The following is a 130,858-nucleotide window of genomic DNA, read 5'->3' as shown; positions in this document are numbered from 1 at the left end:
CCCCAAGCATGCACATGTGACACCCCCCTGCACTCCCCCCATTTTTGGTACGCAACGGCAAAAAGGTTACCGGTAGGCCAGTTTTTCGCCCTCCCCAGGCTCCAGAGGCTTTCTTGGAGCCTGAGGAGGGCAAAAACGGCCTCCCCCACCCTCCTGGAGGCCAGAAATGGCCGTTTCCCAACTTCTGGTGGGCCCGGAAAATCAGCTGGCTGGCGCACGCATGCGTGCTGGAGCTGAGCTAGAGCAAAGCTCGCGTGCCCACAAATATGGCTATAGGTTTGCCATCACGGGTATAGGGCTTTCTGCTTGAGCCGGGGGTTGGACTAAAAGACCTCCAAGGTCCCTTCCAACTCTGTTATTCTATTATTCTGAAAGAGTGCACCATTGGAAGACCTGAAAGACATTCTGCAGAAGATCTATCTAAGTGCCAAGTTGATGTCAATTAATTCAGAACATAGAATTCTTTATTGGCCAAGTGTAATTGGACACGCAAGGAATTTGTCTTTGGTGCATATGCTCTCAGTGTACATAAAAAGGCAAGATACATAAAATGAGGCAGGAGTGACGAGAACATCTTCTAATTCAGACTCAGCCACAAAAACTCCCTGAGGGAATATCCTGCCCTACAGGTTTGTTGTTGCAGGAGGAAGATACGTTATGTGTGCTGTCTTTTACTTCTGCATGAAGTGTGAGATCAGGAAGGAAAGATACCAAAAGGCCATTTCTTTATTAGCAATTTGTAGCATTGTTCAACAGTTCAGATTGCAATGACAGATAGTAATGAAGTTTATTTCACCACCATAATGGTTGGCTGAATCATGAATGAGGAAAACAAAGGATTTAACATCACTTCACAAAAATAGCGATAGAAATAGCACTTAGACTTAATGGACAACACATGCATCATTTTCAGCCAAATGTTTACTCTCCTAGACATTCTTTACCCTTCTGCGTTAAAATTATTTTTTCTGACTATGCTTCAGAATGAAATTCTGGGATTTATCCACTTTACATTTATTTTCTAAGAGTGGCGTTGGATCCATATAATTAAACCCAGCATGTGAAATGGGAACTTGGCAGTATGCAAAGCTATTAAGAGAAGAAGGGAATATGGTGGCCAGTATTTTGCTTTGCAGCATGTTGATGTGTAATGTTTTAATTAAAGAAATCATTTTGTGAAAATCTATATTTAAGTAGTTAATGTCAAGAGAGATATATATGGGCACATCAATACTAATAGGATACTATTACTAATAGCCTTTCCCATTTATAAGGACTGAATCATGCACACACACACACATGCATGTTGACTCATTCAAAGAGTTCATCCAGGAGTAATGAGTGTGGCCTGCACCAGAAACCAGCAATTATAAACTGAATTATTAGTTGTTATTACTTCCACCCTCTGCAAACTGAACAGTACTCATAGTATGCTATGTATTTTATATTAACTACTAAGATTAGAAGTACTCTTAGGTGGCACTCCTTAACTATTGTAGTTAAGATCTGTTGGTAGCACTGATCTCTTAAATCTCATATTTAATGCAGTAGATCAGTTTTTAACAGCTTCCCTTTATAATAAGGGATGGTACAGAAATTGCCCAATATGGTTCCCAAGCATGGAAAATTCCAAATTGATTGCAGCAATTATATATTCCTTAATTGCTATCTGGAAATAGCTTAGGGTAGTCATCCCAGATCTTTATGATTCAATCCTTGGGGGAATTTACTTGTTGGATGGAGAACTACATAACCCAGCATTTTCTAATTTAATGAATTAGCAATTCTTAAAATGCCGACATACCCTGTCTATTGGGAGACATCAGTCTACAGAAGATTGTGATAGTCAAAATATATCTTTAGGTGACCTTTAGCTCTGTTGTCTTCTTCTCTTATTTGTAGAACTTCGCTTACAGAACATTTCCTCCAAAGAAGGAGACCATATTCAAAAGATGATTAGTCCCCCCAAAATTTATGGTAGACCAACAAGCACTAGTGGAGGGCAGAGATGTAATGTGGCAGGCTGAACAAATTCTTCTGCTATCATTGTGTCATCAGTAACCTGAATATTTTTATGTTTTGTTTCTATGCTTGGGGGGGTTGCCCCCCCTCCCAATGACAGTTGGACTTGGGAAGCTATACCAAATTGGATCAATAAAATAAAATAGTTATTTTCAGAAAACAGGTGGTTTCTAGCATGACTGCAGAGAAAAACCTAGAAATATAACAATGACCTGCAGGCTATGCATATATACCGGTATATATATTGTGTTGTCTGGTTACAATTCTTTCGAGTAATATTCATCATAGTAATAATAATAGTATTCTCTAATAGTAATGTCATAATGACAGTGCTTTTCCCTCATAATATTAATACGTATTAATTGTTAATACTAATCAAAATAAATCAGTTACAGTGATTAACCCTAATCATAAATTAATCTTTCTCTTGTAATTTTAGAAGTTCTAACTTCTGTTTCTCTTATTTAACCATTGATAAAACAGATCCTATACCTCAAAATATTCAGTGTCTTCCTTTTCTTTAATTTCAAATGTTAGTTTATTCATTTCTGCAAATTCTAAAATTTTTATTATTGTCTTTTCTTCTGTGGGGATCTCCTCGCCCTTCCAATGTTGTGCTGGCTGCTGCTAACACATGTATTATTAAATATACATTCCTTTTATTGTATTTGTCTGGTATGATGCCTAACAGAAATATTTACGGTTTTAAATCTATATGTTCCTTTATCATTTTTTCTAGCCAGGTGGAAATATGGTATTCGATAGAATTGGACAAATGGCAAAGTCCAATAATTTTAGTCCAATAATTTTTTTTGTTTTCAGACATGTCCACCACATGTGGTAATATGAGCCTGGGGTTTGGTTGCACTTCAACACTTGGCAGACATATTCTTAAACATTCTAGCTAATCTTGCCAGCAAGATTAGGGAGGGGAAAACATTTTGTATAAGTTTTTTTTATATGCAGTGGACATTGTCAATTTATAGTTTCTGTCCCACAACCTTTGCCATTTGTCCAATTCTATCGAATACCAAATTTTTTTAGGCCATGCTATCATGGTTTCTTTTACTTGCTCCTCTTCCATTCTAATAATCAATAAATAATTATAGATTTTTTAATTCATTTTCTCCTCCGGTCCTATTAAGATTTGATCCAATTCTGTTGGTTCTTTATAAAAACCATATGTTTTAACATCTTCACAATATCTAAATTGTATCTGTACATGCGGCCACCATGCTAAATTTATCCCTTGGCTATTCAATTCCTGTTTGTTTTTTTTCAATTCCCCCTTCTCATTTAAAATATCTTTGTAGCTTACAATTTTTCCCATATCCATCACATTTGGGTATGTTAGTGCCTCCATCATGGAGAGCCAAACTGGTGTTTTCAAATAGTGTTTTTCCTTGATTTAGGCTATGTAAATATTGATAAGAAGGAAGAGTGCCAGGAAGACCTGGAGAATCTGGAAGTTTGACAATAATGAAAATTGAGAGACAAAATGGCCAAGAGACAAAATGCAAACAAAGATGGGAACTTTGTCATTTTAGTGTAATATAAACCAGAATGAAAAAATAGAATCAATATTCTCGATGCTCTTCCGTTTGCTTCCTATCTTTCTTCCCAATTTGCTTTCCCATCTTGATATCTCAAACGCATGTGTTTACACCAAAATAAATCCCCTCAGAGATGTAAGATCTTTTGTAGAGAGGGTTCCCAAGGTTCATCAAATTCCATTTTGTCATGGAGAAAGAAAAACAGCACAAAACTAAGATGGGTAACTCACCATGTACCTTACAAATAATTGTTTGGGTTTCAAATTATGGGGAAGGTAGAACGTTGCTACAGAAGAAACCAAGTTTATATAAAGAATTGAATCCTTAGTGCAAATCATGTGATTGGTTATCAATTGGAGGAACATGATGTTCGATTTTGATTTTGCCGGTTCCTAGACAAGTCAGTCCTTTTCTAGGAAATTTCGCCACCGTGGTAAAATGGGTTTTTCAAGTTAAGCAACTTCAAAGGGATTGCAGCAGATACTTTTTATTATCAGTTTAATGATGTTGGCATTTAAAATGATCTAGGAGTTGTCCACACATATCCATGTTGCCAAGGTTGAAAAATACTGAGCAAGACTATAAAAGATCAAACAGAAAAAGTTCCAGTAGAGCTTTTCTCTTCAGATTGAGGACCCCATGCTCTTGAACTAGACATTTGGCTAATGCTGAATTGCAAAGCCAGGTGAGTGAAAAGGGGAATGGATATTTGAATGAAGGTGAAGGCAAAGAACATTCTATTTCATTAAAGCTTTGGAAGCTATGGAATATTCTGTGTTTATAACTGAAAGATTGCAGCTGCTCTCCTAACTAGTACTTAAATGAAATGAAAATAGGGAAAGGAGTCCCATTGTAATGGTCTGTGAGAAAGTCCTTGAGAGACAGGAAGAGGAGCTGCAGATAAGCACCTGTTAGATAAGAGGCATCTTAGCCCACAGAAGAAAAGGAGCAAATATGTCAGAAGGGACCCTCCCTAGTTTCTTGGACTGTAGAGGTGAGGGAAAAGAAATGTACTTTCAGAATTGCAAGTTTTCTGTTACTGTAACTTTACAACAAAGTTGTCAAATTTGATCACATCACATGACCCATAGTGATATTTTTTGCCTTTGTGGAGTTGGGGTGGGCATGGCCTGTGCATGACGCATCCAGCCCGTGGGCCGCCTGTTGGACAGACCTGCTACAATATACATAGTGTTAATACTCATGGTTGGGGTTTCTTGTCCGGATTGCCTCAAAGGGCTGACATCCATTCTGCAAGTCAGAAAGTAGTACTCTCCTCCAATAAAATAGGGAGGGTCCCTTCTGACATGTTTTTCACACCTCCATTCCTTCTGTGAGCTAAGCTGCCTCTTATCTGACTATTATCTAGTCTGTGGCTCCTCCTGTAGGACTGGTATGGCTGTTCTGGAAGAATCGTGTGATTTTCATCATCAAAGAACTTGTACCCAGGCCAGCAGATGTTTTGCATATTTCATTACCAGTCTTATCACGGACAGAAAAGTGAGAGCTGTAGTATTTTAACAGTGAACCTACCAGTGTGAGCTTAAATGGACTCCAAAGGATGGTAGAGGACAGGAAGGCCTGGAGGAACATTGTCCATGAGGTCGCGATGGGTCGGACATGACTTCTCAACTAACAACAACCACCACCTTCTGGGAGGGCTATCCTCTACAAGGAATGTGAATAGTTTATTGCTTGTTGACTCTTGTTTGCTAATGAGCATGTGCCTTTGTTTTCCAAAATGTGTATGAAAGCTATGCTAATTTGTGTATTGGGGGCTCTCAATTTGTGATCTAGTCCTGAGAGCACACCTCTTTGTGTGCTCTCATGACTAAATAAACAGGTTGAAATTTCCTATCTTCATCATCTTTTAACGACCCCATAATCCCTTACGGGGTGGAGTCTGGGCAACTGAATGGAGCTAAGTCTTTACTGGCCGAATGCCCTTCTTCTCGCCAATGCGAAGTTATATTCAGCAGATATATTCTCATTGTGCCCAGACAGAGAAATACTGTATCTGCCTCTACCTAGGATCAAACTCACAGCCTCCCAATTGTGAGGCGAGAGCTCCACCTCTAGGCCACCACATCACTCAGATTGCAATTTCCCATGTGTGTGATAATTGGCTACTTCACACTAATGACTGTATGATTGTAACCTTGTTGCTGGTATCTTTACAATTTATATTGACTGTTTCCTAATATGATTTGATTGCTTATTTGTTCCCTATGACTATCATTAAGTGTTGTACCTTATGATTCTTGATGAATGTATCTTTTCTTTTATGTACACTGAGAGCAATGCTCTCAGAATGGCAACTTGCAAAGCTTTCAAGTTGCCATGAGCAGGAGGGAGGGAGAACTGAAGTGACTTTGGGAAACTTGACACAGTGTACATAAAAGACACTGACAAGACAAATTCCTTGTGTGTCCAATCACACTTGGCCAATAAAGAATTGTTCTATTCTATTCTATTCTATTCTATTCTATTCTATTCTATTCTATTCTATTCTATTCTATTCTATTCTATTCTATTCTATTCTATTCAGGAAAAGGAAAACCAGCATATGGTTGAGTCGATTCAAGGTTTGGCCAACATTGCTCTTCCTCCCATGTCCTGAGGACGTTCTCACAGACTGTTACATCCATCGAGTGGTGTGTGCATGTTATCCCTTCATAAAATCACCATCTTCTCCAGCTGAGTGGTGCAAAAATTAGCTCCTTCAAGGCACCAGGTCACTGTTACTTGTGAACAGTTGATAAAAGCCCATCTGAGAAACCTCTGTGGGTGCTGGAAGAAGAGAGAGAAGGTGCCTGGCTATAAAGCAGTCTTATAAAACCACACAACTAGTAAGAATTTCACAGAGTTGTGTATGAAGTTACTTCCTCTTTGATTGGTTCCAGTGCCAATTATCCTAAGCCCGGTCATTTTGCATAATCTAAAAATTTGACTTCTTTCTTTTGAACATACCTGATCTGGCTGAGGTTAATTGAAGTCCCCCTTTTTTATTTGTAAACGAAGAACTAAAATGGAGATATAGCATGGATTATTTTAATACAAATACTGGACCATTGAGAATACAAAAGTCTTGGCTTCCAGTGGCATAACAATATAACACAGGAAAGGGCAGGGGTATTAACAGTGATAGGCAGAGATTAATTTCCACTGCATTCCACTTCTAAATGAGATGGAGAATGATCTGGCTGAGGCACCATAAGTGACAATAAGCATGCTGTAACCACAAAGCAGAGGGGAGAAAGGCAATTTTTTTAGAGCCAGTGCACAAGCTCTTCTGACAGGATAGCCATCCAGGTTTCTCCTAACCTAGCCTTCTCCAATCTACTGATCTTCAGCTGTGGAATCCAGTGGCAGTATTAGTCTCAACACATCTGTAGGGCATTAGATTTTTGGTGCTGTCTGAACTTGGCTGTTTTCTGTGATGTTTCATTACCCAAACCACCACTGATGATGTTACCTAGTTTGGGTAATGAAACATCTGCAAGAAAACAACCAAGCTCGAAGAGGGCCCAAGAATCCCTACTTTCAACCTTGAACTACAAATATTCTCCTTTATTGGCATTAGGTTCTACCTTTGGAAGAAGTATACGAGCTGACCAAGAGGAGACAGACAGAAGTGCATGTAATCTGGAATTTCATCTCAAAATGATTCCTAACACTAAAAAATGTGAGAGAAAGCACAGAAGAATCACAGCTTGAAAATGTATGTCACATACATGTTCTACAGCTGGTTTCACAAATTTCCTGGCCTGTTTGGTGAAGCCTAGGCACTACTGTCCTGTGTGCCTTCTCTTCCTTCCTCCTCTTCTGTCTCCTGATTGACAGAACTAGAAAGGTTGGTTTTCACATGTTGGCGAGCTTTTTTTTCAGCTGTCTCCAAAGGACACAAAGACATCCTTGTATCAGTTCTTAGTTCTAGATGTCTTCCTTCTCTACATCCAGAATAGAATACAGTAGAATAGAGTAGAGTAGAGTAGAGTAGAGTAGAGTAGAGTAGAGTAGAGTAGAATAGAATAGAATAGAATAGAATAGAATAGAATAGAATAGAATAACAGAGTTGGAAGGGACCTTGGAGGTCTTCTAGTCCAACCCCCTGCTTAGGCAGGAAACCCTACACCACTTCAGACAAATGGTTATCCAACATCTTCTTTAAAATTTCCAGTGTTGGAGTATTCACAGTTTCTGAAGGCAAGTTGTTCCACTGGTTACAGTAATTGTTCTAACTATCAGGAAATTTCTCCTTAGTTCTAAGTTGCTTCTCTCCTTGATTACCTCAGGGGGGCCTCATATATTTGAAATTTGCCCCTCAGCCACCCACACACTCTTGCATAGGAGTTTTTGCTAATCGTGTCTGTTGGACTGTGATTCCCATCAATCCTTAGGCAGGTTGGCTATGGAGCATCCAGGGTGGAAGTGATGGGAACCGTAGGCTAATACATTTGGAGGGAAAGTCCTGCAGTAGATCATGTTTATGAAGTGAAGGATGTGCAGTTATCCCATCTGAGCAACACTCTTTGTTGGACAGCTGTGCAAAATGTTGGCATTGCCACTTGATCATCACCAGCCAAGATGGCTGAGTCTTTCTCAAAATAGATTGAGAAATCTGCATCCTCTTAATTATAGAACTAGTATAGACCTTGGAAAAAAGTATGCTGCTTAGGAGAGTTACTTATGAGCCGTGGTGGCGCAGTGGTTAGAGTGCAGTACTGCAGGCTACTTCTGCTGTTCACAGGCTGCCAGCAGTTTGGCAGTTCGGGTCTCACCGGCTCAAGGTTAACTCAGCCTTCCATCCTTCCGAGGTCTGTAAAATAAGTACCCAGATTGTTGGGGGCAATATGTTGACTCTGTAAACCGCTTAGAGAGGGCTGTAAAAGCACTATGAAGCAGTATAAGTCTAAGTGATATTGATATTGATATTGCTACTCCACACAGCTAACATTGCATTGCCATGGCTGTCCTCTTGAGAGTTCTCATGTTGTAACAGTCCTACACATTTTAATTGGCACTCTTAATGCCAAAATAAAACTTTCTAGTGTATAATAGTCCATCAACCATAGTAATAAACTTGGAAATGCCTTTAATTTGTAGGTCCAGGTCCTCAGTTTTTAAAACTGGCTCTGCTCATATTCAATTGTGACATGTATTTATCTCCCTGCCCTAAAGTTCTTGCCCAAACATGGAAAGGAAACCAAAGCCAACTCAACCCATCTCCAGGACACAGAGTCGAGTCTAACCTCTCTTCCTTAACACTTTGGAGTACAAGGGTTTGTAGGAGGCTGATTGCCCCTCCCCTGCTCTTCCCATGGCTGCAAAGCCTCAGGTATGGGGCCATAACTGCCATCATCTCTCCCCCTTGGGCCAGATGCAATGGATTCCCCATCATAGAGTTGGCCCGAAGTATGGGAACCTGCACCACCACCATATGGAGTACCATATGGTGCATTGGGCCTAGCCTTAGGGGGTGCCTTTGAAGCTGGGACATAGGGTCCTCCCCATTCCTTAGGGGTTGGGATGTAAGGGATACCAGGTTCCTTCCATACTGGCCGTGGGTGGCCATTAGGAGTGTTGTGTCTGATGATAAAGCCAGAAGGTGGCCTTTCAGGAGTGCCGCCTTCATGTTGTGCAGCACCCCAAGGTTCATATGGTCTTGGTCCGCCATCCTGACCAGGTTCTCCAAAGTTAGGCCCCATTGGGTTGCCAGGCTGCCAAGGTCTACTTGGCCTGCCAAACTGAAAGGGATTCTCTTCTTGGGAATGGGGTGCAGAAGAGCCTCCTCCATAATTTCCAGGTGCAGAAGGCCTGCCACCCACTATCCGAGAGTCTCCCCCTTCAATGCTGTTGCCTCCCATTCCAGGTGGTGAGACGTCTGGTTTGAGAATCCCGCTTGGGAAAGAGCACCTCTCCACCCCCGGGGGCAGCGGCTGAAGGTCTTCCCCAAAGACTGTGTCAACACATCTGGAGGCTATGCCTAGAAAGAGACACAAAAAAAACAAAGTTGCCACTGAGTCCTTGACTGAAGTTCACCATGGTACCCCCAATTCCAGCAGGTGCCATAAAAAGGCTCAGAAGACCTATAATAATAATAATAATAATAATAATAATAATAATAATAATAATAATAATAATAATAATAATAATGGCTACAGTAAGAATCTTTCAAGCCTGTGCTATCTCCCACCCACCACCCACCTACTCAACCTTATTGTATGAACTAGGGAGGTGTTTGCCTGAGTTGCTTATGTGTATAGTACTTCCTTCTTCTTTTGTACTTAAACCTTGATTTTCCCCCTTGTTGCTTTGATAATGGATCTGGCCTATTTCTGCCAAGCTCAACTTCCTTAGTTCCTACATCTCCTCCATGTTTACCAACAATAATTGGGAAGCAGAATGGGCTAAGTGAACGTGATAGGTCCAAGCCCCCTTGGGTGTTTCTCCGAAGGGGAGATCTATAACTTGGATCTCCTTCTCCTATCCAGGGGTGTCCAAACTTCTGAGAGTCACATTGAACATTTTGCAAATATTTGAGGGCCAGGGGGAAAAATCAATTTTATAAATGAGCAAATAAGATTTCCTCCTCTCCCCCCTCCCCCATTCACAGGCAAGGAAGTAACCCACCAGTCAGCTTCCTACCAGTTTAGATGGGGGCTTTCTTTGTGGAGAGGGGACAGGGGGGAGGAAGGCTCCAAGAGAGCACAGCACATGGGAGGAGCTGGTGGGCTGGAAGGAACCTTCCGGAAGGCTGGATTTAGCTCTCAGGGTCTAGTTTGGAATCCTAATCCAATCCTTCCACCACACCACTGTATGGGCTCTCATTGACACTAGACATGATGCATCCCTCATAAACAGTGCCATGAAGACACCTCCAAATTTTTGTTTGTTTGCTGCTGACTGAAACCTAGAGATTGGCAAAAGTCCACCTGTCCTTTTGCCAAAAGAAAGGTGTGGAACAGCTGCAGCCAAAAGCTCCCATCTGCCAGTGTCACAATTGCTAACGGGCTCAATCCTGCCTTGTTGCCTCTCAGGCACATTCCCCAAAGTTTCATTGATTACATTTCTCTTTGCCAAGCTCCAGAAAATGTTTGAAACAGGCCCCAGGAATGCCAACTCCCTACAACAACCTGCAAAAGTCTGGTGGCTCAGCAGACTGATAGCATTGTGATTTAACACCAGCTGCCTGCAATTACTGTAAGTTCGAATCTCACCAGGCTCAAGGTTGACTCAGCCTTCCATCCTTTCTAATGTAGGTAAATTGAGTACCCAGATTGTGGGGGCAATAAGCAGACTTTGTATAAATATACAAAAGTATGAAGGCTATTGCTTAATGCATTGTAAGCCGCCCTGAGTCTCCGGAGAAGGGCGGCATATAAATCAAATTAAAAAAAAAAAAAAGTTGAAGCAAAAGTAGGATTCCATCTGGAATCTGCAACCTGAAGGAACAGGGCAAACAAGAGGCAGATGTAATGGATTGTGTCTATGAAGCAGGTGGTGATGTGATAGACTAAAATGAAGGGGCAATTTCCCAGGAAGGGGGAAGCGCATTCCAAAGGTGGGGTGGGGAGGTTGCGAGACAAGAGGCAGCACAGCGCAGAACTAGATCAGATAACAAATGAAGACATTTAGGATAGTCACTCCCTAGAAATTTGCACGATATATCCTTAGGCTTAGAGTAGTATAGCTTTTAGTATACAGTAGTAGAGCTATAATACTTCTGTCTATACTTATTTATTTATTCATTCATCCATTCATTCATATCCGGCCTTCATTATAACTCAAGGCGGTCAACATATCCAACACACCTTCTTCCTCCTATTTTCCCTATAACAACCCTGTGAGGTAAATTGGGCCGAAAGAGAGTGATTGGCCCAAGGTCACCCAGCTGGCTTTCATGACTAAAGCAGGACTTGAATTCACGGTCCCCTGCTTTCAAGCCTGGTGCCTTAACCATATGGTGTGAACAATAATGAACTTTGGCTGGATTGTTCTATATTGTCCTTGGGTTGGGCCTGACAACAGATGGCTTCTCTGGCAATTTACCACTTGATACAGCTCTCAAGTTTCTAGGTCTCTCCACCCATTCCCATTCTCCATTCTAGGGCAGAAGCTAATTATCATTTGTTGTGATGCTATGACATATTCTAAGCTAATCAGTAAACAGCTGGTAAAAAGTGCTATGAACTTTGGTATAAATAATGTGTATGGATCATACAATCCAAGTTTTGATCCTTTGGTTTCTCCTCTGCCTCCTAGGCCAACCCACGTGCCATTTCACAGCTTATTTCTCAGCCAGCCTATTTCCTTCTTAAAGGCTATTGTCAGTTGGATCTCCAGAATGCAGTTTGTAGCTTGCTTGCCCTTGGCTGCCATGGAAACAGGGACGGTTTCTTTTGACATTTGGGGTGGGGAAATGAGCTGGTGTGAAGTGTTCCAGTGAGAATTCAAAGGGAGGTTTGCTACCCATCAACGGAGTGGAGTTGTTTGGACTTTTCCAAGGCCAACCATCCTGGGCCTCTGGAGGCATCCAGCATCTGCTGAAGAGGTTTCCCATAACATATTGGACACCGATTGGTCCTTATGGGCTGGACCCTGGTAGGAGGGCTTTAGGGTGACTTTCAATTTATAACTTTTGTGTGGATTTTACTCAGATCTTGCCTTGCTTCTGCTGCTATCAGTTCTTTCTTAGTAAAAGTACCTTTTCTCTAAATCTATGGAGTTGGGGGTTTTCTTTTTTTAAGAATTGAACAGAGGCAAACCTGACAGCTGTTATGAATAGAAATAGAATAGAATAGAATAGAATAGAATAGAATAGAATAGAATAGAATAGAATAGAATAGAATAGAATAGAATACTTTACGTGGCCAAGTGTGATTAGACACAAGGAATTTGTCTCCGGTGCATAAGATCTCAGTGTACATATAAACAGCAAGTGACAGGTCATAGATCATAAATCACAGTTACAATCATTAATCATAACTTACAAACAACAATTGATAAATCATAAGAAATCAATAGGAGAAGATAGTAGGAAAGATGAGAAGATAAGAAAAGATGAGAAATGAGACAGTGCTGTGGGAATTAAGTGTTCAGCAGAGTCATGACCCGGGGGGAAAAAACTATCTTTGTGTTTAGTTGTTTTGGCATGCAATGCTCTGTAGTGGTGTCCTGAGGGGAAAAATTGAACTAGATTATGTCCAGGATGTGAGGGATCTGTAGATATTTTCTCAGCCCTCTTTTTTGTTCATGCAGTAAGATTGGTAATGGTAACTTTTCTAATAAATCTGACCCATCCAAATGTTTTGAATATATCTTTCCTGTATTCATTCAATTGTCCTCTACTGAATTAGTCACCATTCATATGTCAGATCCTTCTTTTCGGAATGAGAAATCTTTAGAAATCATTCGCTTAAGTCATAGCTTAAGTGAACCTAGTCAAATCTTTTTCCTCCTCCTACTCTATCATTATTGTCATCATCCTAAATCTTTAACCACTTGTCTACAATGATTCTCTGGACAATAAACCATGATTAGGTAAGCCATGGTTTAGTGCAATATGCCATATAAGTTATTAGCGTTAGAACTTCAGAAGTTGCTATGTATAAAATTAGCCCATTTCTCCATCCTGCCCAATATTTTCATGCAATTCTCTAAAATTTTACCCAGTTTTTTTTCCAACTGGTTGGTACCTGGTCATACTGGAATTTCAGCCTAGTATCTTCTAAGGCCAAAACATTGATAAAACAAGCTTTCAAACTGACTTAATAATGCAGTACTACCTTCTGATTAAAAATGGTCAGGAAGCAATTTATTATTATTATTTTCAATCATATCCAATTCTCTATTTTTTTCAGTAGCATCTACTTCTACTATCAAATCACTTGGCCGTTGTTGAATGTAACACCACATACTTTTGGTTTCTGTTAATTCTATTTTACAGATGGGAAAAATACAATTTGAAAAAGATCGTCATTGACACAATGCAGATTCAAGTTTTGAATCCATTTTAGTCTGGGCAGCCTTCGCCTGAAGTTGATGGAACCAGCTGAACTTCTCAGGACCTGCTACGTCCTGACTCCTTTCTTAGACCAGAAAGGATACACAGAGCAGAGCTTATGAACTATTTACAAAGAGTTGTAAAGTATAGCTTAGACATCACTTACACTTTCAGTCCTAAAGAGCAAATTCAAAATTATGGGGATACCACATAGCTTTTACAAAGTGTTCCCACATCTGAGAGGTAAATATCTAGATGTCCACTAGTCATCATCTAAATGTTTCCTAGATCTGGTAATATGCTAACAGAAAAGGCAAAAAAAAAAAAATATTGGCACCTTAAAGACAAACAACTCACTTAAATGTTAGCAGTCCATTTCATCATTTGGCCAAAGCCTAAATAAAAGGGATGGGGTGGGGTCAAAGGAGTCATTAACAGCAACATGGATGGCGCAGATTTAACAACGATTTGATAAATATCCATTCCTGAAGAGGGAATCCCTCTGTCCCATCATTCCCGACATACCTTGCAAATGGAAACTCAGGATTAAAGCAAAGAGCAGCGGCATCATGCCAGGATGGGACTTGCAGTTCATCCTGGAGGACCCCAAAGATCAACACATCTGCTTCCAGTGCAGCTCCCTACTTTAGGATAATAGAAGAGAGTGTCACCTCCTCTGCACTTGAGAATTTATATCTCTGGAATTTTACTCTGCCCTGCCCCAAGGACAGGCAGGAACAGCCCAAATTGCAGCTGGATTAGGTGTCTGCTTTCCACATACTGTGTCACAGCAGCTTGGACCTCAGATAACAGCCCAGCCATCAATACACCATTGCAAATTGGGTGGACTTGATGTTTGGACAAAGAAATGGGGGAAACCATGTGTTGTCCATCCAGTGTGAGATGAAGGGTAGAACAAAAGGAAGCTGTGTAATCAGACAACAGAAATGGGACCGGGCAACCAAAGTACAATATGTGGAACTGAAATAGTCATCAACGCTGAACAGCAGAATAATAGAGCTGGAAGGGAGCTTGGAGGTCTTCTAGTCCAACCCCCTGCTCAAGCAGGAAACCCTGCTTGATTTCAGACAAATGGTTGCCTAAACTCTTCTTAAAAACATCCAGTGATGGAGCACCACAACTTACAGAGGCAAGCCGCTAATTAATTGTTCTCAATGTCAGAAAATTTCTCCTTAGTTCTAGGTTGGTTCTCTCCTTGATTGGTTTCCATCTATTGCTTCTTGTCCTGCTTTCAGGTGCTTTGGAGAATGGGTTGATCCCCTCTTATTTGTGGCAGCCCCTCAAAAATTGGAACATTGCTATTATGACACCCCTGGTCCTTCCTTTCATTAAATTAGACATATCCAATTCCTGCATCCTTTCTTCCTATGTTTTAGCTTCCAGTCCCCTAATCCTCTTTGCTGCTCTTTGCTCTCTTTCTGATTACAGGCTACAGCTACGGGCTGTGCATGATGGGACTGGGGAAGGTGTCAAAAAGCATCAGGAAGACCTTAGGGTGCACCCGTGCTTGGAAAGAGAAAGAATGTGACTTGACAACCTGAAAGGAAAGGCACCTGATTGCCCTCTTTAGGAAGATTTATGGTATAGGTAATCCTCCACTTCCGATTATAATGAAGCCTGCCCATCATAGTCGTGAGTCGTGACAGTTATAAAAAAAATGACTGACCCAATTTTATTTTGTTATTGCAGTTGTTAAGCAAACAATGGTTTACTATCAGCAAGGTTTTGCCAATAAACCAAAAGTGCCCCTGGGAAACTGCGAACAGCCATAAATGCAGCCATGTTGCAATGTGCTTGAAGTGATTGCGGGTGGCGGTGGCTACTTCGAATCCGAGTCATAAGGGGTAGCCTCCAGATAGATCTGCTGTAACTTTGAACAGTCACTAAATGAGCAGTCATAGTTTGAGGACCAGCTGTGTTCTTCGTATATCGATGCTGTGCTTTTAATGACAGTTATATCCCTAGGGGAAAAAAATGTTATTTGTCAAGCTAGAATTCTCCTGCAAGAAAAGTGCTTGTTTGGTGTACAGTTGTAAAACCCATTCAGAAAGGAACAAAATCTGCACCATACAGGGCCCTCAGCCTCCAAGCTGGACAAGAAGAGATGTTGCAGTTGATGGTATTGAAAGCTGCTATGAGATCTAATAGAACAAGGAGAGTTATCCTTCTTCTTCTTGTGCCATATCCATCATCCGGACGTTAGCGATCATATTAGCAATCCTATTTTTGTCAACCGCCGCATGAAAAAGTGCTGCTGAGTTTTGTCCAAACCAGTCCCTTAGGTTTTGAAGCCATGATCTTCTTCTTCTGCCTAGACCTTGTTTGCCTTCAATCTTTCCCTGGAGGATTAAGTGAAGAATGCCATATTTTTCTGGGTGTCGCATCACATGTCCAAAATATTCTAACTCGTTTTTTAATGGCTTTGATGATTTCCCTTTGCTTTCCCAGGCGGCTTATCACCTCCTCATTTGTTATAAGGAGAGTTATACGTCCATCAATTCCTCCCATGAGTTATCCATGTATTTTAGTATAGTCCGGTTCCCAAAGCTGAAGCCTGACTGCCATGGGCCCAGATAATCTATTACTTCCAAAATTCTTTGCCATTTTCACTCCATCACTTTATTTAATTTTTTTTTCTGCTTTACAAAACAATCCTCTTATACCAGTTTTCTGTGATGCGTTTTGAGTTTAATGGTCCCCATTTGAAAGACAGGGAAACAATAATTGCTCAAAACTGTCCAGGAAGCTCCCAACTCCTTTTTTAAAATCCAGATTAAAGTGCTAAGTATCTATCTTTCAGCTGGCAAAAAGGTATACTGGCACTAAATTTGCTGCCGTCCTTGTCAATCTCTGTGTGACCATAGGCTGCCAAATAGTGGTGTCTTTATTTACTGCATGTACATACCTTAAAAGGCAGATCGGGTAGATTTTGATCCATCCCACCAGCTGTTTGCGAAAAATTCCATCAATCATTTTTTAATGTTGGCTTTCACTGCAGAGGAGGTGACTTTTGATATATGGATTGACCAGATGATTTTGACATTTATGTTCACAAAATATCAGCTGATTCTGGAATGGCACTCTCCTGAAATAACACAACATGGGACCATTCATAAACTGATACCCAAAAGAGCACTAAATGGTCAAGTGCAATTTGAGAGATAGTTACTTTGGTGTAGTGGTTAAGGTGCTGGCCTAGAATCTAGGAGACTGTGAGTTCTAGTACCGCTTTAGACATGAAAAGCTGACTGGGTGACCTTGAGCCACTCATTCCCTCTCTGCCCATCCCACTTCACAGGGCTCTTGTTGTAGGGAAAACAAGAGGAGGAAGAAGTAGTATGTATATTCACTGCCTTGAGTTATTGAAAAATACTGGAGGTAGAATTTTTAAAAAAATTGAACTAAGACTGAAAGATCCAGGGAGAGCTATTCCATGAAGCAGCAAAGATGCAGGGTGATCTTCCCCTGGGGAGATCACCACGGCGTGAGTTGCCCATCAGTTGGAATCAGGTAGCATCAAAATCCATTACAAATAGTTTTTGTCTTAGGTCCCAATTGTTTTATGATCATTAATCATTTACAGTTACAATGGCCTCAGAATGGGTGCTTCCTAGCGTCTGGGTGTTGAGTTTGCAACCAGGTTGCCTTTATGACCAGCTACAACATTGTGCAGTCACATGACTGCAATTTGCCATGGTTTTTTTTGCTGGTTTCCCAAAAAAATGTCAAAAACAGGTTCAGTCGTGTGGGTGCTTACAACCACAACAACCTTTGATTTGATTTCCAAACCCAATTGTAGCTGCAAGTCAAAAATTGTCTGTTAATCGAATCAAGTTAGCCAGGTCTCAGAGTGAGAGATCAGAAGAGGGTCCTGAAGAGTTGTGGGAAAAGGTCAGAAAAAAATAGGAATCCCCCATTTCCCGAAGGGGAATGGGTCTGGAAGACAGCATCCAAAAACCCCAAGACAGGGGACACAGTTACCCCAACCCAAGGGACTGATAGGTGTTACCCTTTGAGGTCATCTGACTTGACCCACTGACCAAGTGGCTGATGAGGTAGGCCTGATGGTGCCCAGAGCAAAATTGCTTTGGCTTGTTCCTTGCTTAAAAGGGAAAACACAGTACAAGTATAAGTCCTCGACTTATAACCATTTGTTTAGTTAGATGAGCCGAGGTGGCGCAGTGGTTAGAGTGCAGTACTGCAGCTACTTCAGTTGACTGCTAGTTCAGCAGATCAGCGGATCAAATCTCACCGGCTCAAGGTTGACTCAGCCTTCCATCCTTCCGAGGTGGATAAAATGAGGACCCAGATTGTTGGGGGCAATATGCTATTTAGTATACTGTCTTTGGTGTAAGCCGCCCAGAGTCCTCGGAGAGTGGGCGGCATAGAAATATGACTAATAAAATAAAATAAAATAGTTATCATTTGAAATTACAATGGCACTGAACAAAGTGACTTATGACTGTTTTTCCCACTTATGACCATGGTCATGTAATCAAAATTCGGACACTTGGCAACTAGCATGTATGTATAGAGCAGGGGTCAGTAACCTGCGCTCTGGAGCCGCATGTGGCTCTTTCACCCCTCTGCTACGGCTCCCTGTCACTCAAAATATGCATCACAACCACCAATGTGCGACACTCACCGGCATGTGATTTATTGAGTTTTCAACCTCCGGTAGGCCAACAATAAATAAATCCAAGAAAATAAAAGTTTCAGAAGAAAACAGAATGTTTAATTCAATTACACATGCTAGTTTTGTGGCCGCTCAAGAAATAGCCAGGCACGGGAAGGGTTTTGTGGCTCCCAGTGTTTTCTTTTCTGTGGGAAATGGGTCCAAATGGCTCTTTGAGTGTTTAAGGTTGCAGATCCCTGGTATAGAGGATGGTTGCAGTATCTCGGGGTCATGTGATCACCTTTTGCAAACTTCTGACAAGCAAAGTCAATGGAGAAGCCAAATTCACTTTAGCAACCATATTACTAACAACACCAGCAGTGACTCACTTAACAACTGTAGCAAGAGAAATCCTAAAATGGGGCAAAACCCACTTAACTTGGCAACAGAATTCTTGGGCTCAATTTTGGTCAAGGACTACCTATATTTTTTTATCCACGGTAGTAATTTGGATTGTAAGTATTCAAAGCATGATAAATACTATTTTATTACAAGTCGGCATGTAAACCAAACTGCAAAAAGTGTATCTCGGGGGCCGATGTCACTTGCCAGCATCCTTTTTTAGTCCCCAAAGTTTGCTCAGAGGGGATGGGAACCAAATTGTAAGGGTTTTTTGGGCATTTTGGGGAATGAGGGGGCTAATAGTCAAAAGCTCAGCCTGCCCTACTTCTGGAATTCAGTCCTTGGCATGCTGCACAAAATCTAATAAGACTTCCAAACCAAAGGAAGTTACACATTTATGAGGGACAATAAATGGATGTTATAATCATTACTTTCATACCTTCCTCAACTCCTAATTAATTAAACCATTGATCTCACCCAACTGTGCAATGATCTAAATACTGTAGTGTCTTCATCACTGAATACTAATGAAAGACTGAAGCACAATTGGTTGCAGTATGGAACCAATTTGGGAAAGAATTTTCCGTTGTTACATTTTCCCTAGTTAAGCAAGAAGTCATTACCAGTAGGAATCTCATGGACATGTCCAGGGCTTGATATCTATTTCACCCATCTAATGGGAAAGTATTTAAGTGGAACGTGGAAATAATGGAAAAGGAAAAAAAGCAAAGTAACTCGTCAGTCTTGTTTCCTTGCTTTGTTCTGTTCCATATTTCCATTTGAACACATTTGTGACGAGAGCTGTTCATTGGACTTAGGGGTCCCATCCCTTTTCCAAAAGAGAAGGAGGAAGGGTCATTGGTGCTCTCTGAGCTTGGTTATTTTCTTACAGGTATTTCATCACCTAAACTAGATAACATCATCGGTGTTAGAAGGAGGACTGGTGAATGTTCACAATTGCTACCAACCTGCCTTCCATTGAGGACCTGTATACTGCAAGAGTCAAAAAAAGGGCTGTGAAAATATTTACAGACCCCTCGCATCCTGGACATAAACTGTTTCAACTCCTACCCTCAAAATGACGCTATAGAGCACTGCACACCAGAACAACTAGACACAAGAACAGTTTTTTTCCCGAATGCCATCACTCTGCTAAACAAATAATTCCCTCAACACTGTCAAACTATTTACTAAATCTGCACTACTATTAATCTTCTCATTGTTCCCATCACCCATTCTCCTTCCACTTATGACTGTGACTATAACTTTGTTGCTTATATCCTTACGATTTATATTGATATCATTTTCTGATTGCTTACCCTATGACTATCATTAAGTGTTATACCTTATGATTCTTGATTAACGTATCTCTTCTTTTATGTACACTGAGAGCATATGCACCAAGACAAATTTCTTGTGTGTCCAATCACACTTGGCCAATAAAGAATTCTATTCTATTCTATTCTATTCTATTCTATTCTATTCTATTCTATTCTATTCTATTCTATTCTATTCTATTCTATTCTATTCTATTCTATTCTATTCTATTCTATTCTAGTGAGACAAATTTTCAACTGGGAAAAAAAAAGACTTGATGGCTTCATACAGAGGATTGCTCTTTAAGGCTGCTCAATGGTTAAATACTGTGCAGCTTCCACCCCGACACAGGTGGCCCAAAAAACTTGTTTGCCCCACCCACACACCTCATTCCAGATAAACACTGGATAAAAACGGAAGAAGGAATATGATTTACCTTGGCAGTGTATTCATTCTTAGGTATGTGCCTGAAGGAAAAGTATGAGTCAAAAAATAATGTTTAAATAAAGGTCCATAGACATTGAAGTGGAAATATTGAAGTGGGAAAATCAAGGTGAAATGGAGGCTGAGTACTGGACAGGTAATCTAGATAATAGATTGTTTGAGCGGTTTATCGCAAACACAAAAAGCAAGGCGTTTTAACTTGTCCTCAACAATCAAGTTGTAATATTGCTTTCTCTTCCATAGTGACTATACTTCCGGAGCATTCAGCAATGAAAGCATGATCCAACATCTCTTGAGCTGGGCTTCAGAAATAACTTTGCTGTTTTGTATTTTCACCCACTTCCACAGTTAATCTATACCATACCTTTTCCAATGAAAAATCTTATATGATAAGATTATCTGGGTAGACTCCATAGGATGTTAACAGAATAAAAGAGTTGAATGGGACCTTGGAGGTCTTCTAGTCTAACCCCCTGCTCAAGCAAGAGATCCTATACCATTCCAGATAAATTGTTGTCCAATCTCTTCTTAAAAACTTACAGTGTTGGAGCATTCACAACTTCTGGAGGCAAGTCATTCCACTGATTAATTGTTCTATCAGGAAATTTCTGTTTAGTTCTAGGTTCTCTCCTTGATTAGTTTCCATCCATTGCTTCTTGTCCTGCCTTCAGATGCTTTGGAAAATAGGTTGACTCCTCTTCTTTGTGGCAACTCCTGAGATATCAGAACACTGCTATGATGACACCCCTAGTCCTTCTTTTCATTAAACTAGACATACCCAATTCTAGACTAGCACTGATTATGTTACCTAGTTTGGGTTTTCTACAAAAAAACAGCCAAGCTCAGAGAGCGCCAAGGATCTCTCATTTCAATCCTGAGTTACAAATATTCTCCTTTATTGGTATCACTAAGGCGGCTTTTGGAACTCCTTTACTGCTGCTTCTTCTTAACTTGTTGAGATGGTGACCTCAAAATTCCTCACCAAATCTTAGAGTTGTATCTGCAGTTGTATCCCCAAATTGGGCCAAAGAAACATTCCAGAGTCATGCAAACACACTTCTCACAAACAGATAAAATATTGCTAAGGCTCCAGAACATGTGTTTGGGGTTCAAGCTTCCTGCTCTATCAACTCGAAGTATTTCCTCTTAGCTAACAAGCCCTAATTAAAGTATATTTTTAATTGGTTGAGCAATGTGTTTTGTGTTCCTCGGACAAAAAGAGTTACTGAATGGGTTGGCACAGTTGCTAACAACAATGAAGCCTTTATATTTGGCTATGCTTCTATTACTCTGATCCTCAGTTTTAATTTTTAGGGCAGGAATCACCATTAAACCCTGACATGAAACTGTGAACTTACTTCCAGATAAACAATGCGGCTTGGCAGGACACTGACCAAAAGAACTGAGGCAAATGAGGAAGAAAATATTTTGAGGCTATAATTCAGAAGAAGATTTATCCCTATATTGTTGCCCCAGAAAGCCAAACCAAATTGCCTTATTGTAGAGTTGCTCATACTTGATAACTTTTTAAAATATTGCTTTAGAGTAGGGGTGTCAAACTTCATTTCATTGAGGGCCGCATTAGGGTTGTGTTTGACTTTGGGCAGCCGGAGGGACATGACCAGTGTAGGTGTGGCCAGTGAGGGCATCGCCAGCTTGATGTCACACCTATGGGGGCCCAGGCGGAGCCGGGGGGGATCCTCCTGTAGCCCTCTGGAAGCAAAAACAGAGGTGGGCCCATGCGGCCCTCCCGAGCTCCGTTTTCACTGGCAGAGGCACCGCAGTCCAGTTCTTTGCTGTTTCCAGGGCAACTCCGTGTGCCAGATCTAAGCACCCCATGGGCCAGATCTGGCTTGTTGGCCTTGAGTTTGATACCCCTGCTTTAGAGCCACAAAACCAGTGGTGGGTTGCCCCCAGTTCGGACCAGTTCGCAAGAATCGGTAGTAAAACCGGCGGGAGGCCCCACCCACCACCTCAGATGTCGTCATCAGCGATCTGCGTGATCCCGTTGCGAACCGGTAGTAAAGGTAAGTAGAACCCACCCCTGCACAAAACATACCAATATGATTGTAAGTCATTGTAAGTTGAGGACAAGTAGTCCATTATATGTTGCGGATAAGTAGTCCTCAACTTATAATGACTTACAACCATAATTCTGAGTTCAATTACAGTCATAAACCAAGGATTTGATGGAAGTTGCAGTGGAGAAACAGAGATGCTCCGTGTCTAATATATACAGGAATTTATCTCTCTGTTTACAGGATATTTGCATTTATTTATGTATGTATTCAATTTCTATAGCCGCCCATCTCAACCAGTGACTCTGGGCAGTTCACTGTTCCCAAACTATTAAAAATAATTTAAGAAGCATTTAAAATAATAATAACATCCAAAATAAATACATACAGCTGCCAGGAAAGTTAATAAAGTCAAGAAACTAGGCCTTGGCACATTCACAGCCCCAGACTCAGGTACAGAGCCAACTTTTTAAAGCCTAACAAAAGGCCTTCAGGGTCAATTTTAATATTTCACAGAGCAAGGGCTACAGCTTGAGAAGACCTGTTTTCTAGTCCCTGTCAGCTAACACTCTTTGGCTGATGGGATCTGCGGAAGGCTCATTGTGATTGGCTCTGGCATACGACTTTGCCTTCCAGGCAATAACGGATTTCAACTGAAATGAACCTTGAAAGATTAATCCAAGAAAATTCTTTGTTCCTAATCTGCATTTCCTGTCCTTATTGGATTAATTAATTAATTAATTAATTCACTCATTCATTTATTGATTTATGGTTTGTAGAACATCATTTTCCAATTGACTTCAGTGGAAAAGAATTAAGCACCAAATGGACTTTGAAAAATGTACAGCAGTTCAGCCCTTCCTGTGTCTGCTTGGAAAAGTCCCATTGAGTTCAAAGCAATTTTTCTACCCTTCTTTTAATTTAGTATTGCCTTTGCCAAGAGTTGTAGGGATGATGTTGTTCATCGTCATCGATGATGTTATCAGTTCAGTCAAGTCCAACCCTTGGTGATTCTATAGGCCAGGTCTGTCCACATCTTCCAATCTTGCACTATTTCTTTGAACTTTTCTATTTTCATATTGGTGTCAGGTTTTGTAGGAATAAAACAATCTCTAATCTTCTCCTGCCAGATAGGGAAGAATCTTCAAAACCACTTGGGGTTTCAATGGATGTATTGGACTGCAATCCCATCCTCCACAGCCAGCATGGTCAGTATCTGTAGGAAGTTAGCACCCACCCCTTTCTTAAAGGAATGAAATATTTTGGGAAATATTAAAAAGTTAATATTAAAAATATTAATATTAAATATTATGTTTCCCTGGATGAGAAATGGAGAAGCATGTTTTAAAGACAAAGCAGCTCCCACCTTCCTGCCTCCCCCCTCCCCCTTTTGTCAATGGGCCAGAGGCAGAAACCCAATCCTTTGTCAATGGACCATCATCTGCAACACAATAGGACCCATCTAGCAACAGAAACTCAACACATGGCACCTGGGAAGATTACATCAGCCACCAAGGCTAGCTAAGACCCCCACCCCCTGGGAGTCTGACAACCAATCAGGATACTCTTTCTGGGCCCCAGAAAGTTCAAAGCCAGAGTGGGCATAAAACCCAGGGACTCACTGTGTCTCGCACTTTTCTGTTCAGGAACTGCAGCCATGTGATCCTGTCCACCATTAAACCATCTTTCCAAGCACTCTCCATGTTTCCAATGTCTTTTTCCCTACTTGGAGCTGAACCCAGAAGGCTATTTCTTCCTACGATCTAAAGGGAAAAGGTTGTGCTGACCCCTTTTGCTCCTATAGGTTGGGGTGACCCTTCTTGATTCCAAAACGCTTCCAGGCTGATAACAGAGAATTGGTGTTGCTCCCCCACCGCCACCGCCACCCCCACCCCAAAAATGTAGCACCAAAAATACAGATACTCCTTGACTTACAATCGTAATTTAGACTGGCAATCATAGTTGTAAGTCATAACCAACATAAGATGTGTGACCGCATGACTGGATCCATTTTACAATCTTTTATTTTTTTTGCGGTGGTTGTTAAGCAAATGGGGTGGTCATTAAGTAAACCCATTGTTTAATATGGTCTGGTTTTTTACTGGGAGTTAAATGCTGGTTTCCAACATGGGACCACAGGGCACAGCAAACAGTTGTAAATGTTTGAGAGGAGCAAAGAAGATGATTAGGGGACTGGAAGCTAAAACGTATAAAGAACAGTTGCTGGAATTGGGGATGTTTAGTTTAATGAACAGAAGGACTTGGGGAGACATGATAGCAGTGTTCCAATATCTCAGAGGCTTCCACAAAGAAGAGGGAGTCAAGCTATTCTCCAAAGTACCTGAGGGCAGGACAAGAAGCAAAGGGTGGAAACTAATCAAGGAGAGAAGCAACTTAGAATTAAGGAGAAATTTCCTGACAGTTAGAACAATTAATCAGTGGAACAACTTGCCTCCAGAAGTTGTGAATGTTCCAACACTGGAAGTTTTTAAGAAGATGTTGGATAACCATTTGTCTGAAGTGGTGTAGGGTTTCCTGCCCGAGCAGGGGGTTGGACTAGAAGACCTCCAAGGTCCCTTCCAACTCTGTTATTCTATTCTATTCTATTCTATTCTATTCTATTCTATTCTATTCTATTCTATTCTATTCTATTCTATTCTATTCTATTCTATTCCATTCCATTCCATTCCATTCCATTCCATTCCATTCCATTCTAAATGTGGGCCAATTGCCAAATACCTAAAATGCAGTCATGTTACCATGAAGGAGGGGACACAAGATCAGGACTTCCAAACTCAGTTCTATGTCTCTTGGACGGTGGTCCATTGTAACTTCAAACAGCTGGTAAACAACTGATCATAAGTTGAGAAGTAGCTATACTGCAGGTACTGAAGATACAAACAGAAAATATTTTTGCTAAAGTGAGCTGGGAAAAAAATTCAGGATTACAAGCATAACATTGTAAAAGCATAAAACACCAGCATCACTCCTGATGAATCTGAAAAAGTTTGAGGAAAGGGGATGTGGGATCAAAATTCTATGCAGGACTAAAGAACTCATCCCTAAAAACAGTTTGGAAGCAAAAAAATGCCATCACGTTGTATACATTAACATGTTTCAAGAACTGGAGCTCTTAGACTGCCAACATAACTCACTGTTATCTTAAAGAGATGAGTCACATCCCTTTGCTAATGTGTGTTTCAGTCCGAAATATTTAAATATTTGGAGCATGAACCCATTATGTAACCATTCAAATTGAACCTATGCATTACACCTAATTAATCAAGATCTGGTCTCTTGCATTCAAAGGAAAATATGTCTTAATGCATATCATAGAGATAGCCTGTTTATTTGATCGCTAATCTCTGATTTATAATATAAATTACAACAGATACATTTTATATAACCAGATGCAATGAATAGGTGATTTAATTATTAGCAATACTCTCTGTTTTTTGTTTCAGAGTAGTATCTGCTTTTGAAGGAGGACTGTGCCAGTCCCTCAAAAACCAGGAAAAGGGCAAGTGTGTGAGCTGGCATCTCTTTCATAGATTAGTTCCTCGTTTGTTGATTTTAATAATATTAATAATAATTCATTAACCGTAGATTGCCAGATTGCCAATGACTGTGTCACTCACAACTATGAAAACAAAGACAGTAAAACCAGTGCCGAAATCCAAATTTTTTAAACTACCAGTTCTGTGGGCGTGGCTTGGTGGGCATGGCAGGGGAAGGTTACTGCCAAATCTCCATTCTCAGCCCACTCTGGGGCCAGCCAGAGGTGATATTTGCCAGTTCTCCGAACTGCTCAAAATTTTCGTTACCGGTTCTCCAGAACCTGTCAGAACCTGCTGGATTTCACCCCTGAATAAAACCTTGAAAAGGAAGAAAAAAAATGATTAAAGAGGGGAAGAGCCTTCCCCTCTTTACAGAGCCTTGGTAGTACAGTGGTTTAAAGCACCCTGTTATTAACACAGCTGCCTGCAATTATTGCAGGTTCGAATCTTACCAGGCTCAAGGTTGACTCAGCCTTCCATCCTTTCTAAGGTAGGTGAAATGAGGACCCAGTTTGTGGGGGCAATAAGCTGACTTTGTATAAATATACAAAAGTATGAAGGCTATTGCTTAACACATTGTAAGCCGCCCTGAGTCTCCGGAGAAGGGCGGCATATAAATCAAATTAAAAAAAAAAAAAAGATCAACATAGATAGAAACAAAGCAAAGATCATTCTCTTTGTCAAGCTCCCAAAACTGCCCCTGCCCCCAAAAGTTAGTTCTAAGCAGTTTCCTTTATTGTTTTCTCACCTATAGACAGAAATCTTGCCAAACTAAAGCAATTACAGGTAGTCCTTGACTTACGACCACAACTGAGCCCAAAATTTATGTTGCTAAGTGAGACCTTTGTCAAGTGAGTTTTATCCCGTTTTACGACTTTTCTTGCCACACTTGTTAAGTGAATCGCTGCAGTTCTTACATTAGTAACCTGGTTGATAAGTGAATCTGGCTTCTCCGTTGATTTTGCTTCTCAGAAGGTCACAAAAGGGGAATCACATGACCCTGGGATATCGCAACTGTCATAAATATGAACCCGTTCCCAAGCATCTGAATTTTGATCACATGACCATGGGGATACTGCAACGGTCATCAGTGTGAAAAACAGTCATAAGTCACTTTTTTCAGTGCTGTTGTAATTTTGAACGGTCACTAAGCGAACTATTGTAAGTTGAGGACAACTGTACTTGCAACATTAGAGATATACTCTGAGATTTCTAGGGAGGAGCTGCCTTGACCCTCTTCCTCCCCACCAAAATATCTAAACTTTGCTGTCTCTGAGATTCAGCTTCTCCCTCCTGGGAATCCAGACTACATTCCACCACATTCCCTCGCTGAAGGCCTAAGTGAAGAGCTCCTCAGCGGGTTGGGGCCATCTGGATCTCACAGGGGACCTTATTCTATAGGGCAGGTGCTGCTATAGAGAAGGCCCACTTCCAAGGTCCTAATAGAGGGTATTATTCAGGCTTGTCAAACTGGTAGACCTTGGGCTGGATGCGTCACAAACAGGCCACACCCATCTCAAATCCGCAAAGGCAAAAAAGTCACTATATGTCATGTGACACGATCGAGTTTGACACCCGTGGCATTATTTAATTGAAGGAACCCCAACTGCGCCAGCATTGCCAGATCAAAGCAGCCAGGCAGATACTTTTAGCTGTAAAACTGAGCTGTGAAATGGTAATTTTATTTATTTATAAATTTATAAATTTATTTTGGGGCATGAGTTTTTCTGATGGTCAACACCTTCTTTGCTGGCGGGCTATTTATTTTTTCTAGGCTTGAGAGGAATTTCATCAGCACAGGAAATGAAACCAGATTTTTCTTAGAGGTATACCTTTCAGTTGTGATGACAGTGTTACTATTTGGGATGATAGTAGCTCAGGGTAGCCCTTACTGGTTGGAAATCTGGAAACTGTTGCCTCAGCACATCTGGAAGATCCTTGACTGGGAAAGGCTTATTTTTTGATAACAAAGCATTAGTCACCATGCAATACGGAATGGTGCTCGACTTCGGGACATCAGTTTTTTTGTCTGTTTGTTTCTTTAAATTAACAGAAGGACCATGATGTTTGAATGGTGCTGGTGGCACCCAACTGCTGTAGGTTTTTTTTTTTTTACCTCATCATAACTTTTAAAAGAAAAGTGGAAGGCAAGAAAAGAAAGGATGACCAAGCAGCAAGGGGGGGATAGATTCAGTTACAGAGGTCACGAGACCATCATTGGAAGGCCTGAAAGAATCAGTGAGGGACAGATCATCATGGAGAACATCTGCTTATGTGATTGCTAGGAGTCAAAGATGACATGATGACAATAATCAGGTTTTAAAACTGATGGCTTGAATTAAAATAAAGAAGAATATGGTTTACAATGAAATGGGTTTGTTGATTTCATTATTATGATCAAGTCGCACAGTCAGCCAGATGTTTAGACTGGATTTGGCACTGTTATCAAGGAACTTGGGAAGGGCAGAAGCGGTTTGATGGCATTGAAAGGTATTGTTGCCGGATATAAACTGTTCCAAATAAAGACGCCTTTTGCAGTTAAAAAAAAAAAATACTAAAAAGATCCCTTGAACCAGGATAGCCACAATACCTGGCACTGACTGCACCCATCCAGTTTTCCTGCCACAGAAAAGGCACGGCTTGCCCAGGTGCTCCCCCTCTTCCCACCCCCTTCCCAGCCTCCCCCAAGAAATCCCAGGCTTCCCCACCCAAGGACCAGCTAGTTAACATCTGGGATAAATTCTGCTAGACATTACTGCCCCCTGCTGAGGATCTCAGCGCCTTCTGTGGTTTTGTCGTGCCTGCATATAAACATGTATTTGACATTTAATGCCCTGGAAACAAATGTGTGAATACTCTGGTTTAAAAAGCAAGCGGGGAAAATGCCCAGCAATATGCCGCAAAAATATGTTGGGGCAGCAGGAACACAAAACAACCATTTGTCTCTCTGTCTGTGTCTCTCCCTCCCTCTCCCCCTCCTCCCCGTCTCTCTCTATATATCTACACATCTGCATCCATCCATCCATCCATCCATCCATCCATCCATCCATCCATCTATCATCTATCTATCATCTATCTCTGTCTGTCTGTCTGTCTATCTATCTATCTATCTATCTATCATCTATCTATCTATCTATCTATCTATCTATCTATCTATCATCTATCAATCTCTATCTATCATCTATCTCTGTCTGTCTATCTATCTATCTATCTATCATCTATCTATCTCTGTCTATCTATCTATCATCTATCTATCTCTGACTGTCTGTCTGTCTATCTATCTGTCTGTCTACCTATCTATCTATCATCTATCTATCTATCTATCTATCATCTATCTCTGTCTGTCTGTCTGTCTATCTATCATTTATCTATCTATCTCTGTCTAGCTATCTAGCTATCACTATCTATCTATCTATCTATCTATCTATCATCTATCTATCTATCTATCTATCATCTATCTCTATCTGTGTCTATCTATCTATCTATCCATCTATTACCATCATCTAGCATCTACTATCTAGCTATCTATCTCCATCCATCCATTCATAGATCAATTCATAGATTTAAATATGGATAAAACTAACAAATAATCTGTGTATTTGAGGGGTGTCCAAAATATTGAAGTTTTGAATTCAATTGTCTTCAAAACTATCTATCTATCTATCTATCTATCTATCTATCTATCTATCTATCTATCTATCTATCTATCGTCTATCTGTCTGTCTGTCTGTCTGTCTCTCTCCTCTTCTTTTTCCTAATGCAAGGGAAAACGCGAGGTAGGATTTACGCAGCTTTTATTTTGGCGTGATCCCGAGATGGGAACGCAAGAGGTGTTTGTTTGTTTTTTTAGCGAAGGGATCCAGAGTTTAGCAGCGTATATGGGCTTCGACGTCACGGGATCCCTCAAGAAGGACTCTTCCCCCCCACCCCACCCCCGCCCGAAGTGTGTGACGTCATTAGAACAAAGGCGGACCTGGGGATTCTAGGGAAGCCCTCTCGCTCCGGGGAGGGGCGGAGGAGGGACGCCGCGATTGTGACGTCACGGGAGGGCGTGCGGATTCCGGGGAAAGCCCCACCCGCAGCTGGGCGTTCCTTCCAAGCGGCGGGAGAAGCTCTGTTTTTTTTTGTTTTTTGTTTTAATCCCCGCCATGGCTGCTTTGCAGTTCCTGCTGATGATCCCGGCCTTGGGCAATTTCCTTTTCACCTTCGGGACCGGCGTGGAGCTGATCCGTTTTATTTCCTTCCGTGCCGTCTTTTTGCAGCTTCCCGCGGGGGCTGCCTCTCCTCCCCACGGGACCGGCGTGAATCCAGGTAAGAACGGGGAGATCCCGAAGCAGGACCTCCGATTGGGAGTGCGGCTTTGGGCTGCTTCCAAGACATTTGGAGGGATTTATTTTATTTTTATTTTTTGGGGGGGATGAGTTGATCCTCTCCGATCTAAAGGCTTCCCGTGGGAGAACGAGGAGCAACCGATACCGTCGCGGATGTGTTTAAAATAGCGAATTAAGACGAGAGCGCCAGGGAGATTTCCACGCTGCAACTACCCTTGCTTGCCCTGTGGCAACCTTTCGAGCTGCAGCTTGCTTTCTGCCCAGAGGCCCTTTGAAAAACATGGCAAGACTGGAAATAGAAATGAGTGAATGCTTCTCCCGTGCTGCCAAACAATTTGCGCCTGGGCACGCACCCTGCACGGATTTGATTTGATTTACAGTAACGGATTGCTTAAGAATTGAGGCCTTTGAACTATGGTGCCGGAGAAGACTCCTGTGGGTCCCTTGGACTGCAAGGTGATCAAACCGGTCAGTCCTAGAGGAGATCAACCCTGACTGCTCTTTAGAAGGCCAGATCCTGAAGATGAAACTCAAATACTTTGGCCACCTAATGAGAAGGAAGGACCCACTGGAGAAGAGCCTAATGCTGGGAAAGATTGAGGGCAAAAGAAGAAGGGGACAACAGAGAAAGAGGTGGCTGGATGGAGTCACTGAAGCAGTCGGTGTGCGCTTAAATGGACTCCAGAGGATGGTAGAGGACAGGAAAGCTTGGAGGAACGTTGTCCACAGGGTTGCGATGGGTCGGACACGACTTCCCAACTAACAACAACAATGGATTGCATGAGCGAACTTTATCAATGGCTGCGTTCCGACAGCATAATAAACCTAAACTGGAAATCCACATCATGGCTTAGACTGTTGTGTGAATCCAACCAGTGACAGGGTATTGAACAGATCGTAGCCATATAAGACGTTGAAAGCGATCAAATTGTCATTCAGCTGTTTTGTTCTTGCTGCCCTCCTGCATAAGCTGTTAGATCAAAACTTTGCAGTAATATTAGAAGTCATCTTTGGCAGAATTCCGCTTCTATCATTTAAGATCCTGGGCATTTGATCAAGGATTAAGGCTGGTTTTGAGGCGATAACCCACACTGACCCCATGCTCAGTCCCAGAAAGCTATTCTTATACCTAAGGCTTGCACGTAATTTTCATGCTCATCAAAGGGAAAATTTCCCCTTGTTTTACTGTCTTTGGATTGCAAACGTTACAGTCCTTTTATGCTTTCTGCAGAATATTTGGGATGCTGAGTGAGCTGTGCCCATCAGATTTTGAAGTGCAATTTGGAAAATATAAGGGGGAAAAAAATCAGATTTCTAAATGCCAGTGTCCTTCCACTGCATTCCCAGCAGTTCTCCAGATTGGGTTGGGCCGACTATGAACTGCCTTAGACTTCAGGATTTCATTTTGAAGCCCCAAAACACCCCTCTTTGCTAGCTGCAGATGTAATATTTTTTATGCAGGGGTTCCCTGAAACCTCAAAATTATTTCAAGGGTTCCTCTAGGCTAGGGCAACGGTCTCCAACCTTTCTGGCTCGGTGGACCAATGGAGGCAGCGGCAGTGGAGGGGGAGAGAGGATGGTTTTGCTCCTGTGTCATTTTTGCAAATGCAGCTTTGTGCGTGCACGCATGTGCACTGGCCCACCACTTCCGCAGCCCGGTTCCGCGCCATGGACTGGGGCTTTGGGGACCCCTGCTCTAGGGCAATGTTCATCAATCTCAGCCATTTTAAGTCGGGTGAACTTCAACCTCTCAGCTGACTGAGGAATTCTGGGAGTTGAAGTCCACCAATCTTAAAGTTGCAGTTGACTTAGAATAAATTTATTGTCACTTTGAATGTACACTAATCGGTATATATTAAAATGAAATTTCGTTGCATACAGACAAACTCTACTCTCAGTTTAAAAGGTTGAGAAAAGTCAATGTAGACCTTTATAAACCCCTTTGGTAATTCTTATGTCCTGCGATATACAGGGTGTAAGATGCCTCAGTTTTTCTCTTGCAGATGACACCTCAAATCCTCAGTGGAAAACTGCCCTAAGGGATCCCAAGATTCTGCACTCACTCACAGTGGATGTGGGCCTGATCGTCCTTTTTATCCTGCAGCACAGCCTGATGGCTTCTGATCGTGTCAAACACTGGACCTGCAACTGCTTTGGGGTCTTGCAGAGAACGGTCTATGTTTTTTGCACAGGCTTATCCCTTCAGGTAGGCAGATTGATTTAGTGGGAAGTTGTACAGGTACAGCTCGACTTACGGACGGTGCGCCAATTGAAGTTATAATGGACTCCAACTTTAATTGTAACTTCAAGGAAAGTTACCAACTTTCCTTGAAGTTATAATTGCTGCTCCATCCTCGCAGCCATGTGATCATATTTTAGGTGCTTGGCAATCAGCTTGCATTTATAACTGGTTGCAGCGTCCCATGGGCACTTGATTGCTTTTTGTGATTTATTTATTTAATTTTATTTTTGTCATTTTCTGGCAAAAACACCCTAAACTGGATTCAGACTCATGACCATGTGATTTGCTTAACAACCACAGGGACTCGCTTGGCCACAGTAGTAAAAATTGAGTGCAGTCATATGGTGACTCGACTTACGACTGCAATGACTTATGATCAAAATCCCAGTGTCAATCGTGGTCGTAAGTCAAGGACTACCCGTAAAAGCTTGAGCCTTTAATTCTTCATTATGTTGAGTTTCTTTCTCAGCTAGGAGAGATGGGCAATTTTTTTTAAAAAAAGTAGACAGTAATGAAGACTATAATTTTAACTTGCATTTAAACTTGCGTTGTTTTGTAAAATACAACTTGCCTCCAAAAGTTGTGGGTGCTCCAACACTGGAGGCTTTTAAGAAGAAATTGTATAACCATTTGTCTGAAATGGTAGAGGGTTTCCTGCCTGAGCAGGGGGTTGGACTAGATGACCTCCAAGGTCCCTTCCAATTCCGTTATTTTGATTTATACCCTGCATGACCTGGAGTTTCTCACATGCAGTCATGTTAAATATCTTTGCAGTGCCTGCTACTGTGTTTCCCTGAAAATAAGACCCTGTCTTATATTTTTTGAACCCTGAAATAAGCGCTTGGCCTTATTTTCGGGGAGGTCTTATTATTTTGGGGCCGTGGAGCAAGACGGGGATCCTCTTGCCGTCTTATCTGATTTCCAGCTCTGTCTCCCTAACCCTAAGCAGAGGAAATTGCAGGGACCAGCTGTACATGCATTTAAATATTTTCGGGGAGGCTTATTTTCAGGGAGGGCTTATTTTTGAGGGGGGGCTTATTTTAGCACATGCACTCAAAAGCCCGTTTGGGCTTTTATTATCAGGCGATGTCTTATTTTCGGGGAAACAGGGAAGTAATGTAATTTTTTTCCTTTTAACATAGTTGCTGATGAGATATTGGCAGCCAGTACAGGATGGTCCTATGCTCTGGAACACAAACTCTGAGCCATGGACCACTTGGGTTCCACTCATCTGCTTTATCCTCCATTTCATCTCCTGGCTAATCATCTTTAGCATCATTCTCATCTTTGATTATGCAGAACTGATGGGAGTCAAGCAGGTACTGTGTTTGTATTTGTTTTTCCCTTTCACGTTTCTCCATTTGGTGAGCAAGGCTGCAGGCAGTATAGTGTAGTTTGAGAAATAAAAACATGGTGAGCCCAGCATCTGATCTAGTCCCATGTAAGCCGCTCAGAGGAATCTGGAGTAAAGTGGCTTCTAAATTTCATTAAATAAATAAGGTGATGCTTGGGGGGGGGAGTTGCCTCCCCCAGAAGATAACTGAGGGAGGCAACTCCCCCCCCCAAGCATCACTTTATTTATTTAATGAAATTTAGAAGCTACCCTATTCCAGAAGCCTCTGAGCAGCTTACACTTAAAAAGTGAGAATGAATAAAATAATAGAGTGTGCTCATCTAGAAGACAAGTTCTCTGTAACAGTCAGTACATACAGGGGTGGGCTTCAAAAACTTTAGCAAGGGGTTCTCTGCCCAGTTGCTGGGTGGGCATGGCCTTGGTGGGCGTGGCCTAGTCAGCCTCCTGCAACATGGGGGAGGTGTGTTTGCTCTTCTCGGGCTCTGGAGGTTTTCCTTGAGCCTCGGGGAGGGCGAAAACGGCTTCCCCAGGGTCCGGAGGCCCTCTGGAGGCCAGAAATCTTTCGGTAGGCCCATTTTTCGCCCTCCTTGAGCCTCCGCGTGCGCACTGCACTTATCTCGCATCCAAAATGGGCTGTGTGGAGACTCCTGGGAAGGACGGAGTGGGGCGGGGCCAGCCAGGAGTGGGATTTGGGGGTTCTCTGAACTGCACAGAATCTTAGCTAGAGGTTCTCCTGAACCCCTGAGAACCCCCAGCAGCCCACCCCTGAGTACATCCCAGTAGAAAAGAATATTTGTAACATAAGGTTGAACTGTGGGGTCCTAGGTGCTCTCTGAGCTTGATTGTTTTCTTGCAGACAGTCAAAACAGTATTACACAACAGCTAAGCAAGGAACTACCAAAAAGAAAGCACTCCCACCAACACTGAGGGCAAGCCACTATATATAAACAGAGTAAACCCCACTCCCTTCTAACACTGAAGATGTTACCGAACTAGGTAATAAAACATCTGCAAGAAAACAACCGAACTCAGAGAGTACCAAGGACCCCGCAAACAATACATTTTGAAGGGAAGGAAAGGGGCTCAACTATGAACCTGCCCTAAGGCCTGGGGGAAAAAAAGTACAGATAGTCCTCAACATATAACAGTGACCATTCAAAGCAGTGGTGAAATCCAATTTTTTTTACTACTGGTTCTGTGGGCGTTGTGTGGCTTGGTGGGCAGAGGAAGGATACTGCAAAGTCTCCATTCCCACCCCACTCCAGGGGAAGGATATTGCAAAATCTCCATTCCCACCCCACTCTGGGGCCAGAGAGAGGTGGTATTTGCCGGTTCTCCAAACTACTCACAATTTCCACTACCAGTTCTCCAGAACCTGTCAGAACCTGCTGGATTTCACCCCTGGTTCAAAGTTACACCGGCACTGAAAAAGTGACTTAGGACAATTTTTCACACTTATGACCATTGCAGCATCCCCATGGTCATGTGATCAAAATTCAGACACTGGGCAACTGATTCATATTTATGATGGTTGCAACATCCGGGTGTCAGGTGCTTCCTTTTTACGACCTCCCGACAAGCAAAGTCAATGGGGAAGCCAGATTCACTTAACAACCGTTTTACTATGGTTAAAATAGCAGTGATTCGCTTAACTGCGGCAAAGAAAGGCTGCTAAATGGGGCAAAACTCACTTAGCAACAAAAATTCAATTGTGGTCATAAGTCGAGGGCTATCTGTACTCAGCGTTGTGCTACAAATGGGAAGCACATCTTCAGAGAGCCCAAGGCTGCCTTGGACGCATGTTTAAAATCTGCCTCTACAGTAAACAGTACACAGGTGTTACTCTCATTTCAACCCCAGGTTTATTACTACTGCTTGGGCATGGGAGACCCTTTGGCTGTGAAGTCTTCACGGGCCCTCCGTCTCTACGCCCACCTTCGTCATCCATTGTACGTGGAGTTTCTCCTTATCCTCTGGGCTGTTCCCTGCCTCTCCCTTGACCGCCTGCTTCTGGCCTCCCTCTTCACGGTCTATCTTACCTGTGCTCACAGCTTGGATGAACAGGATTACCTCTACCTCCGTGCCCAGCTGGACAAGAAGTTCCAAATCTTCTCCCGGGAAGAGGCAGCTTATGGGGGCTTGTTGGCTCAAAATGGCCCCTCAGACTACAAGGACAACTGAGTAAGGGCGGGATAGGTAGCAGTTTTGGTTGCAGGGGTGGGGTCTGACTTTTGTGGCGGTCTGCCTGCCAGGTCCCTGCTTGCAAAGCACTGACTAATACGCCATATCTTAACTTGATTGTGCTTTTACATAAAAAGGACTTGTAGAGCTACCTCCCAAGAATTTGTTATCTATTGGACCCAGTCTCTTGTAACTCCCTAAAAGAATCTTTCCTAAGCTAGTGTTCTCCATTGTTATGGACTTCATTGTCCTCAACAGCAGTATTAGATAAAGATGTTAGGGATTTTAGTCTCCACACATTTTGGAGAATGTCAAATTGGGATAGTCTGGACAAACACACTAAGTTTTACTCATATTGTAGATCATGTAATGGAGGTGCTGTTTAGGATCTTATTGGAGAATAAGATCCTGTTTAGGATCTTATTGGAATAACCGATGGGTTGATCCCACCTTAGAATATTAAGGAGATCCTTTTTGATCATGAATGTTTCTCTTACTCTGAGAATCCTTAATACTGGTTGAAATCTAGCTATAATTGGCCATTTTCATGGCAGCCTCTAGATTGGATGGTTGTGCGGAGAGCAAAGCAGTTGGTTAAACAAATGTCCAACTCTGGAAAAGAGGCATCTCTAGAATATGTTTTCAAAAGCATAGCAACCCCTTCTGAGTTAAAAAAAAAATGGGGGGAAGTGACTGCTCTTTAGCTCTTTAATGGCCTGCTTTGACTAACAGAATGTTTAAAAGGGTCCTTTTAAAATTAATAGCATGTTTTTATTTATTTCAAAGGAGCTTTTACTGACCTCTTGCCACAATTTTTAATCATAGCATTTTAACCTCAACATGCAAATACTTAAAGAAATATTAGCAGCCAAGTGCACTTATTTGGAGGAATATGTTATAAGGGGATTGTAGATTTCTTCAATGTGATTTATGAGTATACAGTATGTGTGTGATGGTTTAAGCCGCTTAATTACTGTTGCAAAGGTGCCTTGTTTCTGAGGTGAAAACTTCCTTGGATCATAGAAGAAAAAACAGAAATCAAAAAGCTTTCAGTCCAAATGCTAATACTAACATCTTAGTATTAGATTTTCCTAAGGGATTTCCAAATCTTTCACTTGTGTTGTTCTTTTAAAAGATTATCTTGATTAATAGAAACATTGCCCATGTTAGAATTCTCAGATACAGCTATCCTTGTTATTCCCCAGCATGCTAGCTGGGGAATTCTGGGAATTGAAATCTGGACATCAAGTTGCCATGGTTGAGAAATGTTTCTATAAATCATTGGATTATGGCTCCTGTCCTCCCTCATCATCATGTCATAGAGCCATGATGGCAAACCTATGGCACGTGTGCCACAGGTGGCACGCATAGCCATATCAGTGGGCATGCAAGCTCAGCTCTGGCACATGCCAACTAATTTTCAGGCCTTCTGGGCCCACCAGAAGTAGGGAAACAGGTTGTTTCCTGCCTCTGGAGGGCCTCGAGTGGGTGGTGGGGAAGGCCCGTTTTTCTCTCTCACCTAGCTCCAGAGCCTTTCTAGGAGCCTGGGGAGGGCGAAAACGGCCTTTCCCACCCCCCCTGGAGGCCCTCCAGAGGCCAGAAATGGCCCATTTGCCAACTTCTGGTGGGACCAGAAGGCCCGTTTTTTGCTGTCCCCAGCCTCCAGAGCCTCTCTACGAGTCTGGGGAGGGCGACAACGGCCTTCCCCCCACCCTGGAGGTCCTCCGGAGGCCGAAAACGGCCCGTTTGCCAACTTTCGGTCCCATAGAATTATGGGTGTGGGCATGCACACGCACGACCCGACCCCCATCCTGGCACGTGATGGCAAAAAGGTTAGCCATCACTATCATAGAGTCACATCTGGGAGCCATCCAGCAGCATCAATAGGGAGGGTCAAAAAAGCTAAGCCCTTTTGTATAAAGATGTAGAAAGGGACAGGACTTTTATCATAATGCCCTATGGAAATCTTGAACTCCACCCCATAGGAGGCCACTGTGGGCACCAGTTTGGGGAAGTTGTGGGCAATGGAAGACCTGCACTTTTAACTGATTAGCAGAAAAACCCTTCCAACTTCCTTTACGGAACATTACAATGGAACATATTTTTTATTATAAACTGCACAGATGTGATGAATAAATAAAATAAACATGTTCCATTGCTCTAGGAGTAAAATGTCTGATTCCTCCTGTCTATTTTGTTATAATTCTTACTTTTGTTAAAGGTACAGGAACCTTCTACATATAGCAGGAAGAGGAAAGTTAAAATCTCTAGGCTGCTGCCACCTAAGATCTATTTCTACTGCCTTATTTTACAGTGACCTGAAACACCATCAATATTTCAAAACCTTTGTTCTGTCCTTGTAAATGTATATTGTAATTCTGTATCTTAATACTAATGAAGCTTTTTTTTTTTTAAAAAAAGAAAGAAATCTTGGATTTCAGTGCAAAATAAATGTAATCTATTTTTTTAAAAAGATAAAACTTGTTTGCCTGTTTCTACTTTGTCTTTAAAAGTTTGGTAAAGATCCTTTTTTTTATCATCTCCAACTTCAGTGGTGCTCCACGGGTTGGATGCTAAGCAGAACTTTCAATAATATACACAAGTTTACACAAGTGTAAAAGCCCTTCCAGCTTGTAAAACCTTTGGAAATCAGGTTGTAAAAGATGAGTCCACAACAAGGTTCCTATTTGGAGGGCAAGAAAAATCTCACTGGGTTTCTTGCATGATGCATCATCGCCCTCCCAATGGAGAGACAGGCATAGTGGCCCTGGAGGCATAGAATTTACCATATTTTTCGGACTATAAGATGCACCAAAATTTAGAAGAGGAAAACAACAGAAAAAAGTTTTTGGCCTCCCTTTTTTGGGGCCTTTTTTCAGCCCTTTTCCAGTCTTTATTTGGCCTGTTTCTGGGGCTTTTTGCGGCCCATTTTCGAGGCTTTTTGCAGCCTATTTTTGGGGCTTTTTTCGACTTGTTTTCAAGGCTTTTTTTGGCTTGTTTTCGAGGATTTTTCCGGCCCGTTTTTTCAGAAAAATGTGCTGCTGCAGCCTCTAAAAACTGCAGAAAAACACCCCATGTTCTTGTGTTATTTGGGGGGGGGCTCCAGAGGCTGCACTAGCGCACAATCCTCCTGAGTAAATTCCAGAATGTCCAATGGCCACAGAAGAGTGCACCTCATTCTCAAAGGGCCTCTGCAGCCTCCAAAAGTCATGTGAGAATAGAGTATGTGTTTGAGAATAGATGTTGTTGGGTGTTATTGAAGTCGTGTCACCCAAAATGGCATGGCTATGACCTGTGTCATAGGTCCACCATCGCTATACTTAACAATTGGCAGAGATTATATATAACAACACTCCGTGCGCCTTCAACATTGAGTCATGCCGGCCACATGACCACGGTGATGTCTTCGGACAGCGTAGCTCTTCGGCTTTGAAACGGAGATGAGCACCGCCCTCCTAGAGTCGGGAACGACTAGCACATATGTGCGAGGGGAACCTTTACCTTTACCTACAGATAACAATGTGTTGATTTTGAAAAGGGATAACATGAGATTTTGGCAGAAATTGGGCTAGCACTGTGTTTAGAAGACCTCCCAGTGGTGGGATTCAAATTTTTTTACTACCTTTTCTGTGGGCATGGCATGGCTTGGGCGTGGCAGAAGGATACTGTAAAATCTCCATTCCCACCCTACTCCAGAGGAAGTTTACTGCAAAATCCCCATTTCCTCCCGATCAGCTGGGACTCGGGAGGCAGAGGATAGATGGGGGCGGGGCCAATCAGAGGTGGTATTTACCAGTTCTCTGAACTACTCAAAATTTCTACTACTGGTTCTCTAGAAATGGTCAGAACCTGCTGAATACCACCTCTGCTCTGCCCTCTATCCAGGTAAGCCAGAAGACAAGAGTTAACACTAAAGCATTATTTACCTGGCAATTGTTGTCAAGGCAGTTCAAATGAGAAAATGCAACCCTTGGAAAATTCACTTGGTTACAAGCATTTCATCTGAGAATGGTTAGCAACCGGTATAGGAAAGATAATGATCTATTATCATTTTTGTTTTAACTTGGGATGATGGAGGACTTGCCTCCATTTCACATTCCTGTAACTCAATCAGGAGTCAGGACTGTTGAAAATTGATTCCCACAAATGGATTTTTTTAAAAAAATCTAAGAACACAGAATTAACGTATTGTCATTTGACCCATTAATCTGGTTTTATCTTGGTTTTTAGTTTTAATCTGGTCCAAGATCACATTAAGTAATGCCTTCATTCATTTAGCCTCATTTGGCAACCAAACAGAATATCATTTGGGATGGAAGCTTTTATAAGTATAGCTTCCACTAAATTTGAGAGATAAAGTCAGATTATATGGCAGTAACCAGCAGACTAATATCTTTTCCATAAACTGAACCATGGACGTACTATATTAAATACAGTAACTGCCATGGAAAACAATGTAAGTGAAATTGGGTATTCTCACTAGATTTGGAATTTGGAATTCCAAATTTATTTCAATTGGGAAGGAATTGGTATGTCTAGTCTAGTGAAAAGGTCTAGGAGTGACATGATAGCAGCGTTCCAATATCTAAGGGGGCGCCACAAAGAAGAGTTAGTCAACCTATTCTCCAAAGCACCTGAAAGCAGACAAGAAGCAATGGATGGAAGCTAATCAAGGACAGAACTAGCCTAAAACTAAGGAGAAATTTCCTGACAGTGAGAATAATTAACCAGTGGAACGTCTTGCCACCAGAAGTTGTGGGTGCTCCATCACTGAAGGTTTTAAAGGATTGGACAGCCATTTGTCTGCAATGGTATAGGGCCATGATGACGAACCTATGGCATGTTGCTATGTCGTCCAGCATGCACGGCTTTGCCTGTTTGTCTTCTGGGTTTCTGGCGCACATGCTATAGGGGGTTGGACTAGAAGACCTCCGAGGTCCCGTTCGATTCTGTTATTTTGTTAAATCTGAAGCAGCACACTTACAGGTGGGATGAACATTTCAGTCTGAATGCCAACCAATCATATCCTTTCCATTCTATTCTATTCCACCCCACTTCTCTTTCCTGCCCCACTTGATGAAGCTAGTACAGGTAGCTCTAGACTTATAACAGTTCATTTAGGGGTCATAAAAAGTTACAATGGCCGCGAAATAGTGGCTTATTACTGTTTTTTCACACTTAACAGCTGTTACATCCTCATGATCACGTGATCAAAATTAAAATGCTTAGCACAGCACATACTTGCTATGTCCCAAGGTCATGTGATCCCTTTTTGCCACCTTCTGACAAGCAAAGTCAATAGGGAAGCCGGATTCCCTTAACAACTCTGTTACTAACTTAACAGCTGTAGCAAGGAAGGTCTCATAAAATGGGCCAAAACTCACTTAATAACTGTCTTACTTCGCAACAGAAACTTGGGGCTCAATTGTGGTTGTAAATCAAGGACTATCTGTATTCCCTACCAAGAGCAGACTTCATTTTCACGGGAATATTTTGGGTGATATGAATTATAAAAATTTCTCCTCTCCAATACACTTTTTTAACCTAAAGACAGTTGTACTTTCGCAAAGCTTGCTATTTCCTCAAGTTTGGGGCTATTTTTGCTGAATGTGCAGATGATCCTGTTTGGACTACAAAAGGATGTACAGGTAGTCCTCGACTTACTACCACAATTGAGCCCAAAATTTCTGTTGTTAAGTGAGACACTTGCTGCGTTCTACCCCATTTTACGACCTTTCTTGCCACAGCTGTTTAGTAAATCACTTCAGTTAAGTTACTAACACGGTTGTTAAGTGAATGTGGATTCCCCATTGACTTTGCTTGTCAGAAGGTCACAGAAAGTACCGTATTTTTTGGATTATAAGATACACCTTTTTGTCTCCCAAAAGGGGGCGAAAATATCTGTGCGTCTTATAGACTGAATATTGTTGAAGCCCGCCCATCTGCCAGCCATTTTTTGGCCTCCACACACCCTGTTTTCAGGCCTTTTTTGGCCATTTTGAGGCTTTTTTCAGCCTGTTTTTGAGGGGTTTTTTTGCCCGTTTGGGAGCTTTTTTGGCCCATTTTTGGGGCTTTTTTGGCCTGTTTTGGGGGCTTTTTTCGGCCTCTTTTTGAGGCTTTTCTCAGCCCATTTTTGGGCTTTTTTCGGCCCCTTTTTTGGTTTTTTTCAGCCCATTTCCAGGGCTTTTTTTGGCCCATTTTCGGGGAATTTTTCAGCCCATTTTTTCAGAAAAAACAGGCCTAAAAAAGGACTCAAAACAGACCCCAAAAAAACCTCAAAAATGGGGCAAAAAAAGCCCCGAAAATGGGCAAAAAATGCCCCCCAAATGGGCTGCAAAAAGCCTCAAGAATGGGCCAAAAAAAGCTCCAAAAACGGGCCGCAAAAAGCCTCAAGAATAGGCCGCAAAAAGACTGGAAAATGGCTGGAAAAAGGCCAGAAAAAAGGTAAGCCAAAACTTATTTTTGTTGTTTTTCTCTTCTAAATTTAGTTGCCTTATATGGTAATCACATGACCCCAGGACACTGCAACTGTCATAAATATGAACCAGCTGCCAAGCATCTGAATTTTGATCACGTGACCATGGGATGCTGCAATGGTCATACGTGTGAAAAACAGTAATTGGTCACTTTTTTCAGTGCCGTTGCAACTTTGAATGGTCACTAAATGAACTGCTGTAAGTCAATGACTACCTGTATATTTTTGAGAATGACTCTGCAATCTCCAACAGTGGTCAACCTGTCCAAGTGATGGGCAACAGCTCGCTGTTCTGCTTGTAGCCGTGGTGGGGCAGTGTTAGAATGCAGTATTGCAGGCTAACTCTGCCAACTGCCAGAAGTTTGACCCTGACCGGCTCAAGGTTGACTCAGCCTTCCATCCTTCCGAAGTCGGTAAAATGAGGACCCAGATGGTTGGGGGGCAATTTGCTGACTCTGTAAACCACTTAGAGAGGGCCGTAAAGCACTGTGAAGCGGTCTATAAGTCTAAGTATGCTATTGGTATTGCAGATGTCCCAGCATCTCCCAGCTATTACAAGAGTTCAGAGCAACAGGCTACGGATCCTCCTGTGTTCCTAATTCATCTCTCCACAGCCACAAAGGTGGGCCAGGAAATAAACATCACCTTTATTGGTATACAGCGGCAGCTCCGGAGCTGGGGAATGCACAACGGGGAAGGCGGCTGGGTTGGACTGGGCAAATCTATTGCCTGTCCCTTAGTCCAAGAGGGGAAGCTACTAACATTCATCTTCCCCAAGCAAAGCAAACAAGTTCTGAGTGGGTAGCTTTCCCTTTCTGGGAGGGGCGGACTGGCTGGGCCCACTCTTGGGGGCCGAGAGGGGCTCCTCCTCCTCTTCGCCTTCTTCATCGGCATCCCGGTCCTTTTCTTCATCCTCCTCCTCTCCCGAGCTGGAGATTTCGTCCTCCTCTTCTTCCTCCCACTCATTTTCCTCCGCAGAGCCCTGCTTGTCTTCTTGGCGATGAGCTTCCTGCAAAGCTGCAATCTCAGCCGTTTCAGGATGATGCTCCCACATGGCTGCAGAGGGAACAAAAACGGAGCGGTGAGAAAACAAAGCATCCATCGCTAAGGACAGTCTTAGGACAGCTTCTATCTAGCCTAAGCCACTTTTCCTAGCAAACCCTGATCAGTGCTTCAATAAAGCAGTCTTCTGGACTCTTTACAGAGTAAAAAGCCTGTAAGAGACTCTTCTGCTGCAGAAAAAGGCAGAAAAATTAGTGTTTAGCAGAAAATTAGCATAAATATTTATGCTAATCCTGTGCATAAATCATTCTGCATCATATGCTTCTGATATTCCCAGCATGTAGGAAGACATGTCGAAATGACATCTCTTTTGCCAAGTGTTTAATGGTTCACTGTTTTGAAAGCTGATTCTAATTTTGGTTTTCATTGCAGTAGTTATACTTGTCATTAAATTTTAATATATATATGGCTGTATGTGTGTGTGTGTGTGTGTATGTTCCAACATGACTCTGGAACGCCTCGAGTAATTTCAACCAAACTTGGTACACAGATGTTTTCTCTGGAAAATAATACTGTGGGGGTAAGACACCCCTAACACCCCTCGGGGTGTATGTTCTGTTAAGATACAGCCTGTTGTGCCTTAAAATGGATTCTACTGTGCAGCACAGTGGAATTGCCATGGTAACAGCTTCACAGTACTCCACAAGGGGGCTCCCTCTGGTGAGGGGGAAAATCCAACATTAGAAATTACATTTGGTCTGGACATTTTCAACAAGGCTTTGATTATTCTTGAGGATAAATATATGGCCATGATCAATAAAACATTACTGCAACTCGGCCTGCATGCACCACTACGAGATCAACACGACGTACTTCACGCAGATTACATACGAGAAAAGAACTACAACACCGAACAGCTTAGTGCAGGGGTCACCAACTTTTCAGACCTCAGGGACCACTAAGTTCATAATTTTAAATACCATGGACCACTAATATTATCTGCCTAATGACTGGTTGGGTGGGGGTGGCTAGGTGGTCATGTGACTGAGTGGGTGTGGCCAACTCAATGTCACTCACGTTGAGGGGCACCTCGCTGGCCTCTACTCACCCCTCCCCTCTCAGCCACTTCTTGCCTGCCCGCCTAGGCTCCTTAGGGCCCCAACAGGAAGCAATTGTTGGAGCTAAGCAGCCACCATGAGAAAGAGTTGGCAAAACAGCTCAGTTCAAATTGGATCTAACCGAGAAGGAGGCTCAGCAGAAGCTCCTCACTGAGGACTAGGAGCATAGGCTTTCCAAGCAGAGGGAAGACCTGCTGGAGTACAAGGCCAGGTACCGGTGCCTGGAGGCTTAGCGGGCTGAGATCGTCAACCAGTTCCAGGCCATGATGCAGTCCCACTGGAACAAGGCCCTCCGGCTCTTTGCCACCAGAAGCGCTTTCCTCCAGCCTTCACCAAAGCCCCACACCAGGAGGCTGAAGCAGACCCCAAGTCAGAATTTCTGCCCCCCTCCAACCCACACAAAAAGATTCATTGCACGTATCCATCCCAGGGGCCGTAGTTTGAGGACCCCTGATTTAGTGCAATATAAAAAATGCAAATAATTTTTCTGCGGACCACCAAAAATTTCTCACAGACCACCAGTTGGTGACCGCTGGCTTAGTGCATATATCACGGACAAGAAGCCACTTCTAAATCAAGATCAGAAAAAAGCATACCAAATGATCATGGATCAGCTAGCAAAACAACAAGGTGGTATCATTTTACTTGACGCTTCTGGGGGCACAGGGAAAACATTTTTAACTAATTTAATTCTCACCGAAATCAGGGCTCAGGGTGAAGTTGCTCTTCCTGTCTAATACAGGATTGTGATCTGTCCCCGTACCCACACACACACACACAGCCAGTCGAGGGTTAAGGAAACACTTTGGAACGCACCCAGTTCTTATCTCCGACTTGGCAGCGATAGACACACCGTCTGCCAAGGGACTTTATTTGCACAAACAGACAGATAAAATACGAACGTTCAAGAAAGTCCAAACAGAAATAATATTCCTCCCAGCAGTTCCGGACGAGGCTTTAGTGACTCCAAGGTTTTGCTTTGTTCGTCACAAAAGATCCTTGACCACCACTCTCTATTATATAGTCTCTGGGGTGTGGTCTCTGGGGTGTGGTCCAGTGACTCAGTGCTAATCCCTAGCACGCCTCCTAAACTGCTGCAAACGTTTATCACGCCTTCGGAGGCGTGCGTCCAGGAATGATGTCTCATTATCACTTTGACTGGAATCAGCTGTCTCCTCTCCCTCGACCGACACTTGAGACAATGCCAGAGGGGAGGGGCCTGGAGAGGGAGGCCTGGCTGACTCCTCTTCCTCATGCTCGGAGCTTTCTTCCTCCGATGGGACAGGCTCAGAGGGCGGGGCCACAACAGATTGGGATAAATAAACACCCGGGCAACGCCGAGTTATCAGCTAGGTATAAATAAAACCAGACAGGATGATGATGTCTCTGAACACAAATTCCACTTTATGCTCGCTCTCAATATTCATTTCTGAGATTTCGCTAGCACGGCTCAAATCATGACCGCTCCTGTACAGGGGTCAACATCCAGAAAATATATATGAAGGAATTCCATGGAAGCTATTCCCACTGCTTGCATGGATCTCCTTCATGTTTGGCAGCTAAGCATCGTGCTGTTCATACTTTTAATGGACATGAAATAATGGACTTTGACATGAAATCGATACCAGTACAGGTAGACCTTGATTTACAACCATTCCTTTCGTGACTGTTCAACCGTGACCACGACACTGAAAACATATATGATTTATAATCAGTTTTCACGCTTAACAACTGTTGCAGCATCCTCATAGTCACGTGATCAAAATTCAGGTACTTGGCCACTGGCATGTATTTATGACGGTTGCATTGTCCCAGAGTCATGTGATCCCCTTTTGCAAACTTCCCAGCCAGCTTTCGAACAAGCGAAGTCAATGCGGGAAGCCAGATTTGTTTAACAACCAAATGATTCACTTAACAACTGTGGCAAGAAAGGTCGTAAAATGGGGCAAAACTCACTCGACAACTGCCTTGTGCTTAACAATGGATATTTTGGGATCAATTGTGGCTGTAAGTCGAGGACTACCGGTATTGAGAAAAGCAAGTGGGAATTTGTTGGGATATGATCATCCTTTCCAGCAATTATGTGTGATTCCTGGCCAGTAGATGTGAGTCCTTCATAACGCCTGCTATTTCCCTTGACCAGTTTTCTCTAGCCTGGAAACCTGCCAAAGATGCTGGATTCATTGAGAATTACAGAAGTCCCATCTATCTGAAGAGCACCGGGCTAGAGATCCCCGCTCCCCTTTGGAAGTGATGAACAAACTGCTAAAGAGGCTTCTTCTTGATGGGATAGGAATGTAAAAATGACAATGTCAACCACTTATAAGCAAAATCTGTATAAAATGTTTTACAGATGGCACTTTCCACCGGCAAGGTTGGCTAAAATGTATAAAGACAGATCAGCAAAATGTTGGAAATGTAACCAAACACCGGGCTCATACTACCACATGTGGTGGACGTGTCCCAAAACTAAAAAATACTGGCCGAAAATACATACCTGGTTGGAAAAAAATGACAAAGAAGCATATTGAACTGAGGTCAGAGACATTTTTGTTGGGCATCCTATTGGAAAAATATGATAAAAGGACTACATATTTGATTTTACATGTACTGACTGCGGCTAGGATTGTATTTGCTCAGCAATGGAAGAGTGAGGAGATCCCATCAGAGGAGAGGGTAATTCAGAAAATAATGGAGTGCGCAGAAATGGACAGATTAACGCTTATCGTTAAGGACAGAGAAGATACTGAATATTTTCTGATGTGGGAGGTATTTTATCAATGGCTAGAGAATAGAAACAGAAGTTAGGAAGGAGGAGATATAAGAAAAGAAAATGTTACTATGGAGAGAAGTTTATGACAATGTTATGTACTATTGTAAATTATATTGATAAATAGTTATATTATTAATGTCATTGCAACGAATACATCAACAAATATGCGAGCTATGAATTTTGAAAGAATTGTACCCAGTTCACCCACTGTTCAATGAAGATGAAAAGTATTATAAATAAAATAAATAAAACATGAGGAAAAAAAAAAAGAGGCTTCTTGTCAGAGACCTTTCTGTGACGTGTAGCCTGTAGGTCGCATACAGACACAGAGGCGCCCGTCGACCGCGAGGCGTAGAAGACTGTTGGCTGCTCGGTAAACATCATTCCGGGCTCCTTTGGCTGTCTTGTAACCTCGTTTCTCAGCCCAGGCTGAAAAGAACAGAGAAGAGGATACGAGGGTTTAGAGCCACATTGAACATCCAAACTCAGCTGGACAAGTTGTTGCTTCAGCACCGTTACCTTCACATACATCCCAGGCACACCAAGGGGGTTCAGGCTTGCCGTGTTCGGCGTCAGGATGCCGCAGCTTGAGCAAGGCCTGCACTGGAATCCGATTTGCCAAGAACCCCACAGAAGTATAGGGCTCCTGGATCTGGGAAATAGGGTAGATACCAGCCAATATCTGAAAATTAAACAAAAATAAGAAGAATTTATTGCAGGGATGGCAAACCTTTTTGGCACCGAGTGCCGAAAAGATCACGTGGGAACATCGCATGTGCGCACATCAAGGCCGCACTCCAGGAAAAGCTGAACTTCCGGATTCTAGCATGCATGCGCGCCCAACAATCAGCTGGCCAGTGCGCATGCACCGGCTGATTTTCAGCACTGCTGCGCACGCGAGGGGGTCATGCTCCGGGAAAGCCAAACTTTTGGGTTCTAGCGCGCATACGTGCCCGACAATCAGGTGGCCGCCACGCATGCGCAGGATGGTTTTCGGCACTGCCGCGAACATGAAGGACAGCTGATTGTCGCAGGCGCATGTGCGCCAGAAACCAGGAATACAAACAGGCAAGGCTGTGCGTGCCGGGCGACATGGCTTTGCGTGCCACTTTGGGCACGCGTGCCATAGGTTCGCCATCACAGATTTATTGCTTGGCAGGGGTGCTATTGGATTTACTCTGCAGGTGTTGGCAGACTAAAAAAAAAAAATGGAGAAAAGGAGGGAGGGTGGGTTTTTTTTCTTTTACAAAAGACACAAGCCTAGCTCAAAACATCATCTCCTGCAGCATAAGACTCATCTCTCAGCTAACAGCAACATTGAGTCATCCCGTGTCTCTTCCAACTAACACCCCTGAATTGCATAATAGAAGCTCAGAAACAAAACCTCTCCTTCGATCTCTTTTTCTTTCTTTCTCATCTTTATAACATTTTGTTAGATTATAGAATAAAATACAAAAATACAAAAGCAAATAATAGGACACAGTGAGGGGGGGAGGAGGAGGAGGAGGAGGGGAGGGAGAAAAGAAAAGAAAAGAAAAAGTGTTGACTTCCAACTCCTTCTGTTGCAGTAGAATAATAAACCATTCACATCGAACCTCAACTTTTTCCTTTTTCATAATAAACTATCCATTTCTATAACGACAAATAAATCTAAGCAGTAAAACCCAGAATCAAACTTTCGTTTTTATTTTTGAAATTAATAATATTTGGGTGTATTAGTGCTTCCGTTGTTGATAACCATTTCAAAAATATGCTTAGATACAAAGATATATTAACAGATATGGGGGAATTGAAAGGGAAACAAGAACTAGAAGAACAAGGGATTGAGATGGACTGGTAAACCCACATGCAAATACAAACAAGATATGAAAAAAGATGCGAAATCATATGGTTTTTATTTAGAAATGACAGATCTGGATAGGATACTCACAGGAACAGATGATAAAATAATAAAAAAATATACAACTTCTTCCTTAGTATTGATTTGGAAGAAGAGCAAGTAAAGGAAACTGTTAGGAAATGGCTATTGTCTAACTAGTTGGTCAGGCAATATATAAACTATCAATACATGTTTGTCAAAAGGTATTATATTGCTTTAAGACTGTATTGCATCATCCTGTATCCTGATTGGCTAAGCTCTGTAGCCAATGTACTTAAGGGGAAGCCTGAATCATGGCTTGGAGACACTACACCATTTTATCTGCTTATTTGCTGTTACTCTACCTGTTCTCTCTGTATGATCACTGTTTGATCATTGCTACTTGTCGCTTTCTACTATTTATTGAATGTTTTAATACTGAACTTGTTCTTGTTTGAAACTCAAGAAGAACTGTTTTATTGTGTAATGACAACAACTGGTAAGAAGACTTTGTACTTGGAATATCCCTGAATTGATATTTTAACTATCGCCTTATCTGTGTATGACACGGATTGTTATTGGACTTTGCTTTACTTTTTCCTAAAAAGTAAAAGACTACCACAACTCAGTGTGTCAGTATATTAACTGTGGTTATTCACTCTCAGCCGCTTTCATGTGCATAATCAAGGGGTACTCTGCTCAATAACCCATAACATCGGTTATGAGCCAAGAATATCCTTAACAAAAACAATGATAGCTTGGGCAAAAAATTTTGGATATTCAATTGAACTAGATAAATGGCAGCAGCTATGGGAAAGGAATTATAAATTAACAATGTCCACAGCATATAAAGAGAACCAATATAAAATGTTTTATAGGTGACATATGCCACCTAAAAAATTGGCAAAAATGTTTCAAGATAAATTATTAGGAAGCATGCAGGGAGATTATGATGGGGAAACGTCATGCTCTGTTCTGTGATGACGATTAGAGAAGACTGTCCCTTCCTTTGTTGAAAATCAGTACTCTGCCCACCAGGCTGCACGGCTGGGGCTGGGAGTGTTTCATGGCTGCAGAAGAGGAGGCACCCAGATGCTCTTTGGCGAGAGTATCGCAAACCTGGATCTCCTGTATTGGAGCATCTGCTAAGAAAATGAAAAATCAGACTGAAATCAAAGTTTTTCATTTTCTTAGCGCAGTGTTGGTGAATTTTTTCGGCACTGAGTGCCGAAACGGGAGTGCCCGTGCATGCACATGCGTGCTAGAAACCGGAAGAGCAGCTGCCCGGTGTGCATGCACGCGCCGGACGGCTGCTCTTCCGGTTTCTGGCGTGCACATGCACACCGGCCAGCTGGTCTTCACATGCACCTGCATGCCAAAACCCAAAAAACCAGGTGGCCAGTGCGCATATGCACACTGGAAACCAGGAAAGCAGCCACCTGGCACATGCATGCACACTAGGCTGCTACTCTTCCGGTTTCTTGTGCTCCTGCGCACATGAAGACCAGTTGGCCGCCGCGCCGGAACCCGGAACAGCAACGGGTGACGGCTCATGTGCCTGAAGAGATGGCTCAGGGGGCCACGTCTGGCACGCGTGCCATAGGTTCACCATCACAGCAGATGCTCCAGTACAGGAGATCCAGGTTTGTGATACTCTCACCAAAGAGCATCTGGGTGTCTCATCTTCAGCAGCCGTGAAACACTCCCAGCAGTGCAGCCTGGTGGGCAAAGTACTGATTTTTAACAAGGGAAGGGACATTTTCTCTAATGATGTCCCAGTGCCTGGAGGCTGTGCGGATCTGGATGGGGAGGAACAGGCTCAAGCTCAACCCTTCCAAGACTGAGTGGCTGTGGCTCCCGGCATCCCGATATAGTCAGTTGACTCCATCACTGACTATTGGGGGCGAGTCTTTGGCCCCCACAGAGAGGGCTCGCAATCTGGGAGTCCTCCTGGATATGCAGCTGTCCTTGGAGGAACATCTGACAGCTGTAATCAGGGGGACCTTTTGTCAGGTTCGCCTGATTCGCCAGTTGCGGCCCTTTCTTGATCGGGATTCCCTGTGCACAGTCACTCATGCCCTCGTCACCTCTCGCCTTGACTACTGCAACGCTCTCTACATGGGGCTCCCCTTGAAGAGCACCCGGAGGCTCCAACTGGTCCAGAATGCAGCAGCGCGGGTAGTGACGGGAGCAGCATGGCGCTCCCATGTAACACCGCTCCTGCGCGAGCTGCACTGGCTCCCAGTGGTCTTCCGGGTGTGCTTCAAGGTGCTGGTTATCACCTTTAAAGCGCTCCATAGCATCGGGCCTAGCTATCTTCGAGACCGCCTGCTGCTACCGACGACCTCCCATCGTCCCGTGCGCTCCCACAGAGAGAGCCTCCTCAGGGTGCCATCAGCCAATCAATGCAGGCTGGTGACCCCCAGGGGGAGGGCCTTCTCTGTGGGGGCACCTACCCTCTGGAATCAGTTGCCCCCAGAGATAAGGAGAATCCAAGACCTTAGTGCCTTCCGCCCTGCCCTTAAAACCCACTTTTTCCAGCAAGCCGGGCTGGCTTAAGAAGAAATTTTAAATGTTTTAATTGGTTTGTATTTTAAATTTTGGGCCAAATTTATATATATTTTAATTGTTTTTTAATATTTGTATTTTATGTTTTTAAATTCTGGCTGTACACCGCCCTGAGTCCTCAGGGAGAAGGGCGGTATATAAATTTAAAATAAATAAATAAATAAATAAATAAATAAATAAATAAATAAATAAATAAATAAATAATCATCATCATCATCATCATCATAGAACAGAGCATGACGTTTTCCCATCACAAATCTTCCTGAATGCTTCCTAGTCTGTCTCGGTAGAAATATATTGAAGTAGCCTTATGTATAAGCCTTCATGGGCTGAAAGGGACACTGATAGAGACTTGCATTGGTACTCGAGACCTCCCAACTGTCTTTTAAGCTCTTTCCAGTTGATTCACACACATACCGTATTTTTCGGACTATAAGACGCACCGGAGTATAAGACACACCAAGATTTTGAAAGAGGCGGTGGTGAGGCCCCTCCTCAAGAAGCCTTCTCTGGACCCGGCCGTTTTGGCAAACTATCGTCCGGTCTCCAACCTTCGCTTTGTTGCGAAGGTTGTGGAGAGTGTGGTTGCGCGACAGCTCCCACAGTTCCTGGATGAAACCGTCTATCTAGATCCGTGCCAGTCCGGCTTCAGGCCTGGGTACAGCACGGAGACGGCATTGGTCGCATTGGTGGATGATCTCTGGAGGGCTCGGGACAGGGGTTGTTCCTCTGTTCTGGTCCTGTTAGACCTCTCAGCGGCTTTTGATACCATCGACCATGGTATCATGCTGCGCCGGCTGGAGGGACTGGGGGTGGGAGGCACCGTGTTGCGGTGGTTCTCCTCCTATCTCTCTGACCGGTCGCAGTCTGTGTTGGCAGGGGGGCAGAGGTCGACCTCGAGGCGCCTTGCTTGCGGGGTGCCGCAAGGGTCGGTCCTCTCGCCGCTCCTGTTCAACATTTATGTGAAGCCGCTGGGTGAGATCATCCGTGGTTTTGGGGTGCGATGCCATCTGTACGCTGATGACACTCAGCTGTACATCTCCACCCCAGACCACCCCAATGATGCCCTCGAAATGATGTCCCAGTGTCTGGAGGCCGTGCGGGTCTGGATGGGGAGGAACAGGCTTCGGCTCAACCCTTCCAAGACCGAGTGGCTGTGGATGCCAGCGTCCCGGTATAGCCAGCTGGTGCCATCGCTGGCTATTGGGGGCGAGTCACTGACCCCCACATTACAGTAGTCCAGGCGTGACGTAACCAAGGCATGAGTGACTGTGCACAAGGAGTCCCGATCCAGAAAGGGGCGCAACTGGCGTATCAGGCGAACCTGATAGAAAGCCCCCCTGGCCACGGCCGTCATATGCTCTTCTAAAGACAGCCGTGTGTCCAGGAGGACGCCCAAGTTGCGAGCCCCCTCTGTGGTATAAGTATGAAGGCTATTGCTTAACGCATTGTAAGCCGCCCTGAGTCTCCGGCATATAAATTAAAGTAAAAAAAAAAAATTAAAAAAAATAAGCATGATTAGGGGACTGGAGGTTAAAACATACAATGAATGGTTGCAGGAACTGGGCATGGCTAGTCTAGTGAAGAGAAGGACCAGGAGAGACATGATAGCACTGTTCCAGTATTTGAGGGGCTGACACAGAGAGGAAGGGGTCAACCTATTTTCCAAAGCACCTGAAGACCAGACAAGAAATAATGGATGGAAACTGATCAAGGAGAAATTCAACCTGGGAATAAGGAGAAATTTTCTGATAATGAGACCAATCAACCAGTGCCTTGGTAAGGCCACACTTGAAATACTGCATCCAGTTTCAGTCACCACGATATAAAAAAAGGATGTTGAGACTGTAGAAAGAGAGCAACAAGAGAAGAGCAACAAAGATGATTAGGGGGCTGGCGGCTAAAACATGCAATAAAACGTTGCAGGAATTGGATGTGTCTAGTTTAATGAAAAGAAGGACTAGGGATGATATGATAGCAGTGTTCCAATATTTGAGGGGCTGACACAAATAAGAGGGTGTCAATCTAGTCTCCAAAGCATTTGAAGGCAACACAAGAAGCAATAGATTGAAACTAATCAAGGAGAGAATTAACCGACAACTAAGGAGAAATTTCCTAAGGGTAAGAACAATCAACCAATGGAACAGAAGTTGCCTTCAGAAGTTGTGGGAGCTTCATCACTGGAAGCTTTCAAGAAGAGACTGAACTGCCATCTGTCAGGAATGGTGTAGGGTCTCCTGCTTGGGCAGGGGGTTGGACTAGATGACCTACAAGGTCCCTTCCAACTCTGTTAATCTGTTAAACTTCTGTTTGTGCCTCTGCAAATGTCAACACCTCTTTTTTGGCATCAAATCTGACTTTTCCACAGTTGGACCGGAGATAAGATCAGTCAGCAATGCTCTCTACCAGAATTGGCTGAGTGATCGAAGGATGTATGAACTCACAGTTATAATACCTGCATGTGAAGAAAGCTGGGGGAAATGACCACTGAAGTAAAGACAAGGATAGAGAAAGCTCGAACAGCATTCTTCAAAATGAAAAAGGTCTAAGCCTAAGATTGAAAATCAGGCTTGTCAGATGTTTCATCTTTTCTATCCTCCTCTACGGAGTAGAGAGTTGGTCTCTGACAGAAATCCACTTCAACAGACTAGAAGCATTTGAAATGTGTATTTACAGACGGCTGTTACGTATAAGCTGGGTTGACAAAATCAGAAATGAGGTGGTGATAAGCCGTCTGGGAAAGCCAAGGGAAATCATCAAAACCATTAAAAAGCGAAAGTTAGAATATTTTGGACATGTGATGCGATACCCGGAAAAATACGCCATCCTTCACTTAATCCTCCAGGGAAAGATTGAAAGCAAATGAGGTCCAGCCAGAAGAAGAACATCATGGCTTCATAATCTAAGGGACTGGTTTGGACAAAACTCAGCAGCACTTTTTCGTGCGGCTGTTGATAAAAATAGGATCGCCAACATGATCGCCAACATCCAATGATGGATATGGCACAAGAAGAAGAAGAATGTGAAGAAACCCTGGGAGAAATCACTTAAAATTCTTACTATCTTGCATGAGTTGGAAGAAAATTCAGCTCAAGGTTGGGTTGGAGAAACTCCTTTCTAGAGACTAGAGAGGTCCTACTGCACAGAAAAACAGAAAAATAGTCCAACTATTTACAGTATAAGGAAATTTCCTATGTTTAATCCTTTATGCGCCTACTCACAAGCTTTCGAGCTCCTACAGCATTGGAGTTTGACAGAAACACAATTCACATTTATATTCCCAAGTGCTATAACCCAAGTGCTATTCATGCTGATAGGAAACCATTGCTGACTTTTTCCCTTTTCCAACTCTTACCTGCTGTTTCCTGTCAACAAGAGATGGGAAGATGAGCCCTGGACAATCGCACAACTTGACCGCGGGTGTAAGGAAGTAGGTCTGGAAGTACTTAGTATGACCGGGAGTGCGGGAGACGCTCACCACTTTGCGTCCTACCAGCCCATTAATGAGGGAAGACTTGCCCACGTTAGGAAAGCCTGTAGGGAGGTGGAAAGGGAAGGACAAAATCAAAATGGCTCCCATCATCATTATTATCACCACTACCATTAATCAAAACTGTTGCCATGAAAGATTTGCTACTTGGGGGACCCTCCAGTTCTTCCACAAAACAAAATGTTGGGCCAGATAGTCTACCTCAACTTTCTTGCTTATTTATTATAACAAATTGATATAGCATAAATCCGCTTCTCTCTTTTTCTCAGCCTGCATGGCACAATTTCCATCTATACTGGGGGGTCAGCAACCCGTGGCTCTGGAGCCGCATGTGGCTCTTTTATCCCTCTGCTGTGGCTTCCTGTTGCTGGTCAGCTCCACAGTTGATAGGGCTTTTGGTTAGGACAGGTAGAGGAAAAACAATGCCGCGCTAGGAGGGGACTCTATGGTAGCGGAACCGGACTTTCAGTCAGCAGAGGAAAAAGGATGCCGCGCTAGGAGACTATGATGGGGGAACTGGACATTTGGCCGGTTCCAGAATTGAATGGGGGCTTCCGGTTAGGACCTTTGTGGCTCTTTGAGTGTTTAAGGTTGCCAACCCCTGATCTATACCAACTAAACCAGGAATCCCTCGACTAGCCATACCTTAAAGTTCCCAAGTTTGGAGACTCCTGAACTAAACCATTGCCAAGTTACCTTTTCATCCATTCAAAACCTTAGCCAAGAACAAAGGACAGTAGCTATATTTAGCACCTCTAATCAGCAATTTATAATGCTTTACTGCATTCCAGATTTTTAGCTGTTATTAAAGAAAACTTGGATTTAATGGACTGTTCCAAGGAAGAAGTGCCTATTCATCCCAAATATCCATTAAATTTGAGACTATGAAATTAAAATCAATCCGCATAACAATGTCATGACACAAATTATGCAAAATAGCAATGTGGGTCAGCCTGCTTGATTTGCATCCGGAAGCCATGACGTAAATCAATGTCATTTGCATCATGATGCAATGCTGCAAATTATGCAAAATAGGGAAAATAAGAAATATAGCTTTTTTCTTTTATATATTTGCTGAACGTCTTGTCTGGACTACTTTAAGTGCCATAAACATGTCTATTACAGTACTTCAGAGGCGGGGGAATGTCTAGACAGAAATTCTGTCCACCATAACTGAAATCTCCTAAATAGGAGTCCATTAAATTGAGGGTTTGCTACCCTACTGTCTGATCTCACCTTTCCTTGTGAGGGGCTCAGGGTGGTTATCCTCATAACTATTCTATGAAATTAATTAGGTCAACAGAGAAAGCGGGCTGCAACTTTTAGTGAAGAGATCCCTGAACAAGAGAGAACTTGAACTCAAAATCCCACCAAGAGATACCCAACACTTTAGCCAGTTCCTTAAGCTGCCATTCAAAATTGGTTTACTTTGAAATAACCCCTGTGAATTCAGTAGGCACTGGAGGTAGTTCTCAACTTACAACAGATCATTCAATTGCCATTCAAAGTTATGGCACACTTTTAAAAAGCTACTTATGACCCTTTCCTAAAATAATTGTCATTACCATTCCTGCATCACGTGATCACATTCTGGATATTCAACAACTAACTTGCACTTATGACTGGTTACAGCATCTGTGGAGACTCTTAATCATCCAAGTCATGGTTGTCCCGAAGGTGCTTTTTTCAAGAGGCAACTGGACTTGTTTTTGTTTGAAGACGTTTCCCTTCTCATCCAAGAAGCTTCTTCAGCTCTGACTGGATTCCAAATCCTTCCATTCCATTCTTCAGTCAGAGCTGAAGAAGCTTCTTGGATGAGAAGGGAAACGTCTTCAAAGAAAACCAAGGAAGTCCAGTTGCCTCTTGAAAAAAGCACCTTTGGGATTGGTTACAGTGTTCTGCACTCATATGAACATGATGTACAATTTTTTTTTTGGTCATTTCCTGGCCAGAAAATGCAAAAACACCATTGGATATGCTGGATTTGTTTAATGACCACATGATTGATTTATGTGATTCAATTAACAACCGTAGTGAGTTGCTTTATGAACATCGTAAAAACAGTCAAAACTTCAAGCCCGGTCAGATGGTGCTTCAACTTACAACCACAACAACATACAACCAAAATTCCAGGCTCCATTGCGGTCAGAAGCAGTGGGACTACCTACCTTTCCAAATATTACCTATCCTATCAGTAATACACCGTTAACTTTGGTTTTGTATGCAAATCTGGACTTGTAGTCCATGTCCTCCTTCGGCACCTGGGAAGCAATTCCGCCAAGACTCCTCCTCAAAAATAGTCCCGCTAACTCTGTCCTGCTGAGTGACTTTGAGGGCAGACTCACCTACGCAGCCAATTGTCAAGATTCCGTCTTTGTAGAGTTCCTGGGAGATTCCACCACCCTCCATAGCTACATCTGTCTGATGCTCCACCAGCACGGTCATACTTCGGTCATCTTCCTCATCTTCCTCAGAGTCATCCAGCAGCAGGCCAGCGCCGGCAGCATCCCGCTCAATCTTCTCCTTCCAGCTACTCAAGTCCACTGTTAAAAAGAGAGTGGACATTACGATAATAGCAGAAATAGCCAGCTACTTAAGTGTAGTGGAGGTGAAAGTGCTGGATTAAAAACCCAGGAGACAGTGAGTTCCAATCCTGCTTTGGGCCTGAAGCCAGCTAGTTGGCCATTGTCCTTGTCTATCACACCAACCCACCTCGTAAGGGACCTGCTCTGTGCGGTGCCTTGAATTGTGCAAATACTGAGAGAAGGGAAAATAGAAATCTAGAAATCTAGAAACCTAGAAATAAAATAAAATAATAAAATAAAATAAAATAATTAAAATAAAATAAAAAATAAAATAATAAAATAATAAAATAAAATAAAATAAAATAATAAAATAATAAAATAATAAAATAAAATAAAATAAAATAAAATAAAATAATAAAATAAGAGCCAGTTTGTTTTTTGTTGCTGGCCTAGAAACCAGGAGGCTGTAAGTTCTAGCCCTACCTTAGGCGTGAAAGCTGGCTGGGCCAGTTACTTCCTCTCAGCCCAATTTATCTCAAAGGGCTGTTGCTATGAGGAAAATATGAGGAGGAAGAAGTATTGGGTATCTTCCTCACCTTCAGCTGTTTATAAAAATTATAAAGGGGTAAAAAAATACAATTAAAATGGGCGATTTGCTGCTTAATATATATGTGTCAAATTAAACGGAGGAAATCGGAATGCACGTCTGTGACCTTGTTGAAACCAATTTACTCCAAATTTAGTGACAAGACTGGGGAATGTTTCTGAGTATATGAGCTAAGCCAGAGCTTATTCTTCAGTCAACTGAACCAAAGTGGCTGGGTTTCAAGGAAAAGAAAATGGCTTATTTGCACCCTCAACTTCTGACACTTTTCCTTGCTAGCCTGAAAGTGAACCATCTTGGCGCTGACTTCTAGGAGAATCCCAGGTCAAAACAGTCCAGGCTCAAATGTGAAAGCAGTCACACCTTTGCCAGCTGTGATAGTCTCGCAGGAGCTCAGGAGCTGATTGGGGCCCATAGCTGTGCTCCAGCCCTTTCGACGCTTCCGACGTTTTTTAAACACTGCAAGGAGAAAGAAAGGCAGAAGGTTCCAGGTTGAGATTCGAAGCCAAAAGTTTAGATAATATCTGGGACATGTGAAGTAGTGGATAGGGGAGGAATCAAGGTCACAAACCACCCAGGGTTTCTGGGAGTTGGGGGGGGGCATATAAGTGTAACAAACTATTGACTGCCCTCTGTCAGAAATGGTGTAGGGTCTTCTGCTTGGGTGGGCAGTTGGACAAGATGATCTACAAGGTCCCTTCCAACTCTGTTAACCTGTTAAAATGATCTTGATATTGTTTACATTGTTGGCTGCCCAGTTATTTTGAATACTGACCAGAATGTAGAGAGGTCCAAAATATCCCAATGAACCCAGTTGCTTTTCCCCCACATTGATGATTAAACATATTGGCATTGTCAGGACGTAGCACTTCCCTGACCCTGACTGGTCGAAGAGAGAAACTACTTAGAAATTGTTGTGGCCCGTCAGCGGCCTATGCAGCTAGTAGCTGATTCCAACAGTGAGGAGGCTGGTGTGGTGCTGCGCCAGCAGCCTGTGCAGCTGGCACTCAAGTCGGACAATGAGGAGGCTGGAGAAGATGTGGTGCCAGAGGCAGGGATTCAGCCAGGGCCTTCAGAACCTCCAGAAACTCCCATAAGTGAAGACGACGAAGAGGAGGAGCCTCTTCTCAATGCATGGGCATGCAGAGCTGCCAAAAGGCAGGAGTGGCTCCTCAGGAGGAGGTCTCCTCGAGAGTAAGGATTGGGGCTAATTGGCCACTCCCTTAGCCTATTTAAGGAAGGACGACTACTGAGGCAATTTGCAGGGAACAACTTCGTTCACTCTTCTTCGCATCTGGATCTTAGTTCCCTTATCAGTTTCCTGCAAATTGCTTCTGGGCTTTCTGCCAACCATAGTAAGATTACGATTATTTATTCTTTGGATTCTTGTAGGCTGTTAAGAAAGTTAATTAACAGCCTTTGTTTGAAAAAGACTGATTTAATTTAGTAAACTAAGGTTTGTACAGACTTTGTGTGTGCTGCGTTCTTTGGGGTCTGTAGCTGGGGCAGAACAGAAATCTCGAGATGCGGTTAAAGAAACATTCCAGAAAAAGTTGAAGGCAAACTACTTCAATGTACAAATCCTCGATTTATAAGCATAATTGAGCCCGGAATTATGATCATAAGTCATGCCAATTGTAAAGGGAATCACCATATCATTGGGCCCAATTTTATAAGTTTTTTTTTCTTTTTTTTTTTTTTTTTGCAATTAAGCAAACATGGTAGTCGATAAGCAAACCTGTTGTACTTAACGGGCACTTTTTGCCAAAAACAGGAAGTAAATGCTGATTTCTGACGCCCCCAAAAATTGTTACAAATCACAGTAATGTGACTGTTGCAAACAGCCATAAATGGCCAACTGTCCAAAATGCAATCATGTGCCTGCTGGGGGAGGGTGGGGGGATAGCTGTCCAAACTTTGAAATTGAGTCATAAGTAACTCTGAGGAGGTCTGTTGTAACTTATAGCAGTCACTAAGCAATCTGTCATAAGTTGAGGACTACCTGTATGATTGCAAAGAAGGCTGAACATTTCATGTGGGTATCAGGAGTCATTTGGACTCGAGGGAGTTCACTGTTTTTAAGGACCAAACTAACAAACACCTCAGATTTGGCCAATGGCCCAAGGACCTTTTCTACATACTTTGGCCTACAACCTTCCTCTTATAACAAAAAGAAAGAAAAAACACCATTATAGTTAGTCCTCGACTTATGACCGCAATTGAGCCCCAAATTTCTGTTGTTACGTGAATTTTGCCCCATTTTACAACATTTTTTGCCGCGGTTGTTAAGCAAATCACTGCGGTTGATAATTTCGTAACACGGTTGTTAAGTGAATCTGGCTTCCCTAACGATTTTGCTTGTCAAAAGGTCGCAAGAGGGGATCACACGACCTTGGGAAACGGCAACGGTCATAAGGATGAAGCAGTTGCCAAGCTTCTGAACTTCGATCACACAATCATGAGGATGCTACAAAGGTTGTAAGTGTGGGAAATGGCCATAATTCACTTTTTTCAGTGCCGCTGTAACTTTGAACGGTCACTAAATGAACTGTTGTAAGTCGAGGACTACCTATATAATTCTGCTATTTCTCTCATAGCATACAGTGCTATGCTAAGCCTGTGATAGCTCAACCAACTACACTGAACTGGAACATCCACTAATAGCCATGAAAAAATATGAATATATTTCAGAAAATACCTGCACTGGGATCTTGGTCTTGCTGTGGGTAAGAGGTGAAACAGATCACGTGGATCTCAGGGAACCGACTCTTGAAATAATACTTCCAGGCCACCACCAGGGCTGGTGGGGCCAGATCAATCTTATTCAGTACCAAGATGAGGTTTCTCTTCATCTGCTTGGTGACAAACTCATAGAGGGCCGGGGAGAAGTTGATGACCTGAACAAGAAAGATTTGAAAAAAAGGGAAAAGGTATAATGGGGAGATTTAGAAAAACAGGCCATCATCCCGATTTCAGTTTTCTAGAAAGGATTATTATTATTATTATTATTTGGTCTTTTAATGACCCCGTAATCCCTTATATCGGGATGGAGTTGGAGCAACTGAAAGGAGCTGAGTGTTTACTGGCCGGATGCCCTTCCTGTCACCAATGCAGAGTTCGCAGCCTCCTGATCGTAAGGCGAGAACTCCACTTCTAGGCCACTGCACAACTCAATTTTCTAGAAAGGATGGTTTGCTTAAATTGCTATGACAGGAAACGGAAAATGGATTTACAGAAATATAGTCTCATCTTTGTTGGCCTTCCTTTCCTTCCAAACATTAATGAATACAGGTAGTCCTCGACTTACAACAGTTCATTTCGTGACCGTTCGAAGTTACAACATCACTGGAAAAAGCCACTTACGACCGTTTTTTCACACTTACAACCGTTGCAGCATTCCCCCATGGCTGTGTGATCAAAATCTGGATGCTTGGCAACTGACTCATATTTATGACAGTTGCAGTGACCCAGGATCATACGATCCCCTTTTGCAACCTTCTGACAAGCCAATGGTGGGAAGCCAGATTCACTCAACAACTGTGCTACTAACTTAACAGCTGCAGTGATTCACTTAACAACGGTGACAAGAGAGGTTGTAAAAAGGGGGCAAAATTCACTTAATTGTCTCACTTAAGCAATGTGAATTTTGGGCTCAATTGTGGTTGTAAGTCGAGGATTACTTGTACGGGACAGCTAAAGTAGATGTTACGGTATGCCTTTTCCCCTTTCTAAAGGTATGAAGGGACAATGCCCCGGGATCTGCATACATCTGCATTTGGTTCTCTAGGCACAGCCTGGATTTATGGAAAATTAGAATCCCATATGTGGGACGCGGTGGCTCAGATGCTGAGCTTGTCGATCGAAAGGTCGGCAGTTCAGCGGTTCGAATCCCTAGTGCCGCGTAACGGGGTGAGCTCCCATTACATGTCCCAGCTTCTGCCAACCTAGGAGTTCGAAAGCACATAAAAAATGCAAGTAGAAAAATAGGGACCATCTTTGGTGGGAAGGTAACAGCGTTCCCTGCTGTTCCGTGCCAATTCCTTTGGCATTTAGTCATGCCGGCCACATGACCAGAGAGACAGCTCTGGCTTTTCGGCTTTGAAATGGAGATGAGCACCGCCCTCTAGAGTCGGGAACAATTAGCACATATGTGCGAGGGGAACCTTTACCTTTACCTTTTTATGTTAACATGAACACGAATGTGGCTCTTTAGAACTAGTTAGTAATTTAAATCTAAGTTTCTCTAAAACAGTGCCTGGAAACAGTGGCTTCATTTTTCTTTGGCCTCAATTAGCCTTTATTCTTTTTACAAATGATTCAAGGTAGTAAATGTATCCAACATACCGTCCTCCACCTATTTTCCCCAGAACAACAACCCTATGAGGCTGAAAGAGAGTGACTGGCCCAAGATCCCCAGCTGGCTTTTGTGATACAAAGATGGGACTTGAATTTATGGTCTCCCACTTTCTAGTCTTGTGCCTCAACCACTGACCAGACTGGCTCTCTTCCTTAACCTTTGTTGAGACTGATGGAAGTTGCCATCCAGCAACATTTCTAAGGACAAAGATCAGCCTCCCTGGCTTTAATTTCAGCTAGACAAACCGTGACTCATTGGGGCATCAGGTCATCCTTTTTTAGATATTTCCTTTCCAGATACGTCAATGCCTTCAACAGTGGCAGAGCTTCTAATGTACTAGAAAGGTTCTAAAAAATTCAGAGAGACATTCAGAGATGTTATCTGCCTCGAAAGCACTCGTATAGCACAGCAAAACATCAGGAGCTGACTGCAGGAAATATTTTATGACGTTCCGTATGATGTCACATAAAATGCTTTACGATCATTTTTATGTCACAAAATGTTTTATAAAATTTGCTGTGTTTCAAGTTATGCTCCCAGGTTTTGGATGAATTCGGTACGTCAGCCCAATTGAGATTGGAAAGGTTTTGCTCTATATGATGCACCATTTTGCCCAGTTTAATATTACAGACACAAAAGTTTTAGTAGTATATACAGTAGTGGCCAAAATTGTGGAAACCTTTTGGGAAAAGTGTACTTTTGAGGTTTGATGGCTAATAACACCACTTTTTTTTTTTTTTTTTGGAATTTCAAGCTAATCATATTCCACTGCTGAAATGGCCTGGGAATAGCCCAGACCTTAACCCAATTGAAAATCTATGGAGCCGACTAAAGAAACTTGTTAGTCAGAAGCGACCCAGCAATAAAACCCAGTTAATAGAAGCAATCATTCAATCTTGGTTTTACATTATAACAGCTGCAGAACTAAAAGACTTGGTTCACTCCATGGGAAGATGTTGTAAGGCTTCATAATTCATGCTAAAGATGACCCAACTAACTGACATAGTGATAATTTTTGTATATCTCGTTTTTTCTACGTGTCTCACTTTTCTTCTTTATACTATAACTGCTATTCTAATAGCAAATCCTTCATAAAAGTTATTGCATTACATTCTTGATTAAATTATCTTTCCATTGATATATAATTTTATGGTACTACTCCCCAAAAAAGTGGTGTTATTAGCTGGTTTTAGAAAATATACTTTTCCCAAAAGGTTTCCACAATTTTGGCCACTACTGTAGGTAGATGTTATACCACAGGGCTAATCTCTTCTATCAGGTGTCCCTATTACTATCTACTGTCTCTTGGTGAATAAAAACATCTTCATTCCATCATTTGCAAGTGAAAGAACTCTGTCTATTAGGGCAGAGAGAAAGATCAAACATCTCCAGATCTTTAAAACCTGGATGAATAAACAGCATGTGAATTAACAACGACAAAAGAAAATTTAAAAAAAGGCAAATAGAATGCCAACGTCTAATTCTTCCATGCCCCTCTATAACACCTGCTGAGCAATGTTGGGTGAATCCAAATCCACAGAAAACTGTAACAGTCATCAACAGGATTCTCACCGGGTGTCGAATGTCTGTAATAAGCAACACAATGTCTGACATCTCCAGGACACGCCATAGCTGCCTCCACGTCTAGAAAAGAAATTAGAACATTAAAAAAAAAAAGTCTTCTATAGAATTTATGTTCCCCCAATGAGCCAGACACAACACCCCTGACCAGACTTTGTGTTACTAATAGAAGAGAGAACATTTGTAGCTCAGGGCTGAACTGCTCTCTGAGCTTCGTTGTTTTCCTGAAGATGTTTCATTACCCAAACTAGGTAACAGTGTTAGAAGATCCCCAATCAAAGAACTATCAACTCAGACAATCAATACAACAGTAAACAACAGCCTAATCAAGGAACCATACTCTCTGTATGGACTTTCTATCTGAGGCACTGCTACCACCAAATCAAACAGTGTTGCGGTTTGTTAAAACGCTCTCAATCGTGCCTCGGTAAAAAGTGGCCAGGACAGAAGGAGAAAGATGCGCTCTCCCTCATCCAACGCAGGAAATGCAGACGCTAGTTTGCATGCTTCACTAAGGATGACGTGTGGAGAGACCAATTCAGATTGTTAGTTATCTGCACCCCCAGATACTTAATACTCTTGACCACCTCTACGGCTGCATCCTTGATCCCGAGTGGAGTATGACCATGCCGGCTCTTTCTAAAATCTAATTATGTATCCTATACATAAGAAGACATTATACAGCTTTCATACAGCCCAGATTCAATGCTCGCTCAAAAGAGAAAAGAGAACAGCATTTTTCAACCCAGGCAGTGCTCTGTGTCCTGCCAAAGGACACAGAGCACCTAAGGAGCCTCTTGGGCTTTGCCATGATACCATGTCATCACTGGCAGGTGGACAGCTGAAATACAGGTAGTCCTTGACTTAAGACTGGTCACTTAACAACCATTCAAAATTACAGTGGACCTCCCACCCACCCACCCCAAAAAAAGATATTTACAACTCAGATTAGAAAACCTGTTGGCTGCCTCATGTATGCCCCGACCCAGTTACCAGATGGCATTTTAGGCACTTAGCAACTGGCCTACATTTAGGGCTGTTTGCAGCATCCCACAATCATGTAATTATGATTTACAATGATTTTTACCAGAACCCGGCATATATTTCCTATTTCCAGCAAAAAGCGCCCATTGTGGCCAATGGGTTCACTTAAGGAGCCATGTTGGCGCACTGGTTAGAATGTAGTATTGCAGGTTAACTCTGCCCACTGCCAAAAATTTGATCTTGACTGGTTCAAGGTTGACTCAGCTTTCCATCCTTCCGATGTTGGTAAAATGAGGACCCTGATTGTTGGAAGCAATATGCTGATTCTGTAAACTGCTTAGAGAGGGCTGTAAAAGCACTATGAAGCAGTGTATAACTCAAAGTGCTATTGCTATTAATGACTGCGCCATTCACTTAACTGCAGCATTCACCTAACAACTGCAACATTCATTTAACAACCATCATGTTCACTCTCAACAACTTCTGCAAAAAATGTCAGAAAATTGGGTTGGTCACGTGGGTGCCTCAACTTATGACTGGAGTTTTTTTTGTTTTGTTTTTTAGCGTATGGCACATGTTAACCAGGGATCACCGAGGTGGCTGGCTGCCTCTGTGAAAGGAATTTTTTCAGGTGGTGTTATCTTTACCCACAGGATGCCTGAATGCCGGTAGGCATTCGGGGGAGGCTCCTTTCTTCTCCCTACACGGTTTATTCCCTCACGGGAATCGAGCTGCAGACCATAGCAGTGTGCAGGCCCAGCATCTTACCATGTGAGCCATCATGGCCCCCTACTTATGACTGTTATAATGTGCGACAGAAATTCCAGGGTCCGTTATAATTTATTTAGTCAAGGAGTACCTGTACTCAGCCTTGCCTTGTATTCTGAGGTTTAAGGAATAAATATATATATACTGTGTTTCCCCAAAAATAAGACAGTCTTATATTTTTTTTGAACCCCGAAATAAGCACTTGGTCTTATTTTTGCGGAGGTCTTATTATTGTGGGGCGTGTGGAGCAAGATGGGGCTTCTCTTGCCATCTTACCTGATTTCCAGCTCTGTCTCCCTAACCCTAACCAGAGGAAATGGCGGGGACTGGCTGCACATGCGGTTAAATATTTTTGGAGAGGGTTTATTGGGGGGGGGGGGGGGGGCTTATTTCAACGCATGTGCTCAAAAGCCCAATTGGGCTTATTATCAGGGGATATCTTATTTTTGGGGAAACAAGGTATATACAGGGGCCTTAAAACTTTTGGAGGTTCAAGGCATTTATTTCCTTCCCCAAAGGAGAAATCTGATCTCAAATGCATTATGGGCGCTTCAAATGGGCTGCCCGGGGGCGATGTAGCTTAGATCTTCCAAGGGCTTACCTCCAGATTGTGCTCAAAGTAACTCAACTGGTTGGGTTGGAATGTACTATAGATATTCTCAAGATATTCCCGGAAGCACTTCTCCTCTCGGGCCAACAACTGATCCTTGCTCATTTGGTAATTCCAAGGGGGACGTTTAGGAAAATCTAGTACTATTGGAAAAAGAAAAACACAAGAAGCATCAGGAAAACCTGCCAGCATCACGAAGGAAGTGAGAATAAAGTCCTAAGAGGTTACAAATATTGTGAATCAAGAAATGTACACAACCTTTTGTGCTCTTTCTTCTCTAAGAATGCATCTGAAAATCAGGCAATGCAAGTCACTTTAGAGAAGGAAGAGAAATGTCCTGACAGCAGTTCTGTTGTTGCTACAGTAATGACATTAAATTAATTTTGATTGAGAAGCAGGAAGGGACCTTATTACAAGAAGGATGACACAAGTGGTCCTCGACTTACAACTATTCACTTAGTGACTATTTGAAGTTACACAATGGCATTGAAAAAGGTTATTTATGACTATTTTTCATGCTTACGACTGCTGCAGCATCCTTGGGGGTCACTTGATCAAAATTCAGACACTTGGCAACTGGCTGGTATTTATGACGGTTGCAGTGTCCCAAGCAAAGTCAATGGGGAAACCAGATTCACTAACCAGGTTACTAACTTAACTATAGTGATTCACTTAAACAGCTGTGGCAAAAAAGGTCGTAAAATGGATCAAAACTCACTTAACTACTGTCTTGCTTAGCAACAGAAATTTGGGGCAGAGTTGTGGTCATAAGTCAAGGACTACCTGTATTAAGAATGGGGAAATTATAAAAGACTCTTAACTTAGCATCAGTGCAAAGAACAGAATCTGATATCCAAACCAGCCCTCCCCAACTTCATGGCCTTCAGATATCTTGGTTGTCAGGGTTCCAAGTAACACCCCCAACGAAATCAAACTCCGAGGCTTGAAGTTCCTCAAAGCTAATTTTTATTAGAGATGTCATATTGGCACATCTGGGAAAACCCGAATCTGAGAGCTTCCGGGTTTTCCTCACCCAAGAGAAACTTCAAGTCCTTGCCCTTCACCCACATAAACCAATCAGGTACTCTCCAGAACAGATGATTACCTCCTCATTCTTCTCAGCACAGCTGGAGGGCACAATGGCCTTGACTTTCTAAAAGAATTCTATTTTGACTACCTATCTTCTTCACTCTATACAATCCCCCCTCCCATTTTCCCACAGTAGAATTTGTGGCAGGCCTGAAGCCTGAAGGCACAAAAGTAGGAAGATGGCTTCCAGGTCTGAAATTGGGATTGGAACTCCCAATTTTTTTTTTTTCAGCCAGCAGGCCATTTGTTGGAAAAAAAACCCAGTAAGAGATTTATGCTGCGTTTAGAAACAGATGGAGGAGCAGGCCGTTTGTGCTGAACCTTCAGACTCGTTCATGCATCTCAGGTAATTAAAAGCTCCCCATCGTAAATGGATCTCCTGCCTGAAGCAAGACCTCCAGAGACCAGGAAAGGAGTCTGTTAAGAACAAGAAATGGCAGCGGGAAGGCAGGGGGCCGAGAGAGGGAAGCCCTTCAGATTCACCCACCCATCAAGAAGCTTTTTTCTTGATCATCTTCACCTACCTGAGCCAGTCTTGTAAACATCTTCTATGTCCACCTCTGTCTCGATTTCTGGCACCGGTTCCAAGATTTTCTCCCGGGCAATTTTTTTCCTCCGCTCCACTTCCTCTCTGCTTTCCCGCTCAAAGTGCAGCCGGTATCTAATCAGTAGAGAAAATAATAATGATGGATTTAGTGGAGGGGATCATTGGGGGGGGTGGGGGGGAGAGAGAAAGGGGGAAGGAGCCTGGAGGGAGCTTCCATTATAACTGAGAACTAGGAAACACTGCTTAGCTAGGGATTACAACGAGTCGCACAATCCCTTGGACATAATATTGGGCATGCTGATGCTTGAAGGAAGGACCACATTTAAACTGGACTATTAGACACCAATAACAATAAGAGGTTCAGCCTTATTATGAATTTACCGTAGTTTTTGGAGTATAAGACACACTCCCCCCCTCAAAAGAGGGTGGACATGTTGATGCATCTTATACACCGAATACAGCCATTTTTGGCCTCCCAAAACACCGCACCGTGCATCCCGTTTTTGCAAAAAACGGGATGCGCAGAGAGCTTGGGAGGCCAAAAACGGGACACACAGATAGTTTGGGAGGCCTGTAGAGTGTTCCTGGGGGCCAGGGAGGGCAAAAACTTTTTTCTTCTTCTTTACCTCTTCAAAATCTTGGTGCGTCTTATACTCCGGTGCGTCTTATAATCCGAAAAATACGAGTATACTCTTGCAACCAATCATTTCACCAGTTGTCTATGGAGATTCTCAGTCATCCAGGTCATGGTTGTCCCAAAGGTAAAAAGCACAGTTGGTCATTTGCTTTTTTTTAGCAAGTCATTAAGGTCACCTGGAGGTTTCTCTGTGTCATCAGGGTCACCTGAGTAGTGCAAATAAGTGTGGAGCTTTCTTGGAACTGCTGAAAGGACTATTTATTTATTTATTTTTAAATTTGTATACCACCCTTCTCTCTGAGGACTCAGGGCGGTGAACAGCCAAGTAAAAGCATAAACTGCAAACATTAAAATACAATTAAAAAGTTATATATAAATTTGGCCCCATGATTAAAAACAATAACAAACAATTAAAAACATTTTAAAAAGTGTTAGGCCAGCCCGGCTTGCTAGAAAAAGAAGGTTTTAAGGGCACGGCGGAAGGCACCGAGGTCCTGGATTCTCCTTATCTCTAGGCTACTATGTTGTAGCCTAGAGATAGATGATCCCCCTCTGTTGCGGACAGCAAAGTCCACACTTTGAACAGAGAGGACCCGCTGGTTTGAAAGAGGAGTGAAAGAGGCCATCTATGTCAAAATTGAACAGCCCTCTCTCAACAGAGGGGGAGGAATATGACATCATCTATCTCCAGTCTACAACACAGTCCTTTCAACAGTTCCAAGGCTTCACACCAATTTGCACAACTCAGGTGATCCTGACGACACAGATAACCCCCAGGTGGCCTTAACGACTTGCTAAAAGAAAGCAAATGACCAGCTGTCCGCAAGGAGTATAAGCACAGCTGGTCATTTGCCCATCAACCCTTCCAGTTCTCCACCATCCATTCAGAGCTGAAGAAGCTTCTTGGATGAGAAGCGAAACGTCTTCAAAGAAAAACCAAAAAGTCCAGTTGCCTCTTGAAAAAAGCACCTTTAGGACATTTCACCAGTTAAAGATTAGACACAAAATAGGAGAGTCCATTTGTAAATAGCACAAAAATATACTATTTTAGTAGTATATAGATTACAAAGTACATTGCAATATATTGCTTTCAGACTCCAAACACAAAAAGAAGCTGGATACTTCATGAGAACCGTTAAGTGATGCAATCATAAAAATACAATAAAACAAAAGTAAAATATTCAATAAAAAAAATCTAATGACGTCATGAAGTCTGATCATCACTTCAGAGATAAATCTCAGCCAATATTTAGAAGAGATCAAGCTGATCTTTTCTGACACTGAACAATGGATGCCAGACCAGAAATCAAGCAAACAAGCCCCAAGCGTTTCATCTTTCCATAACTAGATGTTCTCTGTATATGTCAGAATGATGACTCCAGGAATTCCAACCAGCAGAACTAAGCCTGTGAAGATCTGCAAGCACAAGTAAGATAGTCCTTAACAGAGAACTTCGGATGACTGGGCATCAGGGGTGGTATTCACTTACTTTCCCTACCAGTTCGCAAACATGAGTGTGCGCACGCCCACTCATGCGCCCGGCCTTCCGTGCATGTGCTTTCCTGGCACGCGCACCTTCCGCACATGCGCCCGGCCTCAAAAATGTGCCTAAATAGGATGGCACAGAGCTGGGGAGAGTGGGCAGGCCCACCCGCTATTTCTGTTACCGGTTCAGGTGAACCGGTCCGAACCGGCTGAATACCACCTCTGCTGGGCATGTTCTGCTCCTCTCCAATTGCCTTATAGCACAGGTGTCAAACTTGCGGCATCACATTGCCATCACGTATCGCAACGTTTTACCCAGGGATGGGTTCTACTTACCTTTACTACCGGTTCGCATCGCGCATGCGCAGATAACTTATGATGACATCCGGGTCAGTGGGCGGAGCCTCCCGCCAGTTTTACTACCAGTCCGAACCGGGGGCAACCCACCGTTTTTACCCCTTCGCGGAGCTGGGGTGGGCGTGGCCTGTGTGTGACGCATCCGGCCCATGGGCTGCCAGTTTGACACCCCTGCCTTATAGCTAACCCTCACAATGGAGAATGGCAGACTTGGGGGAAGGTGGCCTTAAATGTTTGTTCACTCAGAAATCCTGGGTTATTACCTGTTGGGATCATAGCCCCGTTCACCCGGCTTGCGGAGCTGAGGCTGCTGGTTGAGCTTGCGAACCTGCAGAGAGAAAGACTCGCTATCCGACGTGTCCGTGTGCTCCTCGTGTCGGTCATGACTGCCACTCCGGCTGTTTGAACTTGACCTCACACCATCTTGAAAGCCTGGAAAGACAACAAAGGGAAACCCAGCAAAGAAAGTTAGCCTATCTTACATGGCAGCCATAATGGTTTCTTCAAGAACGATTGCATTTGGCATTAGGGTAAATTACAGGACAGGTGCAGGCTATGTAGTACACTTCAGATTTTCAAAGTCAGATCCCAATCAGTCTTAGCCAGCTTTGGTTTTGAATGCAAGCTGCACAAACCTAGTCTAATCTGCTACTTGTGCCTGTTTTTGGTGTCTCCTTTCTACATAGCCAAGGGCAACGGCTTGAAAACACTGATTGCCACTTTAATTAACTGTGTCTTCCTGTGCTATGGAAAGTCAAGATCTCTACTTGATACTATTGTGGATTTCTCAATCTCGGCAACTTTAAGACCTGTGGACTTCAACTCCCAGAATTCCATAGCCAATTGTAATTTATTGTAACTAACTGTAACTTATACCGTTTTCCACCCTTAAGAAGAAAAACAGCCACACTAGTAATAACAAATACAGCAATAAAACTATCCAAGAGGACTCAAAAATGTGCTGAGAGGAGCCAAAATGTTCTTTCTACAAGTAAGCAGCATAGAAGTCCTATAAATCTCTGAGCACACGAAATCTAGAAATTTTCTCAACCTCGGCCTCTTTTAAGATGGGTGGACTTCAACTCCCAGAATTCTCCCAGTCAGCATGCTGGCTGGCGGAATTCTGGGAACAGAAGTCCACAAATCTTAAAGCGGCTAAGGTTGAGAAACACTTGAGATGGACTAGGCTTTTCTTAGGCAGAACAGCTTCAGAAACCAACCAGGGTGGATTTGATTTAAATCGAGTTGATTTAAACCACAATTTAAATCATGATTTAAATCACTAGTAAAAAGGCTCGAGTTGATTTAAATCATAATTTTTAAAGAGCAACTGTCTTGTCTGCTACTCCTTTAACCCACTGTTGACTCACCGATAGTCCCAGTGTTGCAGAATATACAGCCTCATGCTACGTAACTAAGCTCCATTTCATGCTGAATAAACTAAACTATTTATGTATCTTAAATAGAAAACTATCTTACGATAGATTTTTACCCCAAAAGTTTTTTATTCAAATAAATTCGATAAAAATCAAAAAAATCTGATTTAAATCAAAAAAATCTGATTTAAATAAAAAAAAATCTGATTTTTTTGATTTTTTTAAAAAAAATCATAGATTTTTATCCACCCTGAAACCAACTCACAGCAGCAACAACAGTTTGTGGCTCCAAGTATCACTTGCAATCTAACAACAAGAGGTCCCAGCTGCTTATGAGAAGATGCAGAGAACACGCAGGTTGGGAGAAATCTAGGCCTCTTCGCGTAATGCTCAAACAAGGTTAGCTAAATATCATGAGAACTTGGGAAGAGGCTGAATCTAAGTACTTAAACCGGCATTGCTGGGGGAAACAGCCTTAACATTTAGGACCTCTAGCTCAGAAGTCACCAACTGGTGGTCCGTGGACCACTGGTGGTCTGTGAGAAAATGTTGGTGGTCCGCAAAAAAATTATTTGCATTTTTTATATTGCACTAAATCAGGGGTCCTCAAACTATGGCCCCTGGGACGAATATATGCAATGAACATTTGTGTTGCTGCAGAGAGTCTCCCCTTTGGGGTCTTTTTGTGTGGATTGGAGGGGGGCAGAAATTCCGACTTGGGGTCTGCTTCAGCCTCCTGGTGCAGGGCTTTGGTGAAGGCTGGAGGGAAGCGCTTCTGGTGGCAAAGAGCCGGAGGGCCTTGTTCCAGTGGGACTGCATCATGGCCTGGAACTGGCTGAACATCTCAGCCCGCTGAGCCTCCAGGCGCCTGTACCTGGCCTTGCACTCCTGCAGGTCTTCCCTCTGCTTGGAAAGCCTATGCTCCTAGTCCTCAGTGAGGAGCTTCTGCTGAGCCTCCTTCTTGGTCAGATCCAATTTGAACTGAGCTGTTTTGCCAAGTCTTTCTCATGGTGACTGCTTAGCTCCAACAATTGCTTCCTGTTGGGGCCCTAAGGAGCCTAGGCAGACAGGCAAGAAGTGGATGGGAGGGGAGGGGTGAGTAGAGGCCGGCGAGGTGCCCCTCAACATGAGTGACATTGAGTTGGCCACGCCCACTCAGTCACATGACCACCTAGCCACCCCCCACCCAGCCAGTCATTAGGCAGATAATATTAGTGGTCCATGGGATTTAATATTATGAATTTAGTGGTCCCTGGGGTCCGAAAGGTTGACGACCCCTGCTCTAGATCATAGTTCAAACTCCAAGAATCAGGGATTGAAGCAGGAGGAGGAACCAAAAAATGGGAACCTAGATACAGACAATAGAAAAAATTGGAATCCAGACTGCCAGAGATTCTACCCATATTTTCTGGGGTTGCAAAGTAATATTGAAAGCAAGGAAACAAAACTACTCCAGAGTAAAAGAAGCTATTTGTGGTAGGGGAAAGGAGACCATTAGAGAGAGAGAGAGAGAGAAAAAAAAAAAAATCTAGTTCCAAGAAACACAAGGAAGGCTAGCGAGGAAGGGAGGAGGATGGGACAATCATTAGCAGATTGTTTGGATTTGCATTGTAAGATTCTAGATGAGCTCAATCCTTCGACCTTGACGGGAGAAGCACAAACAATCATTGTCAGAAAGATTCCGCAACAGGTTTCCTTGGTATTATGATTTTTCCACTCAGTAGACAGAGAGATGGGGCACAGCAAAGAAGGAGGGGTGGGCATTCTTGCCCTCAGCTATTCCCACCCCTCCATATATCTAGATCAGTGTTTCTCAACTTTGGCAGCTTTCAGTTGTGTAAGACTTCAACTTCAACATGGTTGGCTGGGGGATTCTGGAAGTTGGGAGTCCCCACATCTGAAAGCTGCCAAGATTGAAAAACACTTCTCTAGACAGACCGCAGGTAAGGAAAACACTTGGCAGGCCGAGGGTTCAGGACACAAAGGAGAAGAAGAAGCACAAGATTCATTTCCTCCTTCACTGAGGGCTGTAAAGATAAAGGCTCCCCTCGCAGATATGTGCTAGTCGTTCCCGACTCTAGGGGGCGGTGCTCATCTCCATTTCAAAGCTGAAGAGCCAGTGCTGTCTGAAGACGTCTCCGTGGTCATGTGGCCGGCATGACTAAACACCAAAAGTGCATGGAACACTGTTACCTTCCCACCAATTTTTCTACTTGCATTTTTTACGTGCTTTCGAACTGCTAGGTTGGCAGAAGCTGGGACAAGTAATGGGAGCTCACTTAGTTACTTGGCACTAGGGATTCGAACTGCTAAACTGCCGACCTTCTGATCGACAAGCTCAGCATCTTAGCCATTGAGCCACCGCATAGATCACCCTAAATGAGACACCCTCCCAAAGCATTTATACACATAAACACAGTGTGTGTATATGCAATATTGATGCACTTTTGTCTCCACTGGGTGATTCGCTAGCACATAGATTTCTGCTCTTGAGAATGCTCAGAAATGGCCATGTTGGTCCATATAGCTACTGCATTTCCCACATTAAAGGAGGTTACAACAGTAAGGAAGACAACCAGATATCCATCATCCAAATATAATTTGAACTAGTTTCCTTGATACCCAATTGAGCTTGTTGTCATTTGCCAGGTTGCTACAGCACTTAACAGGTAGCTCTTGACTTACAATAAAAGTTGAGCCCAAAGTATCTGTTGCTAAGCGACACATTTACTAAGTGAGTTTGGCCCCATTTTATGGTCTTTCTTGCTACAATAGTTAAGTGAATCACTCTGCAGTTATATCACGGTTGTTAAGTGAATCTGCCTTCCCCATTGAGTTTGCTTGTTGGGAGGTCGCAAAAGGTGCGACCTTTGACCCCAAGACACTTGACTCCAGGACACTGCAACCCAGTGGTGGGTTCCTCCCGGTTCGGTCCAGTTCGGCCGAGCTGGTAGCTGTGACGATATGATGTCATCGAACCGGTTCTCCCCCCCCGCCCTCCCACCCCCCCACGTTGCCCTCCCACCCCCCCACGTTATTCTTACCTTTTATTTGGTCCCACCCCCAATCTATTGCTGCCTCCTGAGTCCCAGCTGATTACTAGAGGGAAAAAAACTATTTAAACTCTTGCCGCGGGGCTTCAAAGGGCCATCCTACAGCTGATCAGTGTTAAAAGCAAACAAATGAGTCGGGTCATAAGTGCGAGGACTGGTCGTAAGTGTGAGGACCTTCCAGAAATGACTGACCAGCTAGCCACGCCCACCTAGTCACATGACCTCCAAGACACACCCACAAAATAAGCCACGCCCACATAACCAGTAGTAAAAAAAATTAGAACCCACCCCTGCTGCAACCGTCATAAATATGAGTCAGTTGCCAACCTTCTGAATTTTGATCACATGACCATGGGAATGCTGCAAAAGCCGTAAGTGTGAAAAGCAGTCATAAGTCATTTTTTTCAGTGTCGTTGTAACTTTAAATGATTGCTACATGATCTGTTGTAAGTCAAGGACTACCTGTATTTTCTTATCAAGGCATGCTTTGTGAATATGTTTGTATAGAGACAATTTTGATCCCAAATCAGAGAGTTAAAACTCCTTTTTTTTTCTATATATACTTTTTACTGCTGAGTTCAGCATAAAAATGCCTACGGAGCATTCCTTCTTGGACGTTAATGACTCTTTTGCCCCTCTTCTAGAGACTATGCAAATAGTCCTCAGATTACAACCATAATGAAGCCTGCCCATCATGGTTGTAATTCATGACGGTCATAAATCAGGTCACCCACATGAACAACATGGTTTTATGAGGGTTTTTTGCGGCAGTCGTTAAGCGAACCAATAATTCACTATGGACCGATTTTGCCAAAAAAACCAGAAGTAAATGATGGTTTTGGGCAAAACTGTCATAAAAACAGACACTGAGTATAGGACGCTGCAAACTACTATAAATTTGGTTCAGCTGTCAAGCATCCAAAGTGCTATCATGTGACCGTGGGAGTGGGTGACCGTCAGAACTTTGAATCTGAGTCATCAATATCCCCAGGAAGGTCCACAGCAACTTCAAACTTGTCATTTTCTTTCAATACACAATACTTTGTTTGGCAAAAAGTGGGAGAGAAATAGAGCATTCTGCAGATCTTTACATTCTCAGCCATCGTTTGTATATCAGGATATCAATTGTCCAAGAGCAATTTTCAAGCAAAAGAATGATTTCAGGTTTTTTTCTGACATTGTAACTTTGTGTTGATTTTCAGAAATTTGAAAGTAGTACTGTACAATATGCTATTTTATACATATTTAATATTTAAATTAAATGTAACTTGTCCAGTTACTAAGTTCTTCTACTTCCACAAAACCAATAAAGGATCTTGAGAAACTTTAAACAAATATGTCTAATTAAAGTTAGGCCATTTGGTCCGCAAGATTCCTCTATTTATTTAAAAGCGTTTTAACTTGATTTTCCTCAAAAAAGAGTCAAAGACTGTTCACATCTAAACATACTAATTACTATAGTAGAGTAAAAGTAAAAGAAAGCTATAAAGAACAAAGCTAAAACAAGATCAAGAAGGAAAAAAAATATGTGAAAAAGATTCCCAGCAAAGTTGAAGCTAGGTAGAACAAGCCAAGTTCCTTAGAAAGCAAGCTAATAATGAAAAGCTATTATGGCCATTAATGTAGTGGAATGTAGTCTGGATTCCCAGGAGGAAGGGATTAAATTCCAGAGGGCAAAGGGGCAGCAAAGTTTAGATAGTTTGGTTGTGAGAAAGCTCCTCCCTAGCAACTCCCAAAATACACCTGTTCCAAATACAGGTAGTTCTCAGCTTACAACCACAACAGAATCCAAAATTTCTGTTGGTGAGCCAGCTGTTAAGTGAGTTTTGCCCCATTTGACGATCTTTCTTGCCACAGTTGTTAAGTGAATCACTGCTTTTTTAAGGTGGTAACATGGTGGTTGAGTGAATCTGGCTTCCCCATTGACTTTACTTGTCAGAAGGTAGCAAAAGGGGATCACGTGACCCTGAGACACTGCAACTGTCATAAATATGAGCCAATTGCCAAACAGCTGAATTTTGATCACATGACCATGGGGATGCTGCAGTGATTTTAAATGTGAAAAACAGTTATAAGTCACTTTTTTCAGTGCCATTGTAACTTTGAATGGTCACTAAACGAATGGTTGTAAGTCAAGGACTACAGGGCTGCAGTTACTTTGGTTCAGCAAGATTTCTGTTGGTAGGTAAGTAACGAGTCACCTTGTAGGGAGATGAGCGGCATAAAAAATTAATAAAATAAATAAATAAAACACTAAAGGATAAAGGAAACTGCTCAAAAGCAACTCTATGTGTCTTTCTTGGTTCTTGGGGCTTTACAATTAACAAGAAAGGATAACTAGCAGATTATAAATTCTTTTAAAAAGTACCAATGGATACTTTCAGTGGTGAAATCCAATTTTTTTTACTACCAGTTCTGTGGGCGTGGCTTGGTGGGCATGGTGTGTGTGGCTTAGTGGGCATGGGAAAGGAAGGATATTGCAAAATCTCCATTCCCACCCCACTCTGGGGCCAGCCAGAGGTGGTATTTGCCGGTTCTCTGAACTACTCAAAATTTCCGCTACCGGTTCTCCGAACTGCTCATAATTTCCGCTACCGGTTCTCCAGAACCTGTCAGAACCTGCTGGATTTCAACCCTGGATACTTTGCTACTTCGGGGAGAAATCAGGTGGTCCGAACAGGTCAGCATATGTCCTTTCAAACAAGAATAATAGAAGATGACATCCGCATATCACAAACATTATGTAGACTTGTCTTACTTATAGATGAAAAGAACTATAGTAAGCCATTGCATTCATTCAACTCACTTCTGGACTATCTGTTGGCTAACTTGCATGGGAAGTCAGCCAGTTTGGTGCAGTAGTTAAGACACCACGGTAGCAACTGGGAGATTGTGAGTTCTAGTGCCACCTTAGGCACGAAGCCAGGTGGGTGACCTTGGGCCAGTCACTCTATCTTAGACCTAAAAAGGATGCAAGGGCAAATGACTTCCAAAATCTCGCCATAAAAATTGCGGGGATTAGACCAGGCAGTTGCTAGGAGTCAATACTAACTTGAAGGCACCAACAACAACAAAAGGATGGTAACAGTTTAATTAAAGGAGCCTTCAAGCATTAATTGATTAGCTATAGATAGCAAGAAACTCCATGTGGATCAGGACTATAGTATCTGGCTTTGCAAAATTTCATTTAGCCATGCATGGCAACAAAGAGCTGGCATTTTTCTGTATCTCTTTGCTGCCATCTAGGGGTCTTCTGGAATATTACAGCACTGAGCTGATACCTTCTGTCTAAATGGGCAAAATAGGAGGTGTTTTTGAGGGGAAAAAATCAGCAGGAGCTAGTAGCACCTTTTCCAACTAACGTAAGTACTTTTTATTAAAAGCCATAAGCTCTTATGAGCTGGAACTCTCTTTATTAGATTCACAGATGCATCTGATGATAAATTACATATGTCTTTTACGGTAATAAATTTTTGTACAGATGAGCAAGTAGGTTATGATACCTTGAAAATGAAGTAAACTAATAGAGAATGGAAATATTCTCAACACCTAGATAGCAAATGCAAAACTTGGCTGCAGGAACTACAATTATAGAAAAGTAGACACCGAAGATTGCTTCTAAATAATAACTCAGCTCCTTCAAATCACTGTTTTCTTCTTAATTCAAACCCTGCCGTGCCATTCATTTTTCCTTTAACCAGAATGCCCATTTTGAGAAATCAAGGAAACTCTGACAATCTTGATTTATGCGGATCGATTCATCAAAGAAATGTAAACTCTTTTTCAGCAAACACATGTAAAAGAATAAATTCAGGTATATGACAAGGATATTTCTTATGATGAAGATGTGATAATAAAGCCTCCAACAAGTTGCGCTCAACTCCTAGAACAGGATTTTTTAAACGCGGATCTGCCAGAGGATGATGGTTGCCATGAGAGACTTTAAAAAAGAAAAGTCCATCGTTAGAATTTTTGTCTCCCTTTTTTCTTTTTTTGTAAACTAACAGGTTCTGCTGCCTGAAAAATTTTGAAAATCCTCATCTTAGACATTTCATGGACTAACCCATCATTTGGGGAGGGGGGTAAATAATACAGAAAAGTTACCTTTTTGGGGAGGGGGTGACTTTCCAAACTAGCTTTCAGTTATGAGATTTCCCAGTGGCCTCCCCTCCTCGTACAAACTACGCCTGACCTTGCTTAACTTTGTGGGCTTGGCTAAAGCTAGTCTGGCGCTATTCCCTGTAATACAGGAGCTATCAAAGCTCCTAATCATGACGACATTATATAAAGCCACGCTGAGCAATGTGTCCTTCTGAATCCTTCTAAATATGTCTGTTAACCAGTTGTGGCTCTGAATTGTGGAAATATCTCTGCATCTTTACACCCTTTCCAAATTCCTCGGATTGGCAGCAATGCGGTTGCTAGCTACTCTGACCTAAAAAGCGTAAACTTTTTAAAAAGTTAGGCACTGAAGAAGTTGCCTTCTCTGGGTGGCTCTCAAACTAGGATAAATTGCAAGCAACCTACAGTTCCAGCTCTCTCAAAGGGCTGAAAACTATGTGTATTCAAAAGCCTTTCAGCCAAGATACTCTGCTATTTTGGCAATTACTGGCTTTTTGGTGGCTACTGTCTGGCCTTAACTTGAACCTTGCTGGAGACTAAGCAAATATTGCTTAGACTGTTTTTCCTTTGAAAAATGTTACTTGTGGTTTTATATTACCAGAATCGACACTTTTACCATTTTATCTATTTTGAATTGCCCTGGAAGGACACTGCTGTGAAAAGCTGCCCAAAGATCTGTTCTTGGCACCGTTTGAATTGAATGTGATGCACTTGCTAGACTCTAGTGTACTACAGAAAAGAGATTATTATGATCATCAGTTAAAGGACACACGCCTACTTTCCCTTTTTCTGTTATGTGGTTGAAAGCTGCCAGACAAAAGTTTTGCTCCCAGCCAGCTGCCCATTTAATTCCCTGCAGTGTTATTTCAGTACTATTAGCACACAATTCATAACCCTCCAAAAGCTTTTGTCATCCTACTCCCGGTGGTGAAGGCTTAGCTTTTTCCAAAGTGTTCTGCACAGTAACCATTTACATTCCCCCACTTCTCTCTCTTTTTTTCTAATTACAAAGGCATTGCTCTCCTTTGCAAAATGTCCTTGGTTACTTTACCCAACTACATAAAGAGGCTCCAATGCTTCTCTTTTGCTTTCTTCTAAAGATGCTAAAGTCAACAAAATCTCCCAGGCAGCCTGGACCGCTCCTATTTTAAAATATACTCACATCAGAAGTTATTGCATTATATGGTTATGAATGGCTCACGGTTGTTCAGTTACACTACCCAGTGACACTGTCACTCATGCAAATTCATTTTTAAGACACTTTTTTAAATTGATGCCCACACATATGTAGGTAGAAAACCCCACGTTTCTGTAGAAAATCATTACCGCAAGACCTGACTCTGGAATGAAAGGTTAGGCCCACATATGCATCACCGTAAACCATCATGAGGAAGAATATGGAACATGCCTATGCAATTGGCAACCCACCACACTAAACACAGAACACTTGCCATGCACGACAGGCCATGAACGACTCAACATACCTCTTGATTCTGTAATCCCATCTGCTTTCCTTCCTGCCACTTAGGAGATAGATCCCCACTTAGCTTGGCAGGGAGTTGCAACATACACGGGTGCCATATGAAATCTAGAAACTGCAATCCTAAACAAAATTCCATGCCACAGACACATTGTGCAGCAGGATTCAGGATTGCTGCCCACATAAAAATCTTGGATTTGTGACAACCCATCCAGTACAAATGACATTCTTATCATGGCTATATTGTTCATTACATTTTTGTCCCACCCCATTTTCAAGGTACTTTGAATAGTTTCTCTCACCTCCTATCCTGTCAGACTCACAAAAACTCTATGAAGTAGGTCTGCTTCAAATCTTTGGTCCAAGGTTACTTAAGGGGGTTTATGACTCCGCTGACATTTGGACACAAGACTGACATTTCTAGTACACTTTAATTATTGCACCATACCCGTTTTCTCTAATAATTCATTCCCCTGTCTTCTAAATGAAAGCCTTATAGAAGGAGGTTGGGAGATATTTAATAAAAACATATAACTAGGAAGAAAATTAAATGAAAGAGGAAAAGTAGACTATAATGAATGCCTATGGTCTCCCATATATATTTCTAGAGGTAAATGCTATTTCCCATGTCTGAAATATATTTCTTCTCCTCAGTTTCAGGGAAGAGGTTGTACCTATGAATGGGATAAGTAGTAGTTCTAACAAGCAGTTTAAGTGGGAAAAAGAGAGAGAGTGATATAATACCCACTGCATTGCAGATATTAGGGCAAAGAAATCAGCTTTACAAAGAAACGGTTATCTTCCAAGTATAGCTTAGAGGCCAAAGGAAAAGTCATTCTGCAAAGATTTAGGAAGATGGTCTGGATTTAATTTTGACCGAGATTTAAAGCAGGAAAGTAGAAGCCAGAGACTGCTGCTTTTCCTAACATGCTCAAGAGATGGATGCTCATAATTTTTGCCATTAAACGAAGAAGGGGGGGTTAGCTGCTTCAAGAAAAAAGTTGACTTTTATGTGCAATCCCACTGCCGCTTCCCTAACAGTCATCTTAGTTAAATTTGGGCCACCTTTCTTTTTTTTTGGGGGGGGGGCACTTAGCTTCAGAAGACAAACCGAAGAGAGAGTGCTTTCTAAATGCTTTTCGGAAAGGCTTTTGTTGTCTACAAATCGTTTCTCTCCATATAACCCCAAAAGGAGGGAATGGAAAGGTCACACTTCTCTCCCCGCCTCCCCCATTAACCAATATTGCTTTAAGAAGAAGAGCCACCCCCCACCCCATGGGTGTCTATGGATGATCATGAGATAAGGGGAAACTCCCCACCCACCCCCCTCCAAAACGTGATGGGCTATGCGAGGGAGAGGAAGGGATGGGGATAATCCAGGTGCTAAGGACAGCATATTCTCCTAAGGAGGAAGGGGAGCTAGGAAGATGGTCCAGATGTTTCTTGGAAGGAGAGGCGCCCCGCCCCCCTCCCGATTCCCCCCCATCCCTCTCACCCTGCCGCTTTCGCTCGCGTTTATCCTGCAGCTGCTTCTTCTTTTGCTTAGCGCTGAACGGCCTCTTGCGGGGCATGTCCTGTCCCGGCTGCCGTCCCCACCTCTTTCCGCTCCTCCAACAACACCGAACTCGCAGTCCCGGAGTGGGGGAGAGGGGAGGAGCTTAAAAGAAAATTACTCCTTCGGCGGGGAGAAAAGGAACCAATAAGCTCGGAGGAAGGGAGTGGAAGCACAGTGGAAGGGGCGGAGCCGGCTCGAACTAAAGAATGAGAGATCGTGACGCGAAAGCTAGCCGGAGGACGGGGGGTGATTGGGGCGAACCATTAAGGGCAGGCGAATGGGGGGGGGAGAAAGAGATTGGAATGTGACGTGCTTGGAAAAGAAATGACAGCAACGATTATGGATTGTACCATCGAAGGCAAAAAAGCCTTGAGTTCATCATTCCTCACCCGCCCGCGGAATGTACCATTCCGGTCGGGGGAGGAAGGGCTAAACCAAATTGGGCCGTTCAGTTTATTCTATTCGTGGGTGGTTGGAGGGCCGGGAGTACCTTCTAGCATGACGTAGAAAGGCATAAAAAAGTCATTATAGGCACGTTAATACCTGAAAGAGGCGGGAGGGGGAGATCTAGCTGGCAATATTTTTTTTTCTTTTTGTAATAAGGATAAAGAAAATTTGGAAAAAGTGTATGTAATTTCTGGCTTTTTCAGAAATCCTTATCAGGCAGAATAGTGCTGCCCTTTATCAATAGGAAATAAAAGAATAGACTCTCCATCTTTATTGCACATTCATCTAGTTTTAACATATAAATCCATTTCTACAAGTCAAGCTATGAAAGGAAAAAAAAACTCATTTTTCCTTGGGAATAAACTACATTTTTACAGGCTGGTTGTTATTATATATATCATTTATTGTAAAAGACCTAAATGTTTCTGTGACTTGCCCGTGTTTCACCTAGACCAGTGTTTTTTTTTAACCATGAAAACTTAAAAGAAGTTTGGACGTCAATCCCCAGAATTCCCAAATTAGATTGAAAAGTAAAAAAATATTGACCTAATAGTCCCAAACTATTCTGAATCTCATTTGCTTTTTCTAACAGGCTGAGAGAGCCTCCAAATGATGTTACTACAATATAGGAATGGACTCAGGATTAATTCAGCCTGATGCCGAAGATCAAAGACCTTGAATCGTTTGATGGAATTTAATTATTAATAATTTTTAAAAGCATATATTGGCCTTTTAAAAATATGTCAAAATTATACATACAACACTATAAATATGTCATCAGATTAATTATCGCAATAAAATTAACAAATAGAACTTTAAAAGATTTTAACATACTGTTTAAAAGTCCTCCATGATCCTTATTTAAAAAAAGGTGGAAATCAGTTATGACTCACAAACCAAATGAATAATCCACTACTGCAATTCATATATGCATTTTTCTTTCCAGTATTAAATAGTAATTTTTAAGTCAGGGTTAGGATCAGAAAAATGTACACTTATTAATATCTTGATCGGTTAATTCCAAATGCCAGCCAAGGGCATTATCTGCATCTTTTAACACACAGGAGTTGATCCAAAGCCATATTAACTACTGGTATATTTTGTTCTTCAAAGAAAAATAAACATTTGAAATTTTCTTTAGTACAAACAGTCACTAAAGTACAGTTTATTTGCTTAATATTTTTACATCCTTTTAATGTACAAACAATTCCTAGAGACAGGTACATTATACATCTAAAATAAGAAATCAACAAAAACTGTACTGATAATCCTCAACTTACAACTATTTGTTTAGTGATCATTTAAAGTTACAGGGGGACTGAAGAAAGTAACTTAGTCTTCACATTTATGATTGTCGCAGCATCCCATGGTCACATGATCAAAATTTGGGCATTTGGCAACCTCCCTCTATGATAGCTGCAGCATCCTAGGGTCATGTGATCACCTTTCCTGCCAACTTCCAACAACAAAGTCAATGTGAGAAGCTGGACTTGCTTAACAACCACGTGATTCCTTTAATAACTGCAGTGATTCACTTAACTGTGGCAAAAAGGTTCGTAAATCAAGCACAAATTATTGCCTTGCTTAGCAATGGAAATTGTGGTGCAGATGGGATCATAAAACATGGATTATCTGTATATCAACAACAAAAACTGCATGGTAAGAGTGATTGGTCCGAAGTCACCTCACATAGTCATGAAGACTACACTATATGCCAGGGCTCTCCAGCCTTGGCAACTTTAAGCCTGCCGGATTTCAACTCCCAGAATTCCCCAGCCAGCTTTTAAAGTTGCCAAGATTGGAGAGCCTTGCTATATGCAATATAGTTCTTGTGTTAATATGCAATAAAAAAAGACAAGAACTATAAGTGGTCAGTAAGAGACTACAGTACACCGTTGAAGAAAATGCCCTTAGTTTATTGGCGTGTAAGAAGCCTCCCATCCTGAAGTCCAAAGAAAACCTACATTTTTAGACTTTTATTTACTGCCCTTCGACTATCTCTAAAACGACTCGTTCGCTCTCTATGATAGCAGGCCTTAAGGGCCTTTCTAGGAAGCGTCCCGATCTCTATCGTACAACCCGCTCGGCACTTTATAGGGCGATACTGTTCGCTCCTCCTTAGCGTGGTCGCTCTCGCGCAGGCGCAATAGAAAGGAGGCGTGCATGCGGGAAGCCTCTTTTTCCGGGCTTCGGAGGCGCAGGAGCCAAGTGGCGGCGGTGGGGAGAAAACCGGAGGGCTGAGCCATGCCTAAAGGAGGAAAGCAACACCACGCCCAGGAGGAATGGATCGGGGACGGGGAGGAGAAGACATGCCCCGCTCAAGGAGCTGGAGGTGCGATTTTGGGGTGCTGGGGGTGGGGGATTCAACAAGGATAAACCTGGAAGGTTTGGGAAGAAGAGCTCATAAGCCTCTCCTTTGGGGAGTGAATTTGGGGTGGAAGGAAGGGTTTGAAAATTTGGGAAAAGTGGGAAAATTTGGGAAAAGTGGGGAGAATGATTGGTCTGCAATCCCTCTCCTTTCCCTCCCCCCTCCTTGCTTTCTAAATAAGTTTACAGTCATAATACAAAAACAACAACAACACCGAAATAAGTAGCCTTCTTTCGAATAATTGTACATTTATTCAGAAGTTAAATAAGTCCCTCCGTAGTTAGTTCTTCCTAGAGAACTGGAAATGTAGACATGTGAGTAGCATTTCTATTACAGTTCTTGTTGTCGATACACAGATAATCCATGTCTTATGATCCCCATCTGGACCACAGTTTCCATTGCTAAGCAAGGCAAATGATTTGTGCTTGACTTTTACGAACCATTTTGCCACAGTTAAGTGAATCCCTGCAGTTATTAAGTGAATTATGTGGTTGTTAAGCAAGTCCAGCTTCTCGCATTGACTTTGTTGTTGAGGGTGAATGCCTAAGGAGAAACTTAAAGTAAACCTAACTATGAATGCATTTGATTGTGTTTAGCTTCCTGACGTGTTTCTTCTCTCCATATGTCTAAACCAGCCTTCTCTCTCTCTCTAGTTTAGTCCTCCTTTTCACTTACCTAATTCAGTTTTCTCTAGCATATGTCAATGCCAATTGTCCAAACCATATTCACTGATGTGATGAGTTTTAGTCAAGGATGGGAAGGGATGATTTGAATGTAGGTACTCTTAGACAAGGCATATGATTATTTTAAGAGTGCTCCTGATAAATGAGATGATCGTATATTTTTTTGCCATCGCACATTTACACCATTTCCAAAAAAGACACTGAAGGGGCTAAAAGTGAGTAGTATGTATTGTTATATTGCAGAGGTCTTCAAACTTGGCAGCTTTAAGACTTGTGGATTTCAACTCCCAGAATTCTGGGAGTTGAAGTCCACAAGTCTTAAAGCTCTCAAGTTTGGGGACCCCTGTTATATTGGAAATGCACCTGCAATGACCATAGCCTAGATAACAAACTGGGATAACTGCTTTGCAGAAAAGACCAGTACACATTGCATGTTCTTTAACCAGTGGAGCTTAATTAATGTATGTTACTTAATTGATATTTAATTAAACTTTCTCCTTTCCTAAGAAAAAAGAGTAGGGAATCAAACATTATTTTGGCCAGGCTGATAAATATTCATAGTACTGTAAGTGGATAAATATTGCAGTCCACCTAACCAAGATATATTTGTTCATAAATGTGGCTGTATAGTAACATTTTTGAGATTTTGTGTTACACTGTAGACAATCAGAGTGCTTCACATGCCCATTTTTTGTTGGTACAATTAATTCCAGTTGGAATTAATCCCAGTTGGATGGATTGAGAGAGCAGTTTGTAGCATCCTTTGTTCATAGCAGTTGGAGGGACATTTGCTGGTTTGTAGCATAATCTTTCATCAATTTGTGCTAAGATCTTCCATATGTTGTTTTTAACTCCTATCATTCTCATTCCCACTTGGGAGGGCTGCACATGTCCATCCCAAAAGGTATATATTTATATTGAGAGGATGAGAACTTCCAGAAGGCAGAGTTGGTGCACCAAACTTCCTACTAGAGAATTGCAGGTTTTCTGCTGAAAGCCCCAAACACTTGAAATTCAGCATATGACATTTTAGAGTCCCTTAAATCTCCTTGAGTTTGGTTCCACAGAGCCTAAATTTCCCTCTTTCCTCTCCTATTCTCTTCTTGCCAAAACCACATAGTTCCTCCTGATCCTAATTCTTGTGTAAGGTATCTTTCTCAATCTTCTTTCTGCTCTCCGTTTGCTGTATTGGGTTGCCTCCCATGCTGTGTTGCTGTGTTAAATTTCTTCCATATGTACCCACAACTTCCCTAGAATCTCCCTTGTTACCTTTCTCTGTCTTTCCTTCATTTAGTCATCTCTAATCCTGGAGCCCCTTTTTCTAGCATAGTATACAAAATTATTTCCTCATCCTTAGCACAATATACAGCAAGTTTCATCATCCGTAGCATGGCTGATAGGAGTTGTAGTCCAATGCATTTGGGAGGAGCCAAATGAGGGAGGTTGCTATGATTGCTTCCTGTTGTGAAGAAAGGGACAGAGTCCTTGGCAAGACCTGAAGTATCAACTCCATTGATTCAGCATTTTTAATGCAAACCAGAAACCTGTTTACTGAACAACTCCCCAAATTCCTCACCATTATAGCTGTCATTGGACTGTCAGCAACTTCTGGAGATTCAGCAGATTCCTTGGAGAGCCGTGCCAGTTTTGTGTGGTCCAATGAAATCTCCTTCATTAATTTCATCTTGAGCTCGTATTGTAATGGCCTAATATTGCCCTGGAAATTTGTCAGAACATTCACAAATCCTCAGCTCCAAATTACAAATACCCAGGCACTTGACTAGGAACAGAGCTGGCAATTATATTAATTTTCCAGCTTGGCTCCTGGAGATTTAACAACTGTCAATGCCCTAATCTTTTTCCTAAGTCTGGGATGGGGGAAAAAAAGTTTCAACCCTTCTGCATGCAGCTATTAAAAGATCCTGGAAGCAAATACATACAGATCGTCTTCTACTTGCAGACTTTCAAGTTACAAACTTTTGCTCATACAAACAAACCTGTCTGTAAAAAGCCCTGGAAGATGGGGAAATAGTTTACGTAGCACCTCATACATTTGGTTGGCAGCACCATTGCACCCTGGGAGGCTGAGCAAAGGCCATGTTGGACACTACCCTTTCCTATCTGTTCGCCAATCTTGTGTTTAGTTTTCAGTGTTCAATTTGGACGGCTCTTCCTTTGGTGACTGTGATTTACAGGTAGTCCTCGGCTTACAACGGTTCATTTAGTGACCAAAGTTGCAACAACACTGGAAAAAGTGACTTATGGCCATTTTTCACAGTTATGACCTCTGTAACATCCCCATGATCATGTGATCAAAATTCAGATGCTTGGCAAGCGGTTCATATTTATGAATATGTTGCTGTGTCCCAAAATCATGTGATCTCCTTTTTGTGACCTCCTGACAAGCAAAGTCAATGGGGAAGCCAGGTAGAATAGAATAGAATTCTTTATTGGCCAAGTGTGATTGGACACACAAGGAATTTGTCTTGGTGCATACGCTCTCGGTGTACATAAAAGAAAAGATACGTTCATCAAGAATCATAAGGTACAACACTTAATGATAGTCATAGGGAAACAGTCAATATAAATCTTAAGGATACCAGCAACAAAGTTACAGTCATACAGTCATAAGTGGGAGGAGATGGGTGATAGGAACCATGAGAAGATTAATAGTAATGCAGACTTAGTAAATAGTTTGACAGTGTTGAGGGAATTATTTGTTTAGCAGAGTGATGGCGTTCGGGAAAAAACTGTTCTTGTGTTAAGATTGTTTAAGATTAAGATTCACTTAACCACTGGGTTACTAACTTACCAACTTCAGCGTTCACTTAGCAACTGTGGTAAGAAAGGTCGTAAAATGAGGCAAAACTCACTTAACAAATATCTCACTTAACGGCAGAAATTTTGGGCTGAATCGTGGTTATAAATGGAGGACTATTTGTACAATATGCCCAGAATTAAGTGTAAGAATGATAACAGGGAGGGGGGTAGTACTAAGAGGCATCAATCCATCACGATGGAAACAAAGATGGAGAAACATGCCACATCAATTCCAGCGGATGGGCCTAAGCCATCACCCTCAGCTTTTCTGACACACACTACAATTATGTAAATTGAGAACTCTCTCCTAGATTAACCATCAAACAAAATAAGCATGGGTTTAGGGCACCAAAGAAAGAGGAGATCACAAAGACTTGGAGAGCCATTTTGTTGTAGTGATGGTGAATGTGCCAGCCTAGAAACTAGAACACTAGGCCTCCCTTAGGCTTGAAAGCCAGCTGGGTGACTTTGGACAGTCACTTTCTGTAAATTGAACTCTCACAATAATATCGTTGCGGGAGAAAATAGGAAGCAAGAGTATTAGATATGTTGGCCATCTTGAGTTATATATAAAAAGATGGGATAAGAATTTAATACGATAGTAATAATTTAGGCACTCAGATGACTTTGAAATGGGTCATGAACTACAAGTAGTCCTCAACTAACCATTCATTGAGTGACCATTTGAAGTTATAACAACATTGAAAAAAAGTGACTTGTGACTGGTTTTCCATTGGAGCATCTCCATGGTCACATGTCCAAAATTCAGATAGCAATAGCAATAGCACTTAGATTTATATGCTGCTTTACAGTGCTTTACAGCCCTCTCTAAGCAGTTTTACAGAGTTAGCCTATTGCCCCCCAACAATCTGGGTCCTCATTTTACCCACCTCGGAAGGATGGAAGGCTGAGTCAACCTTGAGCCTGGTGAGATTCGATCTGCCAAACTACTGGCAGCTGGTGATCAGCAGAAGTAGCCTGCAGTACTGCACTCTAACCACTGCACCACCGCGGCTCATCAGATGCTGGTCAATTGGCATGTGTTTATGACAGTTGCAGTGCCCTGGGGCCTTGTGATCACATTTTGTAACCTGATAAGCCAAGTCAAAGGGGAAGCCAGATTCACATAACAACCATGTTAGTAATTTTAAAACCGCAGTGTTTCGCTCAAGAGCTGTGGCAAGAGAGATTGTAAAATGGAGCAAAATTCACTTTTAACTGGGTGGCTTAGCCACTGAAATTGTTGGACTCATTTTTATTTCTAAATCGAAGACTACCTGTATGTTGGTTTGGCTTTTTTTTAAAAAAGTACTATATTTGGTTTGGATACTTACAGCAGTGTTTGTGAAAGTCCCTCTAATTTTATACACATGACACCAATTCTGGGAGGCACACTAATTGTGATTGATGTAACATCTCTGAGGTTCTGTGGTTCCTTTCGATTTTGATTCAAATAAAGACTTCAGCCTGCAGATCCCATCCAGTACTTTAATCTTTATATCGCGCTCATACATTGCCAAGCATGAGAAATGGCTTTCAGTTTGCCAGTAATCCCGTCTTCCTATTCTCACTCTTTATAAGGCAGAGAAGTCTGTTTTTGGTTTGACTCAGAGTCACATGGTGAAAGTCTCGGAGCTTCTTCAGAACAATGGTACTTGTCAATTCTTGGTTTGATTATTTTTCTTTCTTTCAGACAAACTAGTAAAGAAGGCAAAGAAGGATAAAAAGACAAAAAAATCGGTAAGTTTTAGTCTTGTTGCTTAAAGGTTTTACCATAGTTCAAGAGAAACTAGGGTTTCTCAATAGCAGTAGCACTTAGACTTATATACCGCTTCATAGATTTTTAATGTCCTTGTGAGTTGCCATTTGCAAGTAGGCGGCAATATACATTTTCTAACTAAAATAAATAAATAATAGCGCTTTACAGCCTTCTCTAAGTGGCTTACCGAGTCAGCATATTGCCCCCCAACAATCTGGGTCCTTGTTTTACCAATCTTGGAAGGATAGAAGAGTGTTTCGTAGTCTTTAGGGGTTTCTGGAAGTAAAATTTGTGAAGCAGAAATCAAGCCCCTGTTTTAAAATGCTTCTCAGTATCCCTTAAGAAAAGTACCAATTAGCAGAGCTCTTTAAATACGGGTCTGAGTGATCTGGTATAAGTTGGGGGGTGAAAGCTATTTTTGCATGGTTTTATCCAGAGTGAACCCTGGACTTTGATTCCTGTAATTTCAGTAAGACACAGAAAAGACATAGGGAAGGGTCCTGAAACAAATTATTTTGCAATTGTTTGTTAAGAGCTGCCTAGGATCAGCTAGACATCAGCATGTGAGACAGGAGGCCATCTACACCCTTTAAATAATAAATCCCATCATCCTTTTGGTAGGTTAAGGAGCATGGCCCACATTGCTTCTTTTCAAGTTCCTTTTCTAAGTCCAAAATGAGCGTGGTCAAAATACAGGTCATCCTCAACTTAGAACAGCTCATTTAGTGACTGTTCAAAGTTACAGCCACATTGAAAAAAGTGACTTATGACCATTGTCCACACTGAATGACAGTTGCAGCACCCCCATGGTCACATGATCAAAATTCTTAGCAACTGACTCGAATTTATGATGGTTGCAGAATGCCGGGGTTGTGTGATTCCCTTTTGCGGCCTTCTGACAAGCAAAGTCAATGGGGACGCCAGATTCACTCAACAGCCATGTTACTAATTTTAACAACTGCAGTAACTCACTTAACAACTGTGGCCAGAAAGGTCATAAAATGAGGCAACGCTCATTTAACAACTGTCTCACAGTATATAAATTTTGGGGGTCAATTGTGGTCGTAAGTGGAGGACTACCTGTACACGACAGGGTTTTTTTGTAAGTGATGGAGCTAAAAAATAAAATCAGTGCCTTAAATCTTGCAGAAATTTAATATGCGCCCTTTCGTTACTTAAAAGCCTAATTCCGTTCCTTCTCAAATTCTATATTGTCTATTTGGAGATTTTTTTAATAGGAACATAATGTCAGCACTTCAGCGGTTCGAATCCCTAGTGCTGCGTAACGGGGTGAGCTTCCATTACTTGTCCCAGCTTCTGCCAACCTAGCAGTTCGAAAGCACGTAATAATGCAAGTAGAAAAATAGGGACCACCTTTGGTGGGAAGGTAACAGCGTTCCGTGCCCCTTTGGCGTTTAGCCATGCCGGCCACATGACCGCGGAGAAGTCTTCGGACAGCGCTGTCTGTTCAGCCTTGAAACGGAGATGAGCACCGCTTCCTAGAGTTGGGAACGACTAGCACATATGTGCGAGGGGAACCTTTACCTTTAATGTCCCCATTTCTGTACTTTAACTTACACACACACCCCATGCACCTAAACATTGTTCCATCCACCCTGTAACATGTTATCTCTAAATAACATCCTCCTCTAATTCCTGAAAGTTCCTGCGCCCATCTCCTTATAGCTCCCAACTCCCAGAAAGTTACACACCCTTGCAGTAGGAGTGGCAGGATTCAAAATATCTTACTGATCTATGGTCAGTCTTTCTGCCACTGATTCTCCCAAATTTCTTTCCTGTGCCCCAAGTTCTTCGAGGAACTGGCTGTGGAAGAGAAACACTCCAGCGAGAATCAAGCAGCAGAGAAAGAAAAGAAGGAGCAGCAACAACAGGCAAGTCATTTCCAAATCGTCTCGTGGGGTAGGTCCTTGTGGACCCTGTGGTCAAGACGTTACTCCGTTGAGGGTAGCAGGTTGCCCATCCCTTGACCTTCTCTTTTTCTGTGCTGTTTGTGTGTGTGTCTTTTGCCGACAGCAGCAGCAGCAGCAAAAGAAGAAGCGAGATAAGAAAAAAGAGCAGAAGAAAAAACTGGCAGCAGAAGAGGAGGATGAGGAGGAGAACCAGCTGATCGAGAGGTTGAAGAAGCTGTCTGCCCAAGCCAGTGATGAAGATGAAGAAGGTGGGAGGCTGCAGTTTTCATTCTGCTTTTCAGACTCCTATTAACCGGGGTCGGCCCTGAGTACTTGCGACACTCCTTGACCTGGTGTTGACTTCCTATCATTTAAGTTTACAAATGGCTGAGGCCTTGGGAGAGATTTCAAGGTTCCTGCCTGAGATCTCTCAAGGTTTCAGGGATGAGGGACAGTTTCTTGCATGATTTCAGTCACGTTTGCCCAGGAGCGGATGCGTTCTTTAAGATCACCATCCTCTGCCAGTTGGGGTATGACTGGAATTGTAGTCCAAAGCACTTTGATTGAGGAAGGCTAGAGCACCTGTGGGCCACGGCCTATTCATGTGGTGGGTGGGAGTGTGTTTGGGGATTGTTATGTGTGTTGGACCTGGTCTTTGGGTGTTAAGTGAATTTCATTGTATGGGTATACTGTGTATACATGTACAATGACAATAAAATTATTATTCACAAGCCCCCCATGTGAGGGGCTGGCTGGTGTGCAGGCTTGCGTGTGCGCACACAGCTCCACTTGTGCAAGCGTTAGGGGCTTATGGCTCCACTCACGCAAGCGGTCACAGCCCCACTCACGTGAGCATGATGGGCTCACGTCCCCACTCACGCAATTGTTGCGGGCGCTCAAGGCCTTAGTCACACGAGCGTCATGGGCGCTCAGATCCTCATTTGCGCGAGCATCACAGGCGCTCTCAGCCCCACTCGTGCGAGCAACAGGCGCTCGTGTGCACACACACGCATGTGCTTACCCCTCCCACAAAACCATCCTCTCTTTCCACCTCCCCCCTCCAGCCACCAACCCAGAAAGGTTGGGGAACTCTGGGCTAGAGTAGGTCTTTCAGTTTGTGAGCTTTGATCCTGCTTACAGTCTCTAGATCACAATCCGATATGACTTTTTTTTTTTTTTTTTTTGCTTCTCTTCCAGTGCCCATTCCTGTCACCAAAGCAGGCAAGAAAAATAAAGTAAGTCCCCGGATGCTTTCAAAGTACTTCTTTGCTGGACAAGAATGAGAGGTGAAAATGGAATGAGAACAGAATTTGGATGCAGTAAACCAACGCTTGCAAGCTTTAGCTCTCTCTCTCTATTGATTGGAAGGGAAGTGGTGGTTGAGTGGCTAAGACACTGAGCTTGTTGGTCAGCAATTCAGCGGTTCGAGTCCCTAGTGCCACGTAACGGAGTGAGCTCCCGTTACTTGTCCCAGCTTCTGCCAACCTAGCAGTTTGAAAGCACATAAAAAATGCAAGTAGAAAAATAGGGACCATCTTTGGTGGGAAGGTAACAGCGTTCTGTGCGCCTTTGGCATTTAGTCATGCCGGCCACATGACCACGGAGACGTCTTCGGACAGCGCTGGCTCTTCGGCTTTGAAACAGAGATGAGCACCGCCCCCTAGATTTGGGAACCTATGTGCAAGGGGAACCTTTACCTTTATATATTGATTGAGAAATGCAAAATATAGTATGGTGTACTTCGAAGTTTATGCCCTCCAGTGAACACAATGGTGCTCGAGTGAGCTCCATCAGCAGCAGATATTTTACTGCTAAGACACACTTCAGTTTATATGGTCCTTAAAGCTGTTTTAAAAAAAATGGGGAGGGGGTTAGAAGGAATTGTGAATACATAATCAGAATAAACATAATTAACTTACACTGGGATGGGTATAATTAATTTAAGGAAATGGGTATTAATTTAATTTAAATAATCAAACATGCCTTCTAGATTTTGCTGAACTTCAACCCCAGCCAGCTGATGCTCAACCCCTCATTTAGATTAATAGGTTTGCTTCCTATGTAACAGCATAGATAATAATTTGGCAAGAAATTAATCATTTGAAAATTACTAAATCATGTAATTCATTAAGATAATGATCTTATTGGAGGCTGTGAGCCATTTGATGATCAGGATTTCGTTACATCTTTAGACAAAAAAAAGTGCTTCAGAATCATATTCCTAACTCAATGCCTAAGCAGCCACTAATAGAGTCTTGTCAGACTATGTTCCTTGATGGTGTTTCATGAGTAACTAAGGAAAAAAAGGGGGCGGTAATTCAACTAATTTTCTGTTGCTAGATTATTGTGTCTTGATCAGAGGATCCTTGACTTTAAAAAAAAAAAATTAAAAGATTCTGTGGCCTGAAAAAAAATTGGAATTAGTTTACTCTGTAAACTAATTACTCCTTGATGAGGAGGTTCTGTTACCTGGTTCTTTTCTTGACATTCTTCTCACTAGTCTGTCTTTCTTTCTTTCTTTCTTTCTTTCTTTCTTTCTTTCTTTCTTTCTTTCTTTCTTTCTTTCTTTCTTTCTTTGTCACCTTCAGGGAGGAAATGTGTTCGCTGCCCTGAACCAGGAGCAGAGTGAAGAGGAGGAGGAGGAGGAGGAAGAAGAAGAAATATCAAAGCCCATCAAACTTGACAGGAATAAGAGCAACAAGGTAAGCTACATTTGGGAATAATCTAACGGGAGTGATTTGACAGTTAATTTTTCAGATTCAGGGTGGGCAGCAGAGGTGGCATTCAGCAGGTTCTGATCAGTTTTGGAGAACCGGTAGCAGAAATTTTGAGTCATTCGAAGAACCGGTAAATACCCACCTCTGACTGGCCCCACCCCCATCTATTCTCTGCCTCCCGAGTCCCAGCTGGTTGAAAGGAAATGGGGATTTTGCAGTATCCTTCCCCTGGAGTGGGGAGGGAATGGAGATATTACAGTATCCTTCCACCAAGCCATGCCCACAGAACCGGTAGTAAAAAAATTTGAAACTCACCACTGGTGGGCAGCCTTATTTTATGTGGCCTTTAGCTGCATTTTTAAAATGTTACAAGCAATCCTGTCTTTCTTACCCTGCTATGTGGGAAAGGGTCAGAAAAAGAAAATGGTTTGTGTCAAAAAACCAATTATCTGAGGTAAAATGCCTTGGAGAAGACAGGCATTTCCTTCTGTGTTATATGTTTTTTCTAGGAGTCACTCTTAAGGTGATGCACTCTTAAGGTGTTGCCCACCTTTGAATAAGAACAACAAGTTGTAACGGGTGGGGTGGGCCATGCCACGTGGCCACAGAAAAAATATATGTATGCTTGCTGATCTTTTAAGAGTTCTGGATGTACCCTGGACTCTGTTCGAAGGCACGTAGCAATTGAGTTCACAAAGCTTAACAGGGTCACTAAGAGTTCTGCATGTTTTATGACTCTAGTCTGTAAGAGTGGAAGGAAGGGATAATTTTAACTCAAAATTCTGCCAGAGCACTTATAAATCAGGCTACCCTCCCTGGTTAACCGTCCTTGTTAAAACCCCAAATCCATCATCAACTGTAGCAATGAAGTGGGGATGCAGATTAGCAGGAAATTAGCATGTTGTTCTATTCCAGCCAACAATGCAGAAGATGCAGCATTGATTGGCTTCATTATGTAAGCCCCACCTCTGCTTCCTACCTGGCCAAATAGCAAAGAGGCCATTGGTGTAATGGATCCCATGCTAGATGGGAAGAAGGGAAGGGGGCTGTATTCCCCCATATGGTGGCCCTTGCCCTCAATTATTAGGATTATATGTTGCCAGATCTAAAAGTAAATGGGAGGGGTCTATGAGCCCAGTTGATGGCACTACCCATGTTTCCATTTTTTTCCCCTTGATTTAAAGCTAGTTGTAATGCCTGCATGCAAGCTTTTTTATTTTTTATTTTTAAATAATTTTTATTCAAAGTTTTTAACCTTTAAAATCACAATTACACTATTACAGCTTTCCGTTATCGGAATTTTTTCTTAATTTCAACTGATCTACAGGCCTATTGTTTTATACATATACATTCTTATTTCATAATTATTTATCTTTATACAATATTTACATGTCTACTACCACTCTAAAATATACATTTTATCCGTTTATTATCTATATCTGTACATTCACTATACATCAATTTTAGACTTCTTTTCAAGCCAGTTATACCACCTGTTCCACGTCTCCTAATATGCTGTTTCCTCTCTGTCCCTTAATTCCATTGTTAATTTGTCCATTTCTGCATATTCTAGCACCTTTTTTATAATTGTGTTTGATGGAGTGTTTTCTTACTTCCAATTTTGGGAAAATGTGATTCTGGCTGCAGTGATTATATGGAGCATGATGTATTGTGCATGCAACCTTTTTTAATCCTTGGGAAAAGCGTGAAGGCAGAGGGCTACAGTGATTGATCAGAGTTTCTTCTTGCTAATGTGGGCTTCTTTGAGCACAGCAAGAATATACAGGAAGTCCTCAATTTATAACCATTCGTTTAGTGACCATTCTAAGTTACAACAGCACTATAAAAAATGACTTATGACTGTTTTTCAAATGACCATTGCAGCATACTCTTGGTCACAAAATGCAACTGGCTCGTACTTATGATGGTTGCAGTGTCCCGGGGTTATGTGATCACCTTTTGCCACCTTCTGACAAGCAGAGTCACTGAGGAAGCAACAGGGTTAGTAACTTAACAGCTGTAGTGAACAGCTGTGGCAAAAAATCATAAAATGAGACAAAACTCACTTAAACACTTAACAGCAGAAATTTTGGGCTCTGTTGTGGTCGTAAGTCAAGGACTCTGTTTAATTTTGTCGCCTATCTGGTTTTCTTTGGTCTTGACATTTTCTTGAAAGCATTTAAAGTCTTATTTTATGGAAAGGACAGAAGGGTTTTCAGTGGAGCCGAGATGTGTTTTTCCAAATTCCTAGGCAGTGATAATGAAACAGTCAAAATAAATTCTTTTTCCTGATAGAAGAAATTGTAAATGTGTAGGTGTTCTGGTGGTCAGATTCCTCAGTTTTTCTTTTTTTTTTTCCCCCCAATCTTGGAAGTTTTACCTTGCAGACATTTTTATAGCATGAGTATCAGGGATGACTTTCTGCCATTTTTCTAAGTAAAACCAGTTGTCAGGTGTGCTTCCTTCAAAGTCCAGGAAAGAATGACCCAAACTCCATTGTTTGTAGAGAAAGGTACTTTTACTAGAAAATGAAGTGATCGCAACCAAGGAAAAGCAGAATCTAAGGCAACAGGCATGAAAATTGCATATTGAAAGCATCCCCTCCTACTGTCTACCGTAAATCATCCAATCCAAAGGTCTCCCAGGGGTCAGGTGGAAGCACGCCTGGCAGCGTCGTCAAGACCGTTGACCCGATAGCAACTTCAAAGATACAGTCCAGTGGCTTAAGTATCGCTTTCGATTCCTCCAGATTCCTCCAGCAAACCCCCCCTCCCCATGCCACCTAGCTCTCCCCCCTCCCGTTACTATGGCAGCCAAAGCAGTAAAGGCAGAGGCTGACACCAGTACAAAAATAATCAGAATCCAACTTTATTTCTTTAGGCAGCCTCTGATGATGACGAAACAAAGAAACCAGGAAAAAAAGCCTCTAAAACCAAACAAAAGGTCAGTCTGGATTGTCTGAAGTACAGGTAGTCTCAGCTTACAACCTTTTTCTGAGGTAAAAGCTTACGCGGACCACAGAAGAAAAACAGCATTCAAAAACGCTATTCCAAAGTCCCAGTACAGGTAGAACTGAATGTATCACAGTTTGTTTAATGACCAAAGTTATGACGACGCTGAAAAAAGTGACATATGACTGGTACCCACACTTCGGACTGCATCCCCCCGGTCATGTGATCCAAAATGGGATACTTGGCAACCGGCATATATTTACAATGTTTGCATTGTCCTGGGATCATGTGATTGCCAGTCAGGGGACTTCTGACAAGCAAAGTCAATGGGGGAAGCCGGATTCGCTTAATGACTGCATGAGTTGGTTTACAGCCTTAGTCATAAAATCAGGCATGGCTTGCTTAACAACTGCCTTACTGAGCAACATAAATTCTGGTCCCAATTGTGATATGTCAAGGACCGCCTGTGAACTGAGGCCAGGCAATACTTGGTGCAGAGGATGAGGCAGGGGTGAAATCCTGACAGGTTCTGGAGAACCAGTAGTGGAAAGTTTGAGCAATTCAGAGAACTGGTAGCGGAAATTTTGAGTAATTCGAAGAACCAGCAAATACCACCTCTGGCTGGCCCTAAAGTGGGGTGGGAATGGAGATTTTACAATATCCTTCCCCCAGGAGTGGGGAGGAAATGGGGATTTTGCAGTATCCTTCTGCCACGCCCACCAAGCCACACCCACAGAACTGGTAGTAAAAAAAATTTGGATTTCACCGCTGGAAAGAGGGCTTGCAAGGATCCTAGTGGATTATTCACTCTGGAGGAAGGGGTCAAGTGAGGATTGAGCTTGGAGTTCTTACGCTGCCATAAATGGCATAAAAGCATGACCTCGCCCAGAATCTAGGAAGCTTTATCTGGTCATTCTCAGGGGAAGGCAAGCAGTCTGGCGAGATTCTTGTAACAGGGGAGACAAACAATAAAGTTTCAACCTGAGGCTTTTCACGAGTGGTTCTGATTGGTTGCACCTGAGAAGAGGACCTTGCTATGATCACTTTATCAAAAAGGCTCAAGCTATAGTAGACATTGCTCAAAGAGATCTCTACATGTATTTACCAGTTAAAGTGAAACATAAAAATGAAATAAGCCAAGCACTTATCCCTTTAAAGCTAGATTTGTGGGAGCATTTTGTAACTATAAGACAGTGAAGGAAATACAAATGGATTAGTTCCAAAGTACTTCTGCTGTTGCTTTATTCTTTCCAGGGAATTTATCCAGATATTGAAAAATGCTCCGTCACACAAATTATATCATATATAGAAATCATGTTATATATGGAAAAGATTTCTCTTTCTTTGTTCATGTCTTGGAAGCCCATCATTCTGAAAAGGGGCCGGGCAGGAAAGTCTTACTCAGAGGTGCCTGCAAGGCATGGTCTAAAATTGATGGCTGCAATGCTATGATCAAAACTCTACTTGTTTTTTTAATGGGCATCATACATGCAGTGCATATGAAAACCAAGTGGAGTTTCAATCACAGAACCGTAATCACCATCTTAATGTTTTTTTGACCTGTGAATATTCCTCTTCTCACTGGAAAAATGAATAGAAATTGAATGTCTGCCTCTCTTACTCAGGAAGAGGAAGAGGAGGAGGATAAGGAAGAGACAAAGTGGAAAAGCAAAAAGAACGAGAAGAACAAAGGAAAACAACAGGTTTGTGGCTTCAGTTGTATCCTTCATAATTAATATGCAGTGTTAGTGGTCAGTTTTGTAGCTTAGTATTGCTACGTCTACTATGTATTGCTTAGTATTGCGCAGTGGTTAGAATGCAGTACTGCAGGCTACTTCTGCTGACTGCCAGTCTGCCTACAATTTGGCAGTTCAAATCTCACTGGCTCAAGGTTGACTCAGCCTTCCATCCTTCCCAGGTTGGTAAAATGAGGACCCAGATTGTTGGGGGCAATAGGCTGACTCTCTAAACTGCTTAGAGAGGGCTGTAAAGCACTGTGAAGCGGTATATAAGTCTTATTGCTATTGCTATTCCCTTTCAATGCGGAATGGGACAACTCGCAGCAGGACAATTCAACAATTCAATTTAATTATTTCGTATAATTTTAAAATTATTTTATTTTTTCATCATTCACATTTCATTTCGTCCTTCCTATTTCATCCTTTCTTTAATGATTCTGTTCCACCATTTCTTTGATATTAGTGTAACACTTGTCTCATGGTGAGTTGCCCTGGCAAGTTGTCGTAGACCCTTTTCAGTGTGACTTAGTTTGTGTAAGGTGGAGCATATTGCTTTGATAAGCCTTTTCTAATTAATTTTCAATCACCATCATATTTGTCAAGGAGACTGATAAAATTTGCTAGTTTAAACATAGAACATATAGAGCTGAAATAATAGCCTTGGACTGGAGTATCCTTTTTTTTTAATCACGGTAAATCTTTATTTTTCCCCAATTTTTTTGAGTCAGTTTTGACTCCTGGTAACTGCAGTTTTCTTGACAAATTTTGGAAAGGCTTGTCTTTGTCTCCCTTCTTTGGCTGAAAGAGAGTGACTAACCCACACAGTCCCCCAGCTGGCAATGGGACTACAACTCATGGTCTCCCAATTTCTAGCCTGGTGCCTTAACCACTAGCTCAGGGGTGTCGAACTCAAGGCCTGTGGGCCAAATCCAACCCACAGGGTGGTTAAATCTGGCCCACGGGGCTGGCTTGGAAATAGCAAAGGACCAGCCTCTGGCAGCTGCGTGAGCCCCCCCCCCCCATGCCCCATTTTGGCCACCAGAGTGGCCAGCTCATCTCCCTTGTCCAGCCCACGGAGAACTACAATGGCGATCCGGCCCTCGAGGAAATCCAGTTTGACACCTCTGCACTAGCTCTTAAACAGTTCAAATGAGACACACATGCATACTACCGGTATTACAGAAGAGATGTGACAAAAAGAGGACGTTAGTCATTATACAGGCTGGATGGTAGACAGTTTCTATGACAAGGGCCTAGGAAGAATGGACAATCACCAGGGAGACTCAGTATCTATAGGAAGGAGAAACGAAAACACAGATGCAGATCCTTACATTCATCCATCACTTTTGCCTCCAGAAGAGCACAGGAAGAAAAGCAGATATATATTTTTTCTTACTGTGTGGAATTTGTGCTTGGCTGAGTTATTCTATATGTCTTTCTCTCTCGTTCCCTCCCTTTATTTTTTTTCACATTCAGAGAGGAGGCTCAGCATTTGCAACCCTGGCTCAGAGTGATGAGGAGGAAGCTGAAGAAATTAAGCCCAAGGAAAAACCTAAGGTATAGGAGAAGAAGAATGTGGAAAATGAGAGTTGAAGTCCACAGAGAGCAGCTGATGGATAGATCACTAACTAAGCTCCGATTGGGATTGCTTGTTGGATGGTCAGTTGGGTAGAATTCAGGATTTGAGCCCCATCTTTTCCAGGTGATGCCAAAATTGGAGCCTAAATATTGAAACACTGATCTAAACAGGAAGTGGTCTCTTAAGTCTCTATCTCCCCCTACCCCCCTATTCAGTCTCCAAGGGGTAACAACTATGAAGGCTGCATCTGTGGCATTATTCTCTCTTATCCTGGTAATCAGAATATAGATAATCCTTGCTTACGGATCTCTCATTCAGCAACTGTTCGAATTGTGATGGCATTGAATGAAAGGGCCATAAAAGAGCCATCGTTCCCCACCCCTAATCTAGTGGGACAGATGATAGGGTGATTTCATCCAGGGGTGATATCTACCTACCTTCCCTACTGGTTCGGAAGTGCGCATGCGTTTGTGCATCATATGCAATTTTGGACCCTCTGGGCATGCGCAAAGCCTGCACATGCACAGAGGGTAAAAAATAGATTACTTCCTGGTTAAAACCAGGAAGTAACGATGGGCGAGTAGTCAGAGCCTCGCACTGCCGCCACTACCAGTTCTCCGAACCACCCACTGCCGCTACCTGTTTGCCCAAATCGGTGCGAACCGGTAGCATTTCACCTCTGCTTTCATCCCTAATGAGCAGAAAGCAGACTATTTTGAATTAAAAAATTGTTTCCTGCCTTATGGAGGGGTGCTTCCTAGTTTCTCAGTAGGCTGGTGGTTTTTAAATGGGTCTATTTCAGCAGTTAGATTATTTGCCAGGCTGGGAGAGAGTTGGAATTACTGTTGCATTTTCGTTTTGTTTCTCTTGCTTAACGATGTTTATGCCCATTTCCTTGCTTTTCATTTTAGGCTGGAGCCAAACAAGCTGCTCAATCTGAAGAAACTACCAAGAAAACAAAAGGGAAGAAGAACCAGCCAGCCAAGGTAAGCGTTCACAATCTAACGAAGAAGCCAGAATGCCCAATTTTGATGGTTGTGTGGAGGATGCAAGAGATTTCATTACTGCTCTGTCTTGCTGAGTTACAGGTAGCCCTCGACTTACAACAGTTCGCTTAGTGACCGTTCATAGTTAACAACGGCACGGAAAAAAGTGACATGACTGTTTTTCACACTTACAACCATTGTAGTATCCCCACGGTGATATGATCAAGATTGAAATGCTTGGCAACTGGTTCATATTTATGACGTTTGCAGTGTCCCAGGGTCATGTGATCCCCTTTTGCAACTTTCTGACAATAGCAATAGCCCTTAGGCTTACATACCGCTTCATAGTGATTTACAGCCCTCTCTAAGCAGTTTACAGAGTCAGCATATTGTCCTCAACAATATGGGTCCTCATTTTACCCACCTCAGAAGGATGGAAGGCTGAGTCAACCTTGATCAAAGTCAGTGGGGAAGCCAGATTCACTTAACCCTGTTACTAACTTAAAAACCGCAACAATTCATTTATCAACAGTGGCAAGAAAATTCGTAAAATGGGGCAAAACTCACTTTTAACAAATGCCTCATTTAGCAACATAAATTTTGGGCTCCATTGTGGCCGTAGGTTGAGAACAACCTGTATTGCCTTTTTCAGCAAGCTCAGATCTGCTATTTCATCTTTTGTACTGACGTCTCCATCTTAGATAAGTCAAGAGCCTTGGTGGTGCAGCGGACTAAGTGCTGTTATGTAGCACTTAGCTGCCAGCTGCCTGCAATTAGTGCAAGTTCAATTCTCACCAGGCTCAAGGTTGACTCAGCCTTCCATCCTTTCGAGGTAGGTAAATTGAGGACCCGGATTGTGGGGGCAATACGCTGACTTTGTAGAAACACCACTTATGGGGGGCCAAAAGCCCTAATAAGCAGGTATATACAAAAGAATGAAGGCTATTGCTATAAGTGCATTGTAAGCCACCCTGAGTCTTCGGAGGAGGGCGGCATATAAATTGAACTAATCAATCAATCAATCAATCAATCAATCCTTTCCATTATGATGTATAATGTATTCTTTTCTTGATGATGGCTTCTTCATCGTTGCAGAATATGTTTGCTGCTCTAGAGGCAGAGGAGACAGATGAAGAAGATGATGATGGAGAGGAGGACTTCACTGAGGAGAATGAGAAATCCAAACAGGACAGCCAGCCGGTAAGGATCCAGTTCTCTATGGCAAGGATCCCCAACTTGTGGGCCACGGCCCACTACCGGTCTGCAGCCTATTCGCAATCAGGTTGTGTGAATGGCCGGCTGGTGCGTGCGTATGTGCATTGTCCCACTCATGTGAGCATCGCAAGCACTCTCAGCCCCACTCGCACGAGCAATGGGTGCTCACATGTGTGCATGCGCATGTGCCTGCCCCTCCCACAGAACCATCCCTTCTTTCCTCCCCCTCCTCCCCCACTCTGGGGGGCCACCAACCCGGAAAGGTTGGAGAACTCTGCTCTATGGTGAAGTATGAACCCATTGGCTTCCTCTGTGCCACCCCTTCTTACATATGTGTTCTGACCTAGGCTTTCCAAGAGCATGAAGCAGACTCCTTGTCCCGACAAAAACCCCTTTTTATTAAGTTACTGTGAATTCCTCTCATTCACATCCAGCAAAGTCTTTTTCAAGGGAGAATTTACAGTCACAGACCTTATCTGGCTTGGAGAGCTACCAGGCCGATATCTTCAAAACTTGGAAAGAAGTCTCTTGAGAGTCATGAATCAATTAAGCAAACGAATTGTCTCTTGCAAACTCCCCTCCCCTTTCGCTCCTCTTTATTCCCTATTGGAAGGACCATTCACTGTCCACCTGTGGCTTTACTCTTGAGTCGACCCTTGTTCCTTAGCTGTTCCCTTCTCCTGGCAGTTCTGCACATGCACACACTGGGAACAGGCTCCAGCTGTTCTTCTGCCCCACTGATGTCCGACTCCGAAGGCAGCTGACAACTGTCAGACGGCCCTGGCCCCATCTCTGCCTCTGACTCAGAGCACTCATCAGAGCCTTCCCCAGACTCCAGGACTGGCCCATGTTCCTCCCCAACCTCCTCACTGTCCGAGTCTGTCACCAGCTCCGCTGGTGGGCCACAACAGTATGATGGGGTAGTGTGGGGTACTTGGAAAGAAAAAGCAGACCTCAGGAACCTGACCTGCAAGGAATGTCAGATGTTTGAAAGCTCTAGAGCTGACACTGCTGCCTTCATTCTCCACCCATGTCAATCATGAACTGGGGAAAAAGTCTTAAAATGTTGGTGCAAAATCACGTGAGGACTGGGGGAGGGTTATTGAGAAATGTAAAGGCATTTTTTAAAGCTTCTGCTCTTTAAAGGTCCCTAATTTCCCCCAAATGTTTTTTTTTTTAATAAAGAAAGGGCTATTTTAGTCTTTTCCATTACAGGGACTCCGAACGTGTTACAGAAAAATAGTTTCTGGGGCACCTAGATATCATAGAGATAGCAGGGCGGCCTATTTAATTGCTGCTTCATAAAGCTCTTCATTCTCTCCACCCCCCACCCCCCTTCTGAATGGTAGAGCTTTCGCCTGGAGAAGGACTCTCTCTGATTGGGTGCGCCAGAGCTTGCCTTAACTGAGTTGGGCCATAAATAAAATATCAAATGGCAAACGGTTTGTTGCATCTCAGGAAGGCACTAAAACGGCACTAGATTCCTGAAGGTGCCCCCACGCCATTTGCCAGGGGTTATTCCTCCCTGCCACAGAGAGCATTATTCAGTAGTGGCCAAAATTGTGGAAACCTTTTGGGAAAAGTGTATTTTCTAAAATTAGCTAATAACACCACTTTTTTTTTTTTTGAGTAGTGCCATAAAATTATATATCCATGGAAAGATAATTTAATCAAGAATGTAATGCAATAACTTTTATGAAGGATTTGCTATTAGAATAGCAGTTACAGTATAAAGAAGAAAAGTGAGACATGTAAAAAAAAACGAGATATACAAAAAATACCACCATAGAAAAAACGAGATATACAAAAATTATCACCATGTCAGTTAATACTTAGTTGGGTAACCTTTAGCATGAAATACGGCCTTACAATGTCTTCCGATGGAGTGAACCAAGTCTTTTAGTTCTGCAGCTGTTATAATGTGAAACCAAGATTGAATGACTGCTTCTATTAACTGTGTTTTATTGCTGGGTCGCTTCTGACTAACAAGTTTCTTTAGTTGGCTCCATGGATTTTCAATTGGGTTAAGGTCTGGGCTATTCCCAGGCCATTCCAGCAATGGAGTAGGATTATCTTGAAACTCCCTCCAAAAAAGTGGAGTTATTAGCCATCAAACTTCAAAAATACATTTTTCCCAAAAGGTTTCCACAATTTTGGCCACTACTGTATTTACAAGTGAGTCAGTCTGTGAACCTGGGATTTAAATAGGAATCCAATGCACTTTCTAGTAAGATTGTAAAGATTGCATAGAAATGTCTCCTCCCTCACCTAAGACGAGTCACTTGTGGTCCCAATAGAAGTTGAAACAGCCAAGTAGTCAAAGCAGCCCCACTGAAGTAAGATTGAGCCCTGGAGATGACATAATGGGGCTTAATTTCTCATCCAAGCTCCACAAAGATTTCACAGTAAACTCTCTTGATCCCCACATGATCATGTTTGGCTACCCTGAACTGGATTCCTGTAAACTCTGTAGCCATCGGAGGAAGAAGAGAAGAAGGAAGATGATCCGTATGCGAACCTCAGCAAGAAGGAGAAGAAGAAACTCAAGAAACAGGTTAGATGTGGTCCTCCAGAGGAGGCCAGCTATTGCCACCAACTTTTTGTGACTTTGCTTAACTGCAGTCATATCACATATTCTTTTTGTATACTCTTATTCTCTTCTCCCCTTTTTACAAGGGAAGGTAGAAATAAATCTCACTGCAGTTGAGATCGGGAATAAACTCTGAGGTGAAATCTATCCAAAGTAATTTGCAGGACATTAGAAATTGTACTAGAAACATGAATCCCTAGATCCCATCTGATGAGAAAATGAAAAAAATGGATTCCTATAGCTTCATTTCCTCATCGGATCGAGCCTTAGGAGGTGTGTGTCTTCTGTTGTGATGCCTCCTTTTTGGAATGAAACACCCCCAGCCAAACATTGGATGCTCCTGATCCTTTTCGCCTTCAGGAAAGCTTTTAAAATGAGTTTTTTGCCCAGGTGTTGGGTCAAGACAATAGATGACCTTGTCTTCCAGAAGGTGAAATGTATCTGACTGTTGTCTGATACACTGGTTAGAGGCTTCATGTTTTCATATTTTGTCTGGTGGTTTACTTAATTGTTCCCTGTTTGGTTTATACTGGATGCACAATGCCCAAAAATTAGGTGCCCAATTATATGAATTGGGCAGTTATATATAATAGACTTACTAGCTCAGCGCCGATATGGCTTGGTGGGTCTGAATGGGTAGGTGTCTTTTATTACAATGATTTTACAAATGCTATAATGCCTCCTGAACCAAAAGTATTGTGAAACAGTTCACAATGATAAAAGTATTGCAGTTTTAACTTCTGATCTTCAAGAGAGCACATCTCGGAAAGCAGCATATCACATGAGACCGTCAAATGATCTGATTTGAGCCTTCCTTTGCTCCACCAGCTGGAGTTTGAGCGGCAGGTGGCAACCTTGAAAGCAGCCAACGCAGCTGAGAACGATTTCTCAGTGTCCCAGGCGGAAATGACCTCGAGACAAGCCATGTTGGAAAATGCCTCAGATATCAAGGTACCCCCAGTCTTATTCCACACTCACCTCCATTTTGCTTCTCTGGCTCTTCAGTCTTCTACGTTTCCTTTGCTTTATATATCAGCTGCAGGTTTTTTTATTCCTTTCTCTCATTGGCATTGTGACTCAAGAGGGAAGCAATCATTATATTTTTGAGAATTGTAGAATTCTGCACGTTCAGGATTGTAAATAAATAAGCTTTGGCTTTTTAAAAAAGGATCTTTTAAAAGAATACTTTTAAAAAACTTCCTAAAAAGTGACAACAATAATAATTTCTCAATTTTTCTCAGTCTTCCATAAGAGTACAGGTAGTTCTTGACTTAACAACTGTTTATTTAATGACTATTCAAAGTTACAACGGTACTGAAAAAAGTGACTTATGACCGTTTTTCAGACTTACGACCGTTGCAGCATCCCCATGGTCATATGATCAAAATTCAGGTGCTTGGCAATTAGTTCATATTTAAGATGGTTGCAGTGTCTTGTGATCAGCTTTTGTAACCTTCTGACAAGCAAAGGCAATGGGGAAGCCAGATTCACTTAACAACCGTGTTACTAACTTAACAAAAGCTAGTTTCACTTAACAAATGTGGCAAGAAAAGTCATAAAATGGGACAAATGTTTCACTTAGCAACATAAATTTTGGGCTCAATTGTGGTCGTAACTCGAGGATTATCTGTAAGTGCAGGTAAATTGTCGCATCTTTGCTTAGCATGGGGGTGTTCTGTACTTTGTCACAAATACCTTCCAGGCTGATCCCTAAAATGATGAAAGCAATAAAATGCAACCTTGGGACCATCCAGAGTTAAAAAAAAAACAAAAAACAGATCCAGTGGGTAAAACAAGTTTAACCCACCCACCCACCCACCCAAAAAAATCCCCACTCTAATATTCTTCATTTTCTGTTACAGTTGGAGAAGTTTAGCATCTCGGCTCATGGAAAAGAATTGTTTGTCAATGCAGATTTATATATTGTAGCTGGGCGTCGATATGGCTTGGTAGGCCCGAATGGGTAGGTATATTTTATTACAATTCATTACACAAATTTTGTAATGCCTCCTGAACAAAAGTATTGGGAAACAGATAAAAAATCTAAAAAGTGTACCCTAACAATATAGGGAGACTATGTTTTAGTGGATTAATTGGGAGGACTTGGTGTCCAATAATAAATTTCTGAGAGGTTGCAGAGCCCATACTGATTTTCATCATTTATGTAATATTTCTATCTGTTTGTTTGTTTATTTAGAAAATTTATATAGCTGCCTACTCACTTGCAGTGACTATATACAGTACAGAAAGAAAAAAACCCACCCTCCCCACAATAATACACAATCAAATCTGCCATTTGATGGGTTCCATCCCACTCTGGGTTCCCTAGACCCACTGGCAAAACCACGTCATCAGGGCCTTCCAAAAGAGTGTCAGAGTGGAGCCCAGTCTAATTTCCGGAGGGATGATGCTCCAGCGGGAGGGAGCCAACATGGAGAAAGCCCTTCTTCTGGGTCCCACCAGATGTATCTCCTTGGAGGATGGGACTCGCAACATTCCTTGCTTCCCCGTTCTAGTGGGTTGGTTGGATGTGACCAGCAAGAGACGGTCCCTCAGATAACACATTTGACAAGCAGAAATTTATTCCTCCAATTTTTCTACCGATAAGGCGTGGAAGAAGAGAAAGGTCTTCAACAGGCATCTAAAACATTTAATAGTAGTAGATACCTCACAAATTAGAGATGAGAATGTGTTACTTCTGGAATCTCTACTGTTTTATTTGATTACTCCAACATTTGAAAAATAAATGTTCTGGTTGTAATTTGTCCGATACTAATATCTTGCCAATATTTGTCAAAAGTGGCTCAGTGGCTAAGATGCTGAGCTTGTCGATCGAAAGGTCGGCAGTTCAGCAGTTCGAATCCCTAGTGCCAAGTAACTAAGTGAGCTCCCATTACTTGTCCCAGCTTCTGCCAACCTAGCAGTTCGAAAGCACGTAAAAATGCAAGTAGAAAAATAGGGGGCCACCTTTGGTGGGAAGGTATCAGCGTTCCATGCGCCTTTGGCATTTAGTCATGCCAGCCACATGACCACGGAGATGTCTTTGGACAGCGCTGGCTCTCTGGCTTTGAAACGGAGATCAGCACCGCTCCTTAGAGTCAGGAATGACTAGTATATATGTGCGAGGGGAACCTTTACCTTTACCTAATATCTTGCTAGGAAAACCACTCTGAAAAGGGAAGTGGGTAGATTGTGTTTCTCCTCATGCCACCCTTCCATAATCCAAAATACTTGGGAGAGGCTTTGATGGTCAACTCCAGTACCTCTTTCATCTGATTTCTATTGTTCTTTTTAGGAAGGGCAAAACCACTTTGTTGAAACATATCGCTAACCGGGCGTTGAGCATCCCTCCCAACATTGATGTGCTGCTCTGTGAACAAGGTAAAGGAACAACAGGGGGGGGGGAAAACCAGCTATGCAACTCTTGGGCTCATTGGTCCCTTTCTTTTAGGAGGGGGGAAAGAAATTAAAACTCCTATGTTGCTGGGCTGATGGGGTTTGAAATCTAGCACAGTTGGAGAGTGCCCGATTATAGCATGCCGGTCAGTCTGGTATTGTTTATCTTAAGCAAGGTGACTTTCTATTGTTTCTCACTTTAGACCAGGCCTCTCCAAACTTGGCAACTTTAAGGCTTGTGGACGTCAACTCCCAGAATTGCCAGCATGTCTGGCTAAGGAATTCTGGGAGCTGAAGTCCACAAGTTTTCAGGTTGCCAGGTTTGGAGATCCCTGCTTTTAGACCTTTGCAATTCAGGAAACCAGTGACTTTCAGGAACTTGTGAACCAGCACCATAATCTTTGTTTAAATGTGACATGAAGCTCAGATTTTCTGATTGTTTGTCAGTTCTCTTGGTTGCCCAGTTTCCCCATCACTTAATGACATTAAAAGTCCATAAAAAAAATAACCCACTGCATGTGGAAGACAAGCACATTATTTGTTTTTATTACCACGATTTGGTATGCAAGGATTCAAAAATATTTTCCCTTTGTTTAAAAAGTTCTTAGCCTTTCATAAAAATTGTGCTATTAGACCTAATGATACCCTATTTATCCAGATTATCTTCTTTCCATTTTCTCCTCCTCTGCTTGTTCCTCACAGAGGTTATTGCGGATGAGACTCCAGCAGTCCAAGCTGTGCTCAAGGCTGACACCAAGCGACTGAAGCTGTTGGAGGAAGAGAAACATCTGCAGGCACAGCTGGAGAAAGGGGATGATGCAGCAGCAGAGCGCCTGGAAAAGGTATTCAGGAACCACGATGGGCTTTTTACACTTGGTGTAGGAACAGATTGCCCATGATTCATAGGCAGGTAGTCCTCAATTTACAACTAATTCACTTAGCAATTGTTCGAAGTGACAACCGACCACCCCAGCTCTGCTTATGATCAAGATTTGAACTTCCAGCACACGGGTGTCAAACTCACAGTGTCACATTGACGTCACATGATGTTTCGTGATGTTTTCCAAACTTATGGAACTGGGGTGGGCATGACCTGTGTGTGACGCATCTGGCCTGCGGGCCACCAGTTTGACACCCCTGTTCTAGCAGCTCACTTCCGCAGTTCAGCAACGGGCCCACATTTCTGACCATTTGTACCACCCTGTGGTCACATGGCCACAATTTATAAGGTTTTTTTGCTGGAAATCACCATTTATCGTATTTTTCGGAAAAAAGACACCCCCCCCCCAAAAGAGGCTGAAAATTTGGGTGCATCTTATACTCCGAATGTAGCTTTTTTGAAGCTTTTTTTCAGCCGTAATGAGGTGCTAGCGAGTAAAGCGATCTCTGAGCTTTGCCTGCTCCCTCCGACTCTCAGCTGTGTTTAGAAGCTTTTTTTCAGTGAAGCGATCTTCTGGGCTTTGCCTGCTCCCTCCGACTCTCAGCTGTGCTTTAGAAGCTTTTTTTCTTCAGCCCTAACGAGGTGCTAGCAAGTGACGCGATCTCTGTGCTTTGCCTGCTTTTCTCATTGCTTCTCTCTCCAAAGATCAGTTGTGCTTTAGAAGCTGTTTTTTATCCCTAAGCAGGGGATAAAAAGCACACGCTCAAAACCAGCAATGTGCTGAAACTGACCAGATTAAGGACGCTAGCCAGGTGAATACCTGGTAGGCAGATTTTTTTTTTCCTATTTTCCTCCCGAAAAACTAAGCTGCATCTTATACTCCAGTGCGTCTTATACTCCAAAAAATATGGTACTTCTGGTTTCTAGCAAAAAACACCCATTGTGGATAACAGATTCCCATAGCAACTGTGGCAGTTCATTTAGTCCCTCCTTAGCCATGAAAGCTAGCTGGGTGACTTTGGGCCACTTCATCTCTCTCAGCCCAACTTACCTCAGACGATTGCAATTTTGGGAAAAATAGGAGGAGGAAGACATATTGGATATGTTCGCCACCTTGAGGTGTTTCTGAACCTGATAGGCAGGTTATTAAATTTTCATGACTGTTGGAACAATTGATCAGTGGAATATGCCTCTGGAAGTCGTGAATGCTCCAACATTGGAGGCTTTTAAGAATTTAATTTAATTTAATTTAATTAATTCAATTTATATGCCGCCCCTCTCCGAAGACTCAGGGCGGCTCACAATACATTTTAAAAAATCATTATAAAAAAAACATTTAAAAATTAAAAACATTAAAAACTCATTCACGCCATTCATGGCCGGATCTCACCAGAACACAAGAGCGAGATCAACGGCCCCAGGCCTGCCGGAAAAGCCAGGTCTTCACCGCTTTTCGGAAGGCCAATAGGGTGGGGATGGTCCGGACCTCAGGAGGTAACTGGTTCCAGAGAGCTGGGGCAGCCACAGAGAAGGCCCTCTCCCGCGGGCCCGCCAGCCGGCATTGTTTAGCTGATGGGACCCGGAGGAGACCAACTCTGTGGGATCTTACCGCAGAGATCCCGGTAAGAACAGATTGGATAACCATTTGTCTGAAATGTTATAGGGTTTCCTGCCTGAGCAGGGGGTTGGACTAGAAGACCTCCAGGTTCCCTTCCAACTCTGTTAATTCAATTCCATTCTAAATAAATAAATAGCAGCTTTAAGCCTTGCTGGGCCAGTTTGGTACCTCTGTGATGAGGAGACAGGGTGTCTCTCAACATCAGTTGCAGGGAATATGAAACGGGTAGGGTTTTTTTTCATAATACTGTGGGCATCAGTTGAACCACTCCAGGGAAAAGAATGCTGGACTAAGTAATCCAGTCATTTCCCAACCAGGTGGCCTCAGATGTGTTGAGACTGCAATTCTCAGAACCTTCTAAGGTTTTTAGGGAATTTGAATAGAAAATTCTAATAGAATTGAAGAACCCGTCTCCATCCCATCCTAACCCTGACCTTAGCTGTAGGATCTGGAACAGCCTGATGTTCTAATATGCCCTTCCTATTCTTCACTGCCAGGTCTATGAGGAACTGCGGGCTACGGGAGCAGCAGCAGCGGAGGCCAAAGCTCGGAGAATCCTGGCTGGGTTGGGCTTCAACCCTGAGATGCAGAATAGGCAAACTAAGAAATTCTCAGGAGGTTGGCGCATGAGGGTCTCCTTGGCCAGGTAATTGTTGAAAGCTGAATATCATCCAGAGGGATGGAAAATAACGTCGTAACTAACTACTCCAAAGTAATCTATCTGGTCCACCATTTTCCTTACGTTAGTCCATCCTAATCTGGTTCCCTCCAGTTGGTTATGCTGGCTGGAGATGATGAACACTGCATTTTAACACATCTGGGGAAGACCAGTTTGGGAAGACCTTCTGCTAGGTAGACTCTATTTTGGGCTTGATAAGAAGCATCTTCCAAACCCCGGTTGGTCTTTCTAAAACTATTGGGAGAGATATTGTGTTGGTTTACAGTGGTTGGTTTCACATGGCAACCAAATCCAAAACAAAAGAAGCATTTTATGCTTCGTATCCAATCCATAACTTCCAGTTATTTTTATTTCTTTTGAGAGAAAAAAGATCCTACTATAACTTTGTCAGTAAGTTTGTGATGATTGTTAATAGATAGCCATTTGGGAATAATTGCTTTAGGTAGATTGCCCCGATTGGCTCAAATGTTCAGACTCAGCTTAAGAAAGCTTTGTTAATTCACAATAGTAATTTAAAAAGTACCTTAGCTGAAATGGATTGCCATTAATTTCCTCTTCCTGATTGCAACCGAGCGTGCATTTGATAAACTAATGTTTCCATGGTGGTGCAGTGGTTAGAGTGCAGTACTGCAGGCTACTTCTGCTGACTGCCGGCTGACTGCAATTTGACAGTTCGATCCTCACCAGGCTCAAGGTTGACTCAGCCTTCCATCCTTCCGAGGTTGGTAAAATGAGGACCCAGATTATTGGGGGCAATTTGCTGACTCTGTAAACCACTTAGAGAGGGCTATAAAGCACTGTAAAGTGGTATATAAGTAAGTTCTATTGCTATTGCTTTTCATCTTGCCTCTAACACTTTTCTTCTCCCCCATCCCTGCCTCTCCTTAAATGTCTGTAGAGATTTTCAGTCATCCAGGTTGTCCCAAAGGTGCTTTTTCAGGAGGCAACTGGACTTCCTTGTTTTTTCTTTTTGAAGACATTTCGCTTCTCATCCAAGAAGCTTCTTCAGCTCTGACAGGATGGTGGGGAATGGAAGGATTTATATTCCTTGCAGATAGCTGGTCATTTGCATCCTTTTAAAGGGTCATTGAATCACTTGGAGGTTTATCAGTGTCCTCAGGGTCACCTGAGTGGTGCTCCTGATTCCTGTAGTCTGCAGTTTTTTCTCTGGAAATCCATTCCTACTCCCACACCATTCAAACGGTGTTCATCCCAAATTGTATTTTACAGACTTTTAGCTCTACAGACATCTGTAGAGAATATAAATCCTTCCATTCCTCACAATCCTGTCAGAGCTGAAGAAGCTTCTTGGATGAGAAGTGAAACGTCTTCAAAGAAAAAAACAAGAAAGTCCATTTGCCTCCTGAAAAAGCACCTCTGGGACTCTTCTTAAATGGATTTCTTTTTTGCTGGTTGCTGGACTTGAGATTCTATAGCATCTCTTCTATGTTGCTTCTGCTCAGTAAGGCATTAGCACCCTTTGTGCTCTGCTCCCTCACTGCTTCTGTCTCCTTCCTCGAGTCTCAGTTACAAGTAGTCCTCAAATTACAACAGAGCGCTTACTGACCATTCAAAGTTATGACGGACTGATAAAATGGGACTTCTGACCCGATCATTTCTTTTTTTTTTTCAGAGCCCTGTTCATGGAGCCCACATTGCTGATGCTTGATGAACCTACCAATCACTTGGATCTCAATGCAGTCATCTGGCTTAATAAGTAAGTCACCAGCTAAGCATACTGGGGAAGAGAAGGACAGTTGCTCTGGCTTTAAGTCTCCTTCAAGTTATGGGACATTGTTACGGAGCAGATAAATACCTTGGCAAAATCCCAGAAGAACATATTAAGGATGTATGTCTGGGCCACATGTTAAATGATCTGTAAACAAAACTTCTTTTATTCTTATCTCTTTTTTCTTTTAATGACACTGGCATTGGTTCTAGCAGCATGTAAAGAGATTGTGCACACATTTGCAAAATGTATAATATATTATTACATGCAACCTTTTGTTCTATTAAATCAATTTCTAACGTGCCTTTCCATCTGTCAACAGACTTGGGGCAACTATCATCACAGTATGATAGTATTTAAAAACAAACATATATATTTGAAAATTGTGCCAAATATACAGATGCTAATACTTTAGCTGAATGAAACAGAAATAATGAAATGTATCCCTTAATTATTCTCTTTTCTTTAACATTACCTGCACCATTCTCATATTTACATTCTCAGTCACATACACATAACTCGGGCTAAGAGGAGTTAAGAGTTACTGAAGTCAATCCTAACGTACTACAGTCCACTCTTTGTTTAGCGACTATCTCAGTGACATTTACAAATGCAACAGTAATAAATCATAATTTTTAAAAAATCATTATTCAACCAAGGTGCCTGACAACAAAAGCCTTCAGTGTAAAACTGATTAAAATCTGGCCAGTTTCAGGCAGTAGCTGAGGGTTCTAATGAATTAAGATCACAGAGCTGAGGTAAATTAATTTAATTTACCCTTAGCCCTTTTTCGGGCCACACTGCACCATGGAAAAAAGCAGCTCATGAAGAAATATGGCTTGAATATCTGTCCACCCTACGAGGAGTCAAAAAAGAGGGAAAAAAATGTCTAGGCACAAGACACTGTGAGAGAGGTTTTGTCTAAATGAGATACCAGCAATCAGTGATCTTCACATCTCTCAAGCTAGTGTTCAGTTAGTGACCATTCCACTTAACAACCAAGTGTGGTTGCTGAAAAAGGAGAGGCTGAAGTAGTTGTTGTAGCTGTTGTTATTTTAATTCCCTTCTGTTCTTCTTTCAGCTATCTCCAGACATGGAAGAAAACCCTGCTCATTGTTTCCCACGACCAGGGATTCTTGGATGATGTGTGTACAGATATCGTCCACTTGGACATGCAGAAACTTTTCTACTACCGGGGAAACTACAGTGAGTGGTGATAAGGGTAGGGACTTTGTGAGATGGATATCCATATAAATCTAAATAAAATAAAGAAAGAAAGTGACAAATACAAGAACAAGGGAACCCAGCTGGCAAAGCACATAAAATATATACTTCTTGGATTCATAATGTGAAAAATCTGTATATCAAGCCACAGAGTTTGAATGTTTGTTTTTAAAATCAATTTTAAAGGTATATAATGGCAGATTTATTTGTTTTACTGCAGAATCAGGGCCATTGTCCATTAACAAGTAGAAATCTGCCTGGAGGATCCAATCTGGGTCGATCACTGGGGCCAGAGATTTAGTCTTCCAAGCTTTCAGACTCGTTGCTGGAGCTCATCCTCAGGGAACTTCTCTATAGCAAAGTATCAACAGGAGTGCTGATTTACCACCAGCTTATCAGGTACTTAGCCGGTGAGGGCTTGGCAGAACAAGGAAACAAAAGCCAACAACTTAATAGCCAGCCATCAACACCTCAGTCAACATTTAAAAAGCCACATACAACAGGCACCATATAAATACCACACACAGAATAGCACACGCTCTGCAAGAGAGAAGTTCCCTGAAGATGGGCTCCAGCATCGAGTCCGAAAGCTTAGAAGAGCAAACTTCTGGTCCCAGTGACTGACCCAAATTGGATCCTGCAACATTATCCTGAGGCACATATATTCACCTTCATTTGTGAGAAATCTGCCTCTTCCTTTGTTCAGTGATACCAAGCTGTGCAGCAGGGTGGGGATGGAGAAATAGGCTTACCTCAGGATTGTATTTTGTCACGTTCCCCGGCAGTGACCTTCAAAAAGATGTATCAGCAGAAACAGAAGGAGCTGCTCAAACAGTATGAGAAGCAAGAGAAGAAGCTCAAAGACCTGAAAGCCGGGGGAAAGTCGACAAAACAGGCAGTAAGTGTCTAGCTGTGCCAAGGTAGAGAACTTGCTAGCCAGAAATGTTGTGCAATTACTGTTTTCTCTGGGCTTCCTCTTAGCTCAGGGGTCGGCAACCTTAAACACTCAAAGAGCCACAAAGGTCCTAACTGGAAGCCCCTGTTCAATTCTGGAGCCAACCGGAAGTCCGGTTCCCCCATCATAGTCTCCTCCTAGTGTGGCATCCTTTTTCCTCTGCTGACTGGAAGTCGGTTTCCCCACCAGAGTCTCCTCTTAGTGTGGCATCCATTTTCCTCTACCTGTCCTAACTGAAAGCTCTATCAATTGTGGAGCCGACCAGCAACGGAGCCGCAGCAGAGGGATGAAAGAGCCACATGCGGCTCCAGAGCCTCAGGTTGCTGACTTTTGTCTTAGCTGAAGTGACTTTTGAGGAAGCAGGACAGTTATGCTGAATTAAATCTGCAGTCCTAAAACACGGCAGAATTTTGCTTCCTCCCATTCTCTGGATATCAAAACCATAACAAAGGTAGTCCTCATTTAGTGAGAACCATTGGGACTGGCAACCCTGTCATTAAGCGAGGGATCACTAGGTGAAACCACAACTTTGCTTTTGATCTTATTTCAGCTTCTTCGGCTTTACAGACCTGCAAAGGTCATATATGGAAGGAATGGCTGTAAAGTTACTTTTCCATTACTTTCATAATCACAAATGGTTACCGCATGAGGCAGTTACCAAATGAGGACTATTTGCAATGGTTATAAAAATCTCACCTGAGTTTCAGGAGGTCAGGCCAATATTCTTCTTCCAGCAGGGAAGTAGGTTTACTGATAAGTATATTTGCCATTTTGTGTGGATTTATTTGAAAGCAAGCGTTTTGATCACAGGGGCAGAATATATACGCAAAGGAGTCCTTAGTGCCCCTTGAGCACGGCTGTTTGCTTGCAGAAGTTACCTAATTAGGTAACATCATCTGCGCTTGTTGGTATTCTGACATCCTAGCTTAATTGAGAATGCTAACTAATACAGCTGTGCCCTGTTTAATCTGGGATACACCCTAACCCCTTCTAACTTACTGGCAGAATACAGATAGTCTTCATGATTGGAATTAACAACATGCCAGTTGTTAAAACAGGTCGTGATATGACCAACCTCATTGGTCATATCAAGACCTGCTTAACAGAGGTGGGTTTCAGCAGGTTCTGACCAGTTCTGGAGAACCGGTAGCGGAAATTTTGAGTAGTTCGGAGAACCGGTAGTAAAAATTCTGACTGGCCCCGCCCACATCTATTCTCTGCCTCCCAAGTCCCAGCTGATCGGGAGGAAACGCTTTATTTCTATTTTAGAGAGTCATAAATTATGGTCATGTGACTGGAAAACTTCAAATGATCTGAAAACGAAGGCTAGTTGCGGAGTGTGATCACCAAAATGTGATCACGTGACTGCAGGGGAGACGGGACCTCATCACAAGTGCTCTGGGTCATAAGTACCTTTGGGGGAGGGAGGGGTGTCATCACTTCAAAGAGCCTTGGTGGCACAGCAGACTAAAGTGCTGTTAAATAGCACCAGCTGCCTGCAATTACTGCAAGTTCAATTCTCACCAGGCTCAAGGTTAACTCAGCCTTCCATCCTTTCGAAGTAGGTAAAATGAGGACCCGGATTGTGGGGGCAATAAGATGACTTTATATAAAAAAGAACACCGCTTGGGGGGGGGAAGCCCTACTAAGCAGGTATATACAAAAGTATAAAGGCTATTGCTTAACGCATTGTAAGCCACCCCGAGTCTCCGGATAAGGGCGGCATATAAATCGAACCAACCAACCAACCAACCAACCAACCAACCAACCAACCAACCAACCAATAAATAAATAAATAAATAAATAAATAAATAAATAAATAAAGGGTTGGTAAGCAACCGGTCACAAGTCAAGGACTACCTGTAGGACAGGGGTGTCAACATCAAGGCCCCGGGGCCGGATCATGGATGTAAGACATCCAGGTTTCTACCTGTTGGAGATTGGCAGAGATCATCCATGAGAAGAGCTTGTTCCCACTCTGTCAGAAATCCCGAATCCTGCCCGTTTGGTGCCGTCAGAATTCCCACCACGGTTTTCAACACTAAAGAAAAAAAGATTCTAATTTTTTGAAAAACATGTTCCTATCGCCCCTCTGTCTCCCCTCCGTGCCCCGAGGAAAAGAAGGACAGCCTGTTCCTCTTGTAACCTGTCTTTGCTTGGTCCAGGAAAAGCAGACCAAGGAGGCCCTGACGCGGAAGCAGCAGAAATGTCGCAAGAAGAACCCGGATGAGGAATCCAACGAGGCCCCCGAGCTCCTGAAACGGCCCAAGGAATACACCGTGAAATTTACCTTTCCTGACCCACCGCCTCTTGCCCCACCCATTCTGGGCCTTCACGGTAGGGTTTCTCCTTTTGCAGGGCAAATTGTAATGAAGGGGTTATTGTGTGGCCTGCCGGTGGCCTGCGGAGCGGGCAGCAGAGTCAGACAGTGAGGCGGTTGGGGAGGAACATGGGCCAGCCATGGGGGCTGGGGAAAGCTTGGGCAAGAGGTCTGTGTCGGAGGCAGAGAGAGGGAGCTAGACAGCAGTGAGTCAGAAGAAGAGTTGGAGCCCATTCCCAGTGTGCGCATGCGCAGAGCTGCCAGAAGACAAGAACAACTCAGAAAGCAGGGTCGACTCAGGAGTAAAGCCACACCTTGGAGGTGATTGGCCTCTCCCATAGGAAACAAAAGAGGAGTGAACAGAGAGGGGCTTTTGCAGGAAACAGTTCAGTCGGTTGTTGCCAAAGTGGAAAGTTCTGTTCGTGACTTTAAAAGACTCTGTGCCAAGTTTTGCCAAGTTTTGGAAACTAGTTATCTGGCAGCTTGCCAAACGAGAGAAGGTATGTTGAGAAATATTCCTTTGAAAAACCTTGCTGACTGTGAATGAACATAATTAACCATCGTGTAAATAAAAGGGGTTTTGCCAGGAGCAATTCCTGCCTCCTGCTTGTTAAGGGAGCCTAAGTCAGAACAGGGGTGTAAGGGAAGGATTAGGAGCCTGAAGAAGAGTGAGTGGGTTTGTTTGTTTTTTTAATTTGATTTGATTTATATGCCGCCCTTCTCCGGAGACTCAGGGTGGCTTACAAAGCGTTAAGCAATAGCCTTCATACCTTTGTATATTTATACAAAGTCAGCTTATTGCCCCCACAATCCGGATCCTCATTTTACCTACCTTAGAAAGGATGGAAGGCTGAGTCAACCTTGAGCATGGTGAGATTTGAATTTGCAGTAATTGCAGGCAGATGATGTTAATAACAGTGCTTTAGTCTGCTGCACCACCAGGGCTCTTGGGGAAAAGAAAAAAACCTCTTATCAGTTGTTCTGAACTCTGTTTCCTCCTCCTTCAAACATTAGAGGGGAGAGAGGAAAGTTTTAATTTCTGGCTGTTGCTAAACTACAATTCCCAGTGTCTTTTGCTCTGACCAGGCTGGGCATCTACAGGAGAGGAAGTTGAGCCCTTATACCTGGCAGCCATGTGATTTAAGTTCCTGCCTTGGTTTTTGCTGATCCCAGATGGCCAGGACAGGATTTTGCCCATGGATTTGCTAATGAATGGAGAAATAACTGGGGGAGATTGCCGTTGTTTCTTAGCTTCCCTGCTGCTAGAAACCTGGAGCAATAAGAAGAGTGTCTGCGTGTATCAAGGATTCTGTCTATAAGATGAGCATATAGTTAGTCCCTGACTTACGATCGTAATGGAGCCTGCTTATTATTTTTCTCAAGTCATGACAGTTGTAAAGTGGATCACCCCATATGACTGACCTGATTTTTTGACAGTTTTTATGATAGTTGTTAAGCGGATACCACATTAAGCAAATTCATTGCACGCTATGGAGTTTTGCCGAAAACCTGAAGTCTAAACCAGTTTTCAGCAAAAGTGTTGTAAATAGCAGTCACGTGACTATTGCCCACAGCAAACAGCCGTAAATGCAAGCCAGTTGCCAAGCAACTGTACTGTGGTCACGTGATTGGGGAGGGTGGGTGTCGGAACTTCAGAACCCGGTTGTAAGTACCTTTCGGGGGTGGGAGTCCGTTATCACTTCGGTTGTATTGGAATTGACGGGATGAGAGATCAGACACTATAGCCGTGATGGCGAACCTGTGGCACGCGTGGCAGAGGTGGCACGCAGAGCCCTCTCTGTGGGCACGTGCGCTGTCACCAGCTGCTCTTCTGGTTTCCGGTGTGCATGTGGTCAGCTGGTCTTCGCAAGTGCCAAAAAAACTGCCAAAAACAACCTGTTTTTGGCCATTTTCCGGCCAAAAACTGCCCTGAAAATGGCCCGAAAAACAGCCTGAAAACAGGTATGCACATGCTGGCCAACTGGTCTTCGGATTTCCGGCACTCCGTTCTGGACAGCATGTGCGTTCTGGTTTGCGCACTCGGTGCCATTAAGGTTCGCCATCACTGCACTATAGGATAGCAGTCGATGTAGTCTCCTGGTTTAGGATTCCTAAAGATTTCTTTTTATGTTGCTTTCCCAGCATGTTTGTAGCTAGTAGCCCTTGCTCAGAGGGAGAAGCTGCCTTCAAAATGGCTGCAACACATACACACTGCATGCCAGGGAGAATTTTCAAGGGCGGGGGGGGGGAAGCTGGCGGCATCTTCAACAGATTGTGGCAAGTTTGCAGCACTTTTCAGGACATAGGGTACTGATCTCTTTAAGATTTCATTATCTGCTAAGGATAGGGCTCCCAGGGCAGCTTGTATACAATCTGTGGGTCGGTTCAAAGCCAATCACGAGCCTTTGTTTTGAGACTCTCAGTCCAAAACTCAGGATCAAAAAATGGGACTAGGAAGGGTGAGCTAAAAAAAAAATCCCAACAACCTCATTTCAAATTCTAATTGTTCAATCGAAGCTCTGCTGTTTTAACCAGCTGAGCTGATTTTTTTTTTCCAGACTGGCTGTTACTTGCTGTTGTTCTATCTAAACTTTACTTTTGTGTTCTCAAGAAAACATCCCCCCCCCCTTTTGATCTTTATCTCTTTGCTTCTCTTTTAGCTGTGGACTTCAGTTACGAAGGACAGAAGCCCCTTTTCAAAAATTTGGATTTTGGAATTGACATGGAATCACGAAGTAAGTGATGTGGAAGGAGAGAAGGTCAAGTCTTCACGCTGACAGACTTCTGCATACGAGTATCGTTTGTGTTTCTTGGTTTCTGAGAGGGAAATACTCACCAGGAGTTTCTCCTTTTAAAAAATTTAAAAGCGCTGCAGCTGGGAAAAGTCACTTCTGGCTCCTGCTTTTGATTTAGCCCTCAACTTACCACCGCAAGTGAGCCCAAAATTTCCATGGCTAAACAAGACCGTTGTTAAGCAAGTTTGTCCCATTTTATGACCTTCCCTACCACAATTGTACAGTGAATCACTGCAGTTGTTTAAGTTAGTAACCCAGTTGTTAAGTGAATCTGGCTTCCCCTTTGAATTTGTTTGTCAGGAGGTTGCAAAGGGGGATCAGGTGAAACTTTTAACCATCATAAATATCAGACAGTGGTCAAGCATTTGAATTTTAATCACATGACCAGACGGGTTCTTCAGCAGTCATAAGTGTGAAAAATGGCCATAAGTCACTTTTTTCCAGTGCTGCTGTAACTTAGAATGGCCACTAAAGAAATGATCATCATTCGAGGACTACATGTATTGAAAGATGGCGGAGGGGGGGGGGGCGGAAATGTCAGATTCTTTAAAACTTAGTCTTCCTGGCACTATCTTGTTGCTAATAATAATCCCTTCTCTTCCCTTTTTCCTGCCTTTCAGTCTGTATCGTGGGCCCCAATGGGGTAGGGAAAAGTACACTACTATTGCTGTTAACCGGGAAGCTTACACCGGTAAGTACCATCTGTTCAAACTTTAGCTTCTCTTCGTGTGGATTGTCCTCCTGAGATTTCCTTTTCTCTGTTTTTGGGCCCTTTTTGACTGAGCCCTAGATGAGTGCAAGTGATTATTGGGGGAAGATTTTAGGATGAGACCATGAAAAATGACTTCTCTTTAATCTGATGGGATAGAATAGAATTCTTTATTAGCCAAGTGTGATTGGACACACAAGGAATTTGTCTTAGGTGTTTATGTTCTCAATGTACATGAGGAGAATAAAATACATTCATCAAGAATAAAAAGATACAACACTTAGTGATAGTCAAGGTTACTAATAAGCTATTAAATCGTACTAGGAAACAAATAAAAACAATATAATTGAAAGATACAAGCAACATGGTTATAGTCATAAGTGGGAAGAGATAGATACTAGTAAGGAAGAGACGAATAATAGTAATACAGTCTTAGTAAATTATTTGACAGTGTTGTGGGAATTACCGTATTTTTCAGAGTATTAGTTTTAATTAGCTTTTGGGGGGGGAAATAAGAAAAAAGCTGATTGGTGGGTGGATCGGCCTCCTGGAATACCCCCAATCAGCTCTTCCCAGAGGTGAATTTTAGCAACAGGTTCCTTGGTTGTGAGCTCTGTGCCTTGCTTTTTTTTGCTTTTTTTTTTTTCTGCCTCTGAAACTTCTGAAACTCTGTTTCAGAAAAAAACTTTTTTTCCTGCCTCTGAAAACCTCTGAAACAGAGCTTCAGGCAAAAAGCCTCTGAAGCTCTGTTTGGGGGGCTTTTTTTCTGAAGCTCTGTTTGGAGGCTTTTTTTTTTTCTTGAAGCTCTGTTTGGGGGCTTCTTTTCTGAAGCTTCGTTTCTGATGCTTTTTTCAACCTCTGAAACCTCTGTTTGAAAAGCTGGGCGGGGCTACATTTGGAGTATAAGACGCATCCAGATTTTCACCCTCTTTTTTTGGGGAAAAAGGTGTGTCTTATACTCTGAAAAATATGGTAGTTGTTAATTGCAATTAACTAATTAATTAATTGTTAATTAATTAGTTGTTGATTGCAAGGGAAGAGAACCAAAGCAATGCTAACTTCCTGTTTTTTTTTTCTTGTCATCTTTCCAGACCAGAGGAGAAATGAGGAAAAACCACAGGCTAGTAAGTATCGGTGAGATTTCAAATGGGATGTGATGGGAAGGCAGTGTACAATTTGAATGGGGGGCGGGGTGGGTCCTATATTGGAGTGGAAAGCAGAGCTAGCAGTCAGGGTAGGAAGTCTTTGGTCATAGGAAGCGGTGCACACATAGCAGTTGTAGCTTTGGGTTGGGTGTACTCTGCTTGGAGAGGGGATAGTTTGCTTGCGGGATATCCAATATACCTTTTGGTCTTCCACGCATTACCGTGTTTCCCCGAAAATACGACCTACTCAGAAAGTAAGTCCTAGCTTGTTTTTACACGTGCGCCCAATAATAATAATAATTTTATTGTTATTGTACGTGTATACACAGTACACCCATACAACGAAATTCACTTAACACCCAAAGACCAGGTCCAACACACATAACAATCCCCAAACACATTCCCACCCACCACAATTCCCCACCCCTAAACCACCCGAACAGACCAAGTAATACTGTCCAACAGCTCACTGAGGGTGGCTGTCAGCACTTCAACCTGCATTTACTCTAGTGCTGACATAAGAAGAAGAGGGGCCAGCTGGCAAGAGGACGCTTGACACTTCACCTACTTATTTTCATTGCAGATAATATCCCCTAGGAGATGAGAGGGAGGGGGGGCATTCCTGGGAGCTTAGGTAGTAGATATGGGGAGAGTGATTTGGAAGAAGGCCAATGAGACGCAGAGATTTGGGGAATAGAAAGGGAAGGTCTGGGGTCAGGAAGCCAGAGCTGGCTACGCCACAATCGGGGCCAGATTGTCGTGCTTAATAAAATGAAAGATTTCTTCAAAGACTATCTGTTTGGAAATGTAATTTATTTTATTTGAAGACAATATCGAAACCTGACAGTGGCCCTTTAGTTCATTGTTGAATGCAATTATAGCCCTACCCCCAAAAATAAGCCCTAATTAAGACCCTGCCCACTCCAGGGTGCACAGGTGAAAATGAAGCTGGTGGGGGGTGGAGCTCCCCTACTACTTACCTTCAGACAGTTGCAGCCAGGTCTCACACACCTTGGCCCATTTCTTCTGCAGCTGGCAAGGCTTTCCTGAAGGCCTCTGTAGCCGATAACAGAGCTCCTGATCAATCTGGAGCTCTGTTATCGGCTACAGAGGCCTTCAGGAAAGCCTTGCTAGATGAAGACGTTTCTGAAGGCCTCTAATGGCGAAAAAGAGGCCAGGGGCGACGTGCGCAGGTGAGGTGAGATAGTGGAACGAACACACACACACACACACACACACACACTGAAAATAAGACCTGGTGCCTTTTTTGGTGGCAAAAAAATATAAGACAGGGCCTTATTTTTAGGGAAATACGGTAGTATGTCTGCATGCACCTGCTTCTTCATGTGCTCAACTTGGCAGTTGAGACTTATTGTAAAACATCGTCACACAATTTGGAGACTGATTTCAGCACAGCATCATGCGTTAAATTAGAATTAGGCAACCTGGTTATTTCCTGCCTGACGGTTTAGATTCCATTTCACATCATCCCAGCTGACATGAGCCAGCGACAAGGGCTGATGGAAATTCTAGTCCAGGAAATTAGGAAGGCTTCTGACAGCCTTAACCTTGGCCAAAATGAATTGGTTGGAAGAGAGATGGAGAAGGTTTCAGAAGCAGAATGACAGAAGGCACCCTGCAATGCCAGCTGTGGCAGGTGTGAATGATGTGAGTTAAGTTTCAGTGGCCGTTTCACCCAATTTTTCCTCTTTTTTTTTTCTCCTGGTAGAAAGTTGGCTTCTTCAACCAGCAATATGCTGATCAGCTGAACATGCAGGAAACAGCCACTGAATATCTTCAGCGCAATTTCAACCTGCCTTATCAAGATGCCCGTAAATGTTTAGGGCGGTTTGGTCTTGAGAGTCATGCCCACACCATCCAAATTTGCAAGCTGTCTGGTATGGGACACCTTTCTTTGGAGAAGGGAAGGGTGGATGGTGGGCCAAGAGCTTCACAAGGAAGGACAGGGGCTGCTAGCATAGCTTTCTCCACCTTGGCCTGTTCCAAATGTGTTGGATAATAAACGTTGTAGCTAAGCACACCTGGGGGGGCACTAAATGTTGGAGTTTTAGTGATTAATCTGTGTCTTGAGCAAGACATTAGACGCAGGCTGTAGAAAGATAGGCCAACGCTGACAGCCTTCAAAGGGGGCTTGGTGGGTTCTTAAGATGCTCAGAAGCTCTGATCCCTGTTTATACTTCCAGATGTCCTTTCAAATTCTGATGGGGAAGATGCTGTCTGCATCAGTTTTGAGGAAGCAAGCATGTTTTTGCTAATCTTCTAATTCCTCCTTTCTCGCCTTTGTTTTTTTCCTATTACCAGGGGGACAAAAAGCTCGCGTAGTATTTGCCGAATTGGCTTGTAGAGAGCCAGACGTCCTTATTCTGGTGAGTTTATCTACAATCATCTATATCAGTGATGGCAAACCTTTTCAGCACCGAGTGCCCAAACCGGAACACATGTGCATGTGTGCGCGCCGGTCTTCGGGTTTGTGGCATGCACATACACACTGGCCAGTTGGTCTTTGTGTGTGCCGGAGCACTGGAAACCTGAAGACCAGCTGGCCGGTGTGCACAGGCCTGTTTTTTGGCTGTTTTTTGTGCCATTTTTAGGCCGTTTTTCGGGCCATTTTCTGAGCAGTTTTCAGGCCATTTTTGGGGCCCTTTTCGGGCCGTTTTCTGGCGCTTCAGCGCCCACGAAGATCAGCTGGCTGGTGTGCATGTGCACACTGGACACCAGAAAAGCAGCTGGCGACAGCACATGTGCCCACAGAGAAATACACGTGGCACGCATGGCATAGGTTCACCATCACGGATCTATATTGAAGCCTGTGGTATTTTCCCCCAGCAAACCCAAATCCTCGCCTTGTCTCCTTCTGCACCAGCAGGTTTCATAGGCTATCAGCATCATTCTCCCATTGTGGAAGCTGAAGAGAAGCCAAAGTGTCCTTAAATGTCTCTTCCTTCCCTTTCCCCCAGGATGAACCTACGAATAACCTGGACATTGAATCAATCGACGCCTTGGGAGATGCTATCAACGACTATAAAGGAGGTGAGCGAAAACTTGTTGGCTCTGAATTCCAGTGGTAATAATACGTGATATATGCACCTCTGCTCGCTCTTCTTACCACTATGCTGTCCTTACAAATTTGATAGGTGGTACCAGAAAGTAGAAGGAAGGGACCAGGCATTCCTAAAGTGACATTGGGTTTGTCCTATACCCATGATGGCAAACCTATGACACATGTGCCATAGCTGGCACTTAGAGCCCTCTCTATAGGCATGCTACTCGTCGCCCTATTCAGCTCCACCACGCATATGTGCACACACTTTCTGCTGACCAGCTGATTTTTGGAAGGCGGGGCGCATGCGGGAGATGCACACGCATGTGCAGGGGTGGTCGCACGGGAGTGTGGGGACACACACATGCACGGGGATGAGGGCAGAGTGCAGAGGGTGCGATCTGCCCACCCCAGCCCGTTTTTGGGCCCAGGATGCTGCAGGGAGGCTTGCTAGGCCAAAAACGGGGGGGGCAGGGGGGTTGTGTGCACATATGCGGGGGGTGGGGGAGTTTGGAGGGGTCCCATGTGCATGTGCGGGGGAGTGTGGAGGAGTCATGTGCGCATGTGCAGGAGGGGCGCATTTCATTATGGGTGCCAGCACGCACGCGCAGAAGCTTTTGGCACACAGCGAGAAAAAGATTAGCCATCACTGTCCTATCCTGTCCCATATCTTGCCTTTGTTATTGTAAATCCACTTTGCTCTATCCTATCACTTGGCAGGATGGGAAAGACTGAGAATGAAGGGCACCGTCTTAGTACCTAAGAATGATACGTTTCTGGTCAAGTCACCATGAATGCCAGAACTAATACATTTGTAGGTCAGGGTTGATGAACTGAATAATTTGTACATAAACACAATTGAAGCCGCAGTGCCCAGCCACACCGGGCTTTGCTGCAGATCTGGAAGGCAGCACCCCCAAAATAAACAGGGCTAAGACTTCACATTTTGAGGGGTTTTGAGGATTCTTGGTGATTCCTCAAGTACTTATGTTAACCATTCATTCCCCCAAGAAAGAATAGAAAAAGTAAAGATAAGCCAGATTTTTAGCCTTGCTCTTTCCGGTGTTCACCGAAGAAACGATAGGTTATATTTTTTTGCACCCTCAACCTAAGATATTTGATGTCTTAAGAAATAATTGCTTTTTAAACGATTAGATAAGTTTGGAGGAGCTCATTTGGGAGAAAAATCACCAGTTTGCCTTCCTCTGCTTTAGAAACCACTTGGCAGATGGTTGGCTCATGTTCAGTTCCGAATGGCAATCTCTGGACAACTCTTGAGTGCACCCAAGGAAGAAATTTATTTTTTAAATGGGGGTTTGGAGGTCTTGCTTAACCCATCTGTCTTTTCCAGCGGTGATCATTGTCAGCCATGATGCTCGGCTTATCACGGAGACCAACTGCCATATGTGGGTGGTGGAGGACCAGACAGCCAATCAGATCGATGGTGACTTTGAAGACTACAAGCGGGAAGTGCTGGAAGCCTTGGGTGAAGTCCTGGTCAATCGACCAAAAGAATGAGGCGGATTGAGGAGCGGGAGTCACCAGAACATGCACAGCCTGGTTTCCATTTTTTTCGGTGGAAACTCCGCCCTCTCAAAAATGTAGGGCTTTATTTATGTGACACGGAGGGACAGATCTGAACGTATGCAAGGAATTAAAAACTGTTGATTTTAACTCTTCTTCCCTTTCTCTCCCACCTGCATGGAAAGTGAACGTCTCAAAAGGTGATGGGTGGGTGGGTGTCCCATCATGCCTCCCCCGCCCCCGAGCAGACATCTTGGAAGACCACTCTCACTTTACACATCTCTCTCCTTTCCTTCCACTATTTTTAGGAATAGTTGGAACACAACATGTAAACTTAATAAATTAAAATGTGGCCGTCGCTCTTGTGGATGGAGTTCCCTGATTTTTTTTTTTTTTATAGTTTGGTCAGTACAGGTAGTCCTCGACTTACGACTACAACGGAGCCCAGCATTTTTGTTGCTAAGCAAGACAGTTAAGTGAGTTTTGCTCCCGTTTTATGGCCTTTCTTGCCGCAGTTGTTAAGTGAATCACTGAAATCGTTAAGTTAGTAACACAGGGGTTACTGTATTGAATCTGGCTTCCCCGTTGACTTTGCTTGTCAGAAGGCGATCAAATGGTGATCCCGTTGCCCCCCGGGACACGGCGACCATCATAAATATGAGTCAATTGCCAAGAGTCTGAATTTTGACCATGAGAATGCTCTAACGGTCATAAGTGTGAAAAATGGTCATAAGTCACTTTTGCTATAGTGGTGAATATCTGTAGCTCGGGTGTAGGATGAGGATGAAGGCTTGTTCCCCGAGCTTGTGGGTTGGTTTCTGAACGTTTCATTACCAGGCTAGGTAACATCTTCAGCGGAATTGAAGGGATGTTGGTGTCAGTGTTGTTCTGTTTATAAGGGCTCAGGTGTGCGTGTGTGAAGTAAGGGTCTTGTGATGAGTCAGCTTTGAGTCATCTGTGGGTCTTGTGATAAGGAGATTACCTCAGGTCAGGGTCGTTGGGAGGTGAACTGGTGTGTGTGTGAGTGAGGGGGGAGGCGAATTCCATGAGTTGGTTAAAGGTTGATGCTGTCTCTGGATGGTCAACTCCACTGAAGATGTTAGCCTAGCCTAGTAGCAAAACGTTTGGAAACCAACCCACAAGCTCGGACAAGTCACTTTTTCAGTGCCGTTGTAACTTTGAGCGGTCGCTAAACGAACTGATGCAAGTCAAGGACTACCTCTTCAAGTTGCACTGTTTGGCGTGCATCGTTTTCAGTCAGTGGAGGACACCCACAATAAATTGGTGGAGAAAGCAAACAAAGCTCACCATATTCAGTACACTACCTCAAGGGATGCTTTTTTTTCCCTTCAGTTGGGAGAAACTCAAGAGGACAGTGAAAATGTATAGAGATTGTGGATTGTCCACTTCTGCAGCTTTCGAAGATAGGACAGGTCCCTCTCAAGAATGGTTTAATACACTTTCTTGTAGATCGCAGAAGGTTGAATTCAATGATCCTTGTGGTCCCTTCCCGTTCCATGAGTCTTTGGTTCTTTTGAGTCCACTATATGGAAGCAAGACCAATGGGGGGAAAATGATCATAGCAATCTTTTCAACTGTCCCCTTATCCTGAGAGATTCCTAACTTGGCAGAAGTCTAAGTTCCAAAGGATGGGCAGTCCGTCCCTTCTGGGTCTGTTTTACAACTCCCATTGCTCCTCCTTATTGGTCCCAAAGGTGCTTTTTCAAGAGGCAACTGGACTTCCTGTTTTTTCTTTGAAGACACTTTGCTTCTCATCCAAGAAGCTGCTTCAGCTTTGACAGAATGGTGGGAATGTAAGAATCCTTCTATTCCCCACCATCCAGTCAGAGATGAAGCTTCTTGGATGAGAAGCGAAGCGTCTTCAAAGAAAAAACAGGAAGTCCAGTTGCCTCTTGAAAAAGACAACCATGTCCTGGGTGACTTGAGAATCTTCATAGACATCCTCCTCATTGGCTAAGATGCCTTGGGTTAAATAAATACTAGTAATCAAATAGTTGGACCATAAGGAAGGCTGAGCGCTAAAGAATTGGGGCCTTTGAACTATGGTGCTGAAGGAGACTCCTGCGAGTCCCTTGGAATGCAAGGCGATCAAACCAGTCAGTCCTAAAAGAGATCAACCCTGACTGCTCTTTAGAAGGCCAGATCCTGAAGATGAAACTCAAATACTTTGGTCTCTTAATGAGAAGGAAGGACTCACTGGAGAAGAGCCTAATGCTGGGAAAGATTGAGGGCAAAAAGAAGGGGACAACAGAGAAAGAGGTGGCTGGATGGAGTCACTGAAGCAGTTGGCGTGCTTCATGGTCTCTGGGGGATGGTAGAGGACAGGAAAGCTTGGAGGAACGTTGTCCATGGGGTCACAATGGGTGGGACACGACTTCACAACTAACAACAACAAATTAAACATCTGAAGGGAATGTCAGTGAATCATACAAAATGGATGGAAAATGTAATGGGCTACTATAGCCATAATTGAACCATAATTTTCAAGCTACACACTCATCTTGAATCTTGCAGAAGGTTAAACAGGTGTACTCGCTTTGTATATCAACACTCATATTTGC

General features: G+C 42.8%; 4 protein-coding genes across 5 annotated transcripts; 2 read left to right on the top strand and 2 right to left on the bottom strand.

The window, feature by feature from the left end:
• Positions 1-6,610: 6,610 nt before the first annotated feature.
• LOC117668072 (uncharacterized) lies at positions 6,611-14,226 on the bottom strand. Its single transcript, XM_034421768.3, has 2 exons — positions 14,107-14,226; positions 6,611-9,561 (listed from the first exon to the last, which is right to left on the bottom strand). The coding sequence occupies exons 1-2, from the start codon at positions 14,174-14,176 to the stop codon at positions 8,837-8,839; spliced, it is 795 nt and encodes a 264-aa protein (XP_034277659.2). The 5' UTR covers positions 14,177-14,226; the 3' UTR covers positions 6,611-8,836.
• Positions 14,227-29,949: 15,723 nt separating this feature from the next.
• NRM (nurim) lies at positions 29,950-38,543 on the top strand. Its single transcript, XM_034421622.3, has 4 exons — positions 29,950-30,266; positions 32,290-32,492; positions 33,671-33,847; positions 35,743-38,543. The coding sequence occupies exons 1-4, from the start codon at positions 30,104-30,106 to the stop codon at positions 36,061-36,063; spliced, it is 864 nt and encodes a 287-aa protein (XP_034277513.1). The 5' UTR covers positions 29,950-30,103; the 3' UTR covers positions 36,064-38,543.
• A 4,620-nt stretch (positions 38,544-43,163) lies between these two features.
• Positions 43,164-82,684, bottom strand: GNL1 (G protein nucleolar 1). Its single transcript, XM_034421624.3, has 12 exons — positions 82,418-82,684; positions 71,155-71,323; positions 68,390-68,526; positions 66,768-66,919; positions 64,406-64,477; positions 61,175-61,373; positions 58,840-58,935; positions 57,693-57,890; positions 55,213-55,391; positions 47,951-48,113; positions 47,720-47,860; positions 43,164-43,594 (listed from the first exon to the last, which is right to left on the bottom strand). The coding sequence occupies exons 1-12, from the start codon at positions 82,491-82,493 to the stop codon at positions 43,296-43,298; spliced, it is 1,881 nt and encodes a 626-aa protein (XP_034277515.1). The 5' UTR covers positions 82,494-82,684; the 3' UTR covers positions 43,164-43,295.
• A 2,369-nt stretch (positions 82,685-85,053) lies between these two features.
• On the top strand, positions 85,054-128,634 carry ABCF1 (ATP binding cassette subfamily F member 1). 2 transcript variants are annotated; one of them, XM_060691304.2, is made up of 28 exons: positions 85,054-85,256; positions 90,489-90,535; positions 92,363-92,446; positions 92,592-92,733; positions 93,662-93,699; positions 95,053-95,166; positions 98,062-98,124; positions 99,758-99,835; positions 101,348-101,428; positions 102,362-102,436; positions 103,532-103,636; positions 106,125-106,205; positions 107,070-107,192; positions 108,104-108,204; positions 109,537-109,622; positions 110,340-110,479; positions 112,633-112,781; positions 114,448-114,531; positions 115,625-115,749; positions 116,553-116,665; positions 118,888-119,059; positions 121,703-121,777; positions 122,458-122,528; positions 123,638-123,670; positions 125,421-125,589; positions 126,014-126,078; positions 126,670-126,742; positions 128,104-128,634. In XM_060691304.2, exons 1-28 carry the CDS (start codon positions 85,169-85,171, stop codon positions 128,268-128,270), a joined length of 2,742 nt encoding a protein of 913 aa, XP_060547287.1. In that variant the 5' UTR covers positions 85,054-85,168; the 3' UTR covers positions 128,271-128,634. The 2 variants fall into 2 exon arrangements, with proteins under 2 accessions (XP_060547287.1, XP_034277516.2); XM_034421625.3 differs by having other exon boundaries at positions 92,589-92,733.
• Positions 128,635-130,858: the final 2,224 nt, after the last annotated feature.

This window comes from Pantherophis guttatus, chromosome 2 (assembly GCF_059756535.1).
Source record: "Pantherophis guttatus breed Tessera chromosome 2, ASM5975653v1, whole genome shotgun sequence".
NCBI lineage: Eukaryota > Metazoa > Chordata > Lepidosauria > Squamata > Colubridae > Pantherophis > Pantherophis guttatus.
Note: the sequence above shows the minus strand (reverse complement) of the source record. Positions and strands in the feature narration are given on the sequence as shown.

Coding starts and splice junctions, on each gene's coding strand:
- LOC117668072 (XM_034421768.3), bottom strand. CDS start 14,176: ATGAACTGCAAGTCCCATCCTGGCATGATGCCGCTGCTCTTTGCTTTA. Junction 9,562..14,106: donor CCTGAGTTTCCATTTGCAAG/GTATGTCGGGAA, acceptor GTCTCTTTCTAG/GCATAGCCTCCAGATGTGTT.
- NRM (XM_034421622.3), top strand. CDS start 30,104: ATGGCTGCTTTGCAGTTCCTGCTGATGATCCCGGCCTTGGGCAATTTC. Junction 32,493..33,670: donor GCACAGGCTTATCCCTTCAG/GTAGGCAGATTG, acceptor CTTTTAACATAG/TTGCTGATGAGATATTGGCA. Junction 33,848..35,742: donor AACTGATGGGAGTCAAGCAG/GTACTGTGTTTG, acceptor TTTCAACCCCAG/GTTTATTACTACTGCTTGGG.
- GNL1 (XM_034421624.3), bottom strand. CDS start 82,493: ATGCCCCGCAAGAGGCCGTTCAGCGCTAAGCAAAAGAAGAAGCAGCTG. Junction 66,920..68,389: donor TGTTTACAAGACTGGCTCAG/GTAGGTGAAGAT, acceptor TTTTTCCAATAG/TACTAGATTTTCCTAAACGT. Junction 43,595..47,719: donor AGGCTACACGTCACAGAAAG/GTCTCTGACAAG, acceptor TTCCCTCTGCAG/CCATGTGGGAGCATCATCCT.
- ABCF1 (XM_034421625.3), top strand. CDS start 85,169: ATGCCTAAAGGAGGAAAGCAACACCACGCCCAGGAGGAATGGATCGGG. Junction 107,193..108,103: donor AAAATGCCTCAGATATCAAG/GTACCCCCAGTC, acceptor TTTCTGTTACAG/TTGGAGAAGTTTAGCATCTC. Junction 108,205..109,536: donor GGCTTGGTAGGCCCGAATGG/GTAGGTATATTT, acceptor TGTTCTTTTTAG/GAAGGGCAAAACCACTTTGT.